The 104,943-nt window shown below is 42.6% G+C and overlaps 9 protein-coding genes across 9 annotated transcripts; 5 read left to right on the forward strand and 4 right to left on the reverse strand.

Moving 5' to 3' along the window:
* Positions 1 to 3,874: 3,874 nt before the first annotated feature.
* On the reverse strand, positions 3,875 to 5,746 carry LOC128710032 (transmembrane emp24 domain-containing protein bai). The gene is made up of 5 exons (XM_053805073.1): positions 5,549 to 5,746; positions 5,370 to 5,490; positions 4,533 to 4,603; positions 4,074 to 4,200; positions 3,875 to 3,993 (listed from the first exon to the last, which is right to left on the reverse strand). Exons 1-5 carry the CDS (start codon positions 5,744 to 5,746, stop codon positions 3,875 to 3,877), a joined length of 636 nt encoding a protein of 211 aa, XP_053661048.1.
* Positions 5,747 to 6,336: 590 nt separating this feature from the next.
* LOC128710031 (dynein axonemal assembly factor 5) lies at positions 6,337 to 9,407 on the reverse strand. The gene is made up of 8 exons (XM_053805071.1): positions 8,587 to 9,407; positions 8,140 to 8,515; positions 7,487 to 8,077; positions 7,309 to 7,404; positions 7,157 to 7,232; positions 6,975 to 7,084; positions 6,540 to 6,891; positions 6,337 to 6,461 (listed from the first exon to the last, which is right to left on the reverse strand). The coding sequence occupies exons 1-8, from the start codon at positions 9,405 to 9,407 to the stop codon at positions 6,337 to 6,339; spliced, it is 2,547 nt and encodes an 848-aa protein (XP_053661046.1).
* A 790-nt stretch (positions 9,408 to 10,197) lies between these two features.
* On the forward strand, positions 10,198 to 11,821 carry LOC128708046 (transmembrane protein 104 homolog). Its single transcript, XM_053803004.1, has 2 exons — positions 10,198 to 10,236; positions 10,313 to 11,821. Exons 1-2 carry the CDS (start codon positions 10,198 to 10,200, stop codon positions 11,819 to 11,821), a joined length of 1,548 nt encoding a protein of 515 aa, XP_053658979.1.
* Positions 11,822 to 12,504: 683 nt separating this feature from the next.
* Positions 12,505 to 15,048, reverse strand: LOC128719786 (general transcription and DNA repair factor IIH helicase subunit XPD). Its single transcript, XM_053813423.1, has 5 exons — positions 14,243 to 15,048; positions 13,519 to 14,182; positions 12,916 to 13,442; positions 12,707 to 12,845; positions 12,505 to 12,639 (listed from the first exon to the last, which is right to left on the reverse strand). Exons 1-5 carry the CDS (start codon positions 14,983 to 14,985, stop codon positions 12,505 to 12,507), a joined length of 2,208 nt encoding a protein of 735 aa, XP_053669398.1. The 5' UTR covers positions 14,986 to 15,048.
* A 554-nt stretch (positions 15,049 to 15,602) lies between these two features.
* LOC128709308 (uncharacterized) lies at positions 15,603 to 15,950 on the forward strand. Its single transcript, XM_053804294.1, has one exon. The coding sequence runs from the start codon at positions 15,603 to 15,605 to the stop codon at positions 15,948 to 15,950; it is 348 nt and encodes a 115-aa protein (XP_053660269.1).
* A 702-nt stretch (positions 15,951 to 16,652) lies between these two features.
* On the reverse strand, positions 16,653 to 17,921 carry LOC128719671 (beta-1,3-galactosyltransferase brn). Its single transcript, XM_053813299.1, has 2 exons — positions 16,921 to 17,921; positions 16,653 to 16,848 (listed from the first exon to the last, which is right to left on the reverse strand). The coding sequence occupies exons 1-2, from the start codon at positions 17,919 to 17,921 to the stop codon at positions 16,653 to 16,655; spliced, it is 1,197 nt and encodes a 398-aa protein (XP_053669274.1).
* A 21,030-nt stretch (positions 17,922 to 38,951) lies between these two features.
* On the forward strand, positions 38,952 to 48,815 carry LOC128709982 (protein ultraspiracle). Its single transcript, XM_053805021.1, has 7 exons — positions 38,952 to 39,039; positions 44,959 to 45,367; positions 47,503 to 47,704; positions 47,790 to 47,939; positions 48,020 to 48,190; positions 48,272 to 48,506; positions 48,571 to 48,815. The coding sequence occupies exons 1-7, from the start codon at positions 38,952 to 38,954 to the stop codon at positions 48,813 to 48,815; spliced, it is 1,500 nt and encodes a 499-aa protein (XP_053660996.1).
* A 26,098-nt stretch (positions 48,816 to 74,913) lies between these two features.
* LOC128708205 (G-box-binding factor-like) lies at positions 74,914 to 79,037 on the forward strand. Its single transcript, XM_053803165.1, has 6 exons — positions 74,914 to 75,187; positions 75,320 to 75,583; positions 77,755 to 78,388; positions 78,460 to 78,617; positions 78,690 to 78,814; positions 78,885 to 79,037. Exons 1-6 carry the CDS (start codon positions 74,914 to 74,916, stop codon positions 79,035 to 79,037), a joined length of 1,608 nt encoding a protein of 535 aa, XP_053659140.1.
* Positions 79,038 to 84,724: 5,687 nt separating this feature from the next.
* LOC128719541 (unextended protein) lies at positions 84,725 to 96,713 on the forward strand. The gene is made up of 12 exons (XM_053813167.1): positions 84,725 to 85,128; positions 92,744 to 93,086; positions 93,166 to 93,306; positions 93,606 to 93,788; positions 93,861 to 94,076; positions 94,146 to 94,319; positions 94,393 to 94,564; positions 94,637 to 95,122; positions 95,243 to 95,506; positions 95,572 to 95,804; positions 95,876 to 96,004; positions 96,465 to 96,713. Exons 1-12 carry the CDS (start codon positions 84,725 to 84,727, stop codon positions 96,711 to 96,713), a joined length of 2,994 nt encoding a protein of 997 aa, XP_053669142.1.
* Positions 96,714 to 104,943: the final 8,230 nt, after the last annotated feature.

The following is a 104,943-nucleotide window of genomic DNA, read 5'->3' on the forward strand; positions in this document are numbered from 1 at the left end:
TGATTAGCACCATTACTAGAAGAAGCATCCACTACTGAAGAACAACTCCCAATCGGCCGCTGATGGAATTTGCGGCACCCGTCAGCATGATTGCATCGGTACGTCCATCACGGAACGTCCATTGATACTGCTGTGGTGGTGTTCAACGTACAGCTCGTAAAGATACCACCTTGGAGCAATGGAAATTCCTACGCATCGCACAAGGTTCGGAACAGTGCAGGATGTTCCCGTTCGCAGCGAGTACAGCAAATTAGCTTCCAGTGGCAAACGTCAACCAACGCTCCGGTACGGTCGGTCGCGGAACGCTGAATCGTTCGTTTTGCAGAGTATCGTACACTCACTTATTAACTTGAAATATGTTTGTTGGTATAGTGTGCCCGAGTATCGGACCCGGACGAAGAAGTCGGAAAGTCCTGACCGTCATTCGGATTCGCATGAGTACGTGCACGGTGTGCACAGTGACGACCAAATCCAGCTCTATTATAGCCAAGCTGTATTAATTACCATATTAAAAATTAATAAACTATTAACGAAATATTAATTATTATTCTATGAAGAAGCCATCGCACCACTAAAATTTAATGTGTCTATACCACCAATCAACGACGTGAAGCCACATGTTGCCACATTGATTAGCAATAACTTCTGATGTAGTCGAGGAACAGTGGTAGCTAGTCTCATCAAGAAATTAATACCCAGCAACCCTTGAAGCAAATTTAATTGCGTTTCAGGGCTGGTGGTGTTTTGTATAAACTATTATTTCACTGCCATTGATTGCGTACCGATTGATGTTGGTGTGAATTTGTAGCATCCAGTAGAACCATCATTTACGGCAGTTCGGTGTACATCACTGTATGTAGTGTAGGGCACTATTGGTGGAAACTCAATCATCACCAGCCCTGGGTGCGTGCATCCCCGGGCCGGCAGGCAAATTGAGATCACTTGACACCGGAGGATAGTGACGGCCGACGGAATGTACCATTCACGCAGGAATATTCAACCGAACGGTTTCTGAAAATGAAGCACTAATTGAAATTGAACGAACCGTCGTGCGCGTGGGTGTTTATTGCGCGAAGCGAAAACGAATCGGTCTAATGCTGCTGAATGCGGTGTGGCGTCGGAAAAATCCGTTTGTACAACTCAATCAACCATGGCTGCCAGCTTTTGTAACTTATCCTGCATGTGCGTTCGGTGAGTTTGGAATTCATTCACACGCTATGCGGCCACGCAACAACCACCATTTGAGGCGCCACTAGACGGATGCATGTTTCGAAGCTTTTTTTGTCACACATGCTGTTGTTCCGTATCATGCCATTCGACTCGTTAGCTTTCGAAGATAGTCGTTCAATTCAAAATTCAATTTCTCGTGCTTTTTTTTCTAAACGAAGTTTTACGTCAACCATGAAACGAACCCAATTGGGCGTTGTTTTCAGGGGAATGTTTCTTGTGCGCCATCCACAACACTAGCAGACATTTGATTTGTAAGTTTGCTACGCTTAACGATGCACGCTGCCCTAGGGTTGGGCGCTAGATAAAAGCGAAAACGAAAAGAAAATCAAACAGGCAAAGCAATTAAAATGACCCCCCCTCTTTGGTTACCTCACGCAACATGGGCGAAAGTGCTTTACAAAAGAGACTTTGGTAGGAAGTAATTAAACAGGGTTGCAACGTCTCGATGACCATTTCCTGCGCTAGTTCTAGCGGGATGGAATCATACTTTTCCATCAGGCGATGTATAATTTGTTGCCACAGGAGATCTTCAAATCGTTGATAACTTCATTTGATAGAAAAAGTTAAATTACGTCCTGTGCGCAGATACTATTGTACTGTCATTGGTTTGAAAGGGTGAAATCACAGTCATAATGAAAGCAACCGCTAAAACCTTCAAACAAACGGTTCTGCTTACAACTTATAACTCGTTCGATCGTAGTACAACGGCAAAAGTTAGCAAAAGTTTTCGTTTAAACGCACTATAATTTAAATTTCAAAGTGATAATAATGCCTAGTAACTAAACGAAGCTGCGACTATATAGAACTTATCCACTATATAGTTCTATATACTATATAGAACTATAGACTATATAGAACCAGTACTCACTAACACCACTGAGACTTGAACTTTGTCTAAAACTGACGAAACCCTCGTAGCCACGTTCGAGAGGAAGATGCTCATAAGGATTTTTGGCCACGTGTGTGATAATGGGCCACTGGATGGGACAATGGATGGGCCACTACAATGACCGCGAACTGACTGTCGTACAGCGGATTAGACTCGCCGGACTCCTATGGGTTGGTCCCGCCCTTTTAGGTCGTCCACCTCTTAGCCTGCGTGGCGTGGTAGGCCCAGCTTCAAATGGAGTAATGGCGTTAATGCGTCTGCCAAAAATGCCGGGATGATGGTTTGGCCGACGACGGCGCTCGACCGTGAGCGGTTTAGAGGAATCCTGCAGCAGGCCAAGTTCGCGAAAATGATTTTGTATAAAACTTTCTCAACAGCAAAGTCGGTAATGTTGGTTATCAACCTATGAAATTTGATTTTTTCAACCTAGGAAATATATGTATTTTCTACTGCAAATCTTTCTTAAATCTTAAACTTAATCAACCTAGGAAATTTATGTATTTTTCTACTGCAAATCTTTAAATACTCTACAACATTTTAAAAAAAATTAAGCTTTCGAGTTACAACGGTAAGGTTAGAATCTCTAAATTTCTAGATTCTTTTCAAATTATGCTGGAATATGTAGTAGAACGTGTGGAATCTTTCTCATTTTCTAGAACTTCATCTTGAAATTGATATTTAACAATGGTATGATAAGAACGCTGATTCAATAATGGATACAGAAATGATGATTACGTGTAAGATTACAGGGTTTTCAGTTCAAATGATAAATTCGGGCCATGTTTTCATTTTCAAAGAGCATTTGTTTGGAATTAAACTGGAATGTGTGAGATATGGAATCTTTCCCACTTATCAGATCTTGTTCCATCCATCCATTCCATCCATTAGATCCATCATGTGGGAAAGCGGTGCATGTTAAAAGTCGAGACAACTTTGAACAGAACAGATATTAGCTCATAAATGCAATTATGAACAAATGGTCAGCAAAATAGTCCCAATTTAGAAAACGTTCCCAATTTAACCACTGCTATTGAAAGATACTGAATTCTGTTTGATGCATCAACGCATTTATGAGCATATTGGACATTCTGAGTGGACAGACACCAATCGAAACATTTCAACACTGAAGTAGCGCTGCTACTGAAGTAGAGGGCTTTTAAAGCTTAGGACAGCAGGAAAATCATTTCCATGCCAAAAGTAAGCAAGAATCCGAAATAGACAATACTTTTACGCAAGTGACTCACCCAATATTTAATATTCAAATCCTTGTTAACAAATTCTTAAGAGAATAAGGCAGCGACCCAATACATATCTTTACTTTTGTGTATGGATCGAACAGGATTTTATGATTTTCTCTATACGTGCTGATGCAACGATATAAATCAAATTAGATTGTTATAAACTTTCACATGTTCATATGTTTTTGATTCTGTTGGACAACTACGTTTCAACTGCCAATATATATGATGTTTGTGTGCCCTTCTTATCATATTTCATCTTTTCTTATCTTATCTAATGATGCGACCAACAATTTAGACTAAGTGAGAGGTTTCCTTTTTTTGACAGAAAAATGTTTAAATTTAAGTTTCGTCCTGAGAAATGCTTCCGATACCAAAAATATTACCGAAATTAAACATAAAACAACAACAGCTGCCGAACCAGTGAAAGTACAAACATTTGCATTTTTTTTTCTTTAGTAATTTATTCGGTTCCTCCAAAGTATATATTTGTATTGCATCGAAACAACACTAGCGGTTAAATTAGTTTTTTCGCAATGAAGTACCGTCTCAGATATAACACCTGCCATGTGGCGAGACCTAGCAGGCAGCTCATACTGAAAATGCTAAAGAAAAGAACTCGACTGTTTGTTGATTCTGTAACGAAAATATGAACGTGATGAGGAGATGCAAATTCAGTAAAAACAGCAAAAGATTTTTTTAAAACTACTACTAACCGTTTGTGTCACGCATTTCTTCCTCGCGTTTTCGCATCAACGCAAAATCCTGCACAATAGCGTCAGACAGATCTTCGAGCCTTTTCAAGTCCACCTCCAAAGGTTTCAATTTAGCAGCCTCACCAATCTAAAATATAACATGTAGAAAATGTATAAATAGTTATTTACAATATACCATCTCTTAATTATGTTAAATAAAATACATAAAATACAAAACAGAAGATTTTTTTTATTTCGCTAGTAAATTTTTATGTTTCCTAACAAACTATTAATTTAAATAATGTTTGTAATATCGAAAATGGACTGGGTATACTGCTACAGGTTACGGTTACTTCGGAATCATTATACTTTACTATAGAACTTTAGATAAAATAACATTTTGATATCTAATTCAATACCATGACAAAAATGTGTTGTCTGTAATCATTGCAGTTCAATTTAATTTAAAATTTTACTTACCCCTTCATAGCTTTTAGTTTCAATGCCTTTTTTCACATCCAGCAAAACCTCTTGGTCTATTCCTCGATGAGCTACAAAAAAATAATTTATTATATTAGTTAAAAACAGTTTATCGTAACGTACTAATCACTGTAATCACTTAAAGGATAATCCTAATCACCATTCATAACTGTCAACAAAGCAAAAGTTAGTTAATTTAAAACATCATGCGATTTATAAGCTAAAACTAGTTTGAAATTTAGCAATAAGTGTTTTTGTATAAGAAGTTTTAATTACTATAATATCCGTATGAGGAAAAGCGTTAAGCCACAAATACAGATTTATCCAACAGTTATCGTCATTCTACTCAAAATAAAGAAAATATATTAGGCTAAATCGTTGACTATGATCAGAGTGAATAAATTGTTTAAAAAAAGCTACAATGAAGATAAGAGAGATAGTTCAATAAATATGGCAAAGCGATAGCAATGTACAATACCGTAAACCAATATCGATAGCAACGTAAACACCTGATAATTAGAAACGTGTCTGACAATAATAACAACCATGCAGCACAGTAGCGGTAGTTAGTATTAACACGTTCAACGTCGGATCACCCAAATTTGGGTGATGGTCTATAGAAATCGTCTTGAACGATTTTGACACGGCTTTGCAAGAGATGAACAATGTTAAATAATCTAATGGAAAGTATGTTAGAGCATTACGATTTAATAATAACACATCTCCCCTACCAAGTGCACCGTACAGGAGGATTGTGGGACTAATTTCAAATAATCTTAGCTTAAGAGAAAGCAACCAAATTGTACGCAGGATTGTTATCCATTCGTATATACTTACTTGGTGGTACATGTGAAATAAAGCATATCTCAAAGGTGTCGTAAACTTCCGATGTGAATGAAAACTTTCCTTTAGAGATGTCGTCTTTTTGTGCCATGATGTGTCCTTTGGTGTCTCGTACCTGCATTATTCACATTTAGCTATGAGGCCAATTTTCGTGATTTAACAGTGATACATACCACATAATCAATCTTTTGACCTGGTGCGTTAGTTATTTCGTATTCGCCGGCTACAATTTGATTGCCTTGCATTTCATCTCGCAAACATTTTTGCGTGTTTGGACCTAACCGGAACATAATAGCGTTTGTACGTGGAAATGTAGACACAACCAATACCGCAAGCATAACTAACATCATTCTATCCGTAGCAGAAAACATTTTTCACTATTCTCGAGGTAGTTTGAAAGCGATCAAACTCCTGTTACCTGTACCTATTGTATACTTTATCTAAAAAGGAATCGTTTTATCAATACGCGTTTTCAGCACCTAAACAAATAAAAATACCGCAGAAGAAGGATTCGTTTGTTCGATGAGCTGGCGACGAGATTGACAGTTGTAGCTGGTGAAAAAACTATACGAATAGTCTACACATGTCAAACGTGTTTACACTCAAGGTGATCACATAAAGGTGCGCCATGATAAGCTACCGAAGTAAATAGGCGGTTTCGGGATTTTCCATGTGATCCATGTAATATTGGGGCTTTGTGAATTTTATTTTAAATGCCTCTAACGCGAAGAAGTGTTCCGTTTACAGTCGGCTACAATAACAAATCAAAATCAGACCTATCAGACCAAACCAAACTGTTTTGTCCGATGTCGTGTTTGTTTGCGATGTTTTACGCTATCGGATGACGGAATAACGGAATGGGTTTGCTTTTGTCGCATTTATTGTTCGATACTTTTATGGACAACTTAATTGGATGACTTAATTTTGTTACTCTATATGCAATTTTACTTTCTTACATACTTTACGTATTGATAATCTGAGAGGTAATTGCTTCTAAATCCTTCTTGTAAGAACATCCCGAAGGCACTTCATCAGCCAGGCGTGTAATCGTGTCTCGGTTGTCGGCATACAACCGTTTTAGCGAATCTGTAGGTGTATGAAAGAAATCGATCCATTAATACAATTAATCTACAAATAATCTTTCGACAGTTCTTGCAAACATACCGTATATAGCGGAACGCAATTTTGTTTCTGGATGTTCCAAATGAAGAAACATTACCGACAAAATCTGCCGCAAAATGTCCTGCCAACGTTCAAGTACACTTTGCTGATCGGCCGCATCGGATGATTCTACAACAAGTTTAAGACGCCCTAGACATACGGCAGCCAATTCGCGTACCTCCCCACTTGGATCGTCCAATCGAGACATGATCGGAAATGCTATCAGTTTCAATGACTCAAAATTCAGAGGCTGCAGCCGGACCAGCGCCTTTAAAGTGTAGGCACGTGTGGAGATGCAATTATCATCGATCAATCCGGCGAGTACGTTAAGGTAGTTCGGCAACAGCGACATATACTAGTTGCACGTTATTTTGAGGATATAAAGAGAATAATTTGTAAAAATTGTAAAGCACGCAACAGAGATAATATTATTCTTACCACATCTAACTGAACACCCTGCGCCATTGAAGCGAAGCAAGCAGTTGCCATTGTCCGGATAGATTCGGCACTTCTACCCGCTGACCACACCAAATGAGGAGCGATCAAGCCTGTACGTAGCAGTAACGAAACATAAATTTAATTTATCGCAAAAACACAAAGAAACTACGCTCACTACTTACTTTCCGTGAAAGTTTTCAGCATTGAGATTTGTTCTTCTTTCGGTTGTCGATTATGATCATTCCATGACAGCATGGCCTAGACAAGTACATGTAAACTTAATAAATTACAATTCTTACTCACTCAAGACATTAGATTGCCCACGTATTCTTACCACTGAAATAGCGCTAAATATTTTCACTTTCCCTTCCGGAGCTGCATGTTTTAGAGCCTTCCGCAGTGTCTCTTCCAGGACCGTGAAGTACGTTTCCTGGAGGTGCAAAAATAATACACAGTATGTCAATCAAAAGCTCCTAAGAGAAGAGAACTTCAAGTTCCATTAGCGTATTTACCTGAAATCCACACATCGATACAATTCCGCACAACAAAAGAATACTTGTGCTAGCGTCCGAATTTTCGCTATCCAAATGACCAATACTACACAACACACTCGCAAGATGATGCTGATGCAAACGAGCGACGTCACTGTCCAGCAGCTGCAAAACTTCCATCCCAAACGCACGCACAGATGCTTTCTCCTCCATGTCCTGACAGAACGCCACCACCTTCAACGCCACAGTGTAAAGAATTCTTTCCAGTGTTTGATGTTCAGCGCCATCCGATTCGGTGACCGTGATTTCCTCCAACCCTGCAGTTAATTTGTCTCGCTTTTGTCCGATCGATGCGAGAATGCTACAAAATTCTAGCAACTCCCGCTGGTACGCAGCATCCTCATGGTTGTGGCATACGTCAGGATCGAGCAGAAGGGCGGCGAACTTACGTACGTCGTTACATTTTGCCTCGATCTGTACGCAGCTAGCGAAAAGTGTACGCATACAGCGCAGTTGTCCAATAGTGGGATACTTCCGGAACGTGTTCAACACATGTTGACTCCAGGTGTCGTAATCGAGCAAAATTCCCATCAATTCACAAACATTGAGTGCCTGAAAGCAATGAGTTACAATGTTAACAAGATCAAGACCTTCCAATGTCTTAGAAATCCTACCTCCAATACGATGCTTCTTTCCGCATCCATACATGCCTTCGCAAGCACAGGATTCACCTCGATGAACAGCGTTGAAAAGGCGCGCTCGGCATGCAAAACTAACTGCTTCAACAGTTTAGTAGCGTGAAGACGAATGTTATCCTTCCACTCTTCCATTTCGTGCAGCACCAAATTCACCACCCTTAGGCTCCGTTGAACAATGGCACGGCAAGCGACTGTCGGCCGAACATATCGCTCCACAGGATATCCGATTGGAAGCTTTTCAATCAAGGCAACCTTTGATAGTTCGGTTTCATTCTCTTGGTAGTACTGTTCTCCCGCCATCTTCCAACCACTCTCAATGTCTACGCGAACTTCAACGGTTTCGTCACACAAGCTGTCGATAAAGAGCAAATCGTCAAGTAAGCTAATATACCATACTGAACTACATACGCTCGCCATACATACCAATTCAATACCAACGGGAGAATGCGATGAAAGAACGAGTAACGATCACGCAGTTTCTCCAACATTAGACATCCGACTCGACCGCAAGCTCGTCTTACAAACGGGACGTCGTCCATGAGCAATGGTGACAAAGCCATGATGATTTCCGATACGCGGTCTCCATTCGATAGGATGTGCAGCGACAGTACTCCGAGCGTTTCTATAGCTGCAATACGATTTGCCGAATGCCGATGAGCTAGGATTGTTTTAGCCGGCGCAACCAGCACTTCCGCACGGTAGTGTAAGCTCGGTGTTGCCACGGCAAGCGCCATTACGATTTCGCAACTTTTCTTTTGTGCTGCCGGGTACGGATCGCGCAACGTTTTTATCAGTATGTCAACCACGCTGTCGAACACTTTCAACAGCGGATCACCATGGTTTCCGTCTGGGTCGCTATACTTTACTACCAGTGCTGCTAGTTGCTCCAACAGTAGCAACCGAAGCTCCTCGCTGTCCTCGATCGTTTCTGCCTGTCCGATACGTTTTGCCAACACCGGCACAATACAGTCGAGATAGTAATCGTTGGTAGGAAGCTTGCCCAGCAGCACATCCATCACCGATACGGCAACTGTACGGACGGACTCGAACCGGTCACTATAGCAGCGAAGAATGTGGAGGTACGTTTCGTCGAAGATTCTCGAACATTCCGCGTCGGAAGCGATACCGTGGATAAAATCTTCCTCGAAAGTCTTCAACGCTCGCTGTCGCACCATTCGATCCGGATTTTGTACCGCCGTACAGAACGATTCAGTGCAAACCTTGGTATCGTCGTCACCAGGCATTTCTGCAACACTTGTTAGCCGTTTGGACGGTTATTATCAAGAAGCACTTAGGAGTAGTGAGTCCTGCACCAGAGTAGTTGTCCAATGAAAGCTATCAACATTTCAGCGGTTGCTTAAACAAAGGCGGTTGCCATGGCATGCTTCCGCGTGTGATCGAAATCCCTCGCGCCGGCTGTACGCAACTGAATGTCAACAAATGCGTGTTTTGACGCCTCAACGATACCACACAGGGTGGTTACGTCGAAGGCAGGGAACACAAACCCACACGCCACGACCGCAGTTTATAAATTAATCATTTTCTGCTCTTTTCCAAGTCACGAATATAACGAGTGTGTTCATAAATACATTGAATGAAATGGTAAAAAATTTTATGCTTTAATACAAATTGTCTTTTGGTTTATTCAAGTTGAGTAATTTGATTAAATTTTACACCCAAATGAATTTCGTAAAAATTGTGTAACACATTGCGTTACAATTATTCATCTCCAGATTTGTCTTTCTCGTGTTTCATTATCGATTCAATCGTTTATTCCCAAAATTTGTCCCTCCCCAGTTTATCCAATGTGCAACGCCTACGTTGAATCACCCGTTTACCGTTTGCACCAACACCAATACGATGTCCTTTGTTTTGTTTGTGTCATATCAGTGGCCACCAGACCAAGGAAGTGGCAGTAACCCAGTGCCCTCATGGTACGATAAAGCAAATCACGATCGGGGTGCGTAAATTCTGCTGACTGGCATTTAATCTTTGTCATCCCGTTGGTTGAAGCTTTTCTGGCACGCCGATGAGATGCCTCCACGAGCTGCACATGAAGAGTATCCAACATGGGTAAGTTGCAGTCTCCAAGCAAGATGAAAGCTCTAGCGTACATGATGATGCATCGCTCCATTCCGCCCTTTTTTAGGTTGGATTTGTGTTCGTCTTCAATCTGATTGTAGGCACCGGAGCACTAGCGCTACCGTCCGCTTTTAGCCACGCGGGATGGATCCTTGGCTCGTTGGCCATTGTGGTGCTGGCGTTCATGAGCTACGTCACGGTAACGTTCGTTATCGAAACGATGGCCTGTGCGAATGCCGTCCACAACTGGAAGCGTTTACAGTTCATCAAACGTGATCGCGTAATCGAACACGATGAAGACAGCAATGTGGAAACGCTGATCGAACAACCTCCTCTATCGGTCGATTCCGAGTCGGACAATGAAGCTGCAGGGTCGGACGAACGCGAACAGCTGCTGACTGATGCGAGCATTGAGCAGATGCCGCTTAACATCATGTACTGCCGGAAGACGTACTACAGCCTGTCGGCCAAGATCGAACTGGGCGAGATGGCGAACCTGTTCTTCGGCAGCACACAACGCTTTCTGTTCTACTTCTGTCTGGCGGTGTATCTGTACGGAGATTTAAGCATTTATTCTGCGGCCGTTGCCAAAAGTTTGCGCGATGTTGCCTGTGCGCATAACCATCGGGCCAACGCAACGGATGACGACGATGGTACGGATCGGTGCTGGCAGGACGGTATACTTACCCGGCTGGATGTGTATCGGTTGTGCTTGGTCGCGTTCGTCACCGTTCTAGGGCCGTTCACGTTCTTTAACGTGCAGAAAACGAAATATCTTCAGCTCCTCACTGTGCTGTTCCGGTGGCTTGCCTTCTCCGTGATGATCAGTATCGCCATCCATCGATTGCTCGCACCGGTTGATTCCACCACGTTACCGATCACACCGAAACGGGCGGACATTTCCGGCATTCCATACCTGATCGGTACATGCATTTACTCCTTCATGTGTCATCATTCACTGCCGAGTCTGCTGACTCCGATCGCTAACAAAGCCCGGCTGAAGGCGTTACTTTCACTCGATTACGTGCTAATCGGTGGATTCTATTTAGCGCTCGCCCTAACCGGAATCTTTGCGTTTGCCGACATTAAAGATCTCTACACACTTAACTTTGTACCGAGTCCGGACCAGACGAACGGTTTACTGAAAGCGATCGAATACTTTCTGGCACTGTTTCCAGTGTTTACGCTGTCGGCCAGCTTCCCGATCGTGGCCATTACGCTGCGCAATAATCTGCAAACACTCTTCCTCGATCCGGCCCAGCTGGAAACGTACAATTTCTTCCTGCGCCGTGTGTTCTTCCCACTGCTCGCCATTCTTCCGCCACTGATCGTGTGCTACTTTACGGAGAGCGTTAGCAATCTGGTCGGCTTTACCGGTTGTTACGCTGGAACCGGCATCCAGTACCTGATCCCGATAGCGCTCGTACTTTCCGCGAGGCGCACCTGCGACAATATGATCGGGCGGGGCATTGTGAATGAATTCCGCAGCCCGTTCAAGGGTACGTTGTGGCCGATGCTTGTGCTCGGTTGGACCGTCGCTTGCTTGGTACTGGTGACGATCGATCTGGTCATCTGAATAGCTGGAACCCCAGACAAAATCAAATCAAAGGAGACTGAGTGACGCGCTGTGAGATTGGCACGGTTTTGAGGACAAAAACAATAAGCAATTGGTACAATTGTGAACGCACAAAACAATGCGGTTCAGTAGTGTTGGGGAGGAAATGGAATTAAAAAGGCAAAGATGATTTTAGTATATTTACATTATGCAAAAAGAGGATTCTAAACATGCAATTTGCGATGTTCTACAAGGAACTGGGTAGCAAATTGAATGCATGACATAGGATACCATAATATCGTGGCTCATTTCGACAGGTGAAGAGCACTATTCCCAGATTCCACCGGTTTTGTATGCGTAAAGCCTGTTTTACTACTGCCACTAAAACATCCCCTCGTATTGGGGTCAATTTTCCTACCGATTGCGCATAAAGCGACCATGCAGACAGGCTGTATTTATTGAAGCTAACACACCTACTGTAGCGAAAAGAAACGCTTTGACTAGGCAACACCGAGCTGTTAGTCGTACGGTAATCATCGTGTAGAAAATGAAAAAAAAAACAAACCTGTAAACGTTAAATATCCTAATTTAGTCATAGTTAAAGGTGCAAAAAATATATTATGTATACAAATGTATTGTGGTTGACAAAGAGAAAAAAAAGTACTGATCTGTTTTATTGTTGCGTTTGAAAAGGTACGCTGTACTTATTTGCCTTGGGCTTGCTTTTCAAGCTTTTCCCGCTCAATGCTCTGCAGCTGTTCCAGCGTTAGCAGCGAAACGCCCAGTTGATCTTCTCGCGTGAATGGTTGTGCCATCTGTCTGAGCCAGCGTTTGGCAAGCTGTAAAAGAAAGCATTATTGGTTTTTCCTAGCCGTTTCTGAATGATATGTTCTACCCTTCACTAACCTGCATTGCTTCTTCCGTGCTAAGATTGCTCAGATTATCGGTCAGATGCTCCTGGATCCATTTGGGCAGCTTGCCACGCTTGTCCTGTCGCGAGAAGCGCTTGTCCGCAAAGATCATAATACCGTAGTCGGTTTTACCACTAACGGAGGTAAGAACAAAAGCGGTTAGCTGGATACGCAACATGTACGATTGTAATTCACTACACCTACCGAATAGCACGACCAACACACTGTGCCGCGTGTCGGAGTGCGTCGAAGGTAAGGAAATCGTTCTCCCGTATCTGGAACTGATCGCGCAGATAGTCCAACCGGGCCTTCAAAATGCGCGACTGCGTGTACACGTACGGAATGCCAAACATCAGCACGGCCCGACCGAGATGATGATCGAAATCGACCCCCTCCGACACTTTACCACGTGCAACGGCCAACAGTACGGCACCGCGACCACATTCGCACGCCTTCACGTAGTTCATCAGTGCGTAGGACGTTTCGGCGTTGTCCTGCGTTTCGATGAAAAGGAGTTTGTAGCGTAGCAGTGTATCGATTATACCCTGATCGTACCACGACGCGACCACCGATTCCAGATACAGGTAGGAGGTAAAGAAACACACAACACCATCCGGTACGGTTTTGGCCGTTTCCACCAAAAGCTGACCGTAATTGCGCGTGACGGCTGTATCTTCGCGTGTTTCGAATCGTGACGAAATAGCAACCTGATCGTTACCACGAGCCACAATCTAAGCAAGCGACGAAAGCAGAATAAAAACGAATGAATGGATGAATGAAACGGTTTCGAGGGATTGTTTCACTCACCATCGGCAGCAAACACGGGCGGGCGAGTGTCATCGTGAACGAGCTCATTACAACTGGCTCGAAATCTAGTATCTTCGGGTACATATCCATCGGTGACAGTGTGCCGGACGTGATAACGACGCTCTGGAAACGCTGAAAGATCGGTTTCATGGCGATCGAAGAATCGAGACAGCTGAAGTGCATGATGGGATTGGAAACGGTGGGCGTCTTATCATCGAACGGTTCGATGATGATCGTGAATCCCTTCGTGTACGTCGACACGAGCGTCGCGAACGAGGTGATCACCGACAGTGGCCCATACTCGCTCAGGTCCGTAATTTCAAGCGTGCGCAACAATGATTGCAACCGATCGGCACAAAACCTGAGCGGTTTCCGTTCGATGCAAACTTTCGTCTGCACATCGCGCAAAAATCCAGCCGGACTTTCCTGTACCACGTGCTGTACGCGCAACCGCGATTTAATGTACTCGATGAACCGTTTGAGAAAGCTTAGAAAATGGTCCGCATTGCGAATGTTGCCGGGAACCACTTCGCGCAGGATTTCATTCGGCAAGACGGGATTCGCTAGAACCATGTCTGTTTCGCGGGAGTACGTAGAATCTTTTAAGCCTTGCACCAGGCGGACGTACTCTTCATTTAACCGCCGTTTATCATCCTCCTTTAATCTGCAACAAGAATATTCGTTACTGGAAACATGAAATACTGTATGTCATCTCATCTCTTACTCGGACACTTTCTTCTCCAGATTGTGAATACCGGTGGTGCTGCGTTCGATCAGCCGTCGATTGATTTTCACGCTCATCGAATCCACACACACATTGTCGATATTATGCGCCTCATCACAAACAACGACCGACTCCCGTGCCAGTTCCTTCGATACTACCTCGGCCACCTTTGGGTCGAGCAGATAGTAGTAACTGTACACCACCACGTGCGCCTGATTGATGGCAAACCGGGACAAAAAGTACGGACACCAGTTCCGCTCCCGTCCAAACTCTTTCAAATCATCGATCGAATACACTCCGGGTGGCAGAAGACTTTCTTTACCCTCCGCTTGGAACCCTTCGTAATACTGGCATGCCGGTGCCGACTCATCGTGTGCCGCCCGTTCACGCACGTAACTGGCCGTCATGCCATAGCATCGTGCATCCACAATTTTGCCCTCCCGCTCACGGCTCACCTCCGGATGGATGCACATGTTTTTGCGCGAGCTGAGCACCAGCCCGGTAATGTTTGGCATCACGCCCGTTTGCTTCTCGTAGTAGTTCATCAAATGCTTCAGCTCAGCGATTACCTTCTCGATCTCGGGCACGGTACGCGAACAGTAGATCAACTTGCGGACGACATGCGGATACTCCATAATATACGCAACGATCAGCGATAGCAGTGTGGTCGTTTTGCCCGTTCCCGAGGGCATTTCCAGCAGGCAGTGACCCTTCGCATCGAATGTGCGCTTCAGTTCGAGCATATAGGCGTACTGTTCCGGGTAGATGTACTCGTACGGAAAGTACACAAGCAATCCATCCACACTGATTCTGTGCGGGAAGATACTAAGTAAATGCATGTTTCGGATCGTAATTCATAACGTGAAGATTGCTACTTACCTCATTTTGTGGCAGTTATTTCATCTGTGATGCAAATCCAGAGTACAAAATTCCGCGCCGGCACCGAAGTGTTTGTTGTTATTTACGCAGCATTTGACAGCTAGCATTCCGTGTAAATTTGACAGTTAAACGATAAACTGTCGGAGGAGGCGAAACTAGCAAAAACTATTTTATTTTTTCGATAAATTTTGAACAATTTCCATACACAACGTAGAATAAACTTGAACTTTTTACATTTTACAAACACTTTTAATCCACTAACAAACTTCAAAAGCGTTAAATTGTTTAAAAACCACAACTGTTTCACCCGATTCGTACGTGAATGTAGCCCTATATCTATATCCATACACTTTGCTTTCGCTCCAAAATGCAACGGTTTGTTTACATCGGTTTCGCAAAGGAATGACGCACAGTTCAATACATTATTCTGGAAAACCTTCCTGCTTTACTCTGGAATTTTTAAGGATCCATAATTTAAACGATGTCTGAAACGGCGGCAAGATTACAATCCCACAACCAGGAAATGGTCAAGTGCCTCAATCTGCTTCGCAGTCAGCAAACGGCACTGGAGGAAAGGATAGCAATGCAGGAAAAGAAAAAGGACACGCTCAGCAAGGAGATGGAGAGGCTGCAGCGCATGTTGGATCAGCTGGAAACTTCCATCTCTGAGGATACGAAAAAACTGAACGACTGTTCGAAACGGCTCGCCGAAACGGAGCACGGTTACACGAAGGTGGTTGACACACTGCAGCTCCTACTACTGTCCGCCAAGGAGAAAGTAGGCACCACCAGCAGCACGCACGATGATACCAACAAGCACACGAGTTGATGTTAGCAAATACACGGCCAACCTGGCTTATACATTCCCATGCAGTTTTGAATCCAAGACGTAAGTTGTTTGTTTTATTATGTTTCTTCATTTGATGCTATCACAATTGTTGGGTATATAGGAGAAAGATAAATACGAGCAAAAAACACCTGCCGCTGCTGTAAAAAAACGCAACTGGATCGCTACCACAGTCCAGCTTTATCCTCGATGGAGGCAAAACGCGACGGTTCTAAAGTTTCTAGTTTTTCGTTGTCTAAACCACTCGTAGAAGAAATACCCTGATGAAACACGCTAATGAAACGAATCCTCTAATAGTCTACATACGCGGTGTCTACATTTCAATCTTTCACGTGGTGCACGCATTTTCCACAATCGTCGATCCCGGTCCTCTTTGTCTGCCGTTTGTTCGAAGGGTCGGTTAAATGTACGAAGAAAAAAAATACAAGAGCAATACTTCACTGTCGATTCGTGTTGTGTCCCTCGTTGTGTTCGTAAGGTGGGAAGGGTGATAAAAGTGCAAAACACCACACTAGCCTACACTAGGAAAGATAACTGGTAACGATTCTCCTACGTCGGCATACGTATTAGTCGAACACTCGAGCGCCATTGGTGAGTTGGTGACGAATGTGTCTTCATGGCCTTTGGTTTCTGATAAATTTGCGCAAAACCTTCCTTGTGTGCTCTATGTTTCACCGATCGATTCTACGCATAACCGGAAGCTCGTATTTCGTTCCACACTTTGGTCAGTTCAGCCGGTTCATCGTACCCGTGCGTTGCCAGCACATACTTGTAGCTCTGCGGGCCCAGATAGGGTGCCTTATGGAAGTAAAATTCCTCCGAATGGAGCGGTTCAATTCCTGCCTTCATTGCAACAATTCCTAAAAAGATATCGTCGAAACTGACACAACGAGACGCGTAAAAGTTAGTACAAATGTATAGCAACATTTTGGCCACTATAAAACACGCTTACCGAAAATGTTTCGTGTACATGCTGACGTAATACATCTCGAAAAGTGCCTCGTGAGATAATAGGAAGGCTCCGGCAGTAACGTACGTTGGCCACATATCCCACGGATATTCTTCGAGTGAAACGTACCATTTGCTGCTCCGATGACGGTGTGGTGCCGATCGAAACACGAATCCGGAAAAGAGCTTCACATTAGGTGGCAGTTCCATCTCCGTCATTAGCTGTCGTTTGGTACGGGTAAGGTTCGTGTCTTTCCCGCTTTCATGTACACCCGTACGATTCTCTCCATTATTGTCCGTCGTGTGTGCTAGCCGGCGTGCCAGCTTCCGCAATGCTTCGTCCGTTTCTTCCAGATACTCCGGATAGTTGACCGGGTTCCGTACGTATCGCAGCAGATTCTTAGCCGACAGGTAAAAATCATCATCCGCAAACATGTAAAACTTGGCCCGTGGACAGTAATTCACCGCCCATCGGAAACCCATCATCGTTTTGATCGTGTTGTTAAAGTAATCATCCACAAAGTCCGCCTGTATGATGTCCCGGTACGTGCTGTACTCGAGATCCACCAGCGACTGCAAGCGTCGGTTCGGGAAGATACGCGAACGGCCCAACACAAACACGGTGCGTATTTTCACGTCCGAGAAGCGTCGTTCGTAGCCCCAGGTTTTGCGTATTGTCGCCCGTCGATCAAAGTGTTCTATGGCGGATTTGATAACGAACACCAACCGGGGTGCAATCAGCCGATCGTCCTCTTTGCACTTGTGCTCACAGTCCGTGATGTAGGAATAGTTGTAGCGGTTGATGGGTTGCCGGGCGGGTTGCTGCCCATGGCGCAGCTGGTACACATCGGACAGGATGTCACCGTTCAGCGGGTAATCGAACGTCGACTCAAAATCTTGCTCGAAGAAGTGTGTAAAGGCACCGAAGAACTGTAGAGTGTACAGACCGAGCACCGTCGCCAGGACATACTTGAGCTTAAACTTTACACAGATCCTTGGCAGCATAGCGAAACGCGATTGGGGGGTGGGTACAGTGGTATTGGTTTGTTTGCCGTTGATCACGCTACACGACCGCCGATACAGTCGTATTTGGCCGCGCTTACATAATTATACTGCCCGGGAATAAAACGTACCGCATAAATTTAATTAACGCGTACGCTTGTCGGGCCACTCAATGCTACCTCCTTAATTAGATTGACCACCCACTTGCACCAGCGGCAGAGGAGGTCGGGTTTTTGTTGATGTTTCGCTACACACAAACTACAGGAAGCATCGATAACTCGTTGCGGGTCGATATGTGCTAGTGGATCGAAAAGCTAGTGCATTGTACTAATCGACTAAAAGTGTTCTTCGACGTGAAAAACGGAAAACAAGGGAAACTATTTTAATATTCAACACATGATGGCTAGCAGACGACGGCGAATCGTTTCGGTTTTCCGGCACTTGAACCTTTAGTAAACAAACGACTGTCAGTGTTGACATTTGTGCTGCAGTCTATCAATCTTGCTAGGGAATGCATTCAAAGCTGCCTAGCGAATGGGAAAAACAAAATCACAACATTTGAAAATATACATGGAAAAAAATATCCATTTCAACAGAATGGCTAAAATGAAAACTTTTCATACAATTTCCAATTTGAGATGGGTATGCACAATTTTTGTGGAACCAAAAAAGCTATCTGCCCATCCTAATGTCTATACATCTTGTTTGCATCTGCATCCTGATTTGACAGCATTGACAGTGTCGTTTCGACAAATGCTCGCGTTCGCAAAAAGAAGCGAAAGATAAAAGCAAAAATAGTGCACGGTACTGTTGTGTTGTTGCCCTAAATTGTGTGAAATTACCCTACGCGGCCTTCACCCTAAGCCCGATACACATCGATAACCTTGTGGAAACATTGGTTTGCTTGCATTGGCCGGAGAAGATTAGGTATACTGCTGAAGTCCCGCTACCAAGTCAAGCGGGTCGTGATCGTGTTTTCCACCCGATCGTGGCATTTTGCTGGATGAAAGAAAGTAGCCCACAAGTGCCGAGAACCAATGGCTGCGCAGGGAAATTCCTCCAGTTGTTGAACTACAATCATAGTGTGGATTAATAGTCTCGCGTGTAAAGTTATCAACGACATCGAGCAAAAGCAATCGCAGTATCACAGCAACACGGACCTGTCGTTCGCCACGGGACGAGGTTCATCGACCTGTTTTTTTCTACAGGTGAAAGGGGAAGCGGGGCAGAGTGTGGCGATCGATGTGTGGCTGTGTGTATGCATTGTTGCCATATACACACGCTCATTACGGTCTCATTTACGATCGCGATGTAGTGAAAGAGTGCGCACAATTTAATGAGACGTGCATGTTTTTGGTGGCTGTGTGAGTGTGCGAGTTTGTGCGAGGACGAGCTTCCTTTCGAATGCGACTAGAGCTGCACGTATCGATGCAACAACAAAAAAAACCCCAACAGCTCTACAGCTACGTGTACAGACACAAAATCTCTGTACCTTTCGGCCTAAAAGTGTGTAAAACCCCCCACCCAAACGATCTATTTGGGCATTTTGACATTAGTGTGGCAAGTGCGTAACACACCAACACAAACGTCGCGAATTGTTTTCGTTTTACTTTTAATTTAAAGTACGCGTGTGTGTTGTGTTCTTTTCAAAAGTTCGGCTTCACCATGTAGTGGTGTGCGATGATCTCGCTCTCCCGGTTTGCTTTGTTGTGTCGTCATCGTCATTAGTAGAGGCGCCTTTGTTGTTTAGGAATTTTGAACAGAAGATCCCGCAAAGCGACGATACACACAATACCCCAGTAGGCTCATTCGACTTGTGTTCTGATTTTGTTCTTCTTTAGTACGTGTATTGTTGCGTGTGTGCATTGATTCTAGGGTTTGAAATTACCATCATAAGAAAGAGTGATAAAAGGAGGTAAATGAAGGGAAACACAAAAAAAACCCTCCAGAAACGCTCCCTCACCGTGGGCAAATATTCACTGTGCATGAGAGAGGGAGAGAGAGAGAGTGTATGTGTAAAATAAAATCCGACTGCGTGTCGGATGCGCGTGTATGCTGCCTCTGCTCTGCTACGAATGTGTGTTGTTCCAGGGAATGAGAAGAAGAATTAAACATAAAAAACACCCATCGCAAACTTGTATGCAGTAAAGAAGCAGAAAAAAAGAAATTATTTCACCCAGAGATTTGCGGGAGGCTCTTTTGCCGTGCTGTTGTGTGTAGTTTAGCTGTACGTATGTGCGCGCGTGTGTGTATATGCAAGCTCCCAATGCATACAGTCTGACCTCGATGGCAAATAGTGGCATCGGGAAAAGGAACGAAGAAGCATTCCCCAATGAACAAGAAGCTGGGTGGGTGGAAGAGTGAAACGATTTGTGTCCACCGGTGGTGTTTTTGTGTGTGAGTTTATCGTGTTCCATCGCGCTAATGTGATGATCTCCTATTGCGCTTTTACTAGGCCCCAAGAGTATACATGTGTGTGTGTGCGTCTGCTGTAGGCACACTTTAGTCAGAAGGCGACTGAAGAACGATTGTTTTTCCTTCGCCTACTACAGTTACTGTTGCTTTGTTTTAGGCGAAAAGAAAGTGTCATGAAAGTCTCCAGCGAGTGGAAACTGTGATTGGTTTTGCTAGCATTAGAAATTCTCACCATTAACCGGTATTTTCCCAGGCCCAGAACTCGTCACATTTCTTCTCCAAGCCCCCAAAAACACCCAAGGTTGGTTTGCCAGACACAGAATAATCAAGGCCGCAGGGAACGTATCTGCGCACAAGTGAGCACAGTGAAATAAAACATACCCGGAAGTTCGGAAGTGGTAGTGCATCTTCTCTGCATTGTCTCGCTTGTCCCGGTGCCAGCATCCAGCATCAGGATTAGTTCGGAACTGTACGCACACGACATCATGGATACGGGCGACAGAGGTAAGATGAACCGACCGTTGGGGGAATGTGGGACAGAATTTAATGGAAAGGATATTTGAAGGATTTTATGCCGTCCTTGGAACTGAGCGTGTAGAATCTCTGTTGAGCAAGCGTTCTTCGTTGTTGGAGGCTGTAAAGTTCTACACGTTTTTAACTGAATTCACTGAACAAATTCTTATCTAAACTTCTGTTAAGCTACTCTTTAAGTAACATTAGAAGAAAGAATAAAATTTGTATCTGAAAACGGGGTTTATATCTGTATCATTCTCGAACTCACATGCTAAGTTCTTGCAACGATTTGGACAACTTTGAACTCATTATCATTTACTTCTAGAATTTCAATGTTGGACCCGACACAATGCTCAGCCCTGTATGAGTTTAAGGCTCAATTGAATCGTGGCTTCATAATCGAAGTTGATGCACGAATCGGAAGTTCGAGCACAAGTGAGAAAGTTTTGCCCATTTCTGGATTTAATGTTTACATTGAAATGTCAAATGGAGAGAAGGATTTGGAAGCTTCCTTACTTTCTTGTATGTTGTTGTTGAAATTTGTATCTGTTGGCGTGAGTTTAATTAATGAAACCTTCGTATCTGTAGAGAATGTATGTGGCCATTTTTTAGTACACCATATTCATCTTCTTCAGAAGCTTTATAGTTACTACTACGCCACTAGGAAAGTTACTACCTCGAGTTAGTATCCATTTCCTCCAAAATAACTGACTAATCGGAAGACATAAGCAATGGAACGTTACGAGGTCACAGTAATCAGACAGAAAATGCACAAACAAACACCTCAGAAACCCTAACGTGGAATTGCTGATGTTAGGAGTCACTATTGGAGTTAGTGTTGTGTTGAATGAATCTTTTGAGATGACTCATCCATATGAAGCTTTATTGGGAAGTCATTCAAATAAGCAATCGACTCTCAAAAGATTCATCAATCTTCAGAGCAGTGATGGGTTGAACCTCTTGAAGGTTTTTTTTTCCAAACGATTCATTGATCTTTGAAATAGAGATTCAGATTCATTCATGCAGTTCAAAGATTCATTCAGCTTTGTGAATTGGAATCTAATTCGTGGATCGGAATCAGATTCGCCCAACACTAGACCTTTTCCATCTTAAATCTTCTGAAGATTATGTATATTCAATATGTTGTTACATCTGTTCATTGTTCAGAACTGAAATTATTCTAGTTTCATGCTATAAAATTAAAAAATAAAACTCGTCTTGATCTTTGCGTTGGTGGGGAAAAAAACCCCAATCGGATAATGAATTCCTGCATGATTAATCAAACATCGAAACGGGTTTGTCACTCTAGAGACCATCGCCGAGGCATCCAGTTCCGCTACAATAAAACACAGTTGGTGTTTGTTTCGTCGTCCTACATGTTGGTAAAATGTTTGTTGCCCGCGCTTATCGACACATGCTTGCGTTAGACGTAGAACCGGTAACGCAAACATGGAACAGAGAATAAAAAAGACAAAAAACGACAGATAAGCCCTTTTATGTTAGCTCCTTGGCCTAATTTCGCCCACCTTGTCCCGGTCGCAACAGCTTGTGCCATTTGGTGCGTGTGTGTGCCGGTCGCGCTTAATGTTTGAACATTAATTAGCACATCATTAGCTGTACATTTCTCTTCCGGCGATGGAATGACTGATCCCGGATGCCCTTGTCTTGTTTCCCATTCTGGTTGTTTAGCTTTCTTCTCGCCCCGAAGGACGTATGCTTTCTTCGGCACTTTTTTTTTGCCCCTTTACCCTTACCACCCTACCGTGATGCTGTCGGATTGGCGCTTCTGTCGTCTGTTGGGGGTTTGCAGATTGGTGCCTTTGTTTCCTACAGCGTAACAGCGCGCACGGAACGGTGGTGGCCTCATTTCCGCAAGCGATGATTCCTCGACAAGCAAAACACATATCCTTGACCTACTTGCCCACCCGGGAAGCTGCTCACCGCGCGTGGGTTGTATGTTTTGGGGCGGAAAATCTAACGAAAGCAAGGGTACGCCATCAGTAGCGCAGTTGGGATGGGTGCATCTTGCATTGCGATAGTAAATCGAGCAACTGCACTCCCACCATTCCCATTGGCAATGCACCGGAGCACGGTTGCAAATGGTCCCGACGTTGGTTTTACTTACCGAGTTCGCTTTTCCCCCTGCGGTGGTGTTGATCTGTGTGTGTTTTCGTTAAAAAAAAGGAAAATAGAGAAAGGGAGCGTGAGTGGGAAAGTGAGCTGGGCTGGGACAGATAGACGAAGCCAATGGATGGATGCAACGCACGTTTGCAAGTTGATCATCTGGTTGTCCTTCGATGCGTCTGTACGTTGTGGACTTGGTGGTGGTGAAGTCGCAATGCGTTTGTGGTTGTGGTTTGGGGACACCACTGTTCGTCACTGTTGGCTGTGTATTGCACAGAAGCTGAAGTTGAAGTTGAAGGCTACGGATGGGTAACGATGCAACAGTGGCCGCACATGATTTTTGCGAATCATTTCCATCTTATTAGTCTATTATATGGCGCATCGATAGAAAAAAAATCGTAAGCTGTAATACAATTTGCTCAAAAGCTATACAAGATTTATAAAAAAGTTCACATAAAAAAACAACCAACATCACACCGACCGCTCATTAATTTATTCCGTTCAGCGTGTGCAACATTTTTCAATGCCAAAAACCCGTGTGCGCACCTTGCCGGTGTCACAAACTCATCGTTATGCATTCAAAGACAGTGCTTTAGAGCGAATCTTTTTTTTTATTCGTTGCTTTCAACATACCATCCATGCTAGATGAACTTGTTTAAATGTATTTTATCTTCTGTCGTTGTGTGTTGGTGTGTAATTTCGTACCACAGTATGCAAAATCAAATGCTGCCCACATGCGTTGGATCTTCCCAGCAGCATGGCGGATGGTAGTGCTATGAATGGTGCAAAAAGAAGGAAAGCATTTTGTTTTTGGGTTTAACATTTCAAGGTTTACCATGGCGATTTTATTGTTTGCATTTGATACATCCTTGTCGTTGGCTATAAAAAAACACGAACAAAATAGAGTTACGATTGTTTTTAGGTAAAATATGTATTATCTATTTATTTTTTTAAGCAGATCTGGTCTGAATCATCAAATGATGAAATTCAATATTAAAATTTGTAGAGGTAATATACAAAATTCATTTGTGTATTCTGTCTTTTTTCAGCTATAAAAGCAGAACCTTCATTGGGCCACTCCTTTCGTGGTTAGTTGGTATATATCACGTGCAGTGCGGCTCCTCTGACGTCAACCTGTTTATCAGTGGACATCATAGGAGTCGCACTGTAACAAAAAATGTATAATTTTTCCCACTATCGGTGACAAATTGTCTGTCATCATACGTTGACTATGTTGATAAAAATGAAAAATTGTTCAAATACTAAAACAGTAATGTTGGTTTTCGGGTGCACAAATGCACACATTAGCTGGGAAATTTTAGGTAGAAAACCGGTAACGTGGGGCGGCCCTGGTGGTGTATTTGGAATCGGCGCCGGTCTTTACACGACAGGACCGGTCCAAAATCCCATCCGGAGCAATCCGCCCGTACGCAGGACTGATTATCTAGGTACGGGTAAATTAAGTCAAAGAAAGCCAGAATTGACAGGCTTAGACCTCTTGAGGTTGTTGTGCATGTAAAGAAGAAAAATCAGACTATTTATGATGATATAAAAAAAAACTCTAGAATACTAAACGAGTGGCAATCGAACGAACAATTTTTGAGTTATGAAGTCCACCAACTTAGAAAACGGAGTTTCGAGATAGATAATCGTTTTTGAAGTTTAAGTGTGAAGCAATTCTAACTTTTCGATCTGTAACTTTGGATTAGAGTGAAAACTCCATTTTTTTTATTTTTCATAGTGCGCTCCTCCTCCTTAATTCTTCGCAGCACATCGTTACGAAACGATTTTTGGTAAAACCCAAAAGAAAAGTAACGAATATTTGAACAGCTTTTGGCACAAAGAAAGAAGGCACGCAAAACCCGAAAACTTCACAAACCGGTAGTATTTGACCTTGGTGGGTCTCGACCAGAGTTAAAAAGGAAAAGTTACGAGTAGGAAGAACAACAGCAAAAAAAAAAGCCGAAACAAAGAACAACACGCACACAGGTCTGCCTGTTATCGTTTGCATAAATTTGGCACTTAATCGTTCGGGATGGGATGGCCCACCTCGCTAACGTTGATTTACCTTTTTGTGTGTTGGTGGCCTATATTTCACAGGTTGCGTCTTACTTTTATCATCGCAAAATGCACCACCGGCGACTAAACTAGTTTTCGGCAAACATTAAATTGATTATCATTTCCAAACTGGTTTAAGGTTGAGGAAGGTGATCGAATGAAGAAAAGCTGGTTGCATTAATGTCTGTAAGCTTGGCAGCGATCATACAGCGATGTTGGTCTGCAGGTATGACTTAACCGCCACAAATCCCGTTCTGGGCTCAAATCTCAGTTCAAATTGATCTGTTGCACACGAACGATTACCCAGCTAAATATGATAAATGAAATCATGGCTAGAACTACCAAACATTTGGAGTTTTTTTTTATATTAATGGTTGCTCAAACAGTTTCAAAGAGCTGGACTATTGTATTCATTTATTCCTCAATGAAGATGCCATTTACCGTATACCATCGCGAGACTTTGGTTATGTGGTAATATATTTTGGAGCCAGTCATGCTTTAACACCGGTAGAACTGTTAAATTCAAAAAATAATTTTAATAAAATGGATCTTACTTATCCAAATGACTGATTAGATGATATGATGCTGTGTCCTTAAAAAGTTATGTATTGTTGGATTTGGATGATTTAGGAGACATATGCGGGAGAAGTTGGGGCAAGTGCGCCACCTAGCATTTTTTTCTCAAGTAAAAATTCAATGAAACGCCTTGATAAGTGTACAAATAGGTTCGTTATTATGACTATATATAGAATACCAAATTTCATATAAAGTTTATTTTTCTATTTCATCTCCTTCAACAACCATCTATTTTATGCTGGGCTGCAAACTTATGGGTAGTTTTGTAATATTTCAATTAACTAAAATACGCTGTCATATCATAAATAAACAAAAAAGACGGGGAAGTATGTGGCTCATCGTAAAGCCACCCATTTCGCCTTAGCCAAAAACGTAAATAGCGAACAGGAAAGCAAGATGGTGCGTAATTAGAAATCGATTTCATCACGAAATTATTGGCTAGATTTAAATTGAAGTAATCCTAATGATGGTACAATTTGATTACCACACCTTTAAATATATCATTTTTCCATGAATTTCTTATATTTTATCCAAGTGACGAGACCTTCGTCTTGCCGCATACGAGAGTAACTCTTGCTTTTGCACTTTTAAAACGCTTCAAAAATAGTTGTTAATGCATTAAATTTTTTTAGAACTCATTACGTTTAAAACGATGATAACAGTGAGTTCGGCATTTTTAAACATGTTTTAGTGAGTTAGAGATTAAATTGCTTAGGGTGGCACACTTGCCCCAATTTCCGCTAATCAGGAAACTAATCATGGGGCAGATCATCATTATAAGTTAGAAAGCTTAAGCTTTTAGCCTATATAATCCAGATACTGGGCTATATCATTATGTACATATTCGTAAAGGACATAGCTTTTTGACACAACATGACCTAAACGGGTTCACACCAGCAAGATTCTTAGTTTTGACATTTGTCGAACTTCGGTCTGCTGCTTTCATTAGTAAACCAATATAATTCTTTTTTCCTAGGCTTAACTTCGCTTATTTGTATGGCAAATTATAAGCGGTTAAGCATGGAAACGTCAAAACGTATACAAAAAAAACTAACTAGAGTATGATTCTGGCCAATTATTGAGAAAATGGACATTTTTAGAGTTCATTGAATATTAACAAAGAACAATATTTTTTGTGTATGTTATTTATACCTATATAAGAGTATACAGAACTTAGTAAAATTTTACAAACTTTTTCAAGTTTTTTTTCCTAAACACTCACGTGCTTATGGGAGTTGCGTAGCGAATAACTTTTTGGGCCATCCGTGGTCATGTACCTCAACTTTTGCGCAACTTTCAATCTTCACTCCCTCCGAAGGCAAACATTCTTTAATGCGGTTAGCATAATTCCCTTACCTGTGCAAACTTTGAAAATTCACCAATGTTACCTTCTGTGGCACTCACCTGCCACACGATAAATCATGTTGCGCTGGTCGTGTAATGGTAGATAAAAGATGGGGAATGGAAGCAAGTGGATCGGGAGGGTGGAAGGAGAGAGCACATTTTAAGGATGCATAAAAGATGGTGCCCACTTCTATTCCACTAACCTTCATCCGTGGGCAGGAAAACGACCGATTGCTTATGTATAGCATGGTTTTTGGCCGTCTTTCGCTTTTGATCTACATTTGCACTGTTATTACTTCATCGCCAACATCATCCTGCACGAAAACAAGTCAACGTACGGTGTTATGTTATTGCTATTATTACGACCACCACATAACGGTGTGTCCTCCCTTCCCGGGGTACATAATGTACGCCGAGGAGTAGCTTGAATATTTGCTTTGAGTGCTAGAGTTGGTCGCGTCCTGCACCGTGATTGATGGGCGACTAGTGTTCGTCTGTTTATATAACGAATGATTGTATATAATATTGTTACACCTTTCTGTACGGCATTCCTTCGCAGGGGCCACTGCTCCGGTGCGCGCAATATCTGCTCAGGTTCGAGATATTTTTTTTTTGTTGTTATCGTGTGTATGTATTTTAATTTCTCCACCATTAACGTGCATTTGTTGAATGTTTTTCCTTTTTTTCCTGGAGAAGAACGTAAGCAGGGAGAGATGAAGTGTTTCGGGACCAGGACTACCTCACTAAGTCGTTGTCCTTTCGCCGCGTTTGTGGCAAACGAGCGATACTTCGCTTTGGGGCAAACCCACGTCGAAACCCGTACCCAAATTCAGTTTGCTTTCGTGTTGAGATATATTTTATATCTTTCCCAACCAGCAGAACAGGGCAGCCCTCGTTGTTTGTTGTGGAAGCGCCTTTTGCTCGTTTGGTGCTTTTTTGTTCGTTCTTCCTTCACTAACTCGCCCCAAAATTAGCTACCCAATATGGTTTATGTACCAGGTTCTCGCATCTAATGGTACGTGTTTCGTATATACTACCACTGTCCGACACCCCAGCAGCTCCCCCTAGCAATGGCCATTTGGTGAAGCCGAAAGCACATAAAACAATCCTTGTGCCGTGCAACGTCAACAACGCCCCAAGTTCAAGGAACCGATGGGAAAGGTCGTTTCCATCGAGATATACTAGCACGCCGGCACACACCCAAACCTCAAACAAGCAGGACGCGATGCGAAAGCAAAAGAAGTCACAATGGGAGCAAAAAAAAAAAACAAAGTTTAGCAACGGGTTTGGGCTTTCCGCCGTTCATTGCACGAACGCGGTTGCCGAGATCCCTGTTACATACCGATGGGGAATTTGTTTTTTCTCTACTATGTACTTGCATGGGGGGGGGGCGCATGTTGTAAAAATTAGAATACCATTTTATTATTTATTCATCATCACACGAGCACTGCAATGCGAATGTGAGAATATCTTCGGAGATTTGGTGGCCGGGTCCTTACGTCGAGGAAGGGAAAACTCGAAACCGAAACTTCGCTGTGGAAGTATCCACGCGGCGTGTATGAAATCCCCGAAGAACTCGTCCTTGGTACATGCGGCGCCATGACGAAGCGAAGCAGTGGAACACAGGAGGGGGGAGCACTGTCGCTTGTTTTTCCCCGGGAAAATCTCAACGTTGAGCTAGGTCATGACACTCTGCTGTGCTATGTAGCTCACTCTATACACACGCCGATCGATTCACCTCACGGCTCACGTCCGTTTTTCTCATCTCGCTTGGCTTCGCATCACCGAGTGTGAAAAGTGTAGTGATTGTAGGACTGCTTTTCTTCCATCGGTTGTCTATTCTGGGGTGTTAACACAAGAGAGAAGGAATTAATTGTCGGTTTAATTGCACTCATCAAGTACATGTCGAAGTGAGAATAAAAATGTCATATCTTGTATTCGATACACTCGAAGTGATTTATCATTATTGTACTGTATTGATTGTATTTATGATAAGAATCATATTTTACTAATGCTTCTTGTAATTGTCTTTTCTTTTTACAGGTGAGTGTCGATATTCCAAAACTATCTTGGGCTCTGTGGCTTTATTTCAAAACTATAAACAAATGTGTTAAATGGTAAGTAGTTACTGCAAGTAGGGTTTAAAACCAGGGTTAGGACCAATAATTAATGTCTTGCTGGCACTTGAGTTCTATGGTTTCGATAAATTAAAAAAAAAACTCTTAAGAACTCTTCAAATACCCTCAATTCTTCACAGTTTTTCTCCTCGATTGTGCATCCGTTGTTGAGCTTGTCCTACCTTTCCTTAGTTTAATGGGGTTTGAGAACTTGTCGATGTAATCAACTGAGGTTTAAGCCAACTTAAATTAGGAAATTGAGTTGTTATTAAGATAAATTTGATTGAAACATATTCAGCACTTGTTAATTTGGACCACAGAAAGGAGGAATTCTTTCCAACAACTGCGCGGATAGTTATATAAAACTAAAATGTTTTTAAAGAATTCGTTTTAGCATGCATATAATAATCTTCCTCTCGTTTACTATAACGATTTTTTTAAATTTAAACCATAGAATCGTGGGGAAGTCTTATAAAAAAAAGTTGAAAAAAGTCTTCTTTCGACATTTAACGAACAGCTACTCGGTAGAAATCGTACTCCACAATTCGTTGAAATGGTCCTCAGCATGACTTATAGCCTTGCGACAGTTTGCTCGATGTTTGAAATAAAATAGTTATAAGAAAATTGAAAAGATGTCCACACCTCAAACATATGGTGATGTGGAGCTCGTCCTGCCAAAGTATGAAAGAAATGTTACCAAACATTTGGAGCACTTTTTTCAACGTGTTCATGTTGAAACAGACAATTTTTGTTCATTGTTCAATTTTATTAACCTTGTTTTATTCAGTTTTGATTCTCTATCACAAAAAAATAGAAAAAATACCCTTCATACCATTCCTAAATCATTCTCTCGCATATAAGGGTCACAATCGAATTGTTTGTTTTGATTTTCTATTGTTTCGTACCTTCTTTCGCAAGTGCGTTCGGAGGTAAAAACAAAAGCTACCCCCTTATCGAACCAACTCGAGCTCACCAAACCATCCCCAATCTCACGCCCAATCACTTTCTCGCTCTCACCTCGCTGGGCCAGTTATGAGTGCGAGACGGAGCGCAAGCGATAAAAGTGACCGTGCATGAGAGAGAAACTGAGAGAGCAACCGAATCGCATGCGGAGCAGGGCTGTCGAACATGCCGACGCTGTTGTGACTGAAGTGGAGTCTTCTGGAGTGTAGTAAAATCCATTCCTTCCATTCCGTGGTCGTGGAGCATCCGCTCGGTTCGTTGCGTTTTTGGCTCCGCTCGAAGGACGACCGTCGTTGGTTCGCGAGTGCAACCGGAGCTGCAATTTCGCGCGTTTGTTTCATTGCGGTGCGTGAAGGTTGTTGTTTACCGATAGTGTGACGATGCTTCGCAACAACGATCGATGTGATTTTGTGACTCTGCCCTGTGCCCGTGTGTGCTGACGGTTTGAGATCCGGCACTCGGTTTATTGCGGTTAATCATCGACCATGTACAATCGTGGTGTAGAGCAAGTGGACGCGTTTTCAGTGCTACATTTCGATCAGGAATATCGTAGAGCCTAGCGCTAGTTCATCTACTTATACAAAGCGAATCAGCAAGCAGCAATTGTTTAATGTTTTCCACACATCGTGCTACTACTGCCAGTGTACATTTCCTGAATTCTTCCCATCATTTGAAGTGCATCATAAAAGTGGCCTGTTTTTCTAATCGTACCAAGAGGAACGGCGAATAATTAGGCGCGCTGACACGATTGTCATAAAATGCCCTTATTTCTGCCATACGAATGTGAATTTAAAAGTGCACAAAAGCCATCGTCCTGTAAACATATGTTCCTTCTGCAGCGTTACACCGATCTCGAATTATCTTTTTATTCTCGGAAATTGTATTTTATATTCTTCGTGTTGTGAGTACAATGCAAGCCCCTGTTTTGGGGGACTCTCGTCTAAAAACCACAGATCGGGCAAACTTTTTTTTAGATATTTTGTTTTGTTTTTGGTATTACCTGGGACTCCAAGCTTAGACAAAAGTATCTGATAATTGTAGAGACGTGTTTAATCGAAAGGGAGATCGTTTCGATAAAAAAGTGATCCAACCTTATCACACATTCATTAAGATCTTTTTAACTGGGATCGAATGGCCAATTAGACCTTTTCTGTTGTCTGCTGTCCATTAATAGGTGCTCCCCAATGGTGAAACTCCTCGTAAGTCTCACTCATCTGGAACGTAGAATGCGCGAAATTTATTGCTAATTTTTCCCTCAAACCCGCACCGCGAAACGCGTTAAAGTGAATGTCTTGGCTCACTCGACCAAGAAATGCCCCCCCGCAAGCCGGTGCGGTACCGGTGTCCGGTACATTCTTGGATGGGATCGTGGATGAACCAGATTCGCCGTCACCGGTTTCCTGTCGCTCGCTCGCTCCCGAGCCCGGTTCGCGTCCCGCCGGCAAACTGACGCAGACGAAACCCATATTGAGTGACATTCGCCGGAATGCGGTCGAAATATGATCATACGCCAAGCGATCCGATCGGACGATTCGCCAGCGGATGGCGGTGAATTATGCTCTCCGAATGGGATAGGGGGGGGAGGGGTGGTGTGTGCGAGAATTGAGTGAGAAAGTTATTATTGGGTGCATGCTGTGCGTGTATGTGGCCGAACCTGATCGTGCGTTCGGTGGCTAATTGTGACTTCTGTCAGCATAAATGTTAGCATTTCCTGATGTTACATTTGTTGTACAAATTCCACTATGCCAAACATTGGTCGAACGCTTGGGAAGTGGTGAGTCGCGAGTGATTCTCCATCGGGCGCGCACGCTTGTAACAGAAGCAAACAGGCGCCGGTAACGTTTATTGTCCATGCTTTTGGAACCTCGCGCGCCACGTAAACAAAAAAAAACACACACACACACACGTTTCAACCCACCCGTTCGGCATGTCCACCCCTCCAGTGTATCGTCATTTGCAGTAGTACATTTTCAAGGTTAGATGTGCAGCCGCGGAACCAACCCCGGAGACTATTGCGCTGCTTTCACCAATGGGTGGTGTCGATCGTGCCGTCCCGTTTTTGCACAGCCCCGCAACGAGCTGGACAAGATTGCCACCAGGTTTCTCGGTTAGCGGAGTAGCGGCCCGCATTTGCACGGCCGGTTCCATTTGCATCGGATTAGAAAGTCAAATGATCGGTAGCCGACGGGTCTGGCAGTTGGTTGTTTCAACCGCACGCGTGTAGTCTGCGCTGCCCTATCACTCCGTCACCCGGTAATGGGGGAAAATTAGGCATGAGTAATGGTTTGAACCGAAGGAATGAAGCGACAAAAAGTAATCCCTATCCACTGGTACTGTCGATTGTTTTCCTAGTTGTTTTATTTACCTAACCTGATGTTTGTGTGAGATAAAATTGTGTTCTTAAAGATGGTATTAAAGCTGCATGTTACTGTATTTCTTCCCAGCAATCCATGTTGATATATTTCTTTCCGAACGGCACGAGGTACTAATGTTCTGAGACCATCATGCATGTGCCAAGTCCAGATTGCGAACGGTGATTTTACTTCATCTGTAGCTTGACAAATGGTCCCTACGCCCCGACGACAGCTCAATCAGTCGTCTGAAGAAAGATCACGCTTACGTGCGTCAAACGTTGAGCGGCCGGGCAACAAGAACCGGTCAATCAGCTTTCGCGTTTGATTTCCACCGTGTTCGGATGCCTCCGTTGGTCGGCGATGCGAATAAAATTGAGAGTAACACAAGAGTTCGCTGGGATTGTGGAACGATTAGAACCGTTTGTTTGGAGCATGTGGAAAATGTTTGATATAATTTGAACGGTGGCTCTAAAAGTGTTCCAAACAAACTGCCAGATTTTATTAGGCAAAACCATGGAATAGACACCAAGTTTCGTATAAAACTGTAGGTTGTATCAGCAGAAGACTTTAAATTATTATTAAAATGTCTGCACCACAATGGACTGTTGTATTCTGGAGTAGGTCCAGTTGAGATTTAAACAACAACTTTCAGTGGCATACAGCAACCTTTCTTAAACAGTTACGGTTTAATAAAAAAAACAGTTGCTCTGTACAATTTGCGAGCAAGTCTCAGACATTGAACCTCAATGCATATGACTCAATCGGATTCATCGCGTGATTAATGTTTACTTTTATCTCTTTGCCACTCTCTTGCAATATCCGTCCATTCTTTTGGTGCATTTTCCCCCCATTCCCTATATCAGATGCACCTTTTCCATTGATCCACTAGCAGGGAAACAACGTCGGGTATAGGAGTTTGGGTCGATGGACAGAAGCAAAATTCTAAGGTTTCAATTTAACAACACCTCAAGCACGGCTACCACTTTGGCCGAGTGCGTTTAAAGTGGCTCCATTTGGGTGGATGAGTCGAGCGTCAACCGTGGACCTCCGAGGAATGCACCCGACCGGAGGGATCTGACGGAATAAATGAATTGCTTGTTTTGCATCGTGATGTTGCAGATCGCAGACGTGATCTTCGTCGGTTTCCAAAGGGACACGCAGAAGCAGGCGGAAGATGAGAAGCGATGGATGGATGGTGCCAGAAGGTTTTACAACAGAAAAAAAAAATCGCAACACACCGCGGTTTATACCATATAAAGTGTGCTCCTCCAGTTTGTGAGCGATCGTGCCATGATGGGGCGCTGCTGAGGATGACCTTGAAAGAGTGTGTGTGTGTGGCTGTTGTTCTTTTTCGGTATTGTTACTGATCGTTTCGCCACGGGCATGGGACTGGGTGGTTCGGCGCGATGTGTGTGTGTACGTGCGCGAATTTCTTCGTAGTTGTGGAATGAAATTTTGTGGCAAAACGAGATCCGGAGGGGCATCATGTTGTTGTTCATTTCTTTCTCGTCTGCTATGGTTTCAGCGATGTCGTGTGATGTGGCGTGTTTTTTTTTGTTTGTTTGTTTGTTCTTCGTTAATTTCGTTCCGTTCCATTTTTTGTTGTTTATGCTACGAATGGGTCACCGAAGTGGCAAATTCTTTCGGCAGAATCATCCCCAGAATGTTTGCCCTTTGCGCAGAGATTTGTTGGCGTCGGGCAATGGTGTTGCCAGGTGCTTGCTGTTCTGTATTTTTTTTCTTTTTGGTTTTGAACTCATAAGATTATCTTTTTGGAGGTTCGGGGCTTGGTTGGGATGAGTAAATCGGGGTATCATTCTATAGCTACAGTGGAAAATAATTGGCAGATATCCTGGTATGCCGATTTGCATGCTTCTCTGTAAGAAATACGTCACAGTATCGTCGATAGCGTTCAATGACTGGATGAGTATTGTTACACTGTTATTGATGTGCCACATTTTGAAGGTCGCTTCTGTGATTCATATCGCGGAAAGCGAATTGCTTAAAGATTAGTCATACTAACGACGAACGAATGGAATGTTGGAAATCTGAATAGTACTAACATTTGTTGGAAATTTTCTTTAAGAAACTTGTTGTGACAAAAATGGGAATAAGTAACGTAAGTCAGTATATTTTATGTAATTTCTTTATATTGGTAACAGATTGGAATTAGATATTTTATGTTAAAAGAAATTAATTAGTTATTGCAAGAATCTTTTCGTAATTTCGTTCAATACCAAATCTCGTTTAGTTTCCATTTTCCATTTGAGAGGCTAAGACGCCGAGCTTGTGAGCTATTTGCCCTTAAACGAAACGATTAATTTCAACCCGATGCAAAGTATCTTCTCGACGCGGCCCAGCATCGTAAATGCACTTTTACTGCACATACCGGCCTGTACGGCCTGAGTTCCGCCCGGCAATCGCCGGCGGCACGTTAATAGAGTGAACGGATCCGTCCATGTGTCCTTCATGCTGTTCGAACATAAAAATTCTTTCTCCAGTATGACAGTTTTATGATCGCATCTCTCGACCACAAGCTAGTTGCGAATTGATCAGAACCGGGCAATCGTCAAACTTAAGCTGGAATGAAAATATTTTAAGCACCCGTTTCCCCCACAAGCATTTATTTTCCTAGTCGCATGAGCATCGGAGATGAGGATGCAATAAACTGCAACGAATTGCATTTTAGTGACCAACGGTTATTACCTTTACTGGGTTTGTTCTGATGAATTGCGTTTAACTGTGTTCCAGTTTTTTGTTGTTAAGGTTCATTTTTAAAGGGCCACAAAAGTTAATGAATGTCATTAAAACGCCTTCTCCCGTGTGCGGTGGGCACAACTCATTACATTCGACTATAAAAATATATCATTTACGAACCAAAGGTTTGTTATTTAAAACCAAAAATAATCTTTAAGCCCCATTTTTTGTTAACTATATTCCTAGTAAATTCGTTTTATAGTACAATACATTGCAAATTAAATAATACTGACTATAAAATACTCAACAAAAATACACACACGTAAAGATTGAATTCTAGCAAGGAAAGCTTCTCCATTAAATTAAGAATGTTGCTTACAATACGTGCTCCTCCTTGCTAATGTATTCTCCCGGGGACATTAATTTCAATTCTACCATACCCCACACGGATACGTATCATGCTGCCTTGTTGGTTGGTTAGCCGATGGGTTGTCCTTTTACTGCGATAAGAGTATATCAATGAAAAGAGCGAACCCAAAAGGTTGCTTTTAGTAATGGGTTTCCGTACACTCTCCAGTCGTCCGGTTGCAACGTGATTTCCTGAGAGGGATTGCAAAAGGATGACCAATGCTGAGTTGCATAAATGCAATTTGCAGATAGCGTGAAAATGGTTCACACTCTTACCACAGTCCTAATAGAAGCACGTACACACGCCGCTTGGTAGTTTATCTTGCGAAGAAATCTATTTACTTTGCTTGTTAAAGATGGGTTTTTATAGTTTTATGGGGAGTTTTTACTTTTTAAAGATGGTTTCATTTTGTTAATTTTAAATATAATTTTATTATTTTATTTGTGGTTTGAGGATCTCGTGAGGAGGTCGATCTTCAAACGACAGGATCGGTCCAAAATCTCATCCGAACCAATCCCTCATATGCAGGTTTTGGATACTAAAACCTTTAAAAGTTAATGGGCAAATAATGTCAAAATGTTAGAAACTTTGCAACAATTGAGCGAAACGACCTTTCATATTCCTATGTAAAGAGACAAAAGAAAGTAGAAGAATAGTTCAGGAAAAACAGAAATAGGGATACAAAAACGAACTCAGAATGCACTTGCGACTTCTTGCAATACGAAAAGATCCATTTTTGGCTCACACGCTTCACATTGTCGTCAAAAGAAAGTCTTGTTTTATCCATTGCTTTAGACCCGAGGTTGACACACCTTTTACGATTAAGGCCAGATAGTAAAAACAATTCGTCAGCTGCTGACCAGACACTCCAAACGAGGTTTTAGACTTATGACACAGGTGATATCGTAATTCCTTTGCCTTGCCAATGTTACTTGGTTCAAAATGCTTAGAATATATCAGCGGAATGTAAAAAACAACGTTGCTGATCAGTCGGATTTTGGAATCATTGACCAAACTCTGCGCTCCTCAAGCGCTGTTACATGGTAACGATAATAGTTTCTTTAAGATTTCGATTTGTGCGTGAAACAACCCGTAATCAAAACTGTCTCTGTTACCGCATGCGTTCTGAACTGCACATTGGCCAGGTCAAACCTTTTAGCGGGCCGGATTTGGTCCGCGGGTCGCATTTTGCCGACCCCTGCGTTAGACAATTTTATATATTTTTTTTATTCGAGAGGAACGGCCATAGGCCGTATTGCTCAATTTTACTTTTTATAATCTAAAGAAAGTCAGAAATGGAAGGCCTGGATACCCACTCTAGGCGGCTTTTAAGGTTGTTGTGCCGATAAAAAATAATAACGATTATTTACTGCTGCTGTAATTGTTATTCAAGGTTTATTGTAGCATTAAACAGATTTTGGGACTTATTGGTTTATTTTATATGCAAAAAAATGAAGTATCCCACACCTATGCACCTTGAATGCAGTATTTGTAATTGAATGTGCAATGTTTTGATGCTTACTTTTATCAATCACGTGACTCAGTGGCTCCAGAGACTCCAGAGTTACTGTTCTCCCCTACACTTTGTGTACTCGCCTCAAACAGCGATTGGAGGTAAGAGAAATGCAACTCGCCGCCCCGATGGAGATAAAACAAGTGTGGTGTCTGGCTGTTGCGCGCGATTGCAACTGCAACAAGCGGACGCGCACGTTGATGCGCAGCACTCACTTTCCTTTGTCCGTCGTCGTCGCCATCGTCCGCGGCGAATCGAACTAGGTCAAGGACTCCCGTCGTTGCACGATTTCACACCCCCTTCGCCTCCCCCTGTTCGTTTGCAACCCTTGACACCCTTTCTCCATGCCCATTGCTGCGAAAAGTCCCGGTTCGTGGCATTCTTCCAGTCGTGTCTGGCCGACAATGCAAAACGCTACATTTCTCACTTCCTCGTTCAGCTTGTCGTTAGAGGAAGCGAAAGAACGGAGATGGGTAGCCGTCAAAGGGTGGTAAACACACCGGGGGAGATTGCCAGTACTACAACACACCTTATCTCACGTTCCACCGACAGTCTGCTTGCTTTCGGGAAGGATGCGAATGCACCAGCACAAACACACACGCGCGCACTTGTATTCATTTTTGCATACTGATAGCGCTTATCTCGCTAGATGCAGCAATGAAGCAAAAAAGAATGACCTAATGCAACTCTCCATGGGTGATAGGGGAGGATAGATAGACGTCGGTTTTTATCGTTCAATGGAGCTTCTATTAGGGTTTTAAGTTTTTGTGTCATTTTACCATTGAAAACTGTAGACTCATCCTTCCGGGTAGACTACACGAGACGGTGTGGTGTGTGCGCCTCGTTTTTTTTGTCCCAGTTCCGGGTTTTCTATCAATGTAACTCCGTGTACGGAGTTGCAACCGTGTCATTCGGCCAAAAGGATTGATCACAACCGTACGCTTTCCCTTCGAATGGTTTGATTGTGCTTTTATTTTATTAATGGGATTATAACACCCGTGAGTGTGTTGAACAATTCGTCGCGTAGCTAAACCACATTTTTTATACATTGTTCGTGTGAAATAAATTGTTCAAATAGTGTTAGTTTGTTTAACACGGGACCAAAATTGGTTTTCTGCACGCCAAGCAAAATGTTAAACGCGTTAAATTAATGATTGCCTACCAGTGTTCACGAAACGATCGCACCAGCGGCAACAAAGTAATGCGCAAACATAATAGAAGGCTTCACCGTCGTGCAGATAAGATGATAATTGCATGTGAGCGAAAAGAAAAAAAAAATCGCTCGATTGCAAATCAAATAAGTGTGTTGATATAGATGTTGCTACTCATGGTCCGCGCTTCAAACGATTCGATTCGAAGGAGGTGCACGAGGTAGAAAGAAAAACTATGCGCAAGCAAACGAAAGTACACCGTATATGCACCGGCAACCATTATCTTGATCATCGGTTTCGTTATGCTCAAACGCGAACGCCGGTGTGCTTCGGTAAACTCCCCTGATCGTTTGCTTGTAGCGTATGCGGTGTGAAGACAAACAGAATCGCTTTGGGAAGGTGCAGAGTAATTATTCACCCAAACGTCATAGAGAGGCGTCATCGTATGGTGATGTGAAACTGTTGCAGAAATCGAAAGTGTGAATCCTTACAAATTTTCTCTACTCGTCCCTTCCCAATGCTCACTTTAAGTGTTGTTTTTGTGTGTGTGTGCTTTTATAGCCCCGAGCCCTTGAGTGTGTAGTGATATTGGAGATAAACGGGTGGTCCATTTTGCTTGTGCGGTGTGTCGCGGTAAACAAAACAGGTGCTACGTTCGTTGTTCCACGCAACCAAGTAAAACGTTCGACAGTGCCATCCGAAACACGGCGCGGTTAACCGTTCGGAACGCCGGCGACAGTTGGCCTAGCCCGTGTCGATGTTTCGCACCGCGGCTGCAGTGTAACCGTTGTGTGTCATAATGCTAAAGAAGGAGAAACCGATGCTGTCGGTGGCCGCAATCATTCAAGCGCAAGGCCGATGGGATCGGTCACTGGCCGGATTGACAGGTACTTGTATGCGCCGAACGAGAAGGAGTGAGGGCTCCATTTTCGACTGTTGAGTATGTAATGGGTTGTATTTACTATTATAATCTATTCGAAAAGTAATCAGCAACAAAATATTTGATTTAACATATTTCGATACCCAAGAATTGTCAGCCTACAAGGCTACAAGTTTTATAGAAGCTAAAGTTAAAGAATTACGTTGCTTTTCTTTTTCGAAACTGATTTGAAAAAAGTGTAATACAATGAAAATTGTAAAGGAAAATTTTACAACAGAAGAAGGCACTATGAAGCGAAAGCAAAATCAAAGGAAATGTGGAAAGCCAGAAGGTCCTTCGATATACACCCACAGCACATTAGCTCAGAATACTAAACTTCCTGGCGTGCAACGCCAGAAACTCCTCGAATTTTCTTTGATTAAGTAATTGTAATTGTAATAATTGTAAGTAATTTAATCTCTTCAAGCACTACACGATTTGTTGGACACTCATACTATATTTACAAAAAAAAATGGTGGCGTCACATACGATCGATCTACGCTGGTCTTTCAAATAAGAAAGACATCAATTCTTGACCACCTCCTGCACATCCTGTCATAAAAGTTCCTTGAAGAATTCTAAAAATAGTTCCAATAGTTACGACTGCAAGTTCCTGCTATACAGTTTCCTGCACGAGAAGCCTTCAATTATTTATTTCATGTTCAATATTTATTTTCCCTCGAAGCGAACCTCCTTCCAATGCGCTTCCCTCAAAGAATGTCATTAAGAAAACCGCACGATGTACATAGCATCGGGCAGGGGGCGAATTCACTTCCAGCGCTTGCACACATTCCTTAGCGTCCGTTTTGTGCTGACGTAAGACACACACGGCACCGCGAACTTTACCGAGGTCATTCGACATCCTTGGGATTACCCTTTTCCACTGGCCCCCCCACACATTTTGCGAAGGCCGCGTCCAGTCCTGCGTCCTTGAAGGTGGTGGAGGTATTTGTTGGAAATAGTATCAAGCACTGCAGCAACTGTTGCACCGTCTGCTGCACGAATGGCATAAGCGGTAGCCTAACCGATGCTCTCTATTCACTTGTACGAAGCAAGGGTCCGCTTTGCCATGACCACACATGCCAGCAGAATACGGAGTGGTAAGGAAAGGATACGGCGCTACCCGATTTGCCGTCGAATAGCAGGGAATGGTGAAACGGTGGTTTGAACCTCGGCGAAGGATCAATGCGAAAAGCATTGACTAAGGTCATGAAGGTTGTTCATAATCGATAAATGACGGCACGCTCTTATGTATTACGGCTGCGCGCGCTATGTACATTGCCTGCAAGGACCAATGGAAGGATGTTTCGTGTGACGGTTCGGTGTCTGTTTTCTCGCTTTTCACCGATACATAATCCCTTCTAATGGGCACGATTACATGATATGGGGCCAGAAACGGAGTACGGAGTACGTCAAAAGTTTGCCCAAAGTAGTACCCATCACCCTGGGTGTGTATGTGTGGAAGTGTTCATCATTCGGTGCGATTATTCTTCCCAATGTTCAATGCGCCTTAGTTTTTACCTTTCACCCTATTGGTTCGCCCCATGGTGTTATTTCTTTCATCGAAATCAAACCTCATTCTCATTTCATCTCTCGATTGCGCATGACTGTTCCGTTCCGTTTTTTTGTAGTGCGAATTGCAGAAGCTTTCCCAAACCGATTGGAGCGCAGTGAAATTGTTTACTGCCCCAAGCCAGGAGAGAAGCGACAACAGCAGTAGAAAGATTTGCTCTGTGCAAACACCCTGCCCACTCCAAAAGGTGAAGGACATACGCGCTGCTTTGGTGACGCACGCCACGCGCAGCCGGTGGTTGGGATGGTTTGTAATCAAAGCAGAAAGAAGCACCCACCCACCAACCATACGTATTTCCATTTGCTTTCAATTATTCAAACATCATATCTTCTTTATCACAGCTGATTGTTGGTGCAAGATCAGCAAGACATGTAAAGCAATGGTAGCCAAAAAAAAAAAAATCTCGCTCATAACCCAACCCATGTAATGCTGAGGTGGATCGTGAAGCACAGGATACTGGAAAAGTAAGAAAAAAAAAGAATGAAATTGAAAGGAAAATACCATGACCAAGCTCAAGGTATTTTACCTTATCAATAACCACCGAAGCGCAGCCAAAACTGCATTGGTTCGGCCTGTCCGTCCCCTTTTTTCTTGTGTTCCTCGTCTTAAGGTAACGAAGGGTAGCACTGTAATTGTGGAGGTATGTTTGCAGGGCGTGTGTAATGCAATGCTCCCGTTGGTTTACTCGACTAAATGGCGCTTCGATGGATCGGTTGTTTTCGCTTTTAATATCTACTTTGTTTTTGCTTTCGCTTTCATTGTGGATTCAACTTTTTTTTTTCAAATTAGTTTCAAATCACAAGATGAATTATCCAAATAAAAAAATATTGCAGAACACGGAATTGCTATAAGATGTTATAAATGTGGCTGAAATACATTACTCAACCAAAGCCACCAACATATACGCCAATGCTGACAGCATTTATTGTATAAGCTTACTGCTAAGTACTGGAAATATTTCAACAGAGTAACTTAAGAAAGTTCTGCTACTACAGCATTTGGGAGGAATTGTTTTAGTAAAGTTAAAGGTCCATTGATATACACCCAGAACACATTGGCTCAGAATACTAAACTTTCTGACGGGTAAAGCCAGAATCTCCTTACCCTTCAAAGGCATTCTGTATTTTCAAAAATCTTCCCAGGTATGTGACTAACCAAACATTAGACATATTAACTATCGGTAACATACTTGACCTTCGGCTTTTATATGCTAATAAGTTTAAGCAAAAATCAGGAGAATTTTTTATACGTCCTTGGTCTATGCGTGTGTAAATTGCGGTTGTAATCCTTATTTGTTATACGAAACATGTGCTACGTTGATATGATTGTAATTTTGGTTTAAAATACATATTAACAATAAAAAAGATTATTAAAAATTATTATTAATTATAAAAAAATATTAAAAAAAATCGTATAATTTTGTTGGATGCACGTTTCCACGTTTTAAATAGAAAAATTGTAATTAATTGAAAAATATTGGAGTACAGTAAGGGACTTTCCATCAAACAATCTTATTACAAGTTATGCATTTCTGTTGCACGTTCTATGCTAAACATTCTACATACTTTTGTTACCGGAAGTACACATTTGAAGTGCAAAGTGGATGATAAGCGGATGATTAAAACAAAACACAAACTGAACAAAATATGTTAAAAAACAAAAACGCAAGCCAAATAATGCATCTGCCCCAATGTGTGTGTGCAACGAAAAGAAACATTGTTGCCGTGAGCATTAAACGAAAGCAACAAACATAATGGACCCTCAGATGCACTTAGCGTCTTTTGCACATTATCTACAGTGCATGGCACAAAAGCACAGCCGAAAAAGGGCAGCAGGTGGAGAATAAATGTATTAAAAGCATTTGTTTTCTTCTCTTCACTAAAATATTTGCCCTCCTTGTCGTCTAACATGCAGCGGTGATGTATATGTAGAGCCGGTTTCTATCCGGGACTGTGTTGATAAAAGTAATGAGTGTGTAATAAAACAAAACAAAAAACGCACAACGTGATAATAAATAAGTGCCTTTTGTTATTTTGGGGTCTGTTGTGACCATCCATCCACAGCTGCAACAGACGAATGCTGTAGCAATATAATTATTTGTAATTCCTTTTGTCTTACATTTTCTAAGCCTTTGTCTTTAGCTTTCGGGTGGCAGCTTGCAGTACATTGCAATCCCTTTGGGCAATAGAAATGGATTCTTTCTTTTTTTGTTTACCTTTGCAATTGCATCATTTGCTTCGCGCTCCTATCGTTGTTTCGTCGCTTTGTGCATTTGTGCAAACGCTGCAGCCTGCAGATCGCATTTGCAACATCAAAAAGGATATCCAGGGGCAAAAGGTGCAACAAAGAGGATCATTTAGAATTAAAGTGCATCCTGCATTAAACATATACAGACACCCGTACCCCTGCAGTACCCCCGCACTGTGCATCTGCCAACCGGAAGCGATTCTGATTGCAAAAACTGATTGCTTCTAATGCACCTTTGAACATTCGGCTGTACATGTTTCGTTCGTTCGTGGTTGCGTTGCTGTCGAGGATTGCCGACGAGTGCAGCTGGCACGAGATACATTGCTTCATTACTTGCGCTATGTGGCTTTGTGCAGCTGTCTGCCTATAAATACAATGCATCGATTATAATTTACGGCATGTTGCAATTGAGGTGGCGCGATTCGTGATCAAAGGATGAATGAAGCGCACAACTTCAGCTGCACTTCATTTTAATGAACAAATAGGTTTGTTACATATCGGGATGGAAGCTGCTCGTGATTGTAAATCATTCGATTTCGACGGATTTGGTGTGCTGATTTATGTTTGGTTGCTGATAATTGCAATGAAAAATGTGTGATATGATTGTTATGCATTTTCACAAGATCGTTTACGAGTTGTCAGTTACAGACCGTTTTACCATCGTTTGCTGTTGCAATCAGACTCAATTACTTTTACTTTTACCGAGCATGTAAATGATGCTCTGTTGTCGCAAGATGAATTTCTGAGGAAGAGGACAAATATTGATGCTATGTGAGGAACAAATTATCGTAGCTTCGCCACTGTCGTTACTTATTTCCCGACGTTCCCGCATTTGTAGAAAACCATGAACGCAGACGCCAATGAAAAAAATGACCACAACGGACAAAGATAGAGTACGAACGGAAATGGTCACGGGGGACCGACACAGTGGGGACAGCAAAAGGGAAGTGAACGTCTAATGCATATTCATGACTACTGCGGTGCTAACTGTTTCGTTTAGTACTGCTGTGATGCACCCGGGCCGGGTGGACCAACGATGCAAGTAAAGTGGGTGGTAGCAGTAAAAAGCCAAGCCAAAAGACCTTGTTTTTTTTTTTCAAAGGGCCCCTAGCATTGCTGCTTCACATCTACGGTCGGCTCTCCTGTTCCATTTTGCATATTTCTGCATCTATCTCCCGCGCCCTCGCTCCATGCTATCCCCCTTTTTGGACGTTTTTGTCTCAGTGCCTCTTGGCGCACATTTACGAGCGCGTCGGAATTCTCCCTTCACCTTGAGCGAGCGCTAAACCGGCGACGATGTTGCATCTGGTGCATTATCGGTGCACTTACTTAACCAAATGCCGCAGCAACGGTAACCACTACCACCGAGCTGCTTGTCATTGTTGCTGGAAGGATTTTCTTTTATGCAAAACACGTACACCCCCACCCGTCATCCAGGCGACGGGCGGTGTGTTTTAATCTATTTATTTTATTTATATCATTTATGAGACAGATGTTCAGACAGATGATTATTTATTTATTATTTTTTTTAATCCAATCAACGTTTAATATGTGAAAACTTGAGCACTTTTAAATGTCGTTATTATTATCGTTACATATCATATTATCAGATTATGATGTCGTAGGGTTACTACATATTTCTGCTTACAACAATATTAACTCTAAAAAATAATTATTTCTAAAAACTAACTACGTATTTCTGTCATTTCGGATGACGATCAATCAATAACGTCTAATCATTCATTCAGCTCAGTTCATTGTCCTAGTTAGATGTTTGAGTGAAATGGGATATGATACGATTTCTTGGGATTAGAATATACCAGCCAACGCTGTAAATCTGCACGCCACCCGACTAAAGAGCAAACCAATTAGGATGAAAACAGTCGGCACCTTTCGTGACTGCCCGTAGCATCGATATGCCATAATTCCGTACAACATAAATCACCTCCACAAGATCCCTCTCTCGGTCCCGTTCCCGGCTGGAAAGGGAATGATGTCATCAAATGCGCCTATATTTATTCGTTTTTCTCTCTCTCTCTCTCTGTCTGTTTTTCGCATTACCCACAGGTTTCGATGCGGCCCTGGTTGGTCACATGGGACCGCTCTCGCCGCCTGATCTGAAGCCCGACCTAAAGCCGGACATTTCACTGCTGAACGGAAGTGGCGGAGGTCCGTTCTCGCCCGGCAACAACTGTGGTCCCGGCAGTCCCAGCAGTGGTGGCTTCGTCCTACAACAAAATGCGCTTGTTGTCGGCGGTGCGCTCGGCAATGGTACGGGCGGCGGACAACAGAACATGCTGGTCGGTGGCGGAGGTTCACAGCAACAGCAAGGAAGCAACGGTGGCGGTGGCAGTGGACCCAACACACCCTCCAACATCACGCAGCAGTACCCGCCTAATCATCCGCTCAGCGGCTCGAAGCATCTCTGCTCGATCTGTGGTGACCGGGCCAGCGGCAAGCATTATGGTGTTTATAGGTAGGTGCATACGAAATGAATTGAACGCTTCAATAGAGATAGATCCATTTTATCAGGCGAATGATCTTCGTTTGGTGAATGCAAAGGACCTGCAATATGTTTAAAAAAGGCAACAACTGAAATTATTATCTATTTATTCCTTGCAATATGACGGCTTTTGCCCTATTATCAACATTATCAACATTTATACAAATTTTACAAGGCATTTCCTCTTTGCAAATTGCCTTATCCCGGGCATACTCGGTTGTATTGGTTTTTGGTTGTATGTCGTTTGGGGTTTTCTTATCGTACTATTGTTGCTCTTCGTTATATCTGTCCTATTGTTTCTTTTTTTTTGTTTCGTTTGTTTTGTTCCTATTTATTGTTGTTTATGTGATGGTCTAGGTCTGGTCTAGGTCTAGATGGTCTAGGCGTATGGTCGGTCGGTCGTAAAAAAACGCCCTCTGTGGCGCCTGTTTTGACCAGCACTTCTCCTGTTTGGCCAGTGCATTCTCCCCCCTGCCCTTGTTGAAGATTGAGCCGATCAACTTAACAATTATAACTACAAAATATTCGTTGCTCTTAACAACCCTTGGAATTTCCAGTGGCTAAGGCTATCTGTAAATATGAAATACTGATCCGGGAGACTCGCTGCTATTAATAACAGTGCGTGAATAACAGTGAAAAAAATGCAGCAAACTTAGCCGTGAACACGGAACAGGGATGCCTCAATTTGAAGAAGACTTCGGTGGTGTCATCAAAAACACCGAAGCCAATGCCCTCCTCCGAAGGATGATCCATCAGTGTAATACTGGTTTATTTTGTCATTATGGCCGTACTTGTTCATACATCCCTCGGGCGAAGATTATGAGGAATGGTGTTAACAGTAAAAGATATTAGATGTGGGTTAACTTAAAGCTCCGTACGCAGGATTGACTATCCGGTTACGGGTAAATTTAGTGAAAGAAAGCCAGCAAAGGTAGGCCTAGACCTCTCGAGGTTGTTGTACCGATAAAGAAAAAGAACATAAAGCTGTGACCAAGGCCCCATGTGTTTCGAACGAGTTTGCTAAAAGAACGCAGTAACGAACATCATCTTGTTCGAGCGGGAGGAAAATAACGATAGAAGACCTCTCAGCTTAACGCGAAAATTATTCATCTGACCTCGACATTTGCTTCCTTTCGAAGTAGCCGATGGGTGTGATGTACGTACGTAAGAGGAGCGGAGGAACAGAGGATTGCGTTCGTGTTGTGCCTGTTACCGCCGCCGCCGCCCTGTTAGTATCCAAACCGGCCGCTGTCTTGCACTGTCGGATGCAGTTTTTCCATTAGATAATTAATATGCCACCCGCGGGACCGGAGTCGATGACGATGCCACCACGTCGATGACGACGCCACTGACTCCGCGTGACATTTAAAGTAACGACCAGCACGAAGCATCAGGTATATGGGGTAGTGCTCTTCCCGCGCCTAGTGCTTCCCCATTTGCTGACATTCTTTTAATGCTATCCCATTAATATTTCCTATTTTGCATGTTGCTCATGCAACGCCTGTTAGTAGACTGCGGCGGAATTTATCGGTTTAGCACGAATCTTGAAGTCTTTACAAACACATGGTGAAACTATTGCATTGCATTTCGACTTAAGCGTGCTGTTCGTTAAATAATGCATTTAAGCTATTTTCTTCTGCATTTCTGTGCACCTTTATCTGGCATGGTTTCGACGGAAGGGCAGAATCCCCTAAAGTATCATGAAAATTACTGTGAATATTGGACATAAACAGGATATATATTAATAGACCAACCCAAGATCATAAACATCCGATCTCCGCTTCTCCATTTTTCTTCTAAGTATGAAGAAATTGAGTTGAAAACAAAATCCTGTTTTAAGTTTTCCGTCTCCGATTTTGGTCTGCTAAATTGGAACGGAGTGCCTTACGAGCTTCGGTATAAATTTAAAATAAAATGGACGCTCCAAGAAATTTTATTCCGAACTCAAATGTTTCAACTCATAGACTGATCTACCTTCTTAATACTCGTAATACTCCTCTTAGCCGTAATCATTTAATAAAGCTAGGATATTTGAAATTCTATTCATGATTTTCCCCTGGTTGGAACATTCTAATAACGCGTTCGGCTATATGTCTGTCTGCTTCCAGCTGCGAAGGATGCAAAGGATTCTTCAAGCGAACGGTACGCAAGGACCTGTCGTACGCGTGCCGCGAGGATAAAAACTGTACGATAGATAAACGCCAAAGAAACCGTTGCCAGTACTGCCGGTACCAGAAATGTTTGGCTTGCGGTATGAAGCGAGAAGCCGTCCAGGAGGAACGGCAACGGAGCTCCAAATTTTCGATGAAGGTAAGACAAAACTGCCCCGAGGGGAGTTTGCTTTAGATGGCTCCTTTACAAAAGAATGTTTATGTATTGTTTCTCTTGCATACAGACGGAAGAAATCAACTCGACTAGCTCGGTGCGGGATGTCGTGGTTGATCGGTTCCTCGAGGCTGAACAGCTGGGTGAACAGAAGAGTGGTGACAACGCCATACCATACCTGCGAGTTGGCCAGAATTCTATGATTCCACCAGAATACAAAGTAAGACCATATGAAGCCTTTCTCAACTCGTTGTTAAACACGTGTGTTAATATTTTAATGTGGTTCTGTGTCTCCTCCAGGGCGCTGTGTCGCATTTATGTCAGATGGTGAATAAACAGATTTACCAACTAATCGAGTTTGCACGACGGCTGCCTAACTTTTCGAATCTTCCACGCGAAGATCAGGTAACTTTGCTGCGCAGTGGTTGGAACGAGATGTTAATTGCTTCTGTCGCATGGCGAAGTATGGAGGTAGGCATTCGTAGGATGAACAGCTGAGTCGGATGTTATTTTTCTTAATAACTTAATAATAATTCGTTTTCCTATCACTAGTACATTGAAACGGAACGACCGCCGGATGGCCGGAACGATGGGCGCGTAACTATCCGACAGCCGCAACTAATGTGCTTGGGACCGAACTTCACCCTGCATCGAAACAGTGCTCAACAAGCCGGCGTTGATTCACTGTTCGATCGCATCCTGTGCGAGTTAGCGATCAAAATGAAAAGACTGGACGTGAACCGGGCCGAACTGGGCATTCTTAAGGCTATCATACTGTTTAACTCTGGTACGTATCTAACGTTTGCAGCATGACAAACAAGGAACACTAACTGTATGGGTATTGTTTTTAGATATCCGAGGCCTGAAATGTCGAAAAGAGATCGATCAGATGCGAGAGAAGATCTACGCCTGTTTGGATGAGTACTGTAAAACGCAGCACCCGTCGGAGGATGGTCGATTCGCACAGCTATTGCTGCGGTTGCCAGCGCTACGCTCGATCAGCCTCAAGTGTATCGATCATCTAAACTTCCTGCGGCTGCTCGGCGACAAGCAGCTCGATAACTTCATCATTGAGATGCTTGATACACCGTTGTAGGCGGAACTGTTTCCCGATCTCAGCTCCCCGGACACGGACGCGATCGCCCGTGATGCGGTCGGTAGTGACGCTGGTGAACCAGATTCCGTTCTCCTGCTGTCAACCCTGCTGCAGATGCTGCTGAGGGAGACGGGATTGTTTCTATTGCTGTTGACGCTAGCATTTCTCAAAGTGTTACTTTCTCGTTCTTAAAATCTCTGCTTTATCGCGCATTGCAGCTGAAGAGGTTAGCAATGTTTATGGAATTATTTTCATACCTACCCTGTCTGCTTAGCAGGCAAGGATACTTCTTACGTTTTACGTTTAGCTAATTAATGTGCAGCACATCTTACGTTCTGTTAAATAGGCCATACTGAGTAGATGGCGACAGATGGCGATGAGTATACAATGAGCGTGGAGAAAAGATTTGTGAACAAAAATCAAAAGTATGACAAGCATTGAAATATAAATTTGTAAAAACAAAAGTAATACGTTCAAAACATATTGCCCTCTTAACAGTAGCGTAGGTGCACCTAGATCGAATGAGTGTATCACGGGCGTCGTGTGATTCGCCAGAATAAAGCGCGGCGATAAAGCACACATTTAAACTCTACAAAATAAAGCAAAAATGTGAACAGGAAAAACCAGCTAAAAGAACACTACAAAATAATATGGTGCAAATAGATTATATCAAATTCAAAACTTAATCCCTTTTACAAATTAAGTCTACGTAGCTGTAAAGTGATAGGGGATGGGAAAGTGAGCGAGAATCGTTTAAAACACACGTTTTGTTTGGGCGAAGGATGGCTTATAAATGACGAACACCGCACGTCGTCTATTGCTCCAAGCACGATGTTGAGTAAAGGCAATAGAGACGAAAAGAGTGGGATGATGATTAATCTAATTTATGGTTAATTTAGTAGTGTGAGACAAGCAGTAAGAAAGTAATTCTGTCCATTGCATGACACCGAGAAAAACCTTCGATTGTTAACGTTTTGAGCAAAAGACAGGTGCTAACCGGTGTTTTCTTTTTCATTACTTTATTTTCTACGCTTGCGAACCATCTCTCTAGCATCCAGCATTTCGTTAAACTCGTTTCGTAGTATACATTCTAGTGACTCTCTGACTAGATCTCATGAGACGAAGCAAGGAATTTAAGACACTTATATGCAAAGTAAAAATGCTTTTCTCGCCTCATGATCCTAGGTTTTTATTGTTAAACTTTTTAAAGGAACCTTTTGTGCGAAGAAAACAGAAATGTGGTTTACGTACTTTCCCTAATCTTCTTTTACCTACCAATGGACAATTCGAACCCTACCGTGGCCTGTTATCTATCTCTTTGTTGCGTATCTATATAAGTATTATTGAAAGTCACTACTTTTCAAATTGATGATTAAAACAGACTGTCCTTGCTCACAAAGCAAAGAGGGAAACAATCGCGAGAAACGCTACGGTATTGCTGAACAAACGTAAATACAAACTACTGATGAGTGAAAATATGAATTAGTTGAGAGAAACATACAAAAAAAAATACTCTCACACAAATAACTGAGAAAAATTAAAACGAATGGCACAAGCTAAATGTGAAAGGGATTTATTTATTATCCTTTGGCTACCTTTTATGGTGAGCAGCTGTTGTAATATTTCTTCCCTTCAGTAAAGGAAAGCTATTTCCTGCTGTTATTCCCTTTCACCATAGGCGCACACACAGTTCCACATCTACACCTACATACCTGCAAATTGCGATAGGAGCTTAAATGATTGTCTCTAGTGGTATAAGAAGTAGCGTTGTTTTCTTTAGACATTATTTAGAAATCATGTGCAAAATGTAAACCATGGTTCACTAAATCGCAGAAGAATGTGTGGTTTAAGGATCAGATAGAGTGAAGAGACATGACAGGGTACATGTTTGTAAAGGTTGATGTAAAGCTACAGAGACACTATTAAGATGCGAAGAAACCAACGCATGTTTGTTTGTTAGATTGTTGTTTGTGGGAAAGGGAGAATTAATGCCCATTTATGGGCCGTGCGTAAGTGCAAGTAATGAATGGGCAGGTGGTTAGATTGTGTTCCTCAGGAAATCAGGAAATTGCTATGCATGTTAATTAGTAAGTGAAAATGATAACGAAGAACAGGGTAAATGTGGTAAACGTGTTTCGATTGAATGGTAAACTACGAACAGAGCAAAAGAATGGCATATAGATGAAACTAATTTATATATTTGTAAGCATTTCTCAAATGTAATAAAACGGAAACTGTAAACAAAATTCTACAATGTAAGCAAATCTTACACAAGAATGCAGTACAGTGCAATTGCAAAAGGTAATCCGTTACCTACACACGATCGGGGGGTTTACAAGATTAAACTCTCCTAGCATGTACAGCACGTTCTCGAAGAACACATTCACAGGTTGCATAGGGTATGATGGCATAGGGAGCAAAAGAATGTGCGTACGATCCATGGCACACACAACGTCGGGGGTATGCATTATTGACGTGCAGCAATCCGTTCGAAGTTGCCTAACTAAATAGAAAAGCTCACACGGCTCACTAAACCCCCCAAATGAACGGTGTCACGTAATGGGTGATTAAATAAAATAATTATTTGAAGTAAAAAACAAACAACGAGCAAGAAGCGCCCCTATTCTATTCGTAAACAGTGAACAAAAGTCACAAAATGTAAAAAAAAATGTTTGCAACCGCTTTACTCACGGAACAGCGAAGTAGTAATAATATCACAAAGGCGACAATTTATTTGATGAATAGCGCCAACCGTTTTCTATCAGCAGGAGGTGACAATAAAGGGACGTCAATAAATTTCATTTAACATAGCTTATATTTGCGAGGAATCGTTGTGCAGCATGAAAAGTGACCGTTCATCCACCCAAGCATGCAACCGGTACCGAACAAAGCGAAAGGAACCGTTAAAAGTATAATTAAACTGTCCTGCGCTATTATCGGCCACGCAATTTCTCCTCATGGCTACAAATCATCTTTCGTCATTAAACACTCCAATCGGAAGGTTTCTGTCACGCACTTTGGAGGGCGAGGGCGTCATTGCGTAAAAAAAAGTTTAACATCCTTGTTGTCAACAAGTTGCAATGGCTGGTGACGTTTTCCCCCAATATGGAGCTTTCACGCCTACTTGAATGTTTTGCACAGCCCTGCCATTTTGGGGAGAGTTGACATTTCGTTCAAACAAAGGTATATGAATGGTGCTCAAACAGCTGAGAAACAGCTATATTAATGCGTTAAATAATTGTTTTTAAAACCGTATTATACACGTCCTTAATTTTCCTTTCATTGTTTATAATTTATTATTACCCAAGTTTGTTTTTGACAGATGAGGAAAATGGCTCGGAAAATCTCTCACCATCGTCACTCACGGACTGGTCGATGAGTGACCAATGTTTTGAAACTCAACACGGTGCGCGTTCGCTGCTTGGCAACTCACACCCGCCACCATACACAGTCGCATTGGGGGCCCGAAATACTCGGAATCGAATTTCCTCCCGATGTGGCGGATGTTACAGGCCAACGAACACTGATTTTTCAAAGGTTTTCCGTTTAGTTTGGTGATGAAAAACACGACCAACGCCGTGTGCTGTGCGGGACGATGTGGTAAAAGTGCGTAGAAGATGTGATTCTGTTGGCGAAAAACGCTTTCCAAACTACAACAAACGTTGTGTGCATTGCCTGTGGCTGCAGCAAACAATTCCACGAGCGAGACAGTGCGCGAGAGTGACGAGCTGGGTTGTGGATGGTGCGAACAAAACGGAATTGCTACAAATTATTACCTGATTGCTTTACATTGAATGAGGTGCAAATGGATAACAACAACAGTAGCAGCAGCAGCATCCAGCATCAAAGCACTCACACACACATGCTCAACGGAGCAATCCGCGGGCATCCACACTAACCAACATTAACAACATTAACGCACGTCGTCGTCGTTGTCTCGTCCTTTGCGGGTCGTTTTCGTGAACGCGCGCGCTCTCTCTCTCTCGTACAACGTCCTGGGGGGTTGCAATGTGCACGGGAAAACCCATTTCCTTGCCAACCGCACAAAAAGCTGTAGATATTTCGCGTGATTTGGCGATGGCTAGAAAAGCTAGTTAATTGGCATTTTATTGCACCGAAATATTGGTACTTTTGTTCGATTCTACTCGCCAGGAGGTTTTTATGTGTTTGTCGGTGTGTCCTTTTGTGTACATGCAAGTGCATGCATGTGTCGATAGTGTGTTTAGCTGTTGTGTGGAAAAGATTTATGATTCCAGCCGGAAATAGGCCCATTTCGCGATCATTCTCACGGTGTGTTCGCGGACATTCACGTTCACAGAGGATGGGCCATGAAGGAAGACATAAAAATGGCCCCTTTTTTCCAACATTAAGCGTACCCGTTACTGTGTGCGTATGAATTTCGTCGAGAGTGACTACGTTTGTGTGTTTCTGGTGTGCGTGTGTCCCTGCGTGTTGCTTCCGCTGTGATATTGTTGTGATTACCCATCCCCACAACAGGAGGAAGCTGCAAACGGAAGTGAAGGAAATTGGAAAATTGAACTACAAAATACGGCCTGTATGGCGTGGTTTGTGAAGCACCGTTTAGGGGACGTCATTTTTCGATTGCCGTTCCGGATTATGTAAACGACCACCGAGATCCCGAGTGCCGCTCAACTCGTCGCCTTTTGCCTGCGTTCGTCGATTCGTAATGTAAGTAAAAACATCTCCGCTCATTTTTGGGGGGAAAGAAAAGGGAATTAGTTTCACCATTTGCCGCTCCCGCGGCAGGCTTCTCACCTGTTCCCTGGTGGCAGTGGCAGGGTTACGTTTTCATCGGTACTACCTCACCGTGGCAGCCATTGTGGGGTTTCTTTGTTTGGTGACCCATTCTCTCGCTCCTTCGCCATACAATGCTATTCTGTTCTACGGAGCGATAAGGTGCTTGGGGTGGGATGGAACGAATGAAGAAACACACAAACACACGCGTACTGTAGCTTCTCTAGTTTAGTTAAAAGTGTCCAGCTCTCCGTAGGCACTGTGGTTAACGAGTTCACGAGGTACGGGGGAGTACACCATACACGGGACGCGCCAGTGACTGAGGATGGAAATCGATTTTTACCTCTAGCACTGCGTTTTTACCACTACCATCTAATGTCTACTCCCTCGTACGCTACTTGGATGCCTCAGATGCTCAAATGCTTTGTTTCCAGCGTATTCCCGACGCATGGCTAGCCCGCAGGGTAGCCATGGTGATGTGTGCAGTTGGTATTTTTTGTAGGTCATCTGAACGATGGAAAGATAAATGATTCGAGTCGAGTATTTTGGTGGCGAATTGGTATGAACGGTACACGGGAGCGAGAGAGAGAGAGAGAGAAACAAGTGAGTGAAAGGGCGTACCGTCGACGGACAGCTGTTTCAACGTGCTGTTTCCCGATGATGGAGTTGCACCGGTTGAAGAGGTCCGGTTGGCGCCTTTACCATCGCAGGTGGTCTATTTTTCCCAGTTTGGAGGTTCGTTTGTCTTTCCAATGCATGTGTGTGTATGCGTGTGTGTTTGTCCACATAAACACATATAAAACAAACACACAGGGCAGCGATTTCACGCTCAGCTTCGATGTGCTCAAACGTGAAGCAAACATATGCATTATTAATTCCGTTCGCTCAACTGGTCGGCATTTGATGGCAAACGATGGATGGATGATAAATTGGGCTTTTCCTTGGCTTTTACGATGCTGAAGGTATTTTGGATGACACACATACACGGATTCAATCGATCGAAAGATTTCTCGCCGTGTTCTGTGCTTGGGGAGGGAAAATAAAACCTCGTCGATCACCAGCGACCAGGCGCCTCCATGATGGCCGCCTCCAGACTTTTTTCTTTCTCTTCTAAGTAACATAAGAATCTTGAAAGCGTTTGGCGTTTGTACGTTTCTTTTTCTATGTATTATTCAAGCAATCTTGGCCTGAAGGCGAAGAAAGCTTAACGGCTAACGCAAGGACAGGATTAAGGTTACCCAGGAGACAAACACTTTAATCCATACCACGCAGCATCCAGTACATCCCGTTTGTTTGCTGTAATCTTGGTTGCAGGCATTAAAACGATATTCAATGTGCTTGGTTTACGTTTTGCTAGGCTTTGGCTAGTTTTATTGCCAATATTGGGGTTTAGTGACACCTTTTCACGTGGGCCCTGTGCCTAATAACACACGCTAGTATTTTTGTACAATTAAACACTTTATTGCTTATATCATGATTTAATGTTCAATGTATGGTTGCATTTAAATTGTATGAAATTCTTGAATATTTAGTTTTTATTCTGAATTTTAGAGAGTGTTTGAATATTTACCCCGTTAAAAACAAAATACAAAGCAAATGCAAGATCTTTTTTTCAAATATGAAAAAGCACTTTCATATTTGTAGCTCTTTGCATTAAATGATTTTTTGTGAAGAAGTGAAGAATACTATTTTCGATGAGGATGTAAAAAAAGAAAAGTTAATTCATGCGTGATTTAGTTCTTTTGTTGACAAATTTATGTTTGCGCTTTTTTATTGCAACTAAAACTATTTCGGATACGAAAGGTCTAGCTGCCCTATTGTAATTCCTCTTTTTGTTGACGTTGGAACTACATTTGCCGTTTGCCGAAAAGGTTTCACGTCACGTTGGTTGGTTTTTCATAGAAAATTTTTGGAATATTTATGCTTTGCTGAACCTGTGCAAAAAAGGCGCTTTATATATTTAATGTGTTCAATTTTCCGAAATGTTACAGCCAAAACATTCCAACCGCTCGGGCGGGGTAGGATACCATTGGTGAAGGCCGCTCTGCAAACAAAAAACCACAAAAACCATCTCTGTTGTTGCCCTGCCTCGGCTCCGGGCAAGCAACTGGTGAAGGAATTTTAATTTCAGTTCTGCCATCATCCTTTTTGCCCCACAGCAGTTTCACACAGTTTCACTTTTTTTTTACTCGGTTTGTGTATTTTTCGCCTTCCAGTTTAAGGCGCATGGAAGACTCTCGGGTTGGAAAGTTTTCAACTTTAGCATCGTCAAAACGGGCGAAATGCTTCGTATGGTGCGTCCTTTCACCCTCGACAAACTATTAAACTGCAATTACATTTCGCTTCCTTCCTCACGACCGAGCGCAAAAATCTCGACACTGAGAAGGGGGTTTCACTCGTTCTATGCTTTGGTGAAGCCGCATACCCTTGTTGTCTCCCCGCTCGTGAAAGCAATAAACTCTGTATCAATACGGCACTCGAGCCGTGAACAGTCACACAAAATATCGAAACCGATTGCAAATCTTTTCCTTCATTTCGGCTTCATTTAGAATGGCTTCCGCCGTCGAGAAACACCCTTTTTTCGGGATTTGTATTTTTGGTTTTGTGGGGAGCAAATGGAGCAACAAACAAAAAAAATACTACATGCAAGAAGACTTTTAACAACTTCGTTCATAGCCCACCCTTGGCTTCATTTACACTCGACGGCGAAGCTCTCCCGCCCGGCAGACACTTTTGTGACGGTGTTGCAGCTGGATTTTGTTGGAAAATCCGAAACTAATATCACTTTTACTGGTTTTTTTTTTATTCCGTTCGTTACATTTGCTTTCTTTCACTGGATGAAATATTTCCATCAATTCACACTTTTTGTCATGTATCTTGAGGGGAAGCCGTTAATATGTGCTTTAGAGCCGAATGTTTGTGACGAAACATTTATTTTACATTTTGAAATTATTAGCAAAGTTTTTTTTGAAAGTAAGCAAGTTGTTATAAGTTTAGGTTTGTAGTATATTTACAGAAAACTCAGAGCAGACTGCAACAGTAATTATTAATTATGAAATTAAGTAGTAATTAATTAATTAAGCAGTAGGGGAAGGGAACGGGGGGCGAAAGGGAGCAATAATGTAATAGGACAGACAATAGACAGTAATTTATGACCCAATAGCACGTGAGGATTTAGGATTAATTTCAATTTTTAATTTTTTTTATTTAATTTTTAGGACTAAACCATGTTAGACACCATTAAGACAAAGCCGACAGATGTAACAAGTTTTTCTTGATCACTAACTCTTCTTTTTGATTTATTATCAGTGAATCAATGTATAAATCTCACATGCAGCCAGTCTCTAGGAAGAATAAGCCAAGATCACCAACGATTGCAGAACCGAATTATGTGAAAGTTAAAACTTTTCAAGCGAAAACCTTTCCAACCAGGATTAGTACAGACTTGAAACTTTGGCTAACCTCTAACAAGCCCTCCAAAGCAAACTGAACCGCTGCCAATTTAGAACAGCTTTGCATACGCGCAACTTATGTTGCTGAATGTATGTTTGCTTTCCTTCACACTTTGGCCGCTTTACACAAACACACCAATCCCCTATCGATTGATGGGGTGCAGAAAGATCATCGTAAAGAGAAGCTAAAGCGACCGATATTCTTCATTCCTTTCGGTCGATACAACACCCGTCCCCCAAAGGTAATATTACCGCACGGCATTATCTCTCCGGGGGATTTGGGTAAGGTAAGGTAAATCCTCAATAAATATCTATTCAAGCCACCGCCTTGCACTAATGCTTGGAGAATTTTTTATTTCTGGTGAAAGAAACCCATTCCACACTACCTCCCACGAAGGGGAGCGACACGAAGGGAGGGTGCTTTCTGGGGGCAAATGTTAGTTGCTCCGTTTTCCTCCGGGATCTTGAGCTGACCTTTTTTTGCTCTCTTTTTGGGAATAAAAATTACTTTCCTTTCCAATGGGTTCCTTCCATACCTGCCCAGCCGAGTGGTGCTTAAGGTTGTAAACTGTAAAAGAAACCTACAATCGTGCTGCTTGTTACCGCTAGTCTCACCCACAAGTGCAAGACCAAAAGGGAAGGAAAGAGAATGAAATTGAAAGAATAATATACTGTCACCCTATGGTTCCGGTGCCGGTTCGTACTTTATATATTGCGAGCTTAAGCGGCCTATATAAACAACGCAAATCCCTACCAGCAACGATGGTTGGCACCACAACATACCGGGCGCCTCCACCGAAAGCACTCTGTGGAGTGCCGCTCAAGCGAAGTATGCACATTAATGGAAAAGCGCGTAATTCCCGTGACATTCGATTGAATCCTCCGTGGGGCTCTCTCTCTCTCCCGTTCGGGGAAAAACCGTGCCTGTCGGAACGCTTAATTGATATGATAGCAATGGTAATCGGGGACATCATAATGCCTTTTGTCGCTTTGCAATGAGAAACCCTGCGGTTAAGCCGATGGAATGTAGTTATTTTTAACGCATTGAAATACACGTTCTTGATGTATGCGCAAGCCACGCATAATCCGTGTAAATTTTAATGTGCATCAGAACAGATGCATTATCGCGAAATACCTTACACACGCCGGATAGTTGAAACAGAGCAAATTGCAAATGCGTAATGGAAAAGCTGTTTTAATTTTATCTTTCAAGAATTTTGAGCGAAACAATTCCGACAGCCCATGCTTAATGAAATATTTTTTTTTTAAATCATTTTATTGTAATGAAGAAAGTTTTTGAAGCTATGCAAACTCGTGGTATTTATATGAAAATGTCAGTACAAATTATCTGTGGAAATGCATTAAACAATACAATGGAGAATTCCTTACGTTTGACTAATTTTACACAGCAATTACGACCAGTCTGTGCTTAATGAATTAAAAACTAAGTCATTCTACACACTATACAAACAATAAACCAAAGTCAGAAACAACTTTTAAACATAAATGCCTTAGGCAAAAGTTGTACATCAAACGAACAATTTGAATTATTAGTTTTACGTTGTGAAAATGTTTTTCCTGCCAGTGCATTCCATGGAAAGTTCCATTGATCTGCTCTTACATAAATCATGCTGCTTTTCGTAGGTAGATTTTATGCTGGGAGGTTCACAATCGAAACAATTTTGCAGTCGCCACCAATCCACTTCTTATGCTTCGTGTTTTTAGTTTTGCAATTATTTTAAGCACGGCCAGCTTTTCAATGCTTCGAACCATGCTAGTGCGGGGACATCAGAAGTATGTGGTTTATTGTGGAAAAACAAGCCACCATCAACCGTGTTGCTCGTGCCGTACCGTAGGCATGGTTTTTACTGTTCTTGTAACACTTTGTCCCACATTCGCCAGCAGCTTGTCTCGACGTCAGGAGAGTAAAATATTCATCCCACTGTGAGTCTGCCACTTGCTTTTTGTTTTACTTTGTGGATGAATGTCTGTGTGTGTGAGTGTGTTTGTAAATGGTTTCCAACTTGTTGTACGATCGCTAATGTGAATAGTTTTCCCGTTTTGTTTTTGCTGATGTTCTCCCGACCCATCAACCCGAAGGACGCGAGTGTTGGAATTTCAAATGCGGAAACAACAAGACGCTGAAAAGTCGAGACACCGTTCGCTCCAGCGAAAAAAACAAAACCGCTCCGTGTCATCGAGCTGCAATTTTACCCCCATAACATAATTTCGACGTTTTTCCGCCCATTGTGCTGTTCAAACGTGTCGGGAGTTTCCATTCGAGCCGGTTTGCTATTTGTGGTTTAGTTTTATTGTTTTTAATAATCACACGTACTGGTGGACCGCGGCGCTTTCCTTTCATGAGGCTGTTACGAAAGATGGCTTCCTTGCCATGTCGACTCGACTGCGATGCAAGTCGGTAGTAAAAGTAATAAAGCACGAAAAATCATCTCAATACAAAGAAAGCGTCTGCTTCTAACCCAGGCAGCGACACAGTGACACATCTTCTCCTGTTCTCGGTTCTTATTTTTCATCTGTTGGCCTGCAACATTTTCCACTCAACAGCACTCTTTTCATGGGGAATGTATGTGCAAAAAATAAAACACAAAACAAGGGAATCCGAGGGAAATTTAATCAATCAAAACTCAACCAACCGGCAAAAGTTGCACCGTTACATCGTTGGTAAATGCACTAAGGTTTTGCAAGGTTTTTTTTTTTTGTACTGCTTAGTCACTGGGCCGGTTGGAGGCAGTGGTCTTTTGCTCATGATTTTTCCATTCTATTTTACCACCCACATGTCTACGGGTGCAACCACATGGAGACATGGTTACATGGTGTAAACTCCAAGCCAGTTTCATCTGGTCTCCCTGTTCCTTCAAGTCTCACAGCTGAAGCTGATTGGAAACACGTTTCTCGCCCGGTAAATGATTCACGATCATTGATTTGGCTCTATTTCTGCTGATTCAAGATTCTATTTTCAGCTTTCGTACGTCTAATAGAACTTTTTTAGTCTGTTTATGTCGATAATTAAGTGCTTTACATAGTTGTTATGCTAAAAAATATACTTATTTACTACGTTTGCTGCAGAAATGCTATAGACCTTCGAATACATCGATAAATAATCCTTGTAGTACAATTTTATTGGGGCCCGTTGGTCCCATACGACACGACCTAGATAAAATTTCATCTGAACCCTTTTCCCGTAGCAAGAACTGACTATCTGGCACGTGGTAAAATAAGTTTACTAAGCCAAAGCTGGTTTGGTATCAAGTAATATGTCGTTACACCAAGAACAAGATCTTATGATGCGCAATTCAAACCTTTCTAAAGATTAAGGGACTTAATGTAAATTAATAGATGTATATTTATCTCTTTGGCAATCCTTCGTAAAAGTCACTGATGACGAAGTCACCGGGTTCTCGTCATAATATTATAGTCGTTGAACATGGAGGACTCGAGCTCCATTCAGGTGGTCCGGTGTGATTTTGATTTCAAATTTAATTCTACAAGACGACAACGAGTTCAAATATCTGTGCAAGGCTAATCACGTTCTTGTTGGTTGAAAACATCATGAGAATGACACCGGACCACCGGACACCATATGAAGAACAAGGCGAAGTGATAGGAAATCCTGACTGACACCTAACATATTGTGAGATATTTTGTGGTAAAACGGGATCAAATTTAACGTAGGATCGAACAATAAGAATTTTCTCCAAATATTATTTGTCCACATCCTTGTAAATGTGACTTGATTCACTAGGCGTCTCCATCGATAGAGACTTCTGCTACAAAGAATCATTATGATATGTTTCGAGTAACCTTTTAGTAAATTAGTCGGAGGACCGAACCCCGTCCAAGAAACGCAGACAAAAATCGTTGAGCAGGCATCAAAAGCAAACCGAAATGAACGGTTATGGTGAGGTTTTTTTTTTTTAAACTGACAAAAAGCAACGTCTCCATACCGGCTTAAGCCTTCGTTTGACAAGAATTTAATCATTACGAATGACAATAGCTTTCAGTAATCAGCAGCGCTGGAATATTCTACCCCAACAGACGAAGCAAACACAAAACGTTCAGACGTCCCCGAAAGGAAATCCCATACAACGCATCACCTCCATGTGCGTTAATATGCGGCGGATTGATGTATGCCATCCAGCATTAACTTGTGTCCCGGCACGCAATAGAAAAGGGATTTCACATTTCAAACAATTTTAATTAACATTTATCTGCCAATCGGGTGCCGACGGGTGAGCCGGTGCGGTAGGGAGGAATGGATGTACTGTAGTTCATCAAAGTCGCTGGTGCTTATCGAGAGTTCAATATCCCTAGCGTCCGTAGGATCTCCGTATGGAGTGACAGAAGAGGGAGTATTGTTGAAATGTGGTTTTGCTGTGATTCGACCGAAGCGATGTTAAAGCCTATCGTTCATTTTTAAGTAGTCATGTACGTAAACTCACTCACTGAACCTAACGGTGCATGTCATGACGATTGATGATGGTTGATGGTGAATTGACAGGTTGCTGTCCCGTGTTGCCGCCGGTCTCTTCAACCGATATCCTCGCTCATGATGAAAGCAATACAAATGAATACATCAGTTCATAAATTTCAGTTCCCGCCAGCACATTTGTTTTTTTTTGTCTTTGGTGAAAAATCATCAAGTGATCGTTAGCATGAAATATGGCTTATGGGGATAACTCTCGTGTATGGTGATGTACAAAGTGATGTCTGGTGCAGACAGAAACACGAAATGTACAAAAAACTTTGAACAAGTTTATTAGCCATAAGTTGGTTGTGCTCTATTTCATTCGTTCAAGTGCACTTTCTCCTGACGTCTTAAGAAAGCAACATCTGTTTAATCTTATTCGGACGATTAAAAGGCATACAAATTTGGAAAAAAAGACTACACATTTTGCAACCGTTTTCGAAAAAATGTTGCCAATAATTTTCCTTCATTCGTTCGTAACCTCTTTCGGTCCGTACTTTGGAAGGGAAAATTCTGGTCTCGCACCAAACGGCTCCTACTCAAGCCCGGTGACGGCTAGATCCGACAGTTTGACAGAATGTTCATTATCGGTTCGAACACCGGGAGCATCGGAACGGGAATCAGGTTTCTTTGAAGATAGAACAAGCGCCACCAAAAGGCAAGTGTAATTGTCGAGTGAACCAAATTGCAAAACATCGTACTAGTACAGGTGAGCGGTTTTGAGGGTGCACATCTTCCTTCGATCTTTTCTGTACTGTGATAGTAAGGATGTGGTGTTGTCTCGAAACCACTGACACTGATTTACATACACGCCAACATCTTTGTGCGAAAGGTTTCGGAAACATTGTTACATTCTATCCCTTGCAATGATGCAAGCGTTTCAAGCTAGCAGTTCACCAAGAGCAAACGTACATGGTCAAGCATTTGCAATACAGCAAGTTCAAGAAACAAAAGGAAAACACACATAAAATTCTCAGGAATCAATCCAGCAACAGAAACTGGAAGTCGAATGTGTAAACGTGGACGCCATTGCTTCCGATCTCTGCCCTTGACAGCTCGGGTAGCTGGTTTGATCGTGTTCGATGAAGGTTTTTATTTCATATTTGCTACTCCAAATGCGTACTTTTGCTCTAGAAATAATGTCATTTTTGACAACTTCATTTCACATGATGCTGAATGGCTTCAAACTTCAAACGAGCGGTTCTTTGCGCTGAGACAGCGTTTCAACTTGAAGACGATGCTCGGAATGGAATTTAAGATATTGCGCATGTGGGAGGAAATATTGCCGTCCAAGATACGTTTCGAATAGAATTTGGGACGTTTGAGGCACGCTTTAATGTAATTTAAAGTAACGTTGTTCAGTGCCAAGTTCCATTATTCATATTCACGGGTCCTTTTTTAAAATTTCAAACCAAATATATTACCCCATTGTGGAAACAAATGCTTTAGAGCCTTTTTTTGTAATCATTTATTTGTCCCAGACCCAAACCAAACAGACAACAGGACACTCACACTAATGAGCGGTAAAAGTGTTGTGTGTCCTACAATTTGTTAACCACTATCTCTACTCGAATATGCAACGAGTAGCTTGCCCAACATTAGCAGTGACGTGAGTATAATTCATCCTTTTAATAAGTTTACCATAACATCACCCGAACCCCAAACACGTAGTAATGTTATGATGTCAAGTATCTTTCCTTCAGGGAGCATAAGGACGATTAAAAAATGAACCACCCGAAAAAATTATGTACATATATAAGAAGGTGGAAAAAATGAAGCGAGCACCTAACAGCTCGGTTGGTGCAACAATTTATCACCGAGGGTTGAGGGTTCTCGGCACGGCAGGTCTTTGGGCCCCGTTGAACCACTTAGTCCTAGCATGTGGTTTTACGAAACCCACCACACACACACACACACAAACACACAGACCAATTCCCCTGCAAGTGCACATCCGGTCACGTGCCGTGGATGGTGGAATTTGGAACAATCCCCTGTTCGGTATACTGTCCCTTTCCGTGCGCTAAAAACGGGAACTTACATACTGCATCGTTTAGCGCTGGATTAGGCAAACGGCAGGACCGGTCCAGTTCCTATCGCGTGCACCATCTAGCCGTGTCCCGGTGGAGCAAGCTCCGTCCGGCCGGTATGACCTCGACGGAGCCCTGCAAAGTAGTGCCCGTGTGTCTGTGGTTCGCAGTGAGTGATGAAAATGACAACGCGCTGCCACGAACGTCAGCTGGCATACGCTACGAAGTACGACTGCTGCATTACCCCGTGTGTGTGTGTGTGTGTGGTGAAGGGAAATGGGAAATGCGCACCTTGGCTTTTTACGTTCGATTGTTTGTGTTTTTCGTTCGTTTTAAAAGCTTGTTCGCCTAGCAGTTTGTTGACGCTGTGGGACAAAAGCTACTTTGGTAGATAGGACAAAAATGGAGTAAAACACTGTCAGCATGTTGGTATGTTAATGGAACTTTAGATAACGTTGTTGAGTAGCAACTATATTAATGGTTGGTTTCTGCTGTGAAATAGCTGGATGAGTGATTTAGAAAAAAAAAACAGTCCAGAATATTGTAATATCGATAGAATTCGAATACCTGTAGAAGAAAAGAAAAGAGTGTGTGATACAATCATTATCATCAAACCTTTAAATGATTTATTGACCGGTAAGAATATTTAAACGGTTGTCATTTAAAGCACCATACACTAACTTTGAAATATTGTATGCATTAATATTGAATCATTTTACTATTTAAAATAAATTTAAAGTATATATGAACAATGCTACTAGTAATTTGTGCTAACTACCTTCTACCACCGGCAAAGTACCTTCTAAAACCCTTTTTTTATTGAGAACTGCTGAGGAAAAGCAAAAAATATCCATCAGTTCAAGCAAATAGGCCAAATGGGAAACGGAACTTGATAATTTTTTTATGATTTTTCTTTACACTACCCTAGAAAACTAAATGAAAAAATAAGACTGAATTTTTGGACTTCGTGCTCGTCCTGGAGGCTACATAAATATAGAAAATGTTTGAATTGAGAGCCGCCGCTACATTTTCCATCCATCTCCATGTATATATCTTGGAAGGAATTTGTTTGTACAAGTGCACTTCTAGTGTACACAGTCTAGTGCTAACTTTTCTGCTAAAATTTGTTTTGTGTTTATAAAAAAAATAAATAAATTCGTGTAAATTTATCATTAGCTAGCATTAGAAATACAATTGTTCATAATTGTTTAATCATGTTATTTTTTCATATTTTTATTGATAAATTATTTTAAAAAGTAAAAGTATATCTCTTATTTATAAAAATATTATTCCCAATATAATAATATTTTCCAAAGACAATTTATCGCACAAATTATATGGATAAACCTTATTTTTGCGAAATCAAAATTGTAATAGTGAATTATAAAAAGTGTAATGAAACGAAATGATGTATTAATTAAGCGTTTGATTCATTACAATTGTATCAAAATTATTGTGTGCTTTATCATCTTTACACGCATCAAAATGAGCTGCATAAGCGTACAGACGGCCTTTGACAACCCTACCCCGGTTCGCAACCGGTCGGTTTCGTTCGTGCGCAGTTCGGGGCGATTTCGCGTTGTTGCCGAAGTTGGCACGAAACGAAAGATCGGCCTTTTTTGGGCCTTATAGCGGGTCGAATAGCAGGATTGTTCGACTTACAGAGGGAGTGTGAAAAGTAGGAGAAAGGAACGTGAAAGGGGCCGTGCGGATACCTGGCTTTCATTCTCTCGCGATAGCGGCGATAAAAGCGCTCTCGCACAACGGCTGCCTTTTAGTGATGTGAAAATCGGATCCTTAAAGGGATTCGAATCTTCAAATTCGAATCCTACTTAGGATTCGAATCCCTCAGTATGGTGTTTCAGCCAGCTGGCGGAGTGATCGCAAATATTATTGTATTAGTTCCACGCATTTCTTGCGCATTGCTGTCACGTAAAAAAACCACGAGACACCTCTTATATACCACTACCTAATACTAAATGTATTCTTAAAATTATTGTTTCTTCACGTTTGCAAAGAAAACTAATCTCCACTTTTAGGTTCCGAATAAAAAAAACCCAACACAACCGAAGTTGTCAAAGTTCTAAGAAAAAAAGTGTTGTTCTACATACAAAATGCACGTGATACCCGTGTACGTCAGTAGTAGAGGAGATCAGGGTGTACACTTTTTCACAACAACAACAACAACTAACACAACAACATCAGTGCCATTCCCAATCAGCCAATATCGAACCCTAAGCGGATGCAAATAGGATCCCAAAAAGCAATCTAACATGCTTTTTCACTCCGTCTAACAAATAATCAAATTTTTCAAAGCGAAAGAGCATACTGGTTGAAGTCCATTCCTAACAGAATCCCTATATAAACTAAGCGGATCGCTATAACTTGGGAAAAATACGCGCTTATCTAGAATTTCCACCTAAGTTGAATTCAACGGTAAAATCGTTTATACTTCAAAGGTACATGGTTGACTTCCTTCTTTGGGCTTAATTTATTCAGCAAAACTGGCGATTTTTTGAAAGAATACATAAATATAAACACAAAACAAATGATTTATATGGCAAAGCAAGGTGTTTTTACCATTTTTTACCTTTTTGCTTAGATTTATGCTCGGTTTGATACAGGTATGGGAACGAAACTATTAGGTTCACCCAAGACCGCCACCCTATTCAATACGTATTCAATATCAGCGGTTTTCAATAAAACTGTTGTAAAATTTAAAAGGTAGGAACCTGCCAGAGGAACGAACCTGCAAAGGAAAGAACCTGCCAAAGTCCGTTCCTTTTCCGAAAGAACCCAGTTCCGTTCCGTTCCGTTACTTTTCTTTGCGTAACTTGCCCATCACTAGCGCCAACACACGACAAAGCTCATGCAGAGCGAGAAGGCAAGAAAAGCAGCGTAATGTTCGACAGAGATAGGAATAAGCTCTGTGAGAGAGCGACTCAGTTTATTGGTTCTGCCGGTGTGGAACGCACTGAAACTGGTAGTTGCTTTTGTTCCTTGGGACGTTCAGCCTTTTTGCAGTGGACCCCGCGGCCAGAGAAATATTGTTTACATTCTCTAAAACGGTTCCGCGATCAACAGCTGGTGCAAGCACGGGAGTTGTGTGCCACAGTACATCAGATTTTGCGCCAACTGCACAGGCGGCCGCATATGTTTGCGGTGGTGTTTGATTTACAAAACAACGCAACGCATAAAAAAAGTACAAAACAAAAGCCCTCCCACCCCGTTACAGTCCGCAAATAACATATTTGCCGGATGAGCCAGTAAGTGACATTCGGTGGTACGCGAATGATTAATATTACTTTTCGTCGCACGTGTTCCCACGGTTAACCTCCAACCGGTGCCCACTTTGATGGGGGAAAACGTTGTACATAGTGGTACTTCTACCCGTGCTGCGATTTGTTTTGTGATTGTTAATATTTATTCACCACTGCGTGTATGTGTGTTTGTGCTGTGAAAGTGTTGGTGTACAATGCGGAAAACTAACGTTGATTGTGTTTTCGCCATCGAATATGATATCAAGCCGCGTGCACTATTGGTGTGTGGGCTCTCGATAGTTGAAGTTCGTTTGGTTGTGTCATGACAGTGGAGGCTCCATCACACGAGAATTGCAAGAAGTTTAGGTGGATTTGATTGCGGATTGAAAGTGTGCAAATGGTTCAATAACAGGTCGTTTTAGGTTATTTTTATTAGTGAATGTGGAATTAATATTTTTGCGAAAAAAGAAAAATTACAACTGAAAATAAGTGAATATTATGAAAAGCTGTGCCTACACTACCACATCTTTCGCTAATTCGCAACACCGAACCCCGCTTGAACACTTCAACCCGTACGATCGATTGAGTCGATCATGCGTTAGTGTACACGAAGTACACGCTTTTGTGTTGTGCTACACTGCAAAAGTGTTTGTAAGAAGATGTGATTGTTTTACTGCGTTGTGTTTTTGACTTTACGTTGATAATTCCATACAACTTCCGTCTTCGTACCGCAACACAACTACAACTGCACGGACAATGCTGACTGCTGGAACGGCATGATTGTAGGTTTTCTTCGCCACAAATACAGCAAAACCCTCCTGCTAAAAGCCTTTGCCAGTTACACCATCGGTTGCCAATGGAAGAAGCGTCGCGAAAAACGGACAAAATTGCTTTGCTTTAGTGCACTCGGTTCAGTTGTCCCCGTGACTGCTACCGAATCGGTAATAGGATTAGCGGGATTAGGTGGTAAAATTGTGTACCACCAGCCTTCCTTCTCGCAACCCGTCGCAAACCATTGCGTCCTGGATCGGCGTGTGCCATCGACACAATGCTATCCTTCCACGAGCGATGGGGGTCGACGGGCATATAATACAATTCACTTTGACCTTCTGTCACCTGCCACCATCTTTGGTTGGAAGGATGGAAGCTAATCAGGTGTTTGGAGCAGAGCGTCCTCCATCCGTTTCGTGACAAAACCAACGAGCCACCGGAACTGTCTCGCACAATCGGTGACCAAAAGCTTTGCCCAGATGCGATCCAGCAACCAAGAACCTGTTTGTTTGTGCCGAACGGCCGACTGACGCGTGTTCAAAGGTATTTGCTGCGATCGAATTCACCGTGGCAGGATTAGAACAATCCGAGAATTAAGTGAATTAACCAATCCAATCGGGGCAGCTAAAGCTAACGCCAAGTGTGACAAAGAAGGCGTTAGACGTAATAACATTTGGAGATGGGTTTCGTACTAAAGCAATGGCTACTCGACGTTCTTGGTCGGGCGTGAAAGGTTTTCCTTTTAATTGCAAAAATATGTTGAAAGTAAGCTCGTTTTGCTAAGACCCTTCTCGATCATTGCAGAAGTTCCCAAGGAGTTGCGGGTGATTTTAAAAGGTTGTCTTAAAATAATTTTACACCACCTAGAAACGGTCTGTTTTGTTGCTGTTTTCGACGAAATGGAAATTCACACGTGCGTAACCATACCCGAAGGTGTTCTGGAAGCCGTCTGAAGGTTGTTTTTGCTTCTTGCTCCCCCACTTTGGTTGTTCCTCACTTGGCGTGCTAGAAGTCTGCACATTGTCTCGTAAAAGTTTGGGGTACGGGGGATTTAAAACTGATGCGGGCGTGTTGGGCTTTAGATACCAGTTTATGTAGGTTTCTACACACTTGCTCGTAACATTGGTTTCATCAAATCATTTTCTGTTGGTAAAAATTTGCAAGCCTTAAAGTGGTGTGAAATTGTACGTACTCGGTACAGGTACAAGATACCATACATGTGCTGGGAGGTCAGGCATAGGTAAAAGGTGGTTAAATAGACGGAATGGTTGGATGTCTTCCTCTACCAATGCCGGTTTGAAAACGTGTACAGATTTGTGTACTGTACTGTAAAACAAAGAGAATTACTCATTAATTGTTTCGATATTTGTTGTTTTTTTAGAATACTCATTAATACAATGTAAAACGTCTGAGAACAGCTGAGAAATGCATGATGGTTTTGTAATGCAGTTTGCATAGCTTTAGGCGTGTTATGATTTACCTTGTTGACATTTGCTCCTAGCGTATATGATTATAACTTGATCTTACCAAGCCTCTTGTAACCCTTTGATCGTTTCACTTAATTTTTTAAGTTCTCGCTTCTAAAACTGTCACACTTTTATTTGGGGACCTGTAATTTATTTTAGTGTTGATAATCCAATAACTCATTATTCAAAATCTTTACATAATCCTATTATTTTAACGTATATCAAGTAAATATGCGTATGCTTTGAAGCAGTACGACAAATCAACTATTGCGCTCTACTACTCACGCTACAGTGCTACGATTTTGTTGCCCGAGACATTATCGGGCTAAGCGGTTAACTGGTTAACGTTTTACCTTTTCTTCGAGACATTTGTTTTTTTCTTTACTAGCGAGTTTATGTTATATTTTTTTATACCTTTTATTTATTATAATTATCTTGGCTTTTAGCCTTATTATCAGCTGCAAATGGCTTTAACAATTACAATACAACAATGAACAACATTAACAATGGGTACAATTTTCGCACCCCGGGCATGCTTATTTTATTGTTTAATTTATTTTCACAAATATTTTTATAAATATTATTTTCAATTACTTATATTTCATATACTTATGTTTCTTATGTTTCTGCAACGACAATACTGTTATAAGAGAGGTTGTTGTTTTTTTCTATTACAAAAACGATCTGGCCCTATTGCTTCGGTTGTTTTTGCTCGCTATCTAGAATACTTAATCTCCAAACACATTTAAGGCAACCTTTTTTCCCATTTACTTTTGGGAATCGAAGTTTGAAATTATGCCTAGTGGAGCTATAATTAAACGCAATAATCAAACGGCCACCAAAAGCGTCCACTCGTCGTTGCTTCCGTTGTGGTCACAAATATGGCATCCATCACCAAAAGCATTGCACGCATGTCTTTTTTACGGTCTCTTAAATATATTTGATGGAGATGTCTTTATACCCTTTCCTCTGGAATAGCGTCGAGTTTTTAGGTAACCGTCTTATTTGGGTCTTATCAATAGCATCAACACTTGCAAGAACGCGTTAAAATCAACATATCATAGTTGATCGTTTCGTTGTAAAGTTTTCATAATGTCATACTACAATTAAGTTATTATAGTACAGGCAGTTCCCGCAATACGCTATTATAGTGAGTCGCGATAATCTGGAGCGATAATGAGGGAAAATCAACGTATCTCGAATTTCTGCGTAAATCGAATCCGCGTGTAAAATTATTTACATTTCAAAGTTACAAAGTTACCTTCCTTCTTTGCATTTAGTTTATTCAGCAAATCTGGCAACTTTTTGAAACATTACATTAATTAAGAACAAATGTTTTATACGACAAAGAAAGGAATTTTCGACAAGTTTTTTATCTTTTTGCATAGTTTTTGTGCTATTTACTAACTCAGCTACCAAATATTCCATGCATAGAATTTAATGAAAAAAAATATCCGATCTACAACCTACCGAAGGAACACATCAACATGGAGAAAATTGAGAACACGCGAAAACTCAATTCGGCTGCTACGCTGGAAAACTACGGAAGCCTGAGAGCGTCGGAGCAGACAAGAGAATCAGGGCGTGAGAGTGGAATACGAAAACAAGGGAAAACACTCATTTTCCCACGCTGAGAACGACAGGAATTCGGTGCTCACACAGCATAAGAGTTTCCATAACTAATTTTAATTAAATGTGATTTTACATCGATCAATACGTGACCATGTTTTTTATTACATGATCGTTAGAGGACCTCTATGGAAACAACTTGAACTATTGAATGGTAATGATAGAAAGTCATACACTAATCACAAAATATGCCTTTGATCATTACCAACTCATTCACTATTTCTGCTCACTTCTGTCTATTCGAAACCTCGCAGTGACCGCTAATGAGTGCACAAGGATTCTAAATTGGATAATCCTCCTCCGCATCCTTCACGTTTTTAAATCACAGCAATGAAACACATACCAGCGCACATTAGTGCTTCAAGATGCGTGGGAAAATTTTCCCCTTCAATGCCTAACATAGCCCAAGCGTCTCCCGAAGGCGTTAGACGTTGCGTTTGAGGCAAATGCGAAGATCAAAAGCCGAAGCATTCCCTTGGGAGCGTGGTAATAGGAAGCAGTAAAGCAGACTAGGGCAGGCGAAGGAATTGTGGCATTGGAGGAAAAATCACTACTGCCATTCTGTTTAAGCTTCCCTTCGTAGCATGGCATTACCGGGTGTTGATGAGACACGTTTGAATACACCCAAAAGAAACGTACGCTACGGTTGGAGTGAAAACTGAAGCTACTGCGATGCTTTTACATTTGTGGTATTTTGCTTCTATTTTGTTCCACATGCTTCATCCAAGTCGCACGTTCTACCTTCAGCATTGCTGCTATTCCGTACCGCACGGTTTGCGCTGAATTAAACGTGTGACAATTTTTGCCCTTAATTAATGTGTTACTCACAGTTTTTCTTTTGGAGGGAAATGTCTCGGCTAGAAAGCGGATGCGTAATTGAAGTGAGTGGAAAATTCGCATTTAATTTTCACCCGCACGAGGTGAATGACGTGTGGTGAATACGTTCACGTTCCTGGTTTGAAACAGTTTTTTTTTTGCTGTTGTTCCGTATCGTATGAGTAGAATATTTTATACTGCAGCGTACATTCTCGCCTTCCCTCATTAATTGGCCACGAGTGCCTGCAAAATGGAAGCGAACCCGGTCAGGAGAGAAGAAATGCTTTCAGTTAATTTGTTGATGCAAAAACGTACACATTAACGCGTGCAGTTTTGTGGGGAAGTTATGCGCACCTCAAGAGATAAATGCACCTGCAATCCGGCGTAAAGTGGAGAATGATGAGACAGTAATGTGCACGTAATCTTGCACATGTACTAATGTATCATTTCCCGCGTACGCCGTTGCCCAACAACGGATTGTTTTGGTAGGCAAATATTTTTCACCGAAACCACAGACACCACCCGTTCGTACCAAGGGGCCTTCGTTTACGTTTTGTGCCTAGCACGCGGCGATGTGGGTCAACGCGTTTCACGCTACTTGGTTGGCTGGATGGTTTTTAGCAAGAAACTAGAATCCCTAATGGGTGAATAAACGAAAACACCAGCACAGCCAGAACATCCTGCACTCCGCGGCACATTGTGTGGCATTCTGGAGCCACATCCACCGTGTTGCCATGCTGAAAAACTCAAGGTACAACAGTGAAAGAAGATCATTGTTGTTTCCACTGTGTGTATGTAGGGGGAAACGATAGCATGCAGCTTATCCAGCATGATGCTGCGGTTTCGAAGGTGGAGGGTGGCGAGGTTTCAATTTGGGTTGAAAATAAGAATGTGACATAGTTTTGTGTCGGTTGCTTTTGGGAGGAGTGCAAAAAAGGGGGTAAAAAGCCAGTGTCTTAATTATAAGAAAAGCTTGTCTCGGAAGAAGGACGATTAATGCTTTCACAAATGTCTGTCACAATTTTTTTATGGTTCTTGTGGAAATCTAAAGAAGCTTTTTCCCTCGCAACCTCCGCTATGTCTGTACAAATTGTCTTCTTCAAGTTTTCTTTTTTACGGAATAATATAATAGAATTTTGTTTCTTTTCGTTTCTTACCACTTCGCTGTCTTAACATACCATTTTGTATTTCGAGATGTGGTTTTCAGATTACATTTAAAGGGTGTGCCAAAACCAGAAGCTACACATACAAGAGAGTACATCAATATATGTATTGGAAAAGCGCACAAGTTATCACACACGAATTGGTTGGAATTCTGAAAAAAGCAAACAGTAAGAATTTGCGATACCCGTTGCGAGTTCGCCAAATATCATAAGAAATCAAATTTTTAAAAAATATTATGAAGGAAGATGTACTAATCTAGTCCTTGACGGACTAGATGTTGTTAGTTTATAAAATTTAAGCAAACGTTTGGACTTTCCATGCTCTTAATTCAAATTTAGGCTGAACCGATTCTTCCATTGCAAGTATTTACGGTCAAAGTAACTTGATGTTCACTTCGACTAACTCTAACTTCGATCACAGGGATAGATCTATAATAATATTAACACACTGAAAAAGCTCAAGAAAAGTAGCTAGTATAAGACTACTCAAAAGTACGTAAATTCTTTGTAATATTGGAACATATAAATCGAAAACCAAGAAGAGGGAATTAAAGAAGGTTAACAACATGTTTTCTTTCACATATTAATACACAATACTTAACGCTAGAATCAGTCATTTTTACTGGAATGCTTCATTTTTATCACATTAATGTTTGAGGTAAAACAATTCTACCTTAGTTGATGCATCACTTTTACATATCTTTTCTGCAGTGTGTTCTCAAATATGTAGTAAAACATAATCCAGGGCTTTGAAATTGTTTGTGGAGTGATCATCAATGGAAAAACGCTTAAAACGTTTGGTAGTTCTAGTGTTAATTAGAAGAATTGCTGACTGAAATAGTATAAATTCATGTATGTTTGAAGTATCTGAGCCGCAGAGTTTATAATTTCTTCAGTTAGGCAAAGGGTTGCTATTCAGCTGTGTTGCAAAGTATTTCAAAGCATTAATTTAATATTATATTTTTAAGCTTAGTGTACGTTATTACGGAATACTTTAACTACTTTGGAGAGGTGGTGTTAATAAGATAGGGATGTGAATATTTGAAGGAGAAACTATCTATTCAGAAAACTCTTACAATCAAGTGCTAGAATTCATTCTTCCCACACGAACAAAGCATAATTTAAATGCAATTATAAACATTTAAAAGACGTGCGTTGTGCTGTAAAACGTCCTCCGTAACGATCAATAACCAAACCATCAGCATAATTGAGACTACAGCCGGTTAAATTAAGCCCTAATACTGATGAGCTCATGGGTAAATCAATCGTGAATCATGAATAATGGCCGCGTGCAAAGATTGACCGTGAACTTCCCAGCGCACGCGTTTGTGTAGATCGTCCGCACAACATTGAACACGGAGTATGGTATTGTCCAAAACCCCCCCCTGACACTGACCACAGTCTGTGCTCGTTTCTTAAAAAGGAAACCCCTTCCCGGCGACGTGACTGCTGGACGCTCGGGGACGTCTTTTCGGGCCGTACACTATCGTTCTTCGCAATTCAACCTGTTGACCAACGCAGCAATTGGTAGTCGGATCCACCGATGGCAGCAAAATGAGTACACTGTAATGTGTTTTTTGCGTTTTCCATACGGGCCATGCCGTCTTCCGCGTGCACTAATTGAAGTTGGAGGGGTGGGGCGGTCTATTAACATAAAGCGTGTGTGACGCCATTGCAACGGGCCGAATGAGCGTTTACCTCCCACAGCCAGGGTGGACGGTCGGGTTGGATCCGCACCGAATCGGGCAGCGGGTGTTTGATAATTCAATCACAAAACTGTTCACATCTCGTTTCATTTCCGTCGCTTGATTTGGCCCGGAGATGGTCCGATTTCCCAGCAAAGCGCCCACAGCCCAGCCAGTGCTGGCGAGTGAAAAATGATGTTCGGTTTGTTGGCTTAACAGCTGTGTCCAGCTTTCGCTTTCGATTTGGACTGGGTGGGGGGGATTGTTTTTTTTTCCTTCTTGTTTGTTTATTTGTTCAATCCCATTCTGTGGTTTCATTTCCTAAACGATCTACGGTACGGTGTTGCGGAGAGAAGATTTTTAGCAATTTTAACACAAGCCAGCATCTGAAGTGTCCTCTCACTGACGCCTGCCCGTACTACGAGCGTGTTGTGTCCAGTGTGTGTGTGTGTGTGTGTGTGTGTGGTGACTTTCTGTGGTGAGTGTCGCCGTCTACTGACTCTCGTTCTGTACTGAACAAGTGATAAAACTGCGTGCATTGTAAGCGACGAACCCCCACCCTGTTCGAAGGGTTTCCACCTTTGCATCATGGCCGGACCATTCGTTGGCCCGCCAACGACGCAGACACCCACGGTGTCGGTAGCAGGAGTTGGTGCCGGATTGCTGAACAAGTTGGACCGTCTAGCCGGGTCGACCGTGCTGCATGAGGCTCGCGTTTATCCGGTAACCGTACCGTCGGTCAGATATCGGCCTTCGAGCGGCTTTAACAATGGGTCCGAAATGAGCTCATCAATGCCCGCCGCAACCTCACCCACCGTCCTGACGACCGTCGTACAGACGGATGATTTCGTCGTCCTGCCAGGTAGCTTCGAGTTGCGATGTGAAGTTTTCCCGTGTCGATTCTATACGCTGTTAAGGCGCAAAAGGGATAAGAGAGTATTTTCAATCGAAGCAGAGCTAAACTAACGCAGCCTTCCATTTTGTGTCATTCCAGGGCCAGAGGATGTGCTGCTGCTCAACACGACCACTGGACTGTACCAGCAATCGGTGACGCTAACCGCACGAATGTATCCGATTGAGGCCACCGCGGCAAAGTCGATCTGGGGCCTACCGACGCTGATCTGGGGTATATTGATCGGAACGGTCGTGATACTGATACTGATCCTAGCGACACTGTTCTTCTGCTGCTGGGTACAGCCACGGACGCGCAAACTGCTCAACTCGAGCTACTACACAACCACCGCCAATAACGGACACGGTACGTATTCGTAATATTTATAATGAATTCTTGAAATCAGTTTTAAATTTATATGAACGTATAGTTTTTTTTATAGAAATATTAGAAGCAATGAAAAAATCTATATAGTGACTTACCAAATTTTATGTTTTTACTTAATTTTAAATCAATCTAACGTTTGAAGAAATGTTGAGCCATAGCGTCCCGTTCAGCGTTCCAAAACACCTTAGGATAAACGCGAAGATAAAGCAATGCACAGTGGGCAGTTTCGAACGAATGTCGGACGAAAACTATCGCCCAAAGGGGAATATTTTGTTTGTTGAAAAATAAGTAATAGCATGATTTTTTATTTCTTCTTCAACAAGAGGCACTTCTGAAACAAAAGTTAATAGTTAATTGACCTTTTGTTTACATCGCGGATGAATGACTCCCTAAATCTCCCAAAAAGTGGATCCTAAACTACTCTATGTTATACTATACTTTTTACAGTATATTAAGTTTCGTTTTTTGCAATTTATTTAAAATTTGAAGGAATAGATAAAAGCAATGTTGAAATAATTTAATAATAAAATAAAATTTAATTTCTTTGTGTATTTTTTTCATATTTTTTGGGCCTTTATTACAAGCCTTTTATTCATTATGAGCCCTGGTACAAGACGAATGGAGTCGCCTAGTAGCGTAAAAAAAAACTATCTTACAAAAACTTTAATGTTATAAAATGGAGCAAATTCGAGCAGATGAATGCTTGTATGAAAGAGAAACTATAGGACTAAAACCTACAACAATTGATAGTTCGCATTTTTGCGAAGTTTTAAAATGGCATCATGTCCAACACGAAAATGTTATTAAATAACGAGCTGCTTTTTATCTTATCAGTGCTATTGACAGTAATTATGATTGGATACTTCGAAATATCATTTAAGCATAATCTAAAAAAAAAAATATTTCCGTAGAAGTGTCAATCAGAAACATATTGCTATAGCTTTTTGAAACGTAACAGTTTGAAATCGATACTTTTTCAACCGAGTTTTGTATTTTTTTCCGTAACATCCAGCTTTGGACGTTCATAGATAGTAAAGTAGACATAAGAAGACACAAAAAATATTTCACTTTTGGAATTTCTAATTTTTATGTGATAGTTTCAAAAACTGTCTTTGGTTTTGTAAAAAAAAACGATCTTAGGTTTTAATAGTTTTTGCTCGTTAACTCCCCACTGTGCAGTGGTAGGACTTGGTAAATGCTTGCGTAGAATGTAACGAATGCAAGCAGTACCAATAATAAAACTACTGCTAGCTGAAGATTATCTTTATCTTTAGTATCAATCGTTAAGGCGTTTTTGCCTTTTCCATGAGACGTATGCTTCCTGGGGAAATATTGGCTTTAACTCGAGATAATTATCTTTAGAGCCGATCCTCGATCAAGCAGACACCGGGAAGGATATTACGTACATCGGATATACATTCATCGTACGATGTACTATGTATAACAGGAAGCATTTTTAAAGAACAATATGTCCTTTGAAAGGTGATAATGGTTTTGGTAATAGACGATCTTCTTTATCTTGGCCCACTCATAGTATACCACCTTGTAATGACATGGTCAGATCTCCGCTACCGGAAAGCTTGGTCTAGGATTGCTTTCCTCAATCTCCGTTTACATCCAATCTCCAACAGGTCAAGATCTACTTGATCCAATTTCTTAGCTGATAGTGGTCAGCCATTATTTAAGTTTTTGTTCTTCGATATTTTTTGAATGAAGGAATTTTAATTAACAGGGGCTCTCTGAAGTAATAACTAGAGCTATACCACAAGATAAATCGTTAAATTATTGATTGTCAACGATTTAGGTTGCGTAGATGTAACTTTCCTGCGTTCCTTTCTCTGGGGAATGCTTAAGACAGAATATGGGAAGTGTTCCCAACTTTCATCAGCCGACGAGATTGGATGTAATCGTTTCTATCATTAAGCAGTTGGAATCGAGTTTGAACTTGTTTTTTTTTTGCACGTTGATGAAATAAAAGTTCGAAAATTGCACTTGAATATTTCTTTGCTTCTTTTGTGATGATGTTGAGAAAATTCGTATCGCTGTTTATACGTTTGGAGAATTTTCTAATGTTGAATAATTTTATATACATGTATTTATTGGTAGTTTCCAATGGTACTAAAAATGTTATGATATTTCTACCTTTACAGCTTCCCAGAGCTCGATTGTTGCCAAATCGTGTACCAGCAGCGACTCGAACCAACTAGTGATGCCCCTCTCGATCGGCATCTGCCCACCACAGTACAGTGCCCCTCCGCCGCCCTCCAACAGCACGACCACCAACACCCCGCAGCACACCGCCGCTAGTGGTAGCAACAGTTCGCTACACCATGCTTCCCATCCCGCTGGCGGTTGTGCCCATCATACCTGCAGCACCGTCACACACGCCCCGAACCAGCAGTGCACCATGGCATCCGGTGGGCAGGACTATAGCCACGTAAAGTATGGCAGTTCGCCACAGCAGTACGCTTCCCAGCAGTACGCACATCATCACCATCATGCGCAACAACAGCAGCAGCAGCAGCACCATCAACACCAATGCATACATTACCAGCAACAGCAGCAACAATACAATCAGCAGCATCATCATCATCAACAGCAGCAGCAGCAACAACAGCAACAGCAGCACGTACAGCTACACAGCCATCACGTGCACGGACAGCAGCAGTACAGCCCGTATAATCAGCATCAGTACTATCATCATCCTTCAACGCAACAGCAACAACAACAACAACAGTACCTTCACTATCAACAACATCAGCAGCAACATCATCAACAGCAAAGGTTGTTGAACGAATGAAATTTGCTATTGCATTGGCATGATACTGAACTGATAGGATTTTTTTTTATTTTAGGGAGCATCATCACCAACACCATCAACAGCAACAGTTGCAACATCAGCATCACCAATCCTCCTCAGGGCATAACCGTCAGTCGCCGCAAAGTCAACTGGTGCACACACAGCTGCACAAGTCGATGTGGGCAATCAATCCACTATACGCTTCCAGTGGAGGTAAGACTCCCCCAGCCCTTTAAGAATCGATTTATTTACACATCCCAACCGTATCCCTGTCTCTTTCCACAGTGATCGACGATGACAACGATGGTGACACAAATACCACCTACCGGACACGCTCCTTACCATCGTGGGGTAAAAACAAACAGCGCCCACTATCGAATGCGGACGATCTGGAGGAGCTGTACGCAAAGGTACGCACCGGCGAGCAGATGCAAAACAGATTCCCTTTCGCTCTAACCATACGCTTGCGCTTGCTTTTAGGTGAACTTTAGTAAAAAACGACGCAACCGGATGCGCAACGATGAGGCCGCCATTATTGCCCTGTGCCGGTCACGGTCGCAAAATCTAGCCGCACTGCCGCTCGCCACCGATCAGGATGCAGTGGTCGTGTACGACGAACGGACGGCGCTCTAGGCAGCGCCGGAAGCTAAACCCGCTGGCCAATGTACATTCTATCGTCGGAGCAGGTTGGCTGTATCGCTCTGCGACGTTCTTAGTGTAGTGTAAACCCCTGAACAAACCCGATCGACCGTAGTTGGTAGCTAATCGAAAGAGGACGAATAGCGCTTTCCATTTGTTGGGTGTACGTAAACGAATGCGATCGATTCTAGATTTACGCGTAGCTGTACACTCATTTCTCATATACCGCTACCGTAGCATAATCACTCGATTCCGAAGGAAACCGTTGTTAGATTTGCCTACCTTTACCTTTAACCGCCCAGTGCCACTCAAGCCTCTGACTTCCTCTTTATCGTTGAATGAGTATGCGTGGAACTAGTGTTCACGTAGCGGAACGGCTCGTTAGAAAAACAAGGACAGACTCATGCTCAATTGCCATAGAAAATTTCATCGATTGTAGATCGCGTTTATTGTACTCCGGACAACTTTGCATTAAGCCGTTGTTGCATTTATTCAATCCCAACCGTATTAGCGTAGGATTCGATGTTCTCTTTCTTTCCAATCGATATCGGCATCGTTTCGCCCTCCCTCTCGGAAGCGAACATGTCCTTTTAAATGTGTTTAGCAACTCGACGACTCCCGCGTTGGTAGTCTGACCCGTGAATTAGCAATCTAAAAGAAGCGGAAGTGCATTGCCACCCCTTCGTCCCGAATGTTGAAAATGTTTGCGTGAAACAAAAACGAAAGTATCTAGTATTAACCGGCAACAGGACAAACCAGAAAACCCCAATCCCACAAACAATATGTACATGTGTTACAAAATGAAGACTGATGAATGAAACCGAGACGGCAAAACAAACCCCCTTACTACTTCCGCTAAAATGTAACACTACCTTCCTTAGCCACACTATGGGACGGGTGTATCGGTGAGAAGACAAAATGACCGATATTTCGTATCCGTTTTAACAGTACATCTATTGCCACTGTATATGAGAGCGGCTACAATCGCCAACAACTTAGTATAGAGTATTTTCGAACGCCAAAAGCCAACGTTCTCGGTAAGCTACTAGATAAAACAGCTAGTCAATTCGTTTACCAAACAATGCTTTTAGTTCGTAAAGTCGCACGCTGTAAAGCAACACCCAACACAAAATCTTTGTACTCAAAATGCACTAGCAACGGTGTTTGTGTGAAACCGTAACGAAACGGGGCGGGGAAAGGCGAAATGCTTTTCAGCCTTCTCCTTACCTTCCGGAATAATCTTATCATTCGTCGTAGCAAATCTTTAGCAAAACTCGTTATTTGGAGCAATCGTATCGAATTGGCGACTATCGGGTCCAAAAGGTAGTTTTGGAACGTGGTGTGTGAGACGATGCAAGTGATCAATGCACGTGTCGTAATTGTTGGAAAGGAAGGATAGTTATGTTGGGAAATGCCAATCTGGCTTCGACAAGTGGATGGTACAGGAAAAAAAAAATTAGGAAATCACAAAACTACATTTGTTTGTAAAACAACAAACTGAACATAGTTGGAACGTATAAAATGAATTGATGAATTAAACCGAAACCAACCAGGGTGTGTTATTTGTATGATTTGTTATTTTTCGCCAGCTATCCCAAACACACCAAAACGTTTTGGTGTGTTTAGGAATTTATAGCCATCTGCGTTACTGTTTGAATTTCTGATTTAATGCACCCGTTAGTTTTGTTTAGCTTAGACACGAACCAAAAACGACCTTTTACAAATGTGTCTTGGCTAACATTCGTAAATCCCAGCTGCACTGGGTTTACCTTGGCATTTGATGACGAGTCCACCACCTATTGGCATCGGTTGGCTGTTATACTGTGAAGCGTTTGTTGAAAGATTATTTATAAAATGACTTTTTTAAAATGAATTTTTAGAATACTTATTTCCACTTTACGAAGAACATTCAAAATTAATATTTCTACAGTTATTTCAAAATTTACACCGCCACTTTATGAAAATTAATTTTCATAGTAATTGGGGTGGCGTTTCTAGTTTCCGTTGCAATTGATATACAGGCTTAACTCAAAGTCGTTTCCATGAATTTGACATGATTTTTTTCCGCCGAAGCGCCAAAACCTGGAGGCATGCTTATTTTCATTATTTTCCCGCTTAATTAAACTTTAAATTAAGGGAAAACTTCACCTCAGGGAACAAGGAAACACTTCACATTTCGGGTAGAGCACATGTTATTAACGGTATTAATACCATTTTAAAAGCACGAATAGCATAAAAACACTGCTTTATTTGATGCATTCTGGTGCGCCAGCAAAAATACAGCCTGACGAAGCAAACAGCTTGAATGGGTAAATAAACAGCGCGCTTTCTGAATGGGAGGGTTCAGCAGTGTACGCCACCGTCGGCACAGCAAAATGTTGATCGAGAGACGAAATGTGCGCTTCCGAGGCTCTTTGGACGCGTCTAGAATAACATCTAGAACCAGAACACAGAATATCGAGAAAGAATCTTTTCTTTCTTTACATTACGTCAATCTACCGAAAAGTCTAATCGTAATAATGATAAAGAACTACTCATTGGAAAATATATAAGAAGCATCAGCTTGAGCCTTATGGGAAATGCTGGATCAAGTCTCTAACATTTCGATTTTTTCTACTTATGAGTAGCAAAAACAAATAAAATAAATACTAATATTACTATGTGTTACTATTACATTTCGATTTTTTCTACTTATGAGTAGCAAAAACAAATAAAATAAATACTAATATGACTAATCTTCTTTGAAAGCGTGCTTCCCTTACTATTTACTCTCCATCATCCATGTTCGATAGAACCATAAATGAGGTTCTTGTGGACAGCGGCTACAAAAGTAGCACGAACAAAACAAAACAAAAAACACAAAGAATAACAACATGCTCGAGATTGGACGGTCGACAGTGTACGCCACCGTCGGCACAGCAAAATGTTGATCGAGCGACGAAATGTGCGCTACCGAGGCTCTTTGGACGCGTCTAGAATAACATCTAGAACCAGAACACTTTCAATTTTTTCTACTTATGACTAGCCAAAACAAATAAAATAAATACTTATATGAATAATCTTTGAAACTGAGTTTCAAAACCGTACAAATAGGCGAACGCTGTAAAAAATCTCCTTTGCGGCTTTACACACTTGCTCCAAAAATGATGGAAAACTCAAAAATATAGGTATTTTCCACATCCATTACTAGCGGGCGTCATTGTTGTCGCGCTCTACCTAACGTGCGCTATATCCAGCGCATCGCGGAGCTTGTGGTTGGCTCTGGTCGTAAGATCACGTCGTTTCCCGATTGGCCCGTTGATACCGTCATACGATCGTACAATATCGTGTGTCCGTATTGAATGCATATCCTCAAAACACACAAACACACCGAAACACCACGATGCAACTTCCCGGCTATAAACGGAATGGTACACTACAGCTTCCTCAGTGTTTGAGTTCACTTCACTATAAACACTCGTCCCACTTGTGCCGAGCCTTCCGCTTGTTTATCGTTTCCTCATTGAGTACTTTCGTTGGATGTATCGATGTGTTAAATAAGCCTATTCGAACGATCCTTTAACAATTTTCGATCAAACAGCACAACGAACAACAGAAAAAAGGAAGAAGAAAATGAAGAACACACACATTCAAACCATCCTTTTCCAGTCGGCAAACTTTGTTCGTAGGCAGTGCAGGATTGAAGCGGCCAATTTTGGAGTAAAATACTCTGAAACATCAGTGGATGTCAGTTCGAAAGGTAAGTGAAACCATTGAATAATGTTCATCACACAATCCTCGCTGCCAAAAAAGGTTTTATGTTTTGGTTTCTTGTGTGTTAGATGAAGATTTAAGGAAGAACCGCACGGGCTGTGAAAAGATTCAGATGGAGTCATCAGTGGCATGGAACAGTGCGGAATGGATACTGGCGTTCAGTTATAACAAGGGAAGCATTGGTCTGTTTTACAGATCTTTCATGCGTTTGCTGTCAAAAAGGAGAAAATAAAGTAATGTAAAGTAAAGTAATGAGTGTAAAAAGAGTTTTATGAAATGAGAAAAAAATTAAAATATCAGTTTCCTGTTATCTGTTGCATTTCCGTTTCACTACAAAAAGGTTCCATATTTTCCATATCACTCTCATTCATCGTGTGTGCTTGTTTAATATCAATTAAATTCCCCCCGTTAGCCCGGATTTGTGTTTTGCTTCTTTTGCAGTACGTGTATTTTGCTTTTTATTCCTATTCTCATTCGTTTTACCAATAACGTATTGCGTATTACAATAGCAAATCGTACGCAGAATCTAACAAGATGGGATTCGAACATAGGACGTGACGCGCCCGTGAAAGCACAGGCTTAGTATAGTAGCAGCACATCGCAGTGCACCGTATAACATTTCTGTTTTTTCTTTTTTTTACATTTCCCACCCAACAAACGCTCGGCAAAAAATGGAAATGAGATTCAAGGTTACCACACACCGTTCCGATTCGAGTTGTGCCTTTTGCACAAGCACCCACTGTGCGTCACCCATGATAGTGCGTCCAGCAAACGTTACCGCCGGTCAAAAGTGGCGTGCATGTGACTGCTACCGTATTATTGTTATTGTTTTGTTATGATTTTTTCAACCTGTACCGCAAATATGCTGTGAAAACGCGATCCGGTCCTGTGCTGCGGTATCATTACGGGCAAAGTGGACTCCGAAGGAATTGGTAAGACAGTCGCACCAGCAAACGGCACCCGTGGTGCAATTGATTCCACCGTTCGTCACCGTCAGGTGTGTCGCCAGACTAAATCGGTATCGGTTCTCCCATGTTCATCACCGTCCCGTGGTGCGTGTGCGTAAAAGAAACGGACCGTCTTGGTACTGCAGTCACATTCCCCGTACGTAAAACAACGACGAAACAATTGTGCAAAGTGGCCGGCGGTCCGCGGAACTGTCCAACAAAACGCCTGTTGTGGTTGGTGTGGTGTGTGTGTGTGTGTCTTTTTGTCCCTCTTCTTAATGATTGGAAGATCCACCGTTTCTTGAACCGTTTTCATTGCCGCCGCAACAAATCTGTCGTTGCGGGCATAAGAATTCGCATCCGATACTACGCTTCGTGTGCGTTTATGAGGGTGTTTGCTTGCGCGTGTGTGTGTGTGTGTGGCACAGAGTGGACGATTTAGTACATACAAATTAGCTCGTTTTAATCATCGCCCGCTCAAATCGATCGATACATTCCGGAGCGTTTAGGACACAACCTGCTCTGCCCACCCATGATTGGTGTGAAAATGTGCAAGAAAACAATGGAACTGAAACCACCGGAGCTGTCCTAGTGGCAGATTTTTGTGTTCTCTCACGATTTCCTTTGCGTTGCCCATGTCCGCATTATCTCGTGATGTTCCTTTAAACACCGTCAACCTGTTTGTACATTTTGCTCGTTTTCTTCAGTTGTGTGTCACATTGTGTCGCTCTGCTTTTGTTCCTCAACGTTCGCCCGTGCGTGCGTGTGCGTGAGCAAGTGTGTGATTCACAAGTGGTCTCGTGAATCGTCTGTACCGACCCCACACACGGGCCACGCAAATTAAGAGCGAACGGTGTTGCTACTGTACGGGGCAAAACCATATCAGCAAACCCAAAAAACCACCCAACCGCGGCCGTTCCTTTCCTGGGCATACACACGCGCGCGCATCGGCACAAAGCACGCGACGCACAGCCCGATACGATGGCTGGGCCGGGAAGATGGGAAATGTTAAAAATAATTGCACACCTTACGCTAATCCTGCTGACCGGTGACACCTGGCACCCGGCGGAGAGTAGGTCAGTTGGCACCCAGGAACCGGGGCCTGCATTCCCGGATGTGCAGCCGAACGCTGTCGCTATCCCTCGTGTGGAGATTGTTGCTGCCTTGACCGATATTGGGGACAAACTGTTGCTGTACACCGAGGGCAATGGACGCCTGTTTATCGTCGATCGTCGCCAGATGGAGTGCCACGAGCAGGTACACGTGTACGAACTGCCGCTGGAACCTACGGCCGTGTCGAAGGAGGACGAGCAGTACCTGAGAAGTGGCGATATACCGTGCTGGACGGTCCAAGGATCGCCGGTGATGATCGCGCTAAAGGATGGGTAAGTTGTCGAAAGACTCGGATAGCGTAGCGTGCGTCTCAACCACGGGCACGTGGCGTGTACCTTTCCAACCCCATTTGGATAGTTGGGAATTCTTCCATTTCTTCCGAACCACCAAAGCATAGCTTTTGGCTATACACATATCTACCTTTGCTGAGTTCCAAAATGGCACGATATGCCACGCTCGTTTCTGCAGTCATTGTCGACTCATTCTTGTTATGTTTTTAAATTATGCAAATATTTACATATATTTTTATATTATATATTTTTCTAGCTGAAACAAAATGGTTTGGTCCTTTTTCCGCAACGTATTCCTATACGTATCGGATGGCTTGGTGGCCTCCCGTGTCCAATGGCAAGCTTATCGTTGAAGTACCCCATCGGCGAATAATGACAATTGTGCGCGTATGAAAAGCACAGTCCGACTTTATTTTCGAACGCTTAACCTGATGCTGAACAACACCACCAGCTAATCGCTGAAGTACTATAACGCTTTGTTTTGGGTGTACCTACAACCGTAGGAAGCATTTTAATGCCACTTTGCGAAGCAAATCGATACCCAACGGTAACGTAACTATTGAATCACACCAAACCGACTGGCAGGTTGTTGTTGTTTATTGTTTTAAAAGCGACTTTGAGCTGGGCAGCTTCATTCGCCTCCGAAGACCGACTGGAAGGTATTCATCGGTTATTCGTTGCGCAATATTTAACAGTTTGCAGAACATTTTTGTACCTTCTGTTTGTTGATTGCTGTTTCTTGAAACACATTCATCTGACATGCGATTGTCTTAATGCATGTATGCCCTTAATTTAACACGGTTACTCACAGTTGTACTAGTTGAACGATGACGCATGCGAAGACGCGTTGTTGTGTACGTTCAGCTCAACGCCGGTACACCCGGAATAAGGTGACCTCTCACTGTTTGGGCAGGAAAGGTCTTCAAACGAATGTGAATTATATCTTAGATTAAGTGTTCTTTAGTTAGAAGCAATACGGACTGGCCGTTCCTCTTGAATAAAAAAGGGTCTCTACGTACAACGTGGTAGAGTTCGAAATTCCAGGCTTTTTCTATCCTCTTATTGCAAATGTTATGTGTTTCGACTAGTGTTGGGAATTTTAGGGGGGAAAAAGGATTCTCGGATGCAAAAGAACTGATATTTACCAATGGTGATACTGTGATGAAGGGGGAGGGGGGGATGGGGAGAGGAGGTCAAGTGGATTTTACATTGCACCAACTACAGGAGAGCACCGTGCTAAGACCATTCTAAAAAAAATGCACCAAGTACAGCGAGCTTTGCCCCGCTTGCCTTTCCACCATCAGGTTCGGTTTCTGTAAAAGCACCGACGCTCCCGAAGAGATGCTTTACAGCATTTATTCAAGATACGCAGTTTTCATCATACGGGAAGTCGGCGAAACGCAGATTTCAATATTTGACAGTACTTCGAGTTTATTGACTGGATTTCTTTCTTGATCCTCCACACATCCTTGTTTAACACACATTTTACTTCAGCATCAGGTTAAGCATCAGGTTACGGTGGCAAAGTGACTATTGATGATTGTCGGTGTACTACACCCTGTACTACCTGTGTGTTAAACTGTAATCTTTTTCAAACCAATAAAAAAAGATAGAGATTAAAAAAAATATATATTAAACCAATGCACTTGTGGTGTCCCGTGAAGTGTATGCGTTTCGCACCCGTGCCAGAATAAATTGATGTGCGAAAGCAGTATGGCATTTGTGCGGCATTTTCCATACCGGCGCAATCATCGCCGCCAACAAATGGCGTCACCACCGTCTGCTGTTGTGTGCAGCCTGCTTGGTTTTTATTTTTGCTGCCTCGCGGTGGAAATATATGCTGCACAATTACGTCACAAATCGCATGATGGATTCTGTACTTGTTCTACCGCTCACCCTCATTTCGGTGAGTAGTGGTAGTAGTGAAGCCAGTTCCCAGCATGAGGACACACGTCTGCCGTCTGTCTATGTTACACGATTCGCTTTCATTACCGGCGGTGGACTCCGTGCGGTAGAATTTCTATTTCTACTGGGACGCGCGAGTACTGTTGCACCGTCGTCGCCGTGTCCACGTCCAGGGCGATGTCGGTTGACCTTGGCAAAAGAAAGCAAAAGCTGGCGGATTGAAAAACCAATAGTTCATTATTCGATTACAAGGACCGCTGGTAGAGAATGCTTGCGCGGCATAAACTAAGCGCACAGCGTGCTGTAAAAGTATACCTTAGTATGTATCGGGCATGGCGGTGTGTTAGTAGAACTGACCGATGAACATATAATATAAAAAATAAAAGCACCCTTGACATTGCTGGAACCCGCAGAGGCTCGCCCGAAAGACATATTGCTCTGTGGGCACGGGTAAACGCGCCACCAAACCATGCACACTAAGTAAACACGAGTAAACGCGCCGCCTAACCATGCACTTTAACCACAGACGACAGAAGCAAAGGGGAAGAATGCCAGTATGGCGTGATATTATTTTTTGCTGTTCCATATCGTTTTCATACCGTTTATTCTTCGTCTTGCTTCGTAAGTCACGTTTCACGCCGTCTTCATGAGACCGGCCCACATTTTAAAAATGGAATGAAAACTTGCTCACAGAGCTTATAAGCACAGAGGAAGGTTTAATCAAATTGAAATTAACGCCAGTAACAGTATGCGCATTTCGATCTTTTAGACTGGATCGTTCTCCCCCAAAATTGAGAATGTATTTGTGGAAGTATACATAAATGCTAGGTTTATGCTTCTTTTAACTCCCGGAAGGACCGTAACTCCTCACACAAACCGTCGTTTACTTTGTAACATTTTATCAACTGAAAGTTTTATCTACTGAACGCATTGCTAAAAACGTTCATCAACAGAATGGAGTTTGCCTTCAATATTGCATTATAATGCCTTACTTACACTGTCAAAAGTTTATTTGAAAAAAAAACTGCTTTTAATACTTTAAATAAAAAAATTTTGCTAAAATTCCAGCTAAAAAAAAATAATTCCTTTCAAATGTATTAAATCTTCAACACAGTTTGACATGAAAAACATGAAATATCCCTTATTCCTAGCCTTACTCTCAAACATAAAATATCATTTAGTAGTTCAACAAGTAGTTTCAATAATTCACTCTGTTGTGATAACGAAAACACGAGGCCAACGTACCTATGGTGATTTGCCTTTATGATGTCAGCGTCATCATTGGGAAAAAGCGAGCTAATCTAGCCATGAATTTTACGCAACTGCGAGTGAAAGATCATTGGGTCGGACCGTATTGGACTGTTGTTTGGTGCTTTGTTGTGCTATGTGTGGATTTTACTGAAGTGTCTTTATTTTGTTACTTATTGTTAATCGTTTTATTGTTTGTGTTAGCAAGCAACAAAGTATATTCTAATACATTGATCAAATCAATTTTGGGTGAAATTATGTCTCAACATTCGATTGTAGGTTGAGATTGTCGCCCCGAAGCAAGTGGTTTAATGCGTAATTAAAGGTGAAGGTGTCACAAACACATACTAGTTCCAATCGCATTCGTTCCAACGTTCCACACCGGAAATGCCGGAGATGTGCGCACGTGTTGCAACAATGTTTCGATTCGGCAGCAAATGTCACGCCATCGTCTGCGTGATCGTATCGACAGATCATCCGAAAAGAGATTGTTTCTCTCCCTTGACGGAATATTTCGTTGCAGTTTTGCATAATTACTTTCGAACCGGAGAACCGCATCCCAAAGCGGTGGATCTCAATTGGCAGAAACAATTCAGTTCGGGTTATATTTCCTAATGACAACAAGGTGAAATGATGGATTTACGATTATTGATTACATTTACATTTAAGGGATATAATAGCGCCCAGCATTGTTTACTGCAATTTTTGGAATAATATTCGTACATTTTCATCAAGCACAGCCCGTATTGTTTATAACTGATAATTGATAACTAGTAATAACTTAAGTTGTGAAACAACTCAAAATAATTGGAAAGTGTTTTATTTTCTTAAACTATTCCCGGGTTTTACTCGGCTCGGACAGTTTTTGTACATTCTTATAAGATCATAAAAAGCACTTCAACAATTAACAAAACTACACCGCGAATTATCGTGAAGAATTTCCGTGACCTCCAAATGTCCTCGCGAGCATCACGTGATCATCCACTGAGTTAAGCCCACTGGGAACTGCATTTACGTATTATTTTTGATCAGAGACGTTAGGTTTGTTGTGGTCAGACGTTGTTTTGCTTTTCTCATTTCCCTTTTGTACAATTTTGCTCACCTTCTGAATCACGACAATGTTATTGCGACGGGGCTGGCATCGAGCCTCCCGGTTCTATCCACCCGGTTGCGCTGCATTCCTAATGCACTCGATGCACGGCTGATCAGTCATTACCCTTCGCAACACAGTACGCTTAGGGAGGCACAATATTACCATTTTGTACAAGGGTGTGTTCTCGGCAGCATGTAGCCGTAATCTGGTGCCGCTCTTGGCGCGATACAGTGGATGCTAAGTTCCGGTCAGCCTGGAAGAAGATATTGAACAGGCCAGCATTGTGCGTTTGTCTCGTCAAAGCTTATTGCAAAACTTCATATGTCACTGTTAATTATTTTCCTAAAAACGAAATGTGCGTGTAGCCACTTTCAGCCGACAGCTTCTGTACAATTTGCTCGATCAAATCGACACTCTGTACAAATGTTTATTCGTGGTTTGGACTTGTAAATGCGTGCCAAAATGAAGTCATTCGGTCCTTCATCAAGCAACGGTATACTGAATTATTGTACAATGAGTGATCTAAGAGTAAGGCCAGGTCGCTCCCACGCGCATTTCTTATCGCTGTTTTATCAGCCGACGTTTGGCGTGAAGTGACGCCGTTTTGGGTCGCGTTCTGCTGCAGCACGACATTTGCTCAGATTCGTGAATCCATCTTTAAGCGAGAGTTTTTGACCGGCATGATAAATAAAAATCATATCTCTACCGTGTTTATGGGTGAAATTCCATGTCATCAGCATGACAGAGAGAGAGAGAGTGGGGAAAAAACATGGTTTTTATTAATAAACATTGACTCAACCATCGTACAATCTAAAGCTACGGGTCAAATACGCTCTTAACGCCTGTGAGGTATTATTTGATTTGCGCCCACTACCTTTATGTGACACATGGAGGCTACCGTATGGCTTAAACAAAGAAATCGAAACGCCGGCCGGCATGTTTCAGCGGTGGTTCGCTTTGGCACATTGTTACATGCGAGAAGGGGGTATAATAATGTGCTGATAATGTGCCGGCCTGGTTATCGGTTGACGGTTGATTTGATTTGTTTGAGGTTTTACTTTTTTTTTGTTTTGTTCAAAGTGCCTCTTATACTGTGCCTTGTAGCCTGCAATGTGACGATTGACCGGTTTGAGACATAAGACCTCACCTGTTCGATATCACCGGTGGCTTCTGGTGGTTATCTATTTTGATTGCACCTTTATTTAATATTTGCTCATTCTGATTATTTTTTTTTTGCGTTAGATAAGTTTAGGTGGGCGGAAAGATCAGTGTTTTATTGGTTTTTTAATGAATGACATGTGAAGATGATCATTTATGACACACGTTTGATTGAATTTTACAATAATTAATAGTATGATCTTGATATACCAATGATCACCACCGTATTAGCATCCGGGCTTTGGTTACCGGGCTCTTATTAGTTAAATTATCTTAATAATGACACGCTGTTCTTTTTCTTCTGACACGCTGCCTCAGTATTCAATTTGATAAAGATTTCTAGATGATTTTCTGGACGACTAAACTACGTTTGTAGCAAACACTTCGCCTAGAAATATCTATCATCACCATCACAGCGCTTGTCAGTTAAAGATGATAATTATTTATTATCTGAATACTTTTTTATACACCTTATACAATTGCTAAAAACCATCTGCTAGCGTATTTTACAACAGAAAGCAAAATTTACAACAAAGTGCAAGAACCACTTCGTACGTAATCCGCTTGTCTCAATACACCTCGAAATATTGCATATAACTATGCTTAGAACTCGTGACACTTATTTGCTTACTTACTTATTTACTTATTCGGCGCTTCGCGGTCTTATCCTGCTGCAGGAGTCCTCTTAACCGCTCGCGACCGAGCGCCTTCGTCTACCAATCCATTATCTCGGCCTTTTTGGTGGACGCATCAACGCCGTCACTCCATCTTCATTTGGGCCTACCGCTTTACGGGTTGGGTCGTCCGGTCTCATGACGTGACCAGCCCACCGGAGCCTGGCGAGTCAAATCCTCTGTCAAATCGTCATTGTAGCGGCTCCTCCATTGTCCTTCGACACATACGGGGCCAAAAATAATCGCTGGTGGCATATAACACCACGCATCTGGCAGAAAAGTTCATTTTTGTAGTTCTCGTTGTTGCTGCAAAAACTAAATTTTATATCCATGTTTCCCGCAGCACTTGTTTGCGGCAAACATGCTTATCTAGCATTATTTGCTAGGCTTTCGTGAAGCGTGTTTTAGATTCGTAACGTTTATTTCATTTGTGTTCTACACACAAACACACTCTATTAGTGCGGAAGTCTAGAAACAAAAAAAAATGTTAAAAAGAAACAAACAAACGAAAAGATTGCAACATTTCCATCCACGCATAATGCACTTGGGTTTGATCTCGCCAAGTTTGAATCGTACGATCATATGTCTTTTACTTTTTAATTTCTATCTTCAACCGTTTATCACAGTACGCACAAAAACAGGAGAGGCCCGTGGGTTTTGTGTTTGCTACTGTTGTATGCGTGTGATGCGATGTTGTTTACGTGTAGACCATCGCCAAATGGGTGAGAAATGTTTCTTTTAATGCGCAATTAAATGGACAACTCCGAACAAATACATTCGCATTGTTATGGTTTTCTAGCGCGTACATGAACGACCTTGCACATGCAATTGATGTAGGCATGCTTCTAGGGCTTTAAGAACGGAAGCAACTTCACTAGCTAAGGGTGGTTGCCGATCGTACGATTAACACACGAACACCACAAACAGACCACTTTGGTCGATTCAGAGCATTTGTTGGTGTTTCCTTCGGGTGAACTTTGGTGGCGTTTTAGAGGACGTTTGAAGGATGCTATCTCGTCTCGCATTCCATTCGATGGATTAGCATTGAAGGGAAAGTGTAAGCGACAAACAAAAGTTGCAATATTATACACTTCCGATGAAAAGATTTTGTTTTTCAAAGTATAAGTGTAAAATAATTTTGCATCGATATGCGTTTAACATGAACGATTGCATCAACTGAGGAAATATGCTTTTCGCACTTTTGCTAATGGGCGAATCGATTTTTAAATTTTTGGGAGCTTAATAATGGTGTTTCCGTTCCGCTTTCTTCGCTGTTACTTTTTATCGATTACCGTACAGCCATCTAGAATGTTGAGGATGACATCATGCCAAGTTTGCTATTGACCCAAAGGCAAACCACACCACAGTGATACAAAATTGACACTAGAACTCGATGGAAATAGCTAGATTTTCTGTTTTCTTAATGTGTGAATAATTTACTTTTAGAAATGCTTTTAGAATACCGATTTTGCATTTAACAAAAATTCTCAATCTTTCTTTGCTATTTCCTTTTATCCAGGGTTGAAATGCAAACCAATCACAGAAATGACCCGACGCACCACACAGGAACGCGGAATAAACGCAACATCGATGGAGATATTGGGGCAAACAGTTTAAAGCCAATGAACGCCGAACGAAGTGGGACTAACGATCAAAAAGAACTCCGCATCGAGGGATTTCGGATCGAGCATGCAGAAGTAGCGCCCGAAATGGTAGATGGAGTAACGTCCGTACGCGTTAATTCACCGGTAATGGTGCGTTTGTTTGGAAGGGGCATTACGCCCGACACCGTCATCGTATTCACGCACGAACGTTCGCGGTTCCTTGGTTCGTGTCAGATACCGGTCACGGAGAAGTTTCGCGTAAGATTTTCCACGCCAGCAAAGCAAAAACTGTTCCCTGGTATACTCAGCCTAACAAATCCCATTTCCCCCTGTACAGGTGACGAATGTGGAAGATAGTGGTAGAAGTGCGCTGGTAGAGATCGAGCTACCGGACGTGATCAAGAACAAGAAGTACTTCTATATGTGCGCCAAGTACGAAAGCACCGATGCGCTAAAAAGATCGGAAGAGAACGACCAGGTAAGCTGTGGTGCATAAATGGTGGTGGTATGTCAACGGCAACACGCGACGAACCCGATGCGGTAGGGTATGTACGTCTAGCGCTCGCGTGCCTGCTCTTGATATGGAACCGCGGAAAGGGTATGATGTAATGAAGCATGGTGTCAGCATGGAATACCACGTGCTCCATCCAAGCACGCGCCGCGTTTGGTTGTGTGTGCGGAAAGTATAGATGCAGGCGCACAACACAGTTCATCGATTATTGATTTCGTTTCACAAAACAAAGCTTTGCTCGATTTTTCCTATCTATTCACACACAGGAAGCTACCAAGGATACGCCGTTCCTACATCAGGGATTGGATTCGTGGATGCGTTTGACCACAAACAAACCATTTTTGCCATACTGGCTGTCGATAATGATCATATGCTTCTGTCTCATGTTTTCTGCGCTCTTCTCCGGACTTAATCTAGGGCTAATGTCTTTGGATAGAACTGATTTGAAGGTGTGTGTGAATCGCGAGCGTTAGCGCAGGATAGAAGCGTTTGATAATGTTAAGCATGCAAACTTCCAACAGATCCTGTGCAATACGGGCAGTGATAAGGAGAAGCAATACGCCAATGCGATCAAACCGGTGCGGGATATGGGAAACTATTTGCTGTGCAGCATTCTGCTCGGCAACGTGCTAGTCAACTCAACGTTTACCATTCTGCTGGACAGTCTCACCTCGGGGCTGTTTGCCATCGTTGGTTCCACGATCGCAATTGTAATTTTTGGCGAGATCACTCCACAGGTAAGACAGTTGGTAGTTTGAAGTGTACGAAAAGAAACTTACCCATACAAATTCACATTCCTGTTGTAGGCTATCTGTTCGCGTCACGGACTCGCGGTGGGAGCTAAAACGATCTTGATAACGAAAGCGGTGATGGTGCTTACTTTCCCATTGTCGTACCCTACCTCGAAGATACTCGATTTTCTTTTGGGCAAAGAAATAGGTAATTTCTACGATCGCGAGCGTCTCAAGGAACTGGTTAAGGTAGGTAATTTCGTTCGCTGGCACAGAGTACAAGGGCTAATGGGTGCTAATGGTTATGTCTTAATTTTTGCAGGTTACCAACGATGTTAACGATTTGGATAAAGATGAAGTGAACGTCATCGCCGGTGTACTGGAGCTGCGCAAGAAAACGGTACAACAAGTGATGACACGTCTTGAGGATGCGTACATGCTTTCCATGGATGGCACACTAGATTTTGAAAAAATTGCCGAAATCATGCAGTCAGGTACGATTGCATCCAATATCTGGTCCAAGTGCTTTGTGCCACTAATTCTATCGCATTCTTCCTAACGGACAGGTTACTCACGTATTCCCGTGTACGATGGGGAAAATCGTGAAGAAATTATCTCGATTTTGCACAGCAAGGATCTAGCTTTCATCGATCCGGATGATAACACACCGATCCGCCAGATGTGTGAGTTTTACATGAATCGGTTACACTTCGTATTCTACGATCAGACGCTAGACGTGATGTTCAAGGAGTTCAAGACTGGTGCGTTTGGACACATGGCGTTCGTCCATCGGGTGAATGCGGATGGTGATGGTGATCCGTTCTACGAAATCATTGGTCTCATCACGATGGAGGACGTGCTTGAAGAATTGATACAGGCTGAAATTATCGATGAAACGGACGTCTACACGGACAACAGAAGCAAGATACGGCGCAAGGGTATCAAGCGACCGGATATCCCCACGTTCGTGCATCGTCCCGCTGATACCGACGAACAGCGCCTGCGCATTGGGCCGCAGCTAATGTTCGCTACGTATCAGTACATATCAACTGGTAAGTTCAAGCAACGCAAACACAACGCAACTACATCATGCTATAAAAGAAGTCTGTGGGAAGTCTATCTCCCTCTAAGTTGGTTCAGCAGGTGAAGTATATGATTGTTGTTAATTACAGCGGTCGCAGCTTTCAAGCGCAATGTGATGTCAGAAACGATGCTGAGACGTTTGTTGAATCAAAACATTTACCATCAGATCAAGATCAAGAGCAAGGATCGGAAAGATCGCGTTGACATTATCAACCGTGGCACCCCGATCGACTATTTCGTGCTGATACTTGAGGGACGTGTGGAGGTAACCGTCGGCAAGGAGGATCTTTTGTTCGAGAGCGGCCCGTTCACTCATTTTGGACTGCAAGCGATTGTACAGAGCGCAAGCAACGGTAAGCCAAGGTTTTGCAATGCTATCGACCCGTTTCTCTAACGATTACATTGCAAGTCCTTACAGAACAATCGCTCAATACACAACAGGAAATCTTGGGATCACTTGAATCTATCAATCGGGATGAAAGCATTCGAGACAATTTCACGCCCGACTACACGGTGCAAGCGATCACTGATGTGTTGTATATGCAGATTCCACGTAAACTCTATCTGGATGCCAAGCGCGCTACGTTGAGGGAACGTGCACAGAAACTGGGCGATCAATCGATGGAACCGATCGACACAGAGGGGGAACAGGTACGTAATTAACAGCATCTGAACGTAGAGTGTAACAATAATGCAATGCTATTTACCTGTATTGTTTTTAGCTAATGCACTCGCTAGATAAAGGCGACCAAAATAGTTTGACGCCTGACGCTACGAACCTGACCGTCAATTCCGGTGCGCCGGCTAGCAAATCGTCCAGCGATGTAGCCTCCCCGACCACGGCTTTAAATGTAAGTTAGTTGCGTGTAGTTATTTCCAATTTAGGTGTCAACTGTATGTCTCTTGTGCTCCTAGCAATGAATGTTGTTTGTAAACGTAAGACTAATGAACATGACCAAGTTTAACGAGTAGAGGCCATCGTGATGGTTATAATTGTTCCGTTGTAATGATTAAACGTTGCATTCTTTATGTTTTTTGTCTTCTTCTCATTCAAAGGATCTTACTAACAATACGAATTCCTCTGTGGCTCGCAACCATACAGTATTAGTGCACGACAATTCTTCCAGTGCCGCTGCTGCCAACGAGATTAACATAGGTAGTGAGATGTTCCTACTAGGAAGAGTATTCTAAATATTTCAAATTGTAGCCGTGTTATTCGTTTTCCGTGCCGTTATGTGGCTTGCCATCAGTACACTAATGCTTGATCTTCGTATCCCGTTTTCCCGTTTCGTTGTTGTGATTCTGTTGCAGGAACATCGATCACCTATACAAAAGACACGGGAATTGTCGCTGGGAACTCTGAATCGGATCCCAGCAGTGTCCCATTGCTGCCAAAGCCATAACCCACGGTGTTCCTCATTGTGCTGTACTACCCTACCGTGTACAGTACCGTCAGCACATCCGCCCATGCATGCACTCCATCATCATCACCAAAACCAACACCGGAAACACTGTCCAATCGATAGGAGTGTATCTTCCGACTGTTGGATGACGTGCTAGTTTGCGCGTACATTGGCATCGTTCTTGTGCGGTCTCGATTTACTTCCACTTTCACTAGGATCCCTATTATTACTACTTGTTCTATATTTACTATTATCGAGATGTTACCTAGAGTTTACCAGGGTTTGTGCTAATAGCAATCGAGTTGCATTTTGTTTTAAAACATAATACAAATGATATATAAATTGCACAATGCACGTGCAGCATAACTATAGATGCTAGTGAGATTTGTTGATGTTGGTGTAACTGTTGTTTGCGACGAGTGTAGATTATGAATTATAAATATTATTTGCGGTTGACGTTTGAGGTGCTATAACCCCACGCCACTAGGACGAAGAAAGACTTAAACAAAATACGAATCCTTCGCCGGATAAGATATTGCCGATCGCGGTAGTGGTACCCTCGAAGCAATCGTTTAGAGCCTTCGCAATCAATTCCTTCACACAGATAATCTACACCTGAGCGTACAAAGGAGCGTGCCTGTTCTTCCGATATCTCGGACAAGGGAATTGGCCACGCGAAATAGTATCGCGTAAGCGTAAAATCGACCAGCTTCAATTGTAGAGAAACGCAAACAAAATAGAATGGTTCGGGAAGAGAAGCCAAAAGCACCGTGTGCTATATTTATCCTAGGACGAGCATTCGTGCGCGATGTACTTACGGAAAGGCACGGGAATGTACCGCGTTGTTTTGTCTGTAGCAATGAAACCCAAAAAGTGAAACCAAAACGTAGTTCGAGCTGGTGCGTAGCAATAATGCGTATAGCGAATGTATAATAATTCGAAATTGAACCGAAAATGACGTATCAATAGATCGTGAATGGATGTTCTAAATGCCGTACGAAAGCAACAACAACAAAAAAACTCACCTAGAATTAGCTAAGTGACAACGATTAGGGGAACAAAGGAATCGCCAGTATGTGGTAGTGCACCGAAGCAGAATACACGGGGCACTCGAGTGTTTTTGTTTAAGTTGTACGTTTAAACTTTGTTTATTGTTTTTTTTGTTATTGTGGTAGCAATCGGTTGGTAGAAAGCAAGAGAATCAAATAACGACACAAAACCTAACGATAGGAGAACGAGTATGCGCGATCCCGTGGTACGGTACTGCAAAAGAGAGAAGGAGGTGGCAAGGGATTGTAGTAGATGCATTTGTGTGCAACAGGCGAAGCGAATTTCGCAAACAATTATTTTTCACACTTCTAGTAGATGAAAACGAATACCGCAGAGAATATATAGGTGCGCCTTTCTATGTATCAGATGGTACAATTTGTTCTGAGTGTATTTGCTCGAAAGAAAGACGCTGGAAAACCTTGTGCTCTTACACCCTCATTGACATCTCCACGATTCACTACTATGCTCAATGATGTTCGCATTTACTTATACGTTTTTTGTTACATGTAACTAAATGCGTACCGTGTTTAACAATAGCATAATCGGTATGTACACTCCGTTCAAGTTACACATTCGCTAATGTCATATTTACTATTTCAGTGCGTTTTGTACGCTTCGAATGAATCGCTGCGAGTGGAATTAGGCTGGGAAACATTGGCGTACACTCAGTCCCAAATGGATTTATATCTACGAAAACAAATAAGTAAGTAATGATGATTACATGAGTAATATTACAATTTGGCGCAACATTGCATCTTGCAATTTGCATTGCTAAGTATCTCTTAGATAAATCTTAAGACCTAATTGAAGTCATATTAGCTATACTGGATGGCTTCTTGCAATCAGCAATGTTTCTTAACCTATAATTGTTTAATTCTTTTAATTCCTTGCTTTCCAGTCAAGTCTAATGAGGCTGCTTATAACATCATCTGTAATAAGCTTTTTAGTCCTCGCATTGTGGAGTCACAAGGAATCGAATTAATTAATCGAGAACGGGCGGCACAAGTAGTATTTTTGTTCTCTCAACTGTTCTTTCTCATTGGTGCCTCCAGGCATCTGATGCAATTGATCTTTTCGTGCTGACATTGATTGGTGAAAAATAGCTACTTATCACGGACGGTCTGCTTATTTGTACCAGATAACCAATCTGTGCGATGCACCGGAAGATGATTTGAGGCAAATAAGGTGGGAACACGTCTCGGAGCCGTCGACGCAAGGCTTGTACCGATCCATCTTTTGAAGCATTATTTGCTAATGACGTTAGTAGACGAAATTTTACGTATGTAAATTGGCTGTCAATCAATTGGACCAGCGTGGCCCGTTCCAGGAATGCGAAATCAATCACCCGCAGGGATGATTGGTTATGGTTCCATGGTTACGAAAACCGAACGCCAAACGGACAGGTGAACATTTCGCATGGAAAGCAATTCATCATATTGTGCATACGGTGTGACATGCAGCATGAATGATTTGGTCTAACCGCTTAACTTTCTACACGCATCAGGAAAATGCTGGGAAATTACAATTCATTATAGAAAGAATTGCTCAAAAGAGATCATTACACCTTACCTTGAGTTTTATTTCCGACTCTGGGAGGAAACACGGTACAGATAACAGGGGCTGGGATAAAGTGGGCCAAACATTCCACAAAAAAACACAGCAGATGAAACACCGAGAAGAACACAATGAAATTGATAACCAACCGAAGATCCGTTTAGTCATGTCCATTTCGTGCGTAACGGAGTGGGTGTGTTGTGTAAGTGGAATTATTCAATGTCAACTAGTAGTTCTATATTTACGCGCATAATCATATCGTAAGGTGCTTCCCCAGCTCTCCACGGCATAGTCATGATAGTTGATAAGAGATCAGTTTTATTTAAACAAACAATCGGTTGCGATTGATTAAGCAATTCGATGCTCCGAGAAGATGCTCCGCGCTTCTGGAGGTGATCAAAACCACGTCTCTGTTCGTAGCGATACACTTTCGAAAGTAACCGTACGCATTGAGGTGGCGTTTGAAGGGTAGTTGAAATGGTTTCAGAATTAAATCCACTATTGTTGTGCTTACATCATCTTGCAATAACCGATTGCAAGCTTATCAGAAGGCAGGTCGTTCAGGAAAAAAGAACGCTACGTTGCAGCTAAAACAAAGCCGTTAGAGGCACTGCTCGTACACACATGTATATATACCAAAGCGCCAGTTTATAAATCTTAACAACTTGACACCCAGCTCCCCGATATTGTGACAGTTATGTTCCGGGCACGATTTATGGTCCTAGCGTATCGAACAGCTAACGAAACAGCGCGAAACAGCGCCTACTCATGATCCAGTCTGGTGGTACTGTTTAAACAACGGTGGTGAACCTTTGCGTCATGGTCCCGGTAGTGTAGTCACCGTCTGGCGGCTGGTTACGATAATCCAAACACTTTAGCCTTCAAGAAGGGTGCTCTTCAACTGCAGCTGTCAATTCGATGAGTGCTTGTAAATTAATTAATGTAATGTTTCATGTTCGATAGTGGCGCTCAAGAAGCCGTACTGAAGGATGTTTTAATCCATATGCGCGTGGCACCTGCTCATGTGGTTCTAATCAGCGCTCATCATGTATCGCTGTTCTTGTCCACCTTGGGCTAGAAGGCCCTTCGGAGGTATATTAAACGTGGTGAGATAGATAGGGTGGAGAATAAGCTAGTGGAACAAAGTCTTTAATAAGTGTGGCAAGTGGCGAAAGAACCCCTTCGTTGAAGAAGTTTATAACCTTGCCTAGCGGAAGTAGTTACTAGCGAGTTTACTTAATCACTGCACCTCGTCAAACGAATGCGCGTGTATGCTCGGTCACCCAAAACCACATGGTCTTCGCTTGATTTTTCGCTTCCAGAATCGAACGAGACATATATCATCACATGCTTAAGAAGCGCACTCTAGGCTTAAGTTTAATTATTGGTGACATTTAATAGTCACTGGGTTTGTTAGTCATCGATTTTAGCACACCGAGAAACACACACAGAAGCATTCCGGTTACTGTAAGTGTAAACTTATTATCATCCAGTTTTGGAAACCTTGTCTATGGTAGGGAGAAAGCGTCAATCGGCAAACTACGGCCGTAACTGGAATTACAGCCAGGGCCCGGCCCGTACCGCTGGATGATACCAGTTATGATTAGCAGTTCGTTATTACAATTTGCTTTTGAGTTACCCATTCTGCCGAAAGCTTACTTTGCTTGAATACGTCCATGTACCTGCTCTTTATTCTAACCTTTAAGTTATTGGTATTTGGAAGTTTTCGCACCTGCCACTGGCCGTACGTTATCATCCTTACTAATTGCCCAGTTGAGATGGTGCGCAGTACCGACTGCATGTGAAATAATGAAGCTGTTGTGTTAGCGCCATACCGCTCCAGTTACCTGTCAGGTGTTGCTCATCTTCCGTGGGGAAAGAGATCGTCCAACAGCGATAGCTCCCGGGTGCCACCGTGGATCGATCTCACCGAGATGACAGCTTTGTCCCACAAACACACTCGGACGACCGTTTGGCGCGTATCACACCACACACACACACACACACACGGTGTACTACCGATACTTAACCCATGCTTCCCTTTCTTATCCCCCCGACTATACTCCCTGCCGTCCCCATTCCGATCCGGCCACATTATCTTGCCCCAGCACTGGGCTAAACTGTATGGGTTGAGTTGCTTCCTTGCACCAAAGACGGCCCTGTGTGTGTGCGTGTTTTTTTTTTTAATATTCCGCCGGGTCTGCAGGTTCGCCGGAACGCGCGCACACACGCGCCCGTGCTCGTTCGTGTGCGCGTATAGGTAGAGCGTAATCGGAAACATTGTTAGTTCTACATATTGACACGGTGTTTCCTTCCAACGGTGGTTGACGGGGGGCTCACCGCGCACCGCACTTGCGGGTATGCGGTGCGCGTATAAAAGCGTGTCGCCAAATGAAGACGCTTTTTAGAAGTCTTCCGAACGGGGGCCAAGCCGTTACACTCCTCGCACCGTGTGTGGTGGTGATCGCGTGTGGGTCACGTTACCCGGCCATTGGTTGTCGAATGTCGAATGGATGGTTTTTGGGTGGGTTATTGTTTCGGTGTGTCCTGTGGGCAATGGAAAAGGAAAAAGCGCAACAGCAGGAACTTGTGGCGACGGGTCGTGTCGTGGATGCCCGCGTTTTTTTTGTTTGTGCCCCTCGCCGTGTGCATTGTTTCACGATGCTAGATGGTATTGCCGATTGTTCAGCGTGTGTTTATTGTGTATCGGCCGTATCGGCTGCGGGTTAGGCAATGGGCAGAAACGAGCAGAGTGTGGGATGTATGTTTTTAGCTTATTGTACAGCACACGAGGGGGGGAAACGGTGCTTTATTCAATGACATTTTAAACTTTTAACAGAAGAGCAAGTAAAAAGTGCGTCAAGTGAACAATTTAACAACTTTAGCAGTTTCGATTTCTATACAGTAGTGACTCTAAATGTCCATCACCATATTGGGACTAATTGTTTTTATTGCATTTCCCTTTTCGTTTTTTTTTTCACCCATCCCAAACAGTTACAACCCGGTGGCCAGAAGTGTACTGTAGTGTAGTGTACCGAGACGCTTGCGGTTATTCAAATTCGTGAATGTGTTCGTGCATGTTTGTGTGATAGCGCGGCGCATAATCCTACCCAACCAGCGTCCGTGGTGCCAATTGCAGATTACTGAAATTACTGAAGTGGCGGAAGTGGTCCGAAAGCGAGTACAGGTTAGTTGCACTTCCTTCTCTGATCTACGCGGGGGACACTGGTATCATCACGTACCTCCGTAACCAACACCATCATCGTCATCGCGTCCGTCATCTACATACCAGCTTATGTGCGCTTATGTGCGCAATGTTGGCGTCCAGCAGTAACGAAGTAGCAAACCCAACTGGCGACCGTAATGTGTAAGGTCGATCGTTTGTTCTGGGTTTGCTGTCGGAAGGGATCCGAAATTGGCAAAGATTAGAAAATGTGACCACAAACCCCCCAAAACCCCCTTGTATTCTCGCCGATTGATCGGGAAGAGATCTTGAACGGTGTCACGTGCAGTGTCTCATCATTTACCATGTGGGGTGTGGGTGTGAATGACACTTAGACTATGATCTCCTGTTTTAGGGGTTTTTTTTAGTTTCAAGTGGCAAAAATGTATAACGTTAACAAAGCTAATCTGAAAGTTATTTACAAAAATGAAACAAAATACGTTTCTGGTTGCATGATATAGTCAGCTGTGTTTCTTAACAGCAGTCCGTACCACTTGCTACATATGGTCGGTTTGGTTGCGATTTGCATCCAGCGGTGCATCTCAATTACGCTCCCTGGTCTAGGGCGTAGGAGTTACTTAGGAGGCTTAACGGTGATTTCGATCTCGACTCCGTGATTTGTAGTGGTTCATCTGGCGCTCTGTGTGTCTTCCACACCCCCCCCCCCCCCCTCACCCCACCCTTTTGCACAAGAATGCACATAAACGCAGCATGTGCGAAACGACTTTGCCGGCCAATTGGACGTACGTGCTAGCTTACGGTGACACCATAGAGGTAGATCGGGGTCGCTTTGTTTGGAAATGGTTCACGAATTGTTCGCTCCTGCAGTTGCGTATGGACTCCGCCACTGCCACTCATCGAGAGACGCACCAACCCAAAGCCCCCGGTACAATCGGTTCTGAAACCTCTATCGGCGATGATACCCACCCTTTGGTGGGCGAAAGTGTGCGTCCAATGATGACCGATCATCGCGGTGATGAATGATTAAAGCCCATCAATTCAAGTGTTTTGGGCAAAGATACATCATCGATTGCCCCGTGGCTATTAGACACTGTGTGGACAAACAAATATGATCGATTGGCGTGGCCCACTCGGGACTGGGTGGTCTTAAAACTGACCATTAAACCGCACCATTGCTTGTGCCTCTGTGCGCGTACATGTGACGAAGTATGCCGTGGAATGGCTGTAACCCTTATCGCAATTCCGACGCAACACCGATTTGATATTAATTGGCGTGATGCGTAGACGATCTTTGCCTTAAGATTGATTAGGCGCTGCTCAAGCTGGGGGTTCGTCAAGTGCCGATCAACGATCTCGTCACCAATCTGTCGGTCACTTTCGCTGGGTGGGTTTTAGGTGCGTGTGGCTACGTCACAACAGGCAAAAAAGGCTGTTGCACTGGAAGAAAAACAAGGTGCCTCCGTGAGTTCCCTGGACAAGTGCTAGAACTCGAACGTATCGCCGCTGATGCGATACACCGGTTCTAAGATGCAACGTGCAGTGTACGCGTTTGATTTTGCCCCCGTACCCCGTGCGACCAGCGAGACAGCAGAAACATATTTATTCATGAGCCACGATGACCATATTAGCCGTGTTCGTCGTTGGGAGAAAAAAAAACCGAACCTGTCCCGGGTGCTCCGTTCGAACGGCCACAGCCGATCTACTCTGATTAGGTCTTTCGACTTTGGAGTGCTGAGCTGTCGTCTGCGTCGTGACATAAATCCCAGCATCCCCTGAGCAACCATCCTACTGTTGGGGTAGAGTGAAGCAAACACACCGAGCGAAGAAGACGACGGCACCTGAAATTCGCATTTGCAATAGGTTACACACAAAAAAAAAAAAAACCCGGACAACTTCGGCGAATGTGCGCCGCGCAACTTCGATCATCCTCAGCTAGACAAAGTGTGGCTCATCGCAGCCTCGCACCCGGTTGGTTGACTTAGCTGGGCGTCGCAAGTGCCCGAAGCTGATCGAATCCCAGTTCGCTCGCAGCTTCCAGCGTGTGCCTCGAAACGAATCGATCGCACGTCGCACGATTCGTTGGCGAGGGTCGCGGAGCCGTTGTTCGTCTGGGAGTCTCGATGCACGTCGTTGCACGGTGTCGGTTCCAGCGCTGTGTGTGTGTGCGAGTGTGCGGGGTTTTGTAGTCGCATTTAAAAACGAAGGGAGGAAGGGTTAAGAACAATAAAACATCACCAATTAGTTGGACGCGGGTGTTTGGTTCTAGTTTATAAATAAGGGTACCGTGCCGGCGATCCCCAATAGTCGCTTGCAATTCGTCGTCCAGTTCGGAGAAGCGCACAGAATCCACCGCGTGAGATCTTTGGCGGGGGCTAAAGGCGCCTTAATCTAGGCAGATAAATTCACCTGGTGTAACGTCCCGTCTAGGCAGCTAGCAGGCGTAGACGGAAAGTTTGAGATTGGTTGAGATCGCCAGCAAGGATCACAGTACACGGTGTGATCGGTTAGTGACATCCGGGAAGTGGAGTTTGTGTAGCGTGTCGTCATAATGATGATGTTATCGAGTGTAGCTACGTCAGGTTAATTCGTTCACGTGAAA

Source organism: Anopheles marshallii, chromosome 2, assembly GCF_943734725.1.
Source record: "Anopheles marshallii chromosome 2, idAnoMarsDA_429_01, whole genome shotgun sequence".
In the NCBI taxonomy this organism is placed as follows: Eukaryota; Metazoa; Arthropoda; class Insecta; order Diptera; family Culicidae; genus Anopheles; species Anopheles marshallii.

Coding starts and splice junctions, on each gene's coding strand:
- LOC128710032 (XM_053805073.1), bottom strand. CDS start 5,746: ATGTTTTCTGCTACGGATAGAATGATGTTAGTTATGCTTGCGGTATTG. Junction 5,491..5,548: donor GTCAAAAGATTGATTATGTG/GTATGTATCACT, acceptor TGAATAATGCAG/GTACGAGACACCAAAGGACA. Junction 4,201..4,532: donor AAACTAAAAGCTATGAAGGG/GTAAGTAAAATT, acceptor GTTATATTTTAG/ATTGGTGAGGCTGCTAAATT.
- LOC128710031 (XM_053805071.1), bottom strand. CDS start 9,407: ATGCCTGGTGACGACGATACCAAGGTTTGCACTGAATCGTTCTGTACG. Junction 8,078..8,139: donor AAAGAAGCATCGTATTGGAG/GTAGGATTTCTA, acceptor CATTGCTTTCAG/GCACTCAATGTTTGTGAATT. Junction 6,892..6,974: donor AGGGTGTTCAGTTAGATGTG/GTAAGAATAATA, acceptor ACGTGCAACTAG/TATATGTCGCTGTTGCCGAA.
- LOC128708046 (XM_053803004.1), top strand. CDS start 10,198: ATGCCTCCACGAGCTGCACATGAAGAGTATCCAACATGG. Junction 10,237..10,312: donor ATGAAGAGTATCCAACATGG/GTAAGTTGCAGT, acceptor GCCCTTTTTTAG/GTTGGATTTGTGTTCGTCTT.
- LOC128719786 (XM_053813423.1), bottom strand. CDS start 14,985: ATGCTCGAACTGAAGCGCACATTCGATGCGAAGGGTCACTGCCTGCTG. Junction 14,183..14,242: donor CTGGAGAAGAAAGTGTCCGA/GTAAGAGATGAG, acceptor TTCTTGTTGCAG/ATTAAAGGAGGATGATAAAC. Junction 13,443..13,518: donor GCCCGTGTTTGCTGCCGATG/GTGAGTGAAACA, acceptor TCGCTTGCTTAG/ATTGTGGCTCGTGGTAACGA.
- LOC128709308 (XM_053804294.1), top strand. CDS start 15,603: ATGTCTGAAACGGCGGCAAGATTACAATCCCACAACCAGGAAATGGTC.
- LOC128719671 (XM_053813299.1), bottom strand. CDS start 17,921: ATGCTGCCAAGGATCTGTGTAAAGTTTAAGCTCAAGTATGTCCTGGCG. Junction 16,849..16,920: donor ATGTACACGAAACATTTTCG/GTAAGCGTGTTT, acceptor TCGTTGTGTCAG/TTTCGACGATATCTTTTTAG.
- LOC128709982 (XM_053805021.1), top strand. CDS start 38,952: ATGCTAAAGAAGGAGAAACCGATGCTGTCGGTGGCCGCAATCATTCAA. Junction 39,040..44,958: donor GTCACTGGCCGGATTGACAG/GTACTTGTATGC, acceptor CATTACCCACAG/GTTTCGATGCGGCCCTGGTT. Junction 47,705..47,789: donor GCTCCAAATTTTCGATGAAG/GTAAGACAAAAC, acceptor TCTTGCATACAG/ACGGAAGAAATCAACTCGAC.
- LOC128708205 (XM_053803165.1), top strand. CDS start 74,914: ATGGCCGGACCATTCGTTGGCCCGCCAACGACGCAGACACCCACGGTG. Junction 75,188..75,319: donor TGATTTCGTCGTCCTGCCAG/GTAGCTTCGAGT, acceptor GTGTCATTCCAG/GGCCAGAGGATGTGCTGCTG. Junction 78,815..78,884: donor TGGAGGAGCTGTACGCAAAG/GTACGCACCGGC, acceptor GCTTGCTTTTAG/GTGAACTTTAGTAAAAAACG.
- LOC128719541 (XM_053813167.1), top strand. CDS start 84,725: ATGGCTGGGCCGGGAAGATGGGAAATGTTAAAAATAATTGCACACCTT. Junction 94,320..94,392: donor GTCTCAAGGAACTGGTTAAG/GTAGGTAATTTC, acceptor TAATTTTTGCAG/GTTACCAACGATGTTAACGA. Junction 95,123..95,242: donor GTATCAGTACATATCAACTG/GTAAGTTCAAGC, acceptor TGTTAATTACAG/CGGTCGCAGCTTTCAAGCGC.